The 144,179-nt window shown below is 41.3% G+C and overlaps 2 protein-coding genes and 3 long non-coding RNA genes across 5 annotated transcripts; 3 read left to right on the top strand and 2 right to left on the bottom strand.

Moving 5' to 3' along the window:
• Positions 1–16,669: 16,669 nt before the first annotated feature.
• LOC306706579 lies at positions 16,670–17,144 on the top strand. The gene is made up of 3 exons (XR_013767389.1): positions 16,670–16,746; positions 16,917–16,952; positions 17,029–17,144. It is a non-coding gene; the product is annotated as an uncharacterized lncRNA (long non-coding RNA).
• A 4-nt stretch (positions 17,145–17,148) lies between these two features.
• Positions 17,149–17,846, top strand: LOC306706578. The gene is made up of 4 exons (XR_013767388.1): positions 17,149–17,201; positions 17,322–17,386; positions 17,541–17,641; positions 17,751–17,846. It is a non-coding gene; the product is annotated as an uncharacterized lncRNA (long non-coding RNA).
• A 1,813-nt stretch (positions 17,847–19,659) lies between these two features.
• On the bottom strand, positions 19,660–20,824 carry LOC306706015 (uncharacterized protein; the record flags this gene model as incomplete). The annotated part of the gene is made up of 6 exons (XM_079172927.1): positions 20,811–20,824; positions 20,605–20,640; positions 20,356–20,528; positions 20,170–20,234; positions 19,915–20,015; positions 19,660–19,805 (listed from the first exon to the last, which is right to left on the bottom strand). The coding sequence occupies exons 2-6, from the start codon at positions 20,615–20,617 to the stop codon at positions 19,660–19,662; spliced, it is 498 nt and encodes a 165-aa protein (XP_079029053.1). The 5' UTR covers positions 20,618–20,640; positions 20,811–20,824.
• A 256-nt stretch (positions 20,825–21,080) lies between these two features.
• Positions 21,081–22,373, bottom strand: LOC306706580. Its single transcript, XR_013767390.1, has 3 exons — positions 22,275–22,373; positions 21,288–21,329; positions 21,081–21,204 (listed from the first exon to the last, which is right to left on the bottom strand). It is a non-coding gene; the product is annotated as an uncharacterized lncRNA (long non-coding RNA).
• A 23,234-nt stretch (positions 22,374–45,607) lies between these two features.
• LOC306706582 (contactin-associated protein-like 4) lies at positions 45,608–126,990 on the top strand (the record flags this gene model as incomplete). Its single annotated transcript, XM_079173713.1, has 24 exons — positions 45,608–45,692; positions 69,151–69,261; positions 78,974–79,167; positions 83,052–83,199; positions 83,767–83,973; positions 89,096–89,268; positions 89,430–89,576; positions 90,935–91,208; positions 92,429–92,578; positions 92,878–93,049; positions 99,428–99,534; positions 101,266–101,385; positions 101,992–102,192; positions 103,012–103,189; positions 104,429–104,556; positions 105,182–105,352; positions 108,328–108,546; positions 113,418–113,657; positions 116,354–116,578; positions 118,180–118,313; positions 120,375–120,462; positions 123,061–123,279; positions 124,956–125,027; positions 126,202–126,990. The coding sequence occupies 24 exons, from the start codon at positions 45,608–45,610 to the stop codon at positions 126,396–126,398; spliced, it is 3,960 nt and encodes a 1,319-aa protein (XP_079029839.1). The 3' UTR covers positions 126,399–126,990.
• Between the last annotated feature and the right edge of the window lie 17,189 nt (positions 126,991–144,179).

The following is a 144,179-nucleotide window of genomic DNA, read 5'->3' as shown; positions in this document are numbered from 1 at the left end:
ACACAGAGATGTCTGAGCTGGCAGCTAGCAGCTAACGGTGTTAACAGCGCGAACAGCGCTTACAATGGCAACAGTGCTGACAGAGCAAAAAGTGTCGATGTGGGGAGGAACTGTAGCTTCTGCGACAACGCAGTCCCACCATCGTGGGTTGGGGCGTTATCATAGTGAACGTCTGTACGAGCTGTGTGCGGTGCGGCATCGGTTAGCTAGTCATTGGGACACACACACACACACAGCTTCCATTCACATGAAGGGTATCAAATGAAGTGCACTATTGAGTACTTTTCTAGCAGAAAATCTGTTGTATTGATCGCCAGGCAGTGTAAAAAAAACCACTGCAGTCAGTCAGGGCCATTGGTGTGTTCTTATACAACTCCACATTACTGTTGTGCATATAGAAAACTGCATTAGAAACTAGTTTAATTACCTCATCAGTTATTGGTGATTTTAAATTAAAGAAGAGAAATTACATCTGAAAAACCCTTGAGCACACTTGATTAGATTTTCATATTTGTGTGAAATGACCGATGGTGCTAAAGACGCTGATTCTTTCAGATATTCTCCTCATGTCATTACTCCTCGTGCCTCCAACCATGAAGGTTCGTTCTCAAGCTTCACCGAGTCACACAAAGTCATTATTACACATCATTTCTTCATGGAAGCTAATAGTTTCTGTTTTCATTGAAGTTGATCTCAACACTTAATAAAGCTGGCTGAGTGTAAAAAGTTCTCAGAGTGACGAGAACGTCTTATAACAACACATATAATCATAATGGTGGACAGTAAACACACACACACACACACACACACACACACACACACACACTTTCCCTCTGCACACTTTCCCTCTGACTCTTTCTCCTAGTTCTGCATGGTAATCATACTCTCTTTAATCACTACAACACACTCACACACACTTACAGGCCGACGGGCTCCTCTGCTGACTGCTGCCACAGAACCTGCATGATGATTTCTCTCCCCACAGTGAGCTGCATGTCAACACTCTGCATGTCCACACGCAGCCCACTCAGCCAGAAGCCTCATCAAATGACAAAGGGAGAATCTGACACCTTGATCTGCCTGCACGAAGCACAGTGTGGCCACGACGGCTCCGTGCTGCTGGGACAAAGCGCTGAGCCACACTGCTGCGTCTGTGTGGAGCTCTTATGTGGCGTTCACAGCATTATGAATTCACATGTTCAGACCACCCGACAACTCAAGATTGCTGTTTTACTGATAACGACACCGAATGAGCAGTTTACACAAGTGTAAAATGGCGTGCATTTACAGAATTTGCATTAAATTAGTTGTAGTTATCGATGGACTACAGACAAAATAAGGCATCTGTGTTTATTTGATTTTCAAACTCTTCAGTATTATGTAGCGACAATAATGGCCCTTCAAGTCTAGTTTGTTTCATGTTGTGCATCTAACAGTTGAGAAGCAGGTCAACTTTACAACGACATTTCAATGTTACAGGCTATTTATGGAATTACAAGTTTTTTCATTTTGAGAATTGGATTGAAAATATTTTGTTATTCTGCTGCTCTAAAGTTAAATAATCTTCCTTCCAGGTTTCTCCGTAACTTGTAGCCTGATTTGTATTATGAAGAGAGCTTGGTACAATAGGCTGTGCCACTCCGTCCGTCTGATTACCCGCAACATCAGACGAAATGATTTTAGATCCGCAGGTTCACCAGAAACTCCATTTCAGACTCCAGCGCGGTACTGCTGCTGTGAAATCAGAGGTTTTCTAAACGGAATCTGGTGCAAGGAAACACTTCTGCTATCGTCCACAGGGAACGCCAAAAGCAACACAAAGTGAAAGTTCCTAGTAGTAGCTTGATATTTCAACCATTGATGTGTGATGATAATAATATCTATAAAATCTAATACTTTGATTGTACGACATGAAAGAATAGCACAACACCGCTGCAGTAAAGCCAGGCTGGTTTGACTCTTTACTGCTTCAGATTACTTTCCGAGAGTACTTGGATATTACAGACATTCAACAATCCAATTTTCCCATTTGAATATTTATTTTGTGAATGGATTAATAAAGACTAAATTGACCCTGACTAAACTGGGAGTTTTGAAACCGGAGTCTTTTAAATTCATGGTTTCAATTCACTGCTTAATAAATGGTAATTTAATGCTCAGCATAGCTCCACTTTCCCGCCTTTGCTAAGTGAACCTATTTCACCGTGAAATCCACTGACCTCTGATTCATAGTCTGAATCTCCGTGTGTGTGTGTGTGTGTGTGTGTGTGTGTGTGTGTGTGTGTGTGTGTGTGTGTGTGTGTGTGTGTGTGTGTGTGTGTGTGCGTGTGTGCGTGTCACAGAGCCACACAGTCTTAAATGTCCTTGGTAGCTCTGCCTCCAGGAAAGCAGTTCAAAGTAAGAGGAAAATCTCCATTAACCTCTTCACCTTCAGTGTTCTCAATGTTTCTCTCTAATTTCTTTTAAATTGAGATAAAAAGAAAATCCACTGTGTTATTTATTCCTCTTTATCTACTTTCCCCAGGTTCTTCTTCAGCAATACCATGCCGATACTGAGACGCTCGTTCTTTCCTCAGTGAAACTTGAGGTTGAGTGCGATGCTGCAGGGCACTTGAGAAGGAGGAGAAGGAGGTGAGAGGAGGTGAGAGGAGGTTGTCATTAGACTAATTGAATTGACAATTTACCGAAAACGAACCTGTCCAACCCTGCCTCCTACGGAATTACATCTCAGTTACGTTTTGAGGGAAATGTTGTTTCTCCTGGATAATGGTTGCAGTTTTGAACTATTTGAAACACTGTATTACATGCTGTAAATTGACACAAAACAAAACAAAACTCTACTAAAGTTCTTAGTGAGGTTTAGTTAAAATGACAGAAATTGAAGAAAAATAAAAGCACAACAAAAGTACATTTTAAACTTAGGTCCAAATCAAATGTAATCCACGACAAAATATGTTTCCCCCAAAACATAATTCACAATGCAGGTTCGTTAAATGGGAACGTCATTTTTAGAGGACGGGGTCGACCTGTTGGAGGGCGGACGCCAGAGAGAAAGAGAGGAGGAGGAGGAGGAGGAGGAGGAAGAAGATACAAACGCATTCATGTTTACATGTTATCGGAAGCTTTTTTGCTGACATTGTGATGGTCAATGAATGACATCACACCCTTTCTATTTTGGTTCAGCTGAAAGCACCGATGGCGACGTGGGAACAGGACCGGAGCTGATGGCTGTGAGTCGACGCTGCAGGTAAAGCAACTTCAGAAGGAGTGTTGAGCTCACTGGGGTTCAGGTACATGTACATACTTTCTTTTTGTTGGCATTCGAGGCATGAAGTGCATGTTGTGGTCTATCATAACCAGGTCTCTCTAGAGAAGGAGACCCCATGTCTCAATAAGACTTCCTGTTCTAAATGAAGTACGTTTAAGTCAAAATGTGCCAGTAGTGGTGAAATGAAATCCACTAGACGTAAGAACTAAAAACTACGACGTGTGCTGTGACGTTCTGCAGACTGAAATCTTACACAAACATATCTCTGATTGACAAACTAATTGAAGCTGTAGATGTCATGTCCTCTTTTAATCTCAGAAAGGTGTCTTGAAAAACACCGGTACTACAGATCTTTATTATATTTTATTATTTTTCATGTATTTCTTGTGTTGGTTGTTTTTGTTTTTCCTGGGCTTCTTTCTGTTCAGTTAGAGACTCAATGTCAGATTGAATTGATGCTTTTTAACCCTCTGCCTTAATCCAGCATCACACCGTCTGTCCTTCCCTCTCCTGACGCACACAGATACTCAGACACTAGAACCTGTAGCCTGAGGAGCGGCCTCTCATTACGTGTTGCCACATTCTCTCTCTTCACAAGAATACAGACTTAAAAATAGGACATGACACAACTGCATAAATCAGATAAAATTACACTTTCATTGCAAACATATTCAGTGTTGAATGAGTGTTGTATACCTCACAAAGGGATCCAGCTTGTTTGTTTTGGATTGCTTGTTTCTCTGCAGAGGTTCGGTGACACAGAGTCAAGTGAAAACAATAATTTAAAGGGAAAATATAATGTCTGAATGTGATGAGATATCCAGATTAGCTTGTTAGTCGTGCACAAAGAAAAATAAGATGTGCTCCGTGATGATGAAGCTTTTGTAAGCTTCAATCCGAATGTTCCTACTGGATCAAACAGCGTGTCAACCTTAAGTTGAAGGGTAAAACACTATTTGGGAGTCACTTACTGGCATTACGAGCTTTTCAGAGTCAACGACCAGCTGCATTCTGCGTCTCCACACCCTGCAGCTGTGCACGTAGCAGGGATGAATATCTTTTGGTTAAAAAGGAAAAAACATCGGAGACATCCAGTTCCATTTTAAAGTCACGGCAGATGCTCTTATCCACCGAAACTATCAATGAGAGAACCTGCAGCCCTTTGTTATGCTGAGCTCATGACTGTGACACAGGTCGCTGCTAGGAGGCACAATATCAGATCAATGCCAACATTTCTCCTCCATGCCTGAGGGTGCAGCTGTCTCTATCAAGGGCAAATAATGCAGCAGATTAGCACAGCAAGTGCATAAGCAAGTGTGAAGAAACAGCTCAGGGATTTGTTGCCACCCTTCTGCTAAACACTGTCTCCAGTAAATGTATTCAGTGCAGAAGATGACACGAGGAGAAAGCTTTGAGGTTTGTAAGGCTGAACAGTTGTTTTGTTTTTCCTCTGCGTTTTGTTTTTTCCAAAGACACTGGAAGCAGCTCAAGCTCCGTCTGAAGTCATTAAATGAATCCTGCCGATGGTCGCAGCATCTGCTATCACAGCATGCTTGGTTAGATCTGTGAGCTTCCTGCTCCGCGGGGAGACCGTCGAACAAAAGCAGGAGGAACGACGCGTTTGTGATTTCACACGCTCGGTTAGGTTTGACCACCGTGTCGGCTTCGGGCTCCGCTTGTCTCGCCTGATTACTCCCAACAAGTTCCACCTCTCCAGTCATTTGCTGTCAACACGTGTCCAGTAGAAAGCATCTCACACTTTGATGTCTGAAGTCATTTGCATAATAGCTGCCCTCTCTGGCACCATGAGCCTCTTGAGGAAAATGCTCCTCCATCCAGGATCTCAGAGGATCCGCTGTGGGAAAGAAATTGTAATTTTTCTCTCCACATAATTTCCTCTATAATATCTAAAAAAACCACCGGTACCTGTGGAGGCGTGTTGGCAGGAAGTGGAGATGTTTGTGTGTTTTCTCCACGTTTCCATCACTAATCGCTGTTTTGCTGAAACCTGCCAGAGCAACACAACAGTCCAGGGAATCACAGCAGCGTGAATTAAAGTGGGGGAATCCTTTTGCTCTGTGTAATGCAAGCTAACAGGTTTAACTGTGGAGCTGAGAATAACGCCGGGACGCTGCAGGATTGAAGAGAGAAGAATGAAAAGAGAAGCAGAGATGCTGAGAGACAGAGACGGGCAGTCGCTCTGAGTTATGTAAATTTCCAGAAGCTGTTTCCAGTCATCGTCTCTGTTGTAGATTGTGGTGTAATTGTGCTGCTGTTTGCTGCTGATAAAGCTTTGGAAGAGTCCGGTCTCCACTGGATTCTATCAGGAGGCCGTCAGACACAAAGTTTTGGCTCAACCAGGCGGCCGGGAGGTTTCTCTTCTTCTTTGTCTTTCTGCACCAACAAGATGACGCAGCATGTGAAGAGAAGACAGAAGCAGCAGACGGAGACAGATATCAACACCTCAGTGTCATGTGTACATGCAGCTCTTATCTGCAGCAGCTCACAGTGCTGAGAGTGCACGGACTCTGAGTTCAGACGGTCCCAGTGGAAATAGAAGCAGTGACTGTGGAGGAGACGCTCCACTCGTTGCGCTTCACAGGACTTCTGTGTCTGTCTCTCCGCTGTCAAACACTTTGCTGACAGTTTGCTCTCCACTATCTTAAAAAGGTTTAACTCTGAAGGTCTTGATGGAGGCAAAGATTGAAATAGTTCAGAAGTCCTTCTAAAGTCAGATTTAAGTTGTGTATCTATCTGAGTTGCTGATTCCTTCCTGTCTTGGTGGAAGTGGAAGGAACGAGTCCTCAGACTTTTCCGTCAGGAGTTGGTGGAAATATTGGCCTTAAGTTGACCTTGTGGACACAAACACAACTACGAATGCTAATGAGTTGGCTGCATGTGTAAAATGGCTGTTTACTTACATTTTTGCACGATCAACTTTAGAAGGTGATTGTATGAATGTGTTTTAATGCAGGTTTGAGTAAGAAAGTCCTTCTCTACTTTGAATAATGTAATCTCTGTCTTGGCCAATCAAGAACCAGCATGACTCTGCGTCTTGACATGAAGTGCTCCCAGGGCGAACAAGTCCTTAAAAACACTTCAATCAGGTGGTTATGCATCATTTCCTCAAGCGTCCTCAGCAGTCTTGAATGTGGGAGGAGAAATACAAAATAAAAAAAGAATTCCCAATTCGTTAATTTGATGTGAACATGATGAACATGATCATCGTTGTTAATCCGTCAAATAACTCCGCATCAAACATGCAGAAACACGTCACTCGTCAAAAATAGGGGAAAATGATTTGAAACAAATAAAGAATGAAGCTGTTAAGCATCGTATAGTTCAAGTGCCTTTCAGTAATGTCTGTAAGAATATAAGAAATCAGCATGATCAAAGTTTTGATTTGAAATATCCCATTTAATGAGCGTCTGCGATAGTCGGGAGCAGGTTTGAGGATCTCTTCCTCTGACAAACAATTCATCCAAAGGATTTTTTATCTATCTGCTTTAAGCTTAATAAACTTAGTTCACACATTGCAAACAAATTGCAAACTTTAATAATTAAAATGTTAATGAAGCAGTGACAATAATAATTCACGACACTAAACCGAAACATCGGCGCAACCGCCTCTTCAGCTCTTCATGCGTTCACTCATTAAATCCAACCTGCGTTAATCATCTGCTTTAATGGTGTTAAAGGGAAATCCTCCTCACCAAATATGTTCACTTCTCTCAGGATTAGTTCAGAGGACAGAGCTGTTTGATGACTGAAAGTCTCAGTGACCTGAGGTAGAGGAAGAGGAAGAAGGATGAAAGCTGAATACTCACACTAAGAAATCACGTTTTCAGGAATATATCATCTAAGTGGATTTCTCCCACTGTGTTTAAGGATGTTAAGGCGATGCAGTTCAGTGAAATAAACTATAAAAAGAAAAATAATTCAAACATGAAAGTAAAAGCAAGAATCACACAGCTTATGAATAGATAATTCATCAGTGAAAAAGTTGTTTCACATTTAGAAATGGAAAACAATTAAATTCGAACATTTTTGAACATGTAGCAAATGATAAATGAGGCGCACATTTCATACCCAAAGGCGGTTTAATGTTCTCTACATAATGCATAAAAAGTCATTAGAAATGCGGCGTAACCCATTTAAAAGAAATGATAACGGTAGAAATAAAATTAAAAAGATAAGAGCTCAACAACCAAACAGTTGCCTCGGGCACTAAAGCAGCATCACGTTCACCATGAGAGAGACGTTTATATTCTCTGTTCATCTGTTTCTAACTGTTTCTTTTATTGTTGTTGTTCTTAGGCATCAGCAGAGAGGGTCATACAGTGTGAATTTGGTGTTCCCTCAATAACTCTTATGCTAATTTATATTCGTACGCTAACGAAGACAGACTGTGTCCTGCAGCTATAAATCATATTCAAAACACTTGAAAGCTGAAGCTGAGCCATTTAATGGACCTGTGACCCGACGCAGTAGCGACCTTTAGCCACCGACCTCGTCCAGGCTGAGTGACAGCTGGGTGAAAGCTGCCACTCCTGTAGTGCAGAGGCTACATTAATAGGAGCCCGTTAACAATGTAATTGGGGGTAATTAAAGGCAACTCAGAAACCCTTTCATTTCATCAAAGTAAATCCCTTTTACTGTCGGTATGTCGCTCTGCAGCCACCGAGATGTTGTGCGCTGTTCAGAAGAAACAACTTGTCGTCATGTTATCGAGTTTTGTAAAGCACTTTTCATCGGACGTCTTTAGGTCACTACACATTCCATTCCCTGGTTGTGATTCCTGAACATTTGTTGCACTTGGTACAAATATTTTAGATTTTCAGACATTGTGTTCAAAGTTTTAGAACAGACATCTGACAGCTGTGAATTTCTCAAGGAGGAAATCGTGTAACAGGAGCTGTTGGGGAGAAATACTCCTTGAAAGCACCAACAAATATGCAAAGCGTTCACTCTCAGGGTCACACTATTGTCCTGCAAATATCGACTCTGCTTTCCAGACATTTCCAATGAAGCTTGCACAATGGACGACGTAAAGTGTGCGTTTCCTGGTTCGATGCCCTCCCCAGCCTGCTGTGCCACATTCACAGGTCAGAGTTCACCTTGTTTCAACTGACGTGGTGGATGTGCTCAGTCGGCCAATAGAAATTGGCGCTCTGGGCAAGATTTTTTTGGCACGTGCCCATTGCATGGCAGCCAATTCCACCACCAATCATTGTGTTCATACACTCAACCGGAAACTGCACAGCTTTGTGACTTCTAGCAATGCAGATCACACCTAAAAGAAAAACTGTGTGTTTCTAGAGGATTTTGTGGTTATTTAATGTCAGTAACTGATGATCACTCTTGTAGGCAATGTTGTCGGCTTCTTTTGTCATATTTCAGAATAACACTATGAAATTAGTAAAAGATAAGAATAGTTATGCATGTGGACTTTTTTTCTTCTTCTCTCATTTGAGGCATCAAGCACGCAACTATACCGCCTACAGGGCCATAGCTATGTGACTGTATACCTTAAAAGATAAACTCTGCGTTAACGAAGGTCCTTTCAAGTTGATTGCCAATCAGCAGCATTTGTCAACTATTAAAGAGAGGTGGAAATCAACTCTTTGATAGAACTAACCAAGCTCCAAAGAGGCCACATCATCTCTGCCCATGTCTGCTTTAGCATCAGCCAAAAAGCGGCAAATCCTACACAGTATGTGTGAGGGTCAGGAGGAACAAGTTACAAAATCACGACGTGTGTCAAACAAATAAGACTTAAATTAGATTAAATTGCTTTCACAGGTTTAAATATGATAATGAAATGAAATGAACTTGTTAACACTGTTAATTAAGTGTTCATCACTAACTATCACTCCTGGTCTATTATCAAAAAGGTGGAAAGCAATAAGTAGACATCACACCACTTCATCAGACTTCAGCACCACGGACAGCGACAGAGCTTTACGACAACGACTGTTAGATGCCGCAGACACACCTGCCTCTAATGACTTGTTAACCAGATAATAAAGTCATTAGGGAGACGGCTAATGAAGCCACTGTGTTAGTCAGATACTAAACAATACACCTGCAGCTTTACTCTTTAAGAGAAAAGCGGCAAACCAACCCGTCACAAGGCTCTCTGAGGACTCTTGATCTGCTGCAGCTGAATGCTGATTAAAAGAAAAATCCTCACAAGCGACAGACGGCTTTGTTTCAAACTCTCCCAAACACAACAAGTCCAAGGTCATTTCACCGCTGCAACAACAACAACAACAGGAGGTGTTTCTGTCCGATGGGAATCGGATTTATTCGGACTTGACTGGAACTTGTCGGAGTTGAAGGACGTTCTTCAGCTCAACAGACTGAACAGACGAGATGAGCAGCGAGCTCTGATAACAGAGAAGCTGTTAAAACTCATTTTATAACCTCCAGAGAGAAACTTCGCTGTCATATCGGCTCTGTGTCACTGTAACTCTGGATAATAAGAACAAAATCCTGAACAAAAGATCACCAATCAATATTCAATGCATTTTGGGAACTTGTGTTGTAGTCCAACGCTGTTAATCCTTTTATGAGCTGCGATAAAGGAAACAGAGTCTGCAGCTCTGGGGAACAGAAGGAGGACGGTAACATATCCCAGACCGGCTGTCTGCCTAAAGGCAGCCAGAGGCATGTTGCTGTTCACCGCGGGGCAAAGTCATTAACTCATAATTAGTTCATGCGTAAAACTCTGTCTACTGTTTTCTCAAAAAAACACTTACAAAAAGAGCTCACCATGTGAGATTAAGAACACAAAGTGCTGCAGTTTCAAAAGCTGAACAAAGCAGCACATTCAGTCAGGGACTTTTCCTCTATTCCAGGCAAAGTTTGGTAAAAAAAAATGTCTCTCGTAGAATTATACTCTCCCTTCAACAAATACATCAACACATCTAAAAGCTTCCACATATCAGGAGGAGGTTGGGCTGTTCGAGGGAGCTTCAGCAGCGGACAAGTTTGTCAGGAAGGTACCGGCAGAGCAAAAGTGGAACCAGCGCCACCATGAGGTTAAAATAAGCGGTTTATGAGTGAGAACTCTCAACGACTTGGATGGATTGCTACAGACATCCATGTCCCTCTCAGGAAGAGTTCTAATAACGTTGGTGATCCCCTGACTTTTCATCTAACGCCCTCATCTGGTCCAATTCTCAATTTGTCCAACACTTTGGGTTATGACCAAATGCTGAACTTCCCATCATCCTCAACTTTTCTTTGTATTTAGTGCGAATTAGCAAATGTTAGCATGGTAACATGCTGAAGTAAGATGGTGAACATCAGCATGTTGACGTGTGTCTCCTGTAATAGTCCGTATTTAAACCTATAACGGTCCCAGCTGAGCCTGCATGCTGTGCGGATTACTGGCTGGTTTTACAGCCACATTTTAATGAAGAACCATCTGCAGGTGGAGAGTCAACTGTGTTTCAAAAAGAGAAGCTGAGAACTCTGCCAAAACTTCAGAGACAGAATAATGCAGACAAAAGTGATCGCAGCTATTAGCTGCTGATGGACAGTCGAGCGTGTGTGTGGATTCATTGTCCATTCATCTCTAAGTAAGTGATGTTTTGTATCCCTCACACATCATTAGATATGATTAAAATATTTGAACTCCCACTGAAAGTTTATTTCTGACATTTCAGGCCCAGCTGGCTTTATTCTCACAGTATCTTCTTTTTTTTATGAGGAGAGGATTTACGCGTGACACTAAAAGTGCATCTGCCATATTAAAATAAAAAAGGTATAAAATGGTTGTGAATGGAGAGTTTTGTTCTGATAATTTCACTCATTTATGTGGGTCAAAATGACTCAAACTGCACAGGAATTTGACTTTGGTGATTCCCAGACTCTTTGCACCAGCATAAGGTTGATCATTTTAGAATTGGGATGAATTTTAGAAGGCTTGTCGTTTGATGTTTGTTGAGACGATCAGATGGATTTCTAGGTCAAGGATCAGGTACGAAATTCTGGTCTTGCACTTCAGTTTCCCTCTGGTTGCTGTCTGAAGATCTGTTATAAACTATAGAAAGCTTATTTTAATATTATTGGAGAAGCATATTGCATGTAGCTAATATAGAATTGTTGAAACTGCTTTGATATAGAACTGAACATAAACTGAAGGCCCAAGAACAGACACCATATCGTCCTCATCCTTCATCTATCTGAGGCTCCATTTCTATTTTCTATCCTCTTGATTTCTGCTCAAAGTAGAACTGCACTGAGTCATGTCGCCTTTCTCTCTCTTTTTTTTGTCAACATTGCTGAAGTCATCTTTGTTTGAAACACTGACTTGCATCCACATTGTGGCCGGTAAGTTCTTACGAACAGTGTGGGCACATAGGTTGTGGCTTCCGGCCAATGCAGAAAGCGTGTTTAAAGCGCTTACTGTGAGTTTACACGATCAAACCCGGGCGGTCAGTGTCCGCTCGTTACATGTGGACAGCGTCTTTTCAAAATAATGTTCCTCGTTGACTTAGTTTTAAGGTTTACTTGGTTAGCTTTTCACCAAAACTACTCGGCTTTGGAAAGATTGTGGTTTGGGCTAGAATACTTATGTTAGTTAGGTAACCAAAAGTACTGTAAACGTGGATTTGTCAGTGTAGAAATGCTGAAACTGAAAACTGAGACTTGAATCTGATTTGAATAGCGCTGTCCTGTCTGATGTGTGTCTGGTCTCTGTGACAGCGGTCTCATTTCTGTTCTCAGACTGCCGGCTGGATGTTTGCTGATACTAACACGACACCTGACAGACAGACTCCATCACGTCCCGCGGCCATTTCAATCTAGGGAACACCTCAGAGCTAATTTCAAATTTCCTTCCAAGTGAAAGTTTCATCTTTCCTGTTCAGAGACTTTGTGTGGATCCACTCTGATCCGTTTCATCGTCATTCAGTGGTGGACCTCAGTGATTGGCCGGGTCGGTTTCCATAGCAACCATGTGGTGACAGGAGCATGGCCAGAGGAGAAACTCTTCTTCTTCTTCTTCTTCTTCTTCTTCTTCTTCTTCTTCTTCTTCTTCTTCTTCTTCTTCTTCTTCTTCTTCTTCTTCTTCTGTGTTTTCATTGTTTCATGGTGGCAGATTACTGTGTTACTCTGGAAGCCAACAGAGAACAATATAGATCAAAATCGTTTGTTTAATCGATATCTGAACTCTGACTCTAAAACAAAATACATATATATACTAAAATACTTCTGTGTGTTTGTATTTCTGTGTCTTAGACGAGCCTCTATTTAAATCTTTAGCCTCCAGGCTTCAGTGGTTTAACGCCCACATTTCGTTAACCGTGTTGTTCCACGGAGGCTACGAGTGTCTTTCATCCGGCATACGAGCAGAGAGGTGGCAGATAAACAGCACACAGCAATCTGCCGAAGGCAACGGACAATCCTGATTACTGAACATGAAATGCCAAATTCATTTTCAGTACTCATGAGTTGAGTTATCAAAAAACAAGCATGCATCTTTATTTGATGCTGGGTTTGATCTTTTGCCTGAAGTTAGTTTTATTAGCCATTTTGTGAAAACAGGGTTTTCCTTGCAGCAGTTGAAGTTTTTTTGTTCTAGTTATCAAAGTAATAGTTGCATTATGATGGATCATTGTGAAGTACATCTGGTTATTCTCTCTCTCTCTCTATCTGACTTTTTCAACAAAGTGCTGTGAGGAACAGCACATGTTCACTATAAGCATTATAGTGAAAAGAAGTGCTGACTGACAGGGTTTAGCTCCTAAATGCAGAGACACTTGTTGCTGCCTCAAGGCTAATTAAATCAGGAACATAGTAATAAAATGTCACCACTCAAACAAAGTCACAGTGTCTCATCATCAAGTTGGATGTCCTTCTGTCCCAGAACACGCTGGTTGCAAAGTCTGCGTCAAATAATGTCCACGACACATGCACACACATACACAAACGTCTGAGTGTGGATGATTTGAGCAAAGCACTTCTAAGAAACGTATTATTGGACTATTCTTTTGTCACTTAGAATACCTACAAAGAAACACATTAAAGCAGCCAAAGTAGGATAAGGCGAGAAGCGTCTTTGCTCAGGTCAAAAGGATGACTTACAGCTGACTTGAGGCAACACAGTTGCTGATATTTTTGCTGTGTATCTTAATGAGGGAAAGAGGAACAGGTGTGCAGGTGGTAGCTGTGAGTGACAGTTCACAGGGTATTGCATACCTTTCAAACATGCACAAATGTGTTCTGCACGTGAGATGCAGAAGGCAGCAGTATTGGCACGAAGGTGTCAACAGAATGAAATGATCAGCTGCACCTGAAGGTTTAAACTATGCTGCCTCTCAGCCATATTCTAAAATAAACTGGGAGAGGGGAGCTAGTGAGAGAAAAGAAGGGAAAATGGTCAGAGAGGACGGGAGGAGAAGAGACTAGAAAGGACAAAAGATCAACGGCTGAGGAGGAGGAGTGCACTGCAGGAGGTGAGCGGAGAAGAGGAGGCATGTTGACTCCGGCCCTCTCATTATAAAGGTCGTTAGTGGTTCCTCTCCTCTGGCGGCTGATTAATTACATCATTTAGATCAAAAGGCCGCTTAGCTGGAGAACTCTGAATTATACTTTAGACAAAATAAGGTCATCAGAGAGAGCTGGAGCTATAAGCCAGCTCTCTCTCTCTGCAGCGAACACGAGCTTCTAAATAAAAATACTTTTACCTTCAAACAGCAGCGACATGAATTTAAAACGTGGGAAGTGTTTAATCAACCGAAGCTTTTGTTATACCTAAAACTCTAAAGCTTCAAAACGGAACAAAGTTTGATTAGAAAGCATCGGACTGCTCCAAACTGCACTCAATATGGAGAGAAATAACAAGTGTTTTCCTTTTAATCTCTTGTCCATCTGATCTGGAACCAGCCACTGATGAAGAAACATCTAAAACTCAATGTTTACGAAGGATAAGAATCATTTGTGTATCGGCCCAATGATTCGGATCCGCTCCTACACGTAATGGGTAGTTTCATGATAATCAGGCCGGTAGTTTTTCCGTAATCCTGCTGATAAACAAGCAGACAGACAAACAAAACATGCTTTTGTTTCGTCAGTCCCACCTTTTCCTCTCGTACTTCTGCTTTAATTTCATAAACCTGGAGGCACATTTGACTCTCTCTCATTCAGCAGTACACCTGGCTCAGTTGAAGTTTGAACCCCTCCTCTCGGCAGTGTTCGTTATGTGTGTAATTGTCCTGCTTCTTTAGCGGCTGACTTTGCCTGCAGCTCAGGGAGCAGAACAGAGCTGCAGCCGGGTTGTTAATGACAGCGGAGAAAAGCCAGAGAGTCAGACGGAAGGTTCAGGAGACTCACCGACAAACTGCTGTTACCTGCTTCACTGATTTAATCAACCATAATGACCGTGGTGGGAACAGATGTTTAAGTACGCTTCCTTTTTTTCATGTTGCCCTCCCGGATGCATGAGCACCCCCAGTGAGCACTAACCCGGATTTCAACGTTGATATTTGGTTTAAATCGCGGTGAAATCGGGTCTGAACGTCTTAGACCTATTTTCACCCTCATTTCAACCGGCTAAATTACGGTTACAATATCAACGTGTCACAAAACACCAATTTCTTTTAAAATATTGATGGTGTGTTCAGTTGTAGGTTGAAAGAGACGCGATTTTGGTTACTTTAAACTTATTTCTCCAAAATGATATTATGCTGGCCGTTGATATGTGGTCTATACGAAGACGCGATTTCAACGCATTTAATGTTTCATATAAAACGTCATAAATATGGAACTATAGACTCTGTGCTGTCAACAAGAAGCTCCCAGGACATCATCATCTGGTCCGTTAAATACATTACTTTTAAATCAGACAGTTTGCTTACAGCTGTAACGCGCATGCGCAAGTCCTCTACGCCACAGTCTGGAGCTTCGACTGCACCGCCAGAGACGAACAGCAGCAGACACGTTGCGGCTCCAGAGCATCGAGAAACGGGCTACTAAACCCAAGGCTTAACGCTCCACATACTTTGTAAGTACATTGACTATTTTAAACCTTAAATTATAACCATTTCTTTCACTTTATGCTGCCCACACGATACTGGATGGGCTGCTCGTTCTGGCATGCTAGCTTGTGCTAGCTTGTAACGTTAGCATGCCAACTTAGCACGTGCTGCTGCGACGATACAAATTAAACGTAAAAAGTAAACTTAAATAGTCTCCCAGACTTTAATGTACAGTATGTGTATGTTTGGTGTTACTAATGCATTTGGCTTCGTGGACTGTCGTTACCTATAAAGTACTTTTAAAGCCCATTTCGCATCGGAAATACACTGCAGAACGCGAGAGGGGCTAATTACAGATTGGATGGGGGAGGAAGTAAACAAGGCCTGTTTTGCAACCAATATGGCCAAAACATTGTATGTTGCTGCATGCTAAACAGCAAAAAATGTACAGTATAATACAGTGTAATGCACAATGTTGAGAATGTTACTCTATAAATGTAATAGCTAGTAATATTTATCTTGTTAATAGTGTAATAAGTAAGCTGTATTTACTTTATTAATGACACGTTACTTATTACATGTGAGTACATTTTCATTATTTTTTGTACAACTTTTTTTAACTGGACAATAATGCTGAAAAGTTTTATTCACCATAAATAGGCAGTGTAAACCTCACAACACTGATCAACATTTAATACTATCCAACTTGTATTAAAGTTCTTCAATATAACTTGATTTAAAATTATAAAGGGCTACTATAATGATTGATCTTTTCTACATATATTCTAGCCTAAGCCTTTTAGCAAAAGTCAATTTGGGTGTAACCCCTTTGTAATCACCAACATTTTGATAAGAAACTGTTAGTTAATTGCATGTATTTTTCTCGGTAACTGTAACTGATTCCAATTATATTTATTTGGTAATATAATAATGTAATTCTACCTAACAATGTACTAATTGTAACAATATTTTTATTTACAGGCATCTTCCCTGTCAAACACCCACATGGACAACGTAAGTTGTCTACATGAAATGTACTTGAATTTGTCAATTCTCCGCACAAGCTGAATCTAACACAACTACATTTTACATTACAGTAATTAAACGTCTGCTCAAACAATAATGGATTACAATTGATTGAAAGAATGGAGGGTACGAAAAGCCAAAATTGATGCTTTAGCTACTTCCAACACAACTGATGGTGGACAGGAGGGATCTTTTGCACACGTGGAATCCGACACATCTGTTAATGAGGGTTCCAACACGTCTCTACGAGAGGACTTGTCCATGTCTGCACTCGAGGGGTGTTCTACACACTCTGTCTTTTTCTGAAGTTAATAACATTTTTCATTGACATTCCACACTGTTCATGCTAATGTATCATGATTTTACTCTTGTTAGGTTCTCTACGCACTCACCTAGAGGCCAGCACCATCAGCCCAGAACTGTCAGACCATGGGCACAGAAGTCCGCAGACACAAACACAAAGAGGTGAGGCTTAACCACTAACAAAGTACTACATTCTGCCCTGTAATAAAGACCTGAAAGTATCTCCTAATTTCTTTGACTTTCAACTTCGTATGACTCAACAAAATACTTGACTGACATGTTCAACACAGTACCATAACATTCCTTTTCCATCTGTCCATCAATTTCGCCAGGCAACAAGAAAAGTCTGTTTCCGATGTCCACAGCAAGTAAGTAATAGCTTTTAGACTGAGGGATTTGTCTATAATACCTACATCAATGACCATTTAATGTGTTTTTTTAAAGAATTCCAGAGGGTGGTGCTGGGAAAATTGGTGGACCTCATTGAGGAAGTGAAAAGAATTGGGAGAGGGGTAGAGAACGAAGGACTTGAGAGACAGGTGCCAACATTAAGAAACAACGAGGAGCTGGATGAGCTGGAGGGCAAGCTGCAAAATGCTGAGCAGCGGGCATTGTTGGTAAAAAAAGAAAAGATTTTTAAAGATAATTTCTTTTTAAGCTTTAAACATTTATGAAAAAACTGAAGTCGGTCTCTAAGAGCACAGAGCAATAGATTGTGCGCCTTTATTTTTAAACAGGTTCATCTGCTGGCCAAAGTGGGGGGGAAGAATATCAAAGATGCCACAAATAAAATCATGGACAGGTATGAACGTCATACCAACACGGTAATATCTGACAACTAAAGAAGTGGAAATAAAATGTATATGGCATGGACATTATGGAGCCATTCTAAACAGGTGAGCATTACTGAACAGTTGAAACAGCTTAAGTGACACTATGCGTTTTCTTATTCACAGACTCTTCACAAACAGATTAATGGCCACTTTCAATATGAAAGGAGGTGGTCATAAGAAAAAGAGGGCCTTCAGGGAAACTGAAGTCTACGCCGTTGTTAAAGGTAATATATGTTCTAATATGCAAAATACATTTAATGAATGGTTGTACAGTCAAAGTCTCTCATTTCATGATCTACTATATTCAATAATGCTATTCTCCTAATTTTATAGAGGCTGTCATACGGTCCGACCAAAGTGCCACAGAGTCAGCAGTTGACAGAGCCATGGCAGACCATCTGAAACAGGCTCCTGGGAGGTCCGGTGGGGGTGGCTTTTGAAGCGGAAAAAAACGTTATGTTTACCCCACACTAGTTTTATTTCCATAGTTGTTCAGCTTTAATATGTTATTGTGCTTTTCTTGTTATTTTTATATGGTTCATTAATAGATCCAAATGTTAATATATTATGATTATTTAGCTTTATTTTTGTTATATTATTGTTCCATTTTATTGTGCTTTTATTTAATAAATGTAATTCATGTTATTTTTATATTGTTCCATTTCATTTTGCTTAAAAATACTTCGTGTTATATTGTTCATGCATTGTTTGTTAATAAATCTAAATGCATCAAAAGCATTGTGTTGTCCTTTTAAGTGAAAAATGTTAATGTATTATGAATAAGTATGTAACTTTTAATGTGCTGTGGGTTGTCTAGTTGTCATCCTATACCCAGAAGTAGCCTACTGTATGCATTTTGGCATTTAAAACACGGTTAAAAGTGAACGTTTTTTAGACGACTATATATAGTCGTTGTTTAAACGTTTAGGTTTAGACCAGATTTCAACGGGATTTGCGATACTGGCTTTCAACTGATAAATGTGGATGTGGTTTCTTAGTAAGCATCTAAAATGAGGATATACTATTATTAGCACAATGTAGAGGACGAAAAATTGTAGTATTGCAAATCCCGTTGAAATCTGGTCTACGCGTGAACGTTCAATCACCGTCTATGAATAGTCGGCGAAAAAACTTTCACTTTTGAACCAATTCTGAACGTCTTTTCAACGGTGGGCGTAGACGTCTTTTGAACGTCTTTTCAACGGAAAAATGCTCACTGGGCCCCTGCCTGAAACTTATATTCCCCGTTAAATAAATCCACTCTGCTCCAGCTAATGCTGTGCACATTACGCTTAGACAGAAACAAAGAGATGAGCCAACGATTCCCTCTCTCTTTACGTCTATTTCTAGTTTCCTTCATTCCATTTTAGTTCAGTATCAGCTGGATTTGTTTTCCTCGCCGTCTCAAATGTCGAGGATAAAAGCCCTGCAATCCTGCAACGGTGTTTAACGGCTCCCAGTGAGCATTTTTCCGTTGAAAAGACGTTCAAAAGACGTCTACGCCCACCGTTGAAAAGACGTTCAGAATTGGTTCAAAAGTGAAAGTTTTTTCGCCGACTATTCATAGACGGTGATTGAACGTTCACGCGTAGACCAGATTTCAACGGGATTTGCAATACTACAATTTTTCGTCCTCTACATTGTGCTAATAATAGTATATCCTCATTTTAGATGCTCACTAAGAAACCACATCCACATTTATCAGTTGAAAGCCAGTATCGCAAATCCCGTTGAAATCTGGTCTAAACCTAAACGTTTAAACAACGACTATATATAGTCGTCTAAAAAACGTTCACTTTTAACCGTGTTTTAAATGCCAAAATGCATACAGTAGGCTACTTCTGGGTATAGGATGACAACTAGACAACCCACAGCACATTAAAAGTTACATACTTCGTCATAATACATTAACATTTTTCACTTAAAAGGACAACACAATGCTTTTGATGCATTTAGATTTATTAACAAACAATGCATGAACAATATAACACGAAGTATTTTTATTAAGCAAAATGAAATGGAACAATATAACAATAACATGAATTACATTTATTAAATAAAAGCACAATAAAATGGAACAAAAATATAACAAAAATAAAGCTAAATAATCATAATATATTAACATTTGGATCTATTAATGAACAATATAAAAATAACAAGAATTATATTTATTAAATAAAAGCACAATAACATATTAAAGCTGAACAACTATGGAAATAAAACTATTTTCTGCTGAAATCAGCTAGCTCCCAGTGTGGGGTAAACATAACGTTTTTTTTTCTTCAAAACCACCCCCACCGGACCTCCCAGGAGCCTGTTTGAGATGGTCTGCCATGGCTCTGTCAACTGCTGACTCTGTGGCACTTTGGTCGGACCGTATGACAGCCTCTATAAAATTAGGAGAATAGCATTATTGAATATAGTAGATCATGAAATGAGAGACTTTGACTGTACAACCATTCATTAAATGTATTTTGCATATTAGAACATATATTACCTTTAACAACGGCGTAGACTTCAGTTTCCCTGAAGGCCCTCTTTTTCTTATGACCACCTCCTTTCATATTGAAAGTGGCCATTAATCTGTTTGTGAAGAGTCTGTGAATAAGAAAACGCATCGTGTCACTTAAGCTGTTTCAACTGTTCAGTAATGCTCACCTGTTTAGAATGGCTCCATGATGTCCATGCCATATACATTTTATTTCCACTTCTTTAGTTGTCAGATATTACCGTGTTGGTATGACGTTCATACCTGTCCATGATTTTATTTGTGGCATCTTTGATATTCTTCCCCCCCACTTTGGCCAGCAGATGAACCTGTTTAAAAATAAAGGCGTACAATCTATTGCTCTGTGCTCTTAGAAACCGACTTCAGTTTTTTCATAAATGTTTAAAGCTTAAAAAGAAATTATCTTTAAAAATCTTTTCTTTTTTTTACCAACAATGCCCGCTGCTCAGCATTTTGCAGCTTGCCCTCCAGCTCATCCAGCTCCTTGTTGTTTCTTAATGTTGGCACCTGTCTCTCAAGTCCTTCGTTCTCTACCCCTCTCCCAATTCTTTTCACTTCCTCAATGAGGTCCACCAATTTTCCCAGCACCACCCTCTGGAATTCTTTAAAAAAAAACATTAAATGGTCATTGATGTAGGTATTATAGACAAATCCCTCAGTCTAAAAGCTATTACTTACTTGCTGTGGACATCGGAAACAGACTTTTCTTGTTGCCTGGCGAAATTGATGGACAGATGGAAAAGGAATGTTATGATACTGTGTTGAACATGTCAGTCAAGTATTTTGTTGAGTCATACGAAGTTGAAAGTCAAAGAAATTAGGAGATACTTTCAGGTCTTTATTACAGGGCAGAATGTAGTACTTTGTTAGTGGTTAAGCCTCACCTCTTTGTGTTTGTGTCTGCGGAATTCTGTGCCCATGGTCTGACAGTTCTGGGCTGATGGTGCTGGCCTCTAGGTGAGTGCGTACAGAACCTAACAAGAGTAAAATCATGATACATTAGCATGAACAGTGTGGAATGTCAATGAAAAATGTTATTAACTTCAGAAAAAGACAGTGTGTGTAGAACACCCCCCGAGTGCAGACATGGACAAGTCCTCTCGTAGAGACGTGTTGGAACCCTCATTAACAGATGTGTTGGATTCCACATGTGCAAAAGATCCCTCCTGTCCACCATCAGTTGTGTTGGAAGTAGCTAAAGCATCAATTTTGGCTTTTCGTACCCTCCATTCTTTCAAATAATTGTAATCCATTATTGTTTGAGCAGACGTTTAATTACTGTAATGTAAAATGTAGTTGTGTTAGATTCAGCTTGTGCGGAGAATTGACAAATTCAAGTACATTTCATGTAGACAACTTACGTTGTCCATGTTGTCCATGTGGGTGTTTGACAGGGAAGATGCCTGTAAATAAAAATATTGTTACAATTAGTACATTGTTAGGTAGAATTACATTATTATATTACCAAATAAATATAATTGGAATCAGTTACAGTTACCGAGAAAAATACATGCAATTAACTAACAGTTTCTTATCAAAATGTTGGTGATTACAAAGGGGTTACACCCAAATTGACTTTTGCTAAAAGGCTTAGGCTAGAATATATGTAGAAAAGATCAATCATTATAGTAGCCCTTTATAATTTTAAATCAAGTTATATTGAAGAACTTTAATACAAGTTGGATAGTATTAAATGTTGATCAGTGTTGTGAGGTTTACACTGCCTATTTATGGTGAATAAAACTTTTCAGCATTATTGTCCAGTTAAAAAAAGTTGTACAAAAAATAATGAAAATGTACTCACATGTAATAAGTAACGTGTCATTAATAAAGTAAATACAGCTTACTTATTACACTATTAACAAGATAAATATTACTAGCTATTACATTTATAGAGTAACATTCTCAACATTGTGCATTACACTGTATTATACTGTACATTTTTTGCTGTTTAGCATGCAGCAACATACAATGTTTTGGCCATATTGGTTGCAAAACAGGCCTTGTTTACTTCCTCCCCCATCCAATCTGTAATTAGCCCCTCTCGCGTTCTGCAGTGTATTTCCGATGCGAAATGGGCTTTAAAAGTACTTTATAGGTAACGACAGTCCACGAAGCCAAATGCATTAGTAACACCAAACATACACATACTGTACATTAAAGTCTGGGAGACTATTTAAGTTTACTTTTTACGTTTAATTTGTATCGTCGCAGCAGCACGTGCTAAGTTGGCATGCTAACGTTACAAGCTAGCATGCCAGAACGAGCAGCCCATCCAGTATCGTGTGGGCAGCATAAAGTGAAAGAAATGGTTATAATTTAAGGTTTAAAATAGTCAATGTACTTACAAAGTATGTGGAGCGTTAAGCCTTGGGTTTAGTAGCCCGTTTCTCGATGCTCTGGAGCCGCAACGTGTCTGCTGCTGTTCGTCTCTGGCGGTGCAGTCGAAGCTCCAGACTGTGGCGTAGAGGACTTGCGCATGCGCGTTACAGCTGTAAGCAAACTGTCTGATTTAAAAGTAATGTATTTAACGGACCAGATGATGATGTCCTGGGAGCTTCTTGTTGACAGCACAGAGTCTATAGTTCCATATTTATGACGTTTTATATGAAACATTAAATGCGTTGAAATCGCGTCTTCGTATAGACCACATATCAACGGCCAGCATAATATCATTTTGGAGAAATAAGTTTAAAGTAACCAAAATCGCGTCTCTTTCAACCTACAACTGAACACACCATCAATATTTTAAAAGAAATTGGTGTTTTGTGACACGTTGATATTGTAACCGTAATTTAGCCGGTTGAAATGAGGGTGAAAATAGGTCTAAGACGTTCAGACCCGATTTCACCGCGATTTAAACCAAATATCAACGTTGAAATCCGGGTTAGTGCTCACTGGGCTGTACAAATGAACCCAAGTTGATCTCTAAGAGGGAGAGTAACAGTATGTGTTGCAGCGGGTGGAGAGAAACCCTTTAAGTCCTATTAGCAGCTAGTTCAGCTCTGCTTTTGCTGCTCATCGGGGATTCTCACGTTTCCCTGCGCTCCGTTTATCGCATCAAGAGTCATCAAATATGAAGCCTGCATCAAATGTTCTCCCACGGAGCCCGTTGGGTGTGTGTGTGTGTGTGTGTGTGTGTGTGTGTGTGTGTGTCTACTCTGCAGCTCCGAACATACAAAAAAGCTCTCCTTGTTGATCTCTGGTGTTCAGAGCTCAAATACTTCTCCGTGGATAAATGTTGTTAAATTACTTCACGCTGAATCAAACATAACAAGGTTCCCATTTCCAAAACACAACAACTTCTCTGTACTGACAGGCGGCTGCAGACAAAGTCGGGATTCATGACGCTCTGGTGCTGAACTGTGATGCTGATTCACGGCCCACGTCTTCAAAGGGGATTTTTGTTTTGTTTCACCATTCCTTCTGGAGTCTTTCTTCTTCTTCTTCTTCTTATGTCTTCACGCTGAGTTTACAGGATCTGAACTTGAGTGGCGTTCCATTGTAATTTTTCTATAGTAGGAGGTCAACATTTTTTTATTTTAGAGTTTTAATTATAAACTGTTGAGTATATTTATAAGTCTAAGGAGTTGACAGAATGAACTGCACTTCACGGTTTAAGTGCAGTTAATTGTTAACTTTGCCAACTTTTGTTTCCTCTTTAATGATACATTGACACTAAGTCCACATTTCCAAATACCACAAACAGTCACCGGTCTGCATGATAATTAACTGAAGCAGAAAAGGCAGGACAAGCCATGTATGAATGTGAACCTTTGACACCCTTACAGCTGGCTACCAGAGCTGTGATGTGGAGCTGTGGGTGTTTGTGTCGACTGGTGTTTCAACAGACCACACAGACATTCTGCCAACATGACAGTGTTCCAGCTGGAAACATCTGTCAGCACAGCAACAAACAAACTCCCTCTCAGTCATCTCGGACTGGTTAATGAGCCGAGGAAGAGACTGAAATGGAAGATAATTATAAGCTTTGGTGTAATAACTGATACATACAAATCTCCAGCTGCAGACACAACCCAGTGCTCAGACTTTATTTTTAAATTTTTTCTGCAATTTTTACATTTCTGAACCAAAGACATGTTTCATTACTACGTTTTGTATCACGCTTACAGAAAACGCACAATGCCGCGTGGTAAATGTTGTGAAATAAGTGTTTAGGTTCAGGCAACAAAACTACTTGGTTAAGGTTAAAAAAAAGACCCCGTTTGTGTTCAAATAATAACGTGACAACATAACAACCGCAACCATCCTCAGCGGACGAGCGTTGACTTGTGGTTTCACACGGGACACAAACAGCGGTCTCCTGGGTGAAAGTCCCGTGTTTGTTTGTCCCATCGACCACCATCCTCAGTGAACTTTCTCTCTTCTTGTATCACGTAACTTTCAATCACGGTCGCTCGGTATACTGCGTCACCTTAACGTGTCCGTGGTTTTCAGAAACGTACAATGCCAACATTGTTTCCTGGTGACGAGGCTTGCTGCCATCTCCCTGCTAACTATCATGGCTGGTTAAGTGGAAGATATACTGTATGATTTTCACCGGGGGAAAAGGACTCGCTGTAATAAAACTGCAATGTGACTCTTCCGTTCAGCTCAGCTTGTTTCAATCTGCAGAGTTCACAGAAAACAACCACAGTGCCCCTTTGATCTACCGGGAGGAGATGAAGATGTTCAAAACTTTTCCTAATCAGAGATTTAAGAAGTTTGAATCTAAATTAATTAAATATACAACTAAATCTGAAGCGGTTACTCAGAACACTAGTAGTATGAGTACCTCTCAGCCTGAGATTTCTGTTTCTAAAATGTAATCAAAGTTCTGTGTGAAGCCTCCTCTATCTCTAAGGACAGACGCTGAATGTTAAACTGCCTCCATGAAACACACCAGCAACAACTCAACGAGGAGGACGGAGGACGTAATCTCAATAACAACCAGGAACAGATTCAAGTGTCCCTTCTTTACTTTCCGTGTGAGTGACCATCTGATATGCAACAAGATGAAAATCTGAAAAGAAAGAATGCATTAAACAGGCAGTTAGCAGTGTGGCTGTGAGGAAAAGCTTGTCTTTAATCTGTTAGGGCTTTGTCACCGCATCCTCTTAGTGAGGGAATGAACATAAATGCTCCAATTAGAGTGCTTTATGTGGTCTTTAACTCTTTAATGTCTGTGTTGGGTGGAGAACAAAATGTCTGAGTGAATCTGCAGCGTTTAAAGTAGTAGTCGTTAAAATTAAAGTCAATTATCTGACGAACATTATCAGAAGAAAGGGGCAACAATGTAAAACAAAACATCTTTGTTTTTAATGTATATGGCAATAATTGGAATTATTATATTAATATTATCTAATATCATGCATAAGTGTCATTCAAATACTAACGCTGCTCCCTCTTTGACAGGAAGGAGAACGTGAGGAACTCCTTCATCATTCAGCAGGACGAGGTTATGCTACAAAAGAACAGACTTTTAGTATTTGGAATTATTATATTAATATTATCTAATATCATGCATAAGTGTCATTCAAATACTAACGCTGCTCTGCCTCTTTGACAGGAAGGGGAACATGAGGAACTCCTGCTTTTGCAGATCTTGTAGCACACCCAGCCGTCCGAGGAGAGGGGATCTCTCTCTGAATTGCCTTTCCCGAGGTTTCTTCTCATTTTCCTGCGATCAGGATTTGGGGGAGTTTTTCCTCGTTTTCTTAGAGAGCTCGGGCTCGGTCTATAATGTGATATTTAACACTGAACAATAAAAATAAATTTGAGTTTTAAATTAACTTTCAATCTCTTTCCTCCATTATAGTGAAAGACATATGCATATTTATTCATTCATTCAAAGATTACACTTTTTATTTTTTAATCTAGACAGCAGAGGCAAGTTATTTATGTTATTTAATAGTTATATTTTATGCATTAATAAATATGATTATTAAGAGTGTTACTTACTCAGTTATACTTTTATGTATACAACACATAATTCTTAAGGTGTAGATGGCTATAAGAGACAAAAGTAAGTTCATAATTAATATATAAGTGCATCAATGAAAACATTGTATGTCCAAAATGATCCATCTCATGTTTCTCTATTCCATTGGGCAGGTTTTGTGCTGTGTCTTTGGCATTTTGGGGGCATCTGCGAGTGCAAATCAATCCCAGGAAGCTCCAGCATCACAGCAGACCACTGAACCACCGTCCCGTGCGTCCATGAATCTCAAACTAAAGATCTGATTGGTTGAATCAACAATATCGTCCCCATTCAATTTAAACTGCACATGGAAGCACTGGGTGAGTCTGCAGGCCTGGGGCCTCTCTTCTTAGACTCAGATTAGACTCAGATTACACAGAGGTGAAATCTGATTGGATAAAAGCTCTACTTAAAACAAGCTGCACTGGAAGCAGAGCAACTGAGGAGCACAGTAGCTGTGCAATGAGAAAATAAGATAATGGGAAAAATATTTTTATAAATTATAATACATGTAAGAAAAAATTAAATGTATTTAAAACAGCTAAAAAAATGAAATTCTTTTTACATGATCCATCTTGTTTTATTGCAATTACTGTGACTTGCTTGACATGAGGAACTTATGATGTTCAATCTCTGGAGAAGAAGTTTATGAGCGACAATTAGCCAGCAGGGCCATTAGCCTGCCAGTCAGGCCTTGACAAGGAAAATCAGCGAGGGCCTTCGGCTGGTTTCTCACTGAGGGGCGTAATGAGGCTTGTCAGAGCCAAGGGCAGCTCAGCTGATATGGGAAACCATAAGATTTATTTCTTTAAACTTAACGGTCAGAGCTGACAAATCATCTCTGCTGATGATGATATGTCAGGACGAATTTATATTTATCTTTTCAATCTCCATCAAAAAGTAAAAAAACCAGACCCTGCCTTCTCAATCTAGAGTGGGAATGAATCAATCCCTCTCTAAAAATACCAGGGGTACAAGCTATCGTTTGAAAACAAGTCTTTCAACCTTCGGTGCCAAAACAGCCGAAGCAATTAACACGCTTTCCTTCAGTTACCTCAAAAGCGATTCAGTGTCTTTTGTCACATTCCAGCCTTTAAAGGGAGCTGAAAAGAAAGGATTGGATTTAGTTCACAAGGATGTCTTTGTGTGTTTTGGATAAGCATATTTTAGGAAGGTCAAGGCTAAAGAGGATGTTTGAAAGGGTTTATTTCTACTTTGTTTTATCAAAGGTCAGTAAACAGGATGTGATGACAAACTACGTGGACCTGACCTCGTATATCAGGGAACAGGATTCCCATGAGATTAAGCATTAGAAACACACACACGAAAATCATTGAGCTCCTATTAGCTCCATCGCTAGAAGCTGTACACATCAATAGCAGGTCTGGGCTGTGTGCCATACAGCCTCTGTAAACCTGCAACACACTGGCTGATATTTAGGATTTACAGCAGGAATTCACCACTGAAAGGAAGCAAATTACCAGCCTGAAGATGTGAGGAGGCAAAGCGGCCACGAATGAGATAATTGTTGTGTGTTAGCGAGGCTCAGAGAGGACATTGATGGGAGTCGAGGCGTTGATAATTCTTTCAGGTACGAGGCTTTGGTTCGCCGTCATCTTCGTATTTTTTAATCTTCCTCATTCTTATTCTAGACGAGACGCTCAGACTGTGTCAAATGGGTGATGATTACACAGAGCTGAGAGAGTCTGTGATGTGACTGGTCCCAGTCCAGCTCTGCTGATGGGAAGAATGGTTGGACCCCAACGACCCACAATCCTCTGCTCTGTGTCACTACAGGCGGCCACTAGCTGGTTTCAGATAAAGCGGTGAGCTAATCGTCTCTGTAATCCAAGTCTTCTTTCTTTCCCTGTTATTATTCTCTGAAGCTTCTCAACATTTTGGGAAATTTGCTTGTTGACGATCAATATTTGTTTGGTTAACTTGGCCTTAAGGCTGGAAACAGCTAGCCTGGCTTTGTCCAAGGGTTAAAACAAATTCAAGCTACCAGTGATTCTCCCCAGACTCCAGTAAGCACCCTGCCTTTATCCACAGTGGAGTCTGCTTTTGTCCTTTTGTCCCTGCAGGGTAGATTACCTGATGCAGAGCACCTGGTGCTGGAACTGCGAGGGCATAAAAGCCCTGCTCCAGTGCTGCTCAGGGCCTTTCTCCTGCATACGAGGAGTGATCCCTGCCCGCGGCGGCCCGATTACGCTTTGGTTTTCATCTTCTTGTGTTTCCTTGGTTTAGTTAAAATAGCTTGTTTTGCCATCATCCCTCGTGTCTGTTCTATGTTTGTCATAGCCTAAGAGCCGGGTTGTGACACCATCAAAATGTATAACTTACTGTTGGGTGGACATCGTTACCTTCTGAGTGATCTTTTCCCTAAATGGGGAAACCAGCACTATTTTATTTTAACCTGCTGGTGCAGTTTTACAGCTGGACATTTTCAACAAATTTAAATGTAATCCTGATACATGATGGGAAAATCATAGGAATTCAGACTGAAGACATAATTCATTCATGCATTCATTGACTCTCTATTCTGAAGGATTATTTCTGTGGTAGAAAGTATTTCCAGTCAAAACTGTTGACCGTGTGCTCTGTGAATTATCCAGAGTAACGAGTAGAGAAAATGATCTGGATGGCTGGATATTTGGTGATATTTGGGTGAACTAATCCTTTATAGCTTATTAATGCTTGTTCCCAGGGTTTGCAAGAGGGCATAGTTTATTCATCTGGTCCTGAACTGCTGCATGTCAACACAACCGTCACGGTTCACAAAAAAAAGCACAACAGAATACAAATGCACAACTCAGGAGGCAAAGTCTCTGCTTAAAAACACAAGGATACAACATTCAGGCAAACACAGAGGTACTGAAATGGGCTAGACAAAGGCTAAAGACAAATTAAACAGGCTGGGTCAACAAAACAGGATCAGGAAAGAAAACCCCAGAAAGCTGAGGCACAAATACAATCTGGCATCAAAGGAAGTGAACCGGTATTTATGCACGAATGAGCTAATGAGGGAATGAGAACCAGGTGAGTGGAGCAGAGTAGGCGAGGTGAAGCCTGGAGGGAGTGGCTCGCTCTGAAACAACAGCAGAGTTATAGAACAAGAATGAAGTAATACGGAAAGACAGAATGAATAAATACCCAAATCATGGCTGTCAGATTTGTTTTCAATATTTATTCATCACATAAAGAAACTCATGAAGCAGTGTGAGATTAATTTTTTCTTCTCTGTTGTCGGGTCGCAGCATTAATTAATGAATTCTACATGTGACAAAAAGGCAATATCGAGCGTGTAATTAGTCTTGGCAGAACATAAATGAGTGTAACTATGAATAAATGACCTGCTGCATCACGGCTGCTGTTTAACACCTTTGAGGAGAATTAAAATGAGTTTGCAGATTGCAACTTCAGAGACAAGGGGAAGATTTAAAAGAAGTCTCCTCTCCTCTCCTCTCCTCTCCTCTCCTCTCCTCTCCTCTCCTCAGATCACCATGTTACCACATTCTTTGCCTTCCTGGCCCTAAAGGAGAAATAACCCATTAACCCTTTGAACCTGCAGCCACTGAAGCACAAGCGGCTCCACTCTGATTCAGTAGAGTCATTAGCGTCTCCATTAATTCTCCACACTCAGCAGGTCGGCTCCGAGACAACAATCCAAACAGCCCGTGGACTAAACAAGCATGTCTTCAGTCACTGAGAAGAAGCTCATTACAGCAGAGCGAATCGGTTCAAAGTCACAATTCAAATAAAGCTGTGCAGGTCAAACATTACGAGACTGAACCAACAGAAGATTGGTGACATTTTGGACAGTCGTGAGCTCAGAGAAATGTTTCAGCTCACACATGAAAACGCTGAATTGTCGGATGATTGCTTGACCTTTCGTAGCAAAGTGCTGATGGGAAATGAGCTGCTTAACTTACTCTGTGTCGGTCTGAGCATTAGTGTCAGTGTAGATCGCGGCTGACCTTTGACGGGACTGAGCAGGAATCCCACGCTCAGGTATGGAGATTTCATCATGTTCCTCCTTTAAGGAAACTGCCACACACGGTTTCATCATCCTTCATTACATCTTGTTCAGTTTAATGTTACATCCATAATGATGGATGATATGTAGGATGTAAAACGTGACAGGAAATAGCTGAACCTTTTATTGTGAGGGCAGGCTTTTTATCTGCTGCTACACAAAACGTTGATCTCCAAGATTATGTTACGTGGAGTCATGTTTGTGGTAACTGTGGTTAAATATGTCCAACTCTGATTGTTTATGTTGTTACAGAGGATTAATTAATAATGAATCCAATCACTATTTATGATGTGAAAGGGGTTGCTTGCATAGCAGTGATGATCCCAAAGAGATTTATCACACAACTCTGCAGCTCTCGGGAACATTTTAGGCTCAGAGTTGTAGTTTTATGCCACATTTATTGCATTGATTGGTCTCACCGCGATCATCAAAGCCATTTCCAGCACGAGCTCTGGAGAGTTGGTGGACACTAAACCAGAGCTAAAAAGAGACTGAAGACTGGACTTCGAGTAATCAGGTGCACACAAACACAGCTCTAAAAGAATGCTAAAGTTGCTCCATGTCTGCTCGATTCAAAATAACAATAATAAATTCAAAAAATGCCAAAAGTCAATTAACGTTCGATGTAATCTTGAATGCTTCTGTGAGCAAGAGGATTCTATCATTCAGCTATATCTGACGGAGCTACATGCAAATTCACAATGAGTTGTGTCTGTTTCTTTTTTGTATTCCAGGAATAAAATTAGTTCAACTGTGATTTCCACTGATCACATCAGCCTTTTCTCGTCGGCTCACTTGCTGCCACCACATGGGTTGCAGCAGCAGATGTCTTGGCCTGTAGCGAGCTGTTGTTGGAAGCCCATGGGAGGAGTTTGCCTTCCGGGCTTTTTCGACAGAAATCTCCGAACAAACGTACTTAGTTAGGTTTAGGAAAAGATCGTGTTTTGTGTTCAAATAAACCCTTTCCGGCAGACAGCCCTGTAGGCACACTTCTCCTGTGTGCCTGTTGGAAACATCTGATGCTCAGAGTTTTTGTAATAGAAGCTGACTGCTGCACGAAATTGTCCTCACCTGTTGTGGAATTGAGGTCAAAGATTTGTTGGTGAATGCAAAGACTCCCAGTAGCATCTTACCTCTCTCTACTTCTGTCTGTCTCCGTCTCTCTCGTGGTTGGAAATAGATGTTTACATGAGAGAAATAGTTTGCTCAGGTCGGCCCCGCTGCTGTCAGCAGGAGATTGGTGGAGGGGTAACAAGTGTCGACTGTGACAGGAAGGAGACTTGCAGAGAGAAATGGCCGACGCTGACAGGAAGAAAGACAGAGGAGGAGTGAGAGAGAGAAGAGAGAGAACGTGTTGATGAGAGACAGACAGGAAAAGGATAGCAGAGAGACACACTGAGAGGAAAAGAAGCAGAGGAGGAAATGACATAAATGAAGGAGAAACTTAATCTAAATGGAGAATGTAGCTTGAGGCAGCGCTAAATGCATTACGAGGCAGTGAAGAGCAGGAAATTATGATATTACCAAGAAGTGTGAAGCAGGTTATTAGAAATGAATAATTGTCCAAATGTATATGTGGGCGATTTCCATTTTTATAGGGTTGGCGATTGAAACCAGAACAGCATTGCTGCAGTATTTTATAAAATGACTCCAGCAAACCAGTGATACAAAACCCCCTCAGACCTCATTAATCCCACATTTTACCCTCAAGACGTGCTTCACAATGTAGAAGAAGGGAGTAAGCGAGATTCGGGTTACCATTAGAATTCTGCAATTTGAAAATACATCCTCTAGTACCACTTTATAGTTTATGACGGGTAGCTCTTTAGTCCATCAGTAGAATCCTTCCAATGACCAGTTAAACCACTTCTGCAAATGTGCATCTTGACCAAAATCTTTGTTGTCATTACCAGACCTAAAGCATCCCTACTCTATACCACTGCTAGTCTTTCAATACGCAGATATACAAACTGAAACTGCAAAAGGTCGTACCTGGAACTGCCTAAACTTTCCTTTAAATGACGAGGAAGTGAATACATTTCAACCCTTTCTTCCTTTAAATGAACAAGGCGCCTAACTTTAATTCCACTGCTGATTGATGCACAGTGTAGCTTCTGTGTCTCAGGCTTGTTGGACCAAGCAGCAACCTCTGGTGCTGAGAAATCAAGTCAACGATGATGAGGCGGGCTCCAAAAGCGAGTCAATCCTCATAGACCTCCATGTTAAAATGCCCACCTTTACAGCAGAAATATACTTTTCTATAACCTGGTACAAAAAACAGTTTTGATTATATTATAGATTATATTAAGGCTTAAAGTTAGGTTAATTGAGGGCATGGATGCCGCCTCAGATCACTAGCCGCCAGCTGTCTAATACTTGCAACTTTGCTACGTGTGAATTTGCACCGTTGACCAATCATTGAACACCTTGGCGGTGTTAATCTTTAAGTGAAGAGAGTTGAAGATGGAGGAAGCTATAGTATAGCCTATAACCACACACCTGGTTTTTATATACACCTGCTCTGTTGAGCAACACCAACTGAGCTTTCCTCTTCATATCGATTTTACCATGAACCAACCTAGTCAGAACTAATGGTAGCCTTTGTCGCTACGCTACAGTGTCCAGTTCCACCTATTTTGTTTGGGCAATGCTGGTGAATTTCTCACTTTCTTGCCACTCTCTGGCGTGACTGGGCAGTCAACCTAAACTTTTAATTGTGTCATCATGTTGTCCACTGATCTGTGGTCAGTTCTGCCTCCTATTAACAGGTTCACTTCTCGGTCTCGTCCAAATCCATCAGTGTTCTCAGAGCGTCCACTAATCTGCAGACAGTCATTCTGTGCTAATAGCAGGTTGAGTCCGCCGACCCTCTCCTCATCATTTCACACTATTGAGGCGGTTTCTCTCTTTTGGCAGCGTTTTGTTCCAGATGAGAGCAGCTGTCAGTCACAGCTGACGGGTCGGAGATGCTCAGAGGTTGTTAGGACTCTGAAGCCTCCCGTTGTGGAGCTCAGGGTCTAATATCACGCTTCACAACACGCCTCAGGGATCCCAGCTGGATACAAAGACCGAAAATCAGTCAGTCAAACAGGAACTCAACCGCTCAGTCGTTCATTCAGTCCTGCGGCGAACCTCTGGGCTAATGTCATGCCCCACAACACTCTCATGGAAATGGTGAGTTAGTTCATCAGTCAGTAAAACAGTGATGCAGTAAGGCCAACAATAACACAGACTTATAACAAAAGTCAAGACAATGTGCTCTGTTTTAACACATGAACACAGTGCTTTAAAGCTAAGCGACTAAAACACACTCCCTCACATAATGTTGTTTAACTTTGTGATTTTAAAATGTGTGCATGAGCACAGAGAATCATAAACATCACATTTCTGTCATTAGTGACAATTCTGGCCCTAATATTGCTCCATAGTATCTCTTTTCTGCAGGGATGACGTCATTCAACATATCCTCCACAGCAAACCGAGCACTCTCACTTTTGCAACATTAATCTATCTTAAGTACATCAAACAGTTAATTAACCACTGAGTGCAACCGCCACTCAGTTGGTCCAGAGTGTTGAAGTTGTTCCAAACTTCAATTTCACTGCAGAGCAAACACACACAAAGACAAGTGCAAATACTTCACATGTAACCGCCCATCCCCTTCTAACAGACAATCAGGCATCAGGTTATTTAATACACATTAATTAGATTTTCCAGCAACATGTAATCTTTGTAATTCCCAACCCTTTACGCTTGGCATAAATCTGCATGTAACAGCACCCATTCCTTCAATTATCACAAACAAACCAAAAGGTGAACGTAGATGTTCTGCAACCACAGCAGCATATTTCTGTTTATCATTTCTTGCTTCTGATCAAACCTCTCTCCTCTGCTGCATTAGCCAGTACTCATAGATGAAACAGTCAGTAAACACTTCTCTGTTGACTCTCTCAGTGTCCACATGAAAAACTTTATTGGATTTTTCCAACATGTTTTCTCTGTGAAGTGGCTCGCTGACTCGATTTCTGTCAATTTATGGGTGTTTGATCCAGTTATCACTTTAAAAGAGAGCTTATCAACAAAAACAACACGGTTGATTTATAGAGTTTTCCCTGGTCCAGAAAATTAAAAACGTTGTTTAACTAAATAGTGTCAGTGACAGGGTGAGGGTGAGGATGAGGGCGATGGCGCCGTGGGACTTCCTGTTTCGTTTGCAGTCACTCATTTTCCATTTGTCTCAGTTAAAACTCAATTCAGGATACGATTTCCTTTCACACCAGGAGAAATGAAAGGAATAATACAGAGATAAGCTTTAAGATCAACATGACATTTCAATGAAAAGGTATTTACCAGACACTGTCACCAGCTCTCTCTGCCTGATCTGAGATAAACAGTAATTGTTTATCCTTTATATATTTGAGAAAGCTCAAGGAGCTCAGATGTCTCTTATCTTAAAAGAGACGTTTCTGAGCCCGTTCCTTGTGTCAGGTGCGATAAACAAAACACAGCTTCACGGGTTTAAATAATTCACACTATTTTCATGTGTATTTCTGCTCCTGTCTGACATTGTGTGAATAAATCTCATCTGAGTAAAGATCTGAAGCACAACTTTGTACAAAGAAAGAAAGAACGTTTCCATTTCGGAGGCTGTTCAATTTAAATCAGATAAAAAGCTGCAGACATTTCATGCTTTATTCAGACCTTTTTCCTGCAAAGACTTACTGCAGAAATTCAATAGATAGGCCTATAAATAGTCTCCAGAAAGTAAAAGAGTTTCATTTTATCTCAAAGTACCCGTCTGCTGAGTGTCTACCTTCCTCTGTGCACCTCTTCAGCTCCGTAACTGCTGAACCGACAGAGATCAGAAAATCAGAAATCACATCAAGTCAGAGGCCGAGAGCCTTCTTTTAATTTCTGACCACCATGTTGCCACTGTCATTGCAGGCAGGGGTGTCGCGTTACACAGTTATTGACAAACACTGTGATGATAAAAAATGTAATATTGATATCATGTACATTTGCAGGAGAAAAATACAAGGAACAGTGCAATGAGCATAATTAAGCTAAAATCATTTTACATATGAACTTTTGGTTACAGACTCTCTCTCCACCTCCCTAAACTAGTATTTTGAGTGTAAATAATTTGCCATAAAGAGACAAAACAGATCATAAACGGTAAAAGTATCATTTTCAAATGTGTTATGGATCGTCACAATAATATTGTTATCGTGTATTTTGGCAATGACAATCGTGTGCAGTGAAAAGCAGATATGGTGACGGCCCTAAAAGCGCGACTATTAAAAAAATCTCTTGATCTCACAAATGCTGCCGTTATAGATGTTGGTCTGAGCGAGCCCAGGTACACAAACTAGACTGTGCATCAATCAGCAGCCGTCAAAACAAGAAACACACATTTGTTCTGCTTCTTCAGTGTACTGAAAGTTAAGAAAGAGCAGACGTGGTTTAACAGAAGAGTGGAACGGCGGGCGTTGACGGGGCCAACTCTGACACACAACGGTGCCTTTTTATGTCTAATGAATCTACAATAAAACTAAATTAATCAAATTAATTTAGTTTTATTAATTAATTTAGGCCTATGATTGCATACATGAAGAGTAAATCAGCCACTACTGCACGAGTCTGACTCTAGTGTGTGTGTGTGTGTGTGTGTGTATGTGTGTGTGTGTGTGTGTGTGTGTGAGACTGCCTCTCTCTGTCTGCCATGCAGTCTATCTGAACACTTTTATTTGCAATACTCCACTGCATGTGTCAACTAACGTTAAGATCTTGTCAGGAAGTAAAACTGTGTTGAAATGAATTCCTCCAGAGTAATTCCCCCATGACTCCGCTGCACCACGTTCGCCTGCCAATGTCCTGGGTAATGGATGTATTTTGGATAAAGCCTCTTCTTCTTCTTCTCTGAGCTACAGCATAGTTGTACTGATAGTGAGGAAGAACCGCACATTGGCAGCAGTAGCGGGAACGAGCAAATCAATCTACACAGCCAATAACATCACACCACAACAAAAGTGTGGTGAATCATTGTAAATAACCGCTCTCTGCTTCCTCTCTGTGTGCTGGAGGTTGGAGACGTGGAGACAGATGCAGTCGTCTCAGTGGTAATTATGATCTGCATGATTAATCTCCCCACCGGTTGAGCTGCTGGATGATTTGGGCTCTGATGAATTTCCTCTCAACAACATTTTTAATGAAAGCGGTGAATTGAAATGCTATTTTCAGGTTTGATGAAAGCCTATTTCCTTCTTTTCCCCAAATGAAATGAGGTCATTAATGGTTAAAAATAGAAAGGCTCAGGTGGAATCAATGTACAAGTAGAGATAACTGGTACTGATCAATGATTTGATTGAGTTGCACAGGATGTTTTTTAAATATGTACCTATAAAACTACAATCAAATGATTTACTGTTGAAATGACTGTTGCCTATTTAACTCTTTTCACCGAACAGCAAATGCGCTTTAAAGGACATTCTGACCTGTTTACTATTAGCCGACCATTTGTTTTCTATAAACAGGAATGAGGAAATCTTGTTCACGTATTTGGCAGCTCACACAAATGTTGATTCAGATTATTTCCGTTAAACAACTTTTGACAATGTATCTTTCATTTGTTTCACAACACAATGTTCAATCGTGCAATTCAATATCTGCTGGTGGTGACTACAGCATTATTAAACTTTATATGTTTCGGCATCAGTTTGCAAACTCGTTAACTTAACCAAAGTGCATTTGTTACTTCACCCCAGACGGGACTCTGGATGTACAGTCCTGTATTTATATTTGTCTACAGGGCAGATCAGGGCAAGACGATTGGACATAGTTTGAGTCAAAGCTTTTGCATTTTTTATGTCATTACAGCCAGTGTCATTGCTATACAACTCCTGTTTTGTCTTGATATCTCACTCCACTAAATGCTTGGATTACATCATACTTGTGTAAATTGTACACTCCACTTAAAAAACTTGAAACGTTCATGTTGTTAGTGAGACAATGAAACAGTTAAGACATTTGGCCAATGTTAAATGAAAAGGGAATTGGGAAGGGATAAATAAAGCAGTAGAACAGTACTTTCTTCAGCTAATTATTGCATTCAGATGGATTAGCAATATCATCCCTTTGTTATGTGGACGAGAACGTTGCCAAGTTATACGGTTAAATGTCATGATCAAAGAGAACAAAGAGAAGTTATATTCTGATGTTTGATTGTCATAGGATTGCGAAGAATGTGAGGATTACACTGGTAAAGCTTTCTTTAATGAGATTGTGGCGAAACGTCTTTTCTCTATGATGTGGAGGTGAGCTGTTGGTGTGTGAGTGTGGTAATTCCTGGCAGAGAGGAGCTGCGGTGAAGCGACCAACAGCTCGACTCTCTGAAGCTTCCAGGAGGCTGCAGCCGGTCTGATCAGCTTTGTTCCAAAAAAACAACAACAAAAACCTGAGTTGCCCTGAAAGAGAAACCAACAGGATTAGTGAAGCTGCTGTCTGTAGTTTTCTAGCATCCGTGTTTCAAGGATAAAACAGAGGAAAAGTTATACTGAGCTCACTTTTAATGCTGTTTGGATCTCCTTGTCTGGCCTGGTTTCATGAACCCAGGATTATACAACACCTTCAGGCTGTTTTTAACCGTTATTGAAGCAGACGTGTTAAAAAAAACACTATTTATAGCTTCAGACAGGAGGAGCTGCTACAAGGATAGAGAAGGTCAGATACTGTAATCTTCATTGTTTTGTGCTAACAGGATATGAAACACTTAAAAGAGATTTAATTTTGATTTTTGATGAAAACAAAAGTTACTCATTAATTAGCTCTAATGTATTCACCAGTACAACGCCAAATGTATGAATATTGTGATGTTTAGGTATCATGTTCACCATCTTAGCTTAGTGTGTTAGCGTGCACATCTTTGCTAAGTAGCGTTGTCAAAAGTGTTCAGTTGATCTTAAATCAAAGAATAAATAAAAAATATGACCTGATAACGTTGCAAAATTAAAAGTTCAAGGAATATTAAAGTAAATATGATTTCCTCTGAGAGAGAGATGTAGCTCAGCGGGGAGACATTTGACTCAAACCACCATGTGAACCTCATGGTGGCGCGAGAGGAAAACTCAGAGGATCGCCAAAGCCAGAATGAATCGACTTGATCCCAACTCGTCTCATACCGTGCCCCTCGGCGTCCGGATGCGGCGCACCAGAGGCTTCACTAACTCCAATGTAAACCTACCCGTGTCATTACACATACGGTCAGAGTATTGTGGTATAAAGTGTGGGATTTTTGTGCATACTTGCAAGACTGTTACTGTTAGGTGCCCCGACAGCCTCAATCGCCTTCTGAAGCAGAGTCTCTGCTGCAGTCTGTTGCACAGGCTATCAGGTTATTATGTAGCAAGTAAGTTGACACGCCGTCGCTGCCACATCCAAAACCTGGAGCGTCATATAGTTTGAGGCTCAGGGCCACTGACCAAGCCTCGGTACTTGATGAGCTGGGACTGAGAATGTGTTGCAATGTCTGTTGAAAATATGATGGAAATCTGACAAAAGAGTTGTCGAGATGTTTCAGTCTGAGCCAAAGTGGTGGACTGACGGACCATCACATTGCGAGCATGGCTGGAAATTGTGACTACAATGGGGCATACAAGGCATAGACTGACATCTGTGGAGCCAATACATTAATAGGCCGCTCTGAACCACATAGCTTTGAATGATGGGCGGCTCTCGGGTTTCAAAAGGTGAGTTCGTTATTTCCCGAGGACGCAGCTAATAAAACCGCTTCAGCTTCTGATGAGCGTGGAAAGTGACAGCTGCCATTTAGTCTGAACGCAGTGAACGTAGACCTGCACTGAGTAAACATATGTGAGTAATAGGATGTGTCAGCACTGATGCCATCATCGCTCTGCTATTTACTCTGCAAAGTACGTATATACTCGATTTCAAGGCTCGACAGGCATCTGACATTTAAAGGCAAAGTCTGGAGCGGGAAGGCTTCGCTCTTTTCCATCAGCAGTGAGTCGGAGAGAGAGGAGCCGCTTCGCATCGTGTTTTGTCAAGAGTCCCTCTTTGTAGTGAGGTAGAAAAATCTTGTCGGGATAAAGAAGAAATAAGATGAACGTTGTTGGGACTGTGAGGAAATATCGGTGCTCTAACAGAAAACCGTGTATCTGCACACACCAATAGATTGGATAGAAAAAGAACTTTAAGATCAATAAATATCAGTTGAGTAAACATATGTCTCTGATAGGATCATTAGAGAGAGACTTATCATAAAGAAATGAGCTATAAACATTGAAGTTTTCTTATTTCTGTGCAATATACAGAACCACATGTGGTCATTAGATATTGTTTTGTACGTGTTCCTTGTAATAAAACATAAGAAAAAGCACCATTGGAGTCTATGGGAGACAGTGTTGGATCCCTAAACATTCATCACACCATATATATGATATATATATATAATTTATCCAAATTTCTCTTAAATTTGAGATCTTGTTGTCTTTCCTCTTGCTGCTCTTATCGGTGTCCTTTATGTGTTTCCTGTTGATTTGACATTAAGAAGCAGTGTTCGGTCCCGTGCAGCAGGGTTTAAAGCACATGAACTATTCTGATTCCTTGGTGTTAATTGCTAATTTAATTTCCTTATAAAACTTTAAAACGATGCAGCAGATTGTGAGCTGTATTCAGAGTGTTAATCAGCATATGTTGCCAACCTGCTTCATTAAATCATGGCGGCATCTCGATCGTCGCAGAAATAACAAGTTCAAGGTTTGAAACTGTGAAAATTTGATCGAGTTCTGGAGCGTCGTGTTAATCCATCTGAACCCGAACCTCCTCCCACAAACAGAAGGGAGGTGTGACAGTTGAGGAGAATACCGTCTTTGATGAGAACAAAATCACTCTGTTTTGCCAGAAATATTGTTCACAAATGTTCTCATAATTTGAAACAGATTGTGAATTTATCAAAGCGCGTCGGCCGCCAACGTAACTGTAATGTGTCACATTAACAAATCAATGAACAAAACTGAAACAAGAGAGTCTGAACATTCAGAAACACAAATGTTTGATGCATTAAGGGAATCTGAAATTGCATTCAATGAAACATGAATATTTATTTGATGAAGAAGCAGGCAAATGCCCTCATCCTCCCTTACCTAACATGCAGAACTACATGAAGGATTCACGTGAAGATACTGAACCTGTTAGTGCTTGTTTATCTCAGCTAATGCAGGTGCAGTGCTCTCTGACACTCGTGTCACTCCACCGTCACGGCTGAAATAACATTTCTGGCAGACTCCACTTGCGTTGCCTTAAATACAGTTAGATGTGCACCATTATCCGGCCCTCTCCGGGCTGTCTGTCAGCCACTTACTGTTCATTATCTTCCTGGGAGTTTCGACATGTCGCTGCTTGTGTGTTTGGCAGCCGGTTAGTATCACTTTGCTCCTGCTGCACTTAAAGAGTTGTTAAATACACTCGGGCAAGCCAATGTACGTTTACGACTGTTAATATTTCAGCAACTACATAAAAGCCTGTGTGTCTTCATCGCTACCGTGTGATACAACAGATGGAAACGTGCAAAGTAATCAAGTTGATAGCTTAATTTACACCCAGCAAAGAAACAGGGCCCACTTCCACTGAAGCATGATCACCACTGACTTTCACTAATAAAGGTTTTAAAAAAAAAAGATGTAACATGGTGTTGTAATGGCTCGCACCGTCGCCTGCTAAGAGTTAGATTGCTGTCGGGACGGCCCTTCTGTGTGGAATCCCACATGTTCTCCCTGTGTCAGCGTGGGTTCCTCCCACAGTCCCCAAAGACACGCAGCTTAGGTTAATTGATGACTCCAAATTGGCCGTAGGTGTGAATGTGAGCGTCATGGTTGTGTGTAGATATGCACTGTGGTGGTCTGGTGACCTGTCCAGGGTGCACCTGCATGAGACGCACAATGTGAACCCATCCGCGTCGGTATTAGATGCTCAGAGAAAATGCTCCGGGAGTGAGTGTTGTTGAGTTATTTTGAAGTTAGTTTGTGAAGTTATATTGGCAGCCTGGTTGGAGGTCGGTGTCGGCCTGCTGGACTGAGAGATCCCCCTCAGCATAAAAAACACTCTCTCTTCAACCCCTCGTCATCTACACCTACATCACCTCATCCCATTACTAAGATGCAATGCATCAGTGTAGAGTCCACAGCAGAGTTGACTTCTCTTTGAAACTCTGTGATTTCTCTGCCTCTCTTCTGGCCTCCAGCAGCTTGATCTCTGCTCCGCTCTCAAAGAAACTCCTGAGTGTCTTTTTCTGTTCCGGCCAACTGGCCGGCCGGTCGGGCAGCAGGCCTCCAGCAGCCTGCAGCTGCTGCTGTGAATGCAAAGCAGAGTCAGAGAGCATCGATCTCCAGCCCAGCTCCATCTGGTATTCAACATAAATATACCAGAGTGGACAAGAAAAGAGACACTTTGAGCCTTTAATGTTTCAGTTTACTCCATTATCTCCCAATAACCGTACGCAGACAGCTCACTGTGGCTTTGAATTTGAATTTGAATATATCCTGTTAGCACAATTGAAAAAAATATGGAACTGTATGCAGAATAGAATAATGGTTTGCTGTAAACATAAAGCACATTTCCTCCTCTATGCTGTGTAATCGTTTGAAAGCTCCTGTCTTCATTATTATACACAGACATAACTCAGATCAGAGAGCACACCATAGTAAACTGCTTCAAATGAAAAGCTTCTGTTTCTTATTACAAGTTATCCACTGAATCAAACAGAATTGCCAACAAATCCCGAGTCAATGTGTTCTCAAACATTCACACTGTTTGAACACGAACGTTCGGCTCCTTCTCGTTATAGAATGTTCCCATATCCGCTGTTACAGACTGCAGCAACGAATGTGTGCGAAAATGGATTGAGCAGACTTAAAGCAGACGCTGTGACTACAGATGTAAGATGAACCAGGATGAAATCTTAATTATGCGTGGTCCAGGTGACTCTCATCATATCATTTGTATTCACACAAAAACCTGCCTCTCCAGCCTGCTCCCTACTGTCCCTTCTTCTATAAAACAAGTCCATTCAGGATGTTTATTTAGCTGTGAGGAGTCAACTGCTGAATAAGTGCTGAGTCATTAACTTATTTAGCGCGGTTCATTTGACGAGTGAAGTCACTTAGACTTCACAGGAGGTACAGCTGAAGATGGTGAGTTTATTTTATCCAACAATTAAAGTGTTAACAAAAGCCACACAACAAAAAGTCCCTCCACCGAAGCGTGAAAAGGTGGAAGCTTTGAACTTTAACACAATGAAGCTGACAGAAAAATCTTCATTGAGATCTCAGAATTCTCCGTTCTGTATCTCAGGTTTGCATAGTTTTAAAGTCTGTCACCCGTCTGATTTGAACGTTAAACAGCCAACTGGTTTCTCTGTGTGCAGTGTGTCTGCAGGCCACCGAGGTGTGTGAAGCTCATGTTGAGTGTGTGTGTGTGTGTGTGTGTGTGTGTGTGTGTGTGTGTGTGTATGTGTGTGTGTGTGTGTGTGTGTGTGTGTGTGTATGTGTGTGTGTGTGTGTGTGTGTGTGTTAGTGCACGGTGTGGTCCCTTGTTTCTCACAGACCTTGGCTTCAGTGTTATCTGATTCCCCCGCTGTGTTTGCTCTCAACAGGTTTTTTTTTATCATCCGGTTCCCCTGCTGTCTATCCTCAGTAGGTTTTCATTATCAGGTTCCCCTGCTGCCTCTCTCTGCACGTCTTCCCCTCTCCTGTCTGTTTTTCAGGGCTGTTTTTCTTTTAACGAACAAACCCTGCTGAATGATACCAAGAGCTCCTCCCCCATGTGGATTTACTGTTACCCAACCTTGTCGACGGGCAGGTGTGTGCATCTGAGCGAAGACGTTTTATTCAGGTTTTAATGGCCAGCTGCATGAGCTGCATGAAAAATAGGTAGTGCATTGCATGCTATTTTTTTTGTTCTGACTACCACTGATATTCCTTTTAAAGTCCAGGTAAAGCAAAGATGAAAATGTGATCTAAGATCACTCCAGAAAAAAAAGTGTTTCTAATGATAAAAAAAAAATCATATGTAAAATTAGTTTTTGAAATAGTGGAAAAAAGAAAAAGAAGCAGTATTCTCTGCTCTGAAACTTCTAAAAGCAATTCTCATGTCAAAGAAACCACTGAGAGCGAGCCTTGTGTTTGGGATTTTATTATCATACTGTCTGCTGTTGCTGTTGATGTCGAGTTTTTGTTCAGGTGTTCTGCAAAAATCTAATACCTGCACAGCAGCATGCTCTCATCCCCGGCTCTCTGGAGCTCTGTGGGCTGCGTTGCATGGCAAATGCGCGGGTGTCAGCTATTCGGAGGTCCTCTGGGGTCACCGGTAGACGATAACACAAGATTTTTAGGCTCTTACAATTTACCCAAATCACAAATATGTAGGATATTACCACAGACATTCTTGTAATACGTTGTTATGATAAGATCTGTTTTTGTGTGATATGTGATCCAAGGAAAGAATATTTGGTCAGACGTCTTTATCGCCCATGAAGCCCTGAATTAACTCGTCTCTGTAGTCGGTGAACTCACCCTTCATGAAGATGAGAGTCAATCAAAGAGAGGCAGACGAAGAGAACACAATGTTGTTAAAGGTTACTTGAAGCCTCCTCCCCGCTGCTTCGTCTGAAATCACTTGGTGCTTGAATTCCCACAATCCTCTGCAAAAATTGGTTTCCAGCCAAAATTCTCTCTTACCCGTCTGGTCTATTTCATTCTGATTCCCTGACATTTTATTTACCATCGTATATAAGACAGCCCGGCTCTCTCAACGACCTGGATAGGAATCAGGTACGTACGTCTTCTCATATCTATTCTGGGTTCTCGTTATCTGCCTCTTCCGTATTTCTATTCTGGTTTGTCGTCGTTCACTCTACTGTACGTGCTGTTACAGTCAGACAGTTATTTCTGTTAACAGCTAACAGCCCCTGGGTACTCGCTCTGCTATCTGCTGTCTGAAACATAACTAGCACTGCTTCATAACGATGTTGCTGTCACTCATTTCGGCCCCTATATCTCCTGTTCCTTAGAGGAGACTTGGCCGGACTCTTTCACCCTCTGTCCATCAAAATTGCAGCATAACTCTTCACTTATACCCCAATTGTTGCAGGCTTTTTGCTTTCGGTATATTATTTTTGATGGACTTGTATACTCATAGTAGTCGGTAACTCTGCTGTTTGTTCTCAAAATTAGAAAACTTTTTTAGTAATAAATCAGCCTTCTTTGCTGTAGCCTTGTATTCAGTATGACTCATAGCTCTTCTCTTTCACCTTCATTAAAGCATTAAAGACTAGAAGCCACCATCTGCAGCAAGATGTTACCGAAATCAAAGCTTTCTTACGTCTATTTCAGGGACAGGTTTTGGACCCAATCATTTTTAATGTATTGATTTTTAGCCACACTGGTGGGTCTATAAGGATGGCAATGCCGGCCAGTCGGTGCACGACTTTGGTCCAGACAGAAATACCTCGACAGATATTGGATGGATTGCCGTGAAATTTTGTGCCGACGTTAGTGATCCACTGAGGATAACTCTCATTGACTTTGGTGATCCCCTGACTTTTCATAGCTCCAGCCGGTCAGTTCAATTATCTAGTGAAATCTCAACATCACTCTTAGAAATAAGGGTTCGTAAAAGGATTCTTCCCGAGGGGCTGATTTTCTTCCCAGAACTTATACTTCTGAAGCACCTTTTTAAAAGACAGAGTTCTTCAACGATTGTTAAAAGCTAAATCCCCAAAAACTGTGATTGTGCGCCATCATTGTTGTGGATGACGCTGCACCACATCAGCCTTTAAGAGCCTCACAAGGCCCAAGGCTGCTGGACGTGGTTCCCATGGCCCAGGGCTAACAATGTAAAAGGGAAAAGGGTTCTCTGTAAAACGCTGTTGGTGAGTTCTAGATGAAACCCTTGGACTATAAAAAAAATAAAGGTTTTCTCTGTAGAATGGGTTCTTGTTAGCATCCTTAGAAGGTGGAAAGTTTCCAGATATAAATAATGAACTTTACACAGATGGATCTAGGTACAACCCATTATGTTGGGTTCTGGGTAGAACCCTAAGCAAGTGTTTTTGTTTGTGCTCTAGAAAGTGACACAAAGTGTCAGTATGCGGTGGTAGGGTAGTAGGGCAGTAAGGGTTGGGGAATGACAAGGGGTTGGCTTATTTATGTGCTGTTGTTGTATCTGTCCCCATGTAATTGTTTTATTTTTACTTCGCATCATTTGTCAAAACTAAAGAAAATATACACTTTTTGGGTTAAAGGACTACTGCACATGATACTTTGTGTGTGTGTGTGTGTGTGTGTGTCTGTGTGTGTCTGTGTGTGAGAGAGATAGAAAGACAACCATAGCGCATTTCAGTTTTGCTCTAACCGCAAAGCTCCAGAATAGCTGAGAAAACAACAGAGATACTACTCAGCCGAGTTTGCTGACCTCCCTTTCTCTCTCCCCCCCCCCCCCCCCCCCCCTCTCTCTCCCCCTCATCTCTTCCTCCTGTCGGGTTTGAGGAGATCTCTCTTGGAGCTGGAGAGGAGAGGTTGGCCGTCTCTCTCTCTCTGTCTCTCCCCCAGCAGCCTCCGGGCTTCTCCGCAGCCTCTCGCCGCTTCATCATCATGGATTTTAGGAGTAAAAGAGCCGCTGGGATAATCGCTCAAGTCGCCCTGCTTCTCTGCAGCTCGTACGGGACAACCGGAGAAGGTGAGCAGGCTATGCGCCTTTTTTTTAAACTTTTCCCCGGAGGAGACGGGGCGAGTATACGGGCAGCACGGACCCGGGGGGTCCTGGTGCTTCATCCTTCTATCATGTAAAGCTTCTGCTTTCTGGATGCAGTGCTGTTCAGCTGTTGGTCTCGTGTACTTGTTGTGTTAATTTGGATGAAGTACGGGGATTTGTTTCTTAAGGCTGTGGGATTTTGCACAATTCGTTTACGCATCAGCGCTTAGTTGTAAAGAAGAGATACAGAGAGATTAAGTGGTATAATTTAAATGCTGATTATTGGATTGTATGTTAATACGAGAACTGACTCAGTGTTAACAGTGGACGGCTCCTCACAGGAGTTTGGTATCCAAATCCATCAAGCTGTTTTGTCGCATTTTAATTAGTTATGTATTGACTTCCAGGGTTAAATGATCATATTCCCTAATGGGGAGCTTTGTCTGATAAAATGATGTCGTTGCTCTGGACAAAAATGCTCGAAGACGCTTTCTATCTCAGAGCCAAAAACATTTAATTGTCGCCCAAACCTGTCAGAAGACAGTTTATCCACCGTGTGCGTAAAACAACACCTTTGTTTTCCGGTTAATTTGGTGCTCAGCGCAGCATCATGGGAATCCTGGGACTGAGCCACGTTTGTGCACACACACTAGAGCAGCCAGAGTGTGAAGGAGCGTGTGAGAGGGAAAAAAGAGGTTGTAGTATTTGCTGGTTGGAGACGTTAGCATGGGACTGAGAGGTTGCTGGTTTGATTATCTCACCTCTGTGATGGAGAAATGAAGGTGAAGCTGTCTTGTCTCCGGCCTGTGTTCAGTTATTACAGCTTGTAAATAGGCAGTTCATCTCCTCTGTGAGTGTGCAGGTATATCTGATCCCCTGCATGAAGAGGAGAGGAGGTAAAGAAAAGAAATCCAAGAAATGAGATGGAGAGAATTTGGATGAAGCAGATGGTTGTAAAAGTTCTGCATCCTTCCACACTTATATTCTCCTCTTTCACAACTTATTGTCACCTGGTCTTCTTTTCTGTATTTTATTGAGTCTCTGTTGCGCTTCCCTTGCTTTCTTAGACCAAGACCCTCCACACGTCAACCTATCCTTTCTGGCTTCCTTTTTAGTTTTAATCTGCTTCGTCACTTATAAATCATGATAAAAATATCGAAAATGAAACATGTGCAGTGATCATTGAGGTCTGCTGCAGTGCAATGCACAGGCAGTCAGCTGTAAGACATCAAATCGCAGCTTCCGCATGTTGGACATCTGACAAAAGAAGTGATGTAAGGAGGAATATGCTGTCAGAGCAGATCTGTGGTTTTTCATTGTTCCTTCCCGAAAGAAACATCTACGACTTTACCAAAATATCAGTTTTTCTCTGTCTCTCTTCCTCCTGTTGTGTCCCTCCTTCGGTTACGTCCCTGACGTCTGTGTCTGACTCAGATCTGCTGCCAAACTCTCCATCCTCTCCTCCCCGACACATCTTTCTGCTCGCTGCTCTCTTCTTCTTCTTCGGTCCCTGCTGCTTTCTGTCAGCTTCTCTCATCCTCCTTTCTTCTGTCAACAGACCCCCCTCCCCCTTATCCCCTCCTGTCTTTTCCCTCTTCTCTTTCTGTCTCTCTCTCTATGCTTGCTGTCTCTTTCTGTCTCACCTCAACCTGGATCTCCCCTCTCCTGTTGAATCAGAGAGCTGCTGCTGCTGCTGCTGTGTTGCTGGCTCCTTCCTTTCCCATCTCTTCCTCTTCACCTTCCCCCCTCCTGCTTGTGTTCTTCCTGCTTCTTGGCCACATCTCCTCGTTTCTATCTCCTTCTGCTCTTTTGTTTCCCTCCTCTTCTTCAGCTGATTTGATGTGTCCGTCATCCCCTCCTTCTGTGCAGCAGTTACAAGTTGTACTTCATGAATAACTTGAGATTTCAAGACCTAAAGCAATGCTTTAGTTAGTGTTCTCCCTCAGTTTTATTCCTGTCAGGGTGTAAAAAGCCTCTAAAACAGCATTTAGACCTCAATGGGACACTAAAATGCTCCACTAAGGGCTCAGATTGATGGCATTGTTTCAGGGTTTGCAGCTCTTTAAAGCAGGTTTACCAACCACACCTATTCAGAGACTCATCTGCATGTTTTACAGTTTGTTCTCCACTACTGTGGTCACAGAGAAACTTGTTCTAATCTAAATAGAGGCTAATTATTATTTCTTTGTTGCGATCAGTGGCTCTTTCTCTCATTTTTTCCTCTTTGGTTTTGGTTTCTCTTTACCCGCCTTGTCCATTTTCTTGCTCTCTCTGTTTCTCCCTCACCTCTGTGCATCTCTCTTGTTTATCTCGCCCGGCCTGACTCAGCCACACACACCACTCATCATGCACGGACCATAAACCACAGCAGCATATTAAGTTAGGACTGCAGAGGTGGAGGGATCCCAGCCGCGGGTTTCAGACTGAGCCTCACTTCTCGTTCCACTCGTGCAGACAGCTCACTGTTCATTACGGAGGTGGTACTAAATGATAACACAACAGAAATACATATTTAAACAGCCACAGATGGCGCTCTGTTGACTTGTTAGCCGGAGGAGTGAAGCGCTGGGGTTTATGTAATGAGATTCAAGGAAGTCAGCGTGTGAAACAGATGCCTGCAGGACGTTAAAGTCACTGTGCGGTTAATCGCCTTCTGATTTTAACAGCGTGATAGAGTCCCATTGTGTTTGAAATTGCTTCTTGCATGAAGGTACTACTGTGGGATGATGGCAGGTCGGCCCAGTGTGGGCAGAGACCATCATGAAACTGAAAGGTTTTATCTTATCCAGAAAAAACAGAGTTCAGGTGAAGATAAGTGATTTTTCTGGTCACTGCAGCAGAACAACCTGTTAACAGTTAACAGAAACATATTATTTTTTTAGAAAGACAGTTGCTGTTAGACATCCAGTATGGAGCAACATTAGAATGAGTTACGGACCGTAAAACCAAATCAATGAGGGGAAAGACCCGCAGGCTGCATCCACACTGGATACGTTTTTGTTTTAAAACGTATAACTTTTGCTACGTCTATGCCCATAGCGGTTTCGTTGTAGTCTGGTTGGGCAGAAACGGTAGAGCTTTGAAAACGATTGACCCAGTCGCCCACGTTTGCTTCTGTATTGGGTCTCATAAGTCATGTCGTTCCCCCGTGTACGCAGGCGGGTAAGCTATTAATTTGAGTGATTTGCGACAATTCCCGTGTCCAGCGGCGATATCAGCTCTGGTCATCTGAAATGCTTGTCCAGGCGTGATATTATGGACGGGGGTTATAGCTGAAACGGAGCCAAAACGCTTGTCTGGACAGAGATTAAGTTTGTGTTGAAACGCTGTTTTAAAACAAATTAGTAGTAGCAGTGTGGATGTAGCCTTGAAAACACTGAGCTGAGGGCGTGTGTCACCATGAGTCACACACATGGTTCTTTCATCTATTTTCCATAAAGAAGCATTAATTAATGCAGCTTTAAAGCAAAAATGAAAGGAACTTTGCAGTTTTAGTGTTTTCTGTTGTTGTTGTTGCTGTTCTTTACAAATAAGTTGACAGCTCACAAAGAACAAGTCCAGAACCTTGAATGAGACCAAAAAAAACAACTCATTTTCAGAGTTGTGTGTCAGAGGAGCAATGGCTTCTCTTTCATTTTTGCACTCATGTGCAATTTACAGGGAGCCTTCCATTGTAAAGAGCAAGAGAGATACATTTCTCCATTCAAAGCGGCAGAAAACAGTTCAAAATCCAATGCAGCCTCGGGCCATGTTGTGCGCTGAATAAAGCATCGTAGTTACGGTCCACAAACAAGACAGTCAGCCGAAACTTGTTTGTGCGCTCATACACTCAGGCTGTCATTGAAGACAACCAATTATCACTCCCAGCATGACTGACTATGCTAAGATGTTTCTAGATGTTACGTCTCCTGAATGTGTGACACATTTCATGGAATTCCATCAAAAGGTTGTGAAGGCGTTTCACCAAACGTCAACCTTATGGTGGCGCTGAAGAAAAAGTCAGGGGATCATCAAAGTCAGCTCCCTCTTGGAATACATCATGTCACGGTCAATCAAAGTGGTGGACCTGCAGACACAACGATCAATAGAGACAACATGGCTCAAAGTGTGAATGTGTGCCACTGATTTAAAATGTAAACCTTTTCCTTGCTAACCTTCTCTGAATAACATTGATATCTATAACAATAAAGCCGGCTCCAATATTCTTACAGAGCAGAGAGACTGTAGTCTTTATTGGTATCCTGCTGCGTCTCTAATTGTGCCCTCAGAAAGTTTCAATCTCTTGTGAGTTATTTTGTTCTGCTTTATTTTGCTGGATCTCGAGGCATTATTTAAGTACAACACTGCCTCGAATGCATCCCTACGTTAATTAGTGGAGCATTTAATTAGCTGCGCTGTACCGTCTCTGCTGCCTGCAGAAATCCTCCCGGTTCTTGCGTTGGTTCTGCTTCTGGAAAATGTTTCTCAAAGCAGAAATGAAGCGCATCAAAACATGTCAAGCTTGGTTATGTAATTCCACCCGCTTGTTGTTATTTGTTAACTGTACCGTGACACTATACATTAAGGCTCATTATGCAACATTAGCATCAGCTTGGAGACAAACAGATCAACAAATACTAAACGTATTGATCGACAGGGCTTGATTGGCTTGTTGTGCACTTAATTAAAGAAGCTTTCAGAAGTGGATTTGAGTGCAAGCTAACTGTAATTAAAGAATGTGTAACCCATTACTGCAGTTATTATGTGAAGCATCATAATTAACTTGTGTGTTATCTTTTACTGTGTCTACTTACTTATTACATTTCTAGGATGTTTCTTGTAAATCCCCAGAGAAGAATCTGAACTTGTTCCACATATTTATGCTTTTTAGCTTCAAATGCTATATGTTTTTGTTTGGTTTATTTATTTTGCCTGGTTATTGAGCAACTATGCGGTCAAGTCAATGTTTATATAAACCAAAAAATATCCCATAATCATGATGAAAGCATGCCTTTGGCAAACAGGGATGTGGACACATTAGGCTCACGGGAAAAAAAACATCCTCTTCATTCATTGCAGTTATGTTAGAGAAAAAAAAAGCATATTGCATTTTTAAAAGGATAGTCCTACAATTCAGTATTGTGCTTCCATGAAGCTGAGTGAGTCTTGAGAGACGGGCTTAAAAAAAGAATAAAAAAATGAAACCAGCACGAGACCAATATATCTGAACTTATGTGTCAAACTCTGGATCCTACATTTCCCATAATGCAACTCAAACTGTTTAGTTAGACCTTTCCTTCCTGTTAGACGTCAACAACTTTTAACCTCCACACCTGACGCTTGTAACACAGGACGTCTGTTCAACAGCCAGAACTGTAACTGTAGAAGGCTGCCATTGCCTCTGTATTGAACATGCCCCAAACCAAACTGGTCCTTGGGTGTGTGTGTGTGTGTGTGTGTGTGTGTGTGTGTGTGTGTGTGTGTGTGTGTGTGTGTGTGTGTGTGTGTGTGTGTAACTACTCCCACTGCAGGTATAAATTAATTGGATTGGCCCCTGGTGTTTCAAGCAAACATGAGGGTAAAGTTTATGTAAGCACATTAATATGAAGATGTAAGTGCCTGGAGAGAAATAGACACATCTGACCTTCTGTTAAACAGTAACGTTGCTCTGTGGAGGAGAGGGCGCTCCCTCCCTCCACAGTACTACTTCCTCAGGCTGAGGCTGTAAATTAGAAAGTATTCCCACTCTAAAATGCTCGCTTAAGTGCAGTAGAGTGGACAGGAAGCAGCGGCGGTAATGTACATGAAAGCTCCTCAGTGTGTATTTACAGGGACATTAAAACAGCAGAGATGACGAGCCTGACCGTAAAACAAACGAACACATGGGATGAGATGAGACTTTACTGATGGCAAATTCAGTCAAATCAGGGATGAAAGTTATGGATAAAAACATATGGATTACAGAAATAAAAGTGTAACGAAGTAGAAGTATAATAAAAGACAATGAATGCAAAGTATGTGCCATTTAAAACTAAATATTGGTGTAAATATTGTTGACAGCCTACACAGATATATGTATATTATAACTTGAGGACACATTATTCAAGCTCATTTTCCAACATGCTTAAAGGTTAAATAAGGGTAAGATCACATGGTACACTGGCACAAAAAAAAAAAAGCAAAGAAAGCAAATTACCACCGAGGGATCGGACAAAAAAAGCTGAATATTTATTTTGGCTATTACAGCTGACAGCACTACACATGTTTATTTTTCCTCCCTTTTTTCATTTATTTGGAAAAGTGGTTCCAGGAAATTGTTTAACATTCAGAAGTGGGCCCTCGGTTACAAAGGTTGAGAGCCCTTGGGGGGGGGACCCCGAATATACGACTGTTCGATCCGAAAGATCTATTTAAAACCACAAAAAGCAAGCAGAACTGTGTCTCTCTGTCTAACAAGCTCTGCTCTTTATATTATTATAATACATATATATATATATATATATATTATATTAATAAAGCGATTTCATGAGGTCCATATTTACAAGCCCAAAAAGAAAGATCCTTTGAAGGCACAAAATCCCCCCCAAAGGATTCAGTTGGTGCTTCAAAATGCTCCTCATCTTCACTTCTTCTGAGCAAAACAGGATCGATACACGGAGACGCTTTGATGACACGAATGACCGATCACTTCTTCATTTAATACTATCTTCTCTAGCAGGCAAATCAAATGTTTTTTGTCTGCTAAGTCATCAATCACGTTACTCATCATCCACACATGAGTGATAGATGGTTGCGCTCACTTTTCCCCGTTGTCATCTTCAGGTCCGCGCTCTGTCTTTCCTTCTCTTTCTCTCGCTGCCTCATCAGTCTTCCTTGAAGCCTTTATCTCCCCTCTGAGCAGAGCCACTGGAGTGTGTGCTATAATCATAGCCTAATGGTAGATAATATCAATAACACTTAATTACTTTTAATCCTAGCTTAATGACAGATAATAGCACTTGTACTGTGTGTGTGTGTGTGTGTGTGTGTGTGTGTGTGTGTGTGTGTGTGTGTGTGTGTGTGTGTGTGTGTGTGTGTGTGTGTGTGTGTGTGTGCTGATTTGCATTTGCACCCTCATTCGTGGGTGTTGAGACGATGGCGGCTCACTGGTTCTCTGGATTCCCCGGCGTCCTCAAGGAGAGAACTTTGAAAGTATAGTTTAGCAGTCAGCTTATTTTCTGCCTGCAGAGAGGAAGAAAGGCGTCCTGTCCTGCCTCAAAATCAGTTGTTGACTTTGAAACGCTTTTTGGTGAAAGTCGAGGTGAAATTCATTCACATTCAGGTTGTTTCTACATATTTCTGCTACCTGTCCTCCATTCGTCCTGTGATCACGCCACAAAGAGACATGAAACGCAGGTGATTGTGATATTTTAGCCTTTATCTGGCATCAAATTAAAGACAGCATGGTTTGGTTATTAACATGTTTGAAAATGAAGCTGGTTATTGAGATGCAGGAGGCTGAATGGCAAATTCAAGGGTGGTGTTATTACTCACCCAATGAAGGCTGTTTGAGTTGGATATTTAAAATGTACATGGGGGAATATTAGGGGTACTTAAATCGCATCATGAATCATAAATTATAGATCTTTGAGTTCATGAATTACCCCTCATCTGTTCCAGGATTAATCTGGTGAAGAAAATACAGAAGAGGGTGCAAATTCAGCAGCCTATTTCATGTGCTGCACTGCCCTGCGTCATATGAATTTATTGTGTTCCAGTAAGCTGATTGTTTGCACCGAGAAGAACATAAACCTGTGAATATAAACTGTTGAAATTCCCAGCAAACCTCCCGGTCCTTTATGATTCATGAGAGAGCAGCGTCAGTGAGAGCCAGGATGAGTAGCCGAGGATAAATCCCCTTCATATTTCTTCTTTAGTGTCATTTATAGAAATGTGTGCCGGCAAAATGGAGCCATGACTGGGACCTGATGAAGTCAAGGTTTCGGGATGTGGAGCCACCAGTCATGAATCTGGATTTATTAACCCAGGAACAGGTAGTTAAGTGAGGAGCTGACGGGGGACTGCGGTCCATCTGTTTGATCTTGGGACCTGCTGGACTGTATTTGTTCAAGGCCGCCCCCAGAAGGAGCCTGTCTCCCCAAAAAGAAGAAGCCGTTCATCATGTGAGATTGTCATCAAACTCAGATGACTTGTTGTCGCTTGGGATTCTGGATCTGTTTCTATGGGTGGAGGTCACGACACTCCGTCACTCAGATGTTCAGGGACACAACTTTCTCTGTGATTGTTTTTCTAGTTTCAGTTGTGAGCAGCTGTGTAACAGGAAAAGAGTGGATTCAACTCAGCTGAGACTTTGCGTAACCATTCTCACATGAAAAGCTACGAGGACTCTGTGGGTCGGGGCGGTGTTATAAGCGTTAACCGCCGTATGAGTGCAGAGTGGCGGCTATTAGCCAGTTCAGTAGAGACTCCCAGCTCATCGTATAGCGACGCTTGGTCAGTGTCCCTCCGCTTCAAACTGTGACGCTCTAGGTTCCCCTCTAGCGAGCGCCGGCTTTGGACATGACAGACGTGTCAGTTTCCACTGGTTACATGCAAAGTGTCTTTTTCAAAATAAATAACCGTCTTCACAGAAAGTTAGGTCTATGCAACAAACCCACTAAGTTAGGTTGAGGAAAAAACAACAGCAAACCAAGAAGTTGGAGGGACCTCTGCTCTTTCTATCTCATCCCACATCATACGACAGAAGTTTGCTGATATGCTGCGGTGCTCAGTTATGTTAAGCTTCCATAACTGGCAAGCTACTGCTACAATTTTGGCACTTTGGCCCTTACTCTCACTTTAACCTATACTAAAAATGAGCTCTGGAGACTCAAACTGCTATGGGAATTTTAATGTCACATTTTGATATGTGCTCCACGCATTAGAATAATACGGTTCACCTTGAAAAGTGAGTTAATATAAGTTACTGAGGGACTCTACCGAACTTGGGCAAGCCTAATTGGCAAATATCTGTCTTCAGCATCAGTGCATCTACATAACCTCATACCTTTCCAGACCCGGTTCTAATGTGTCCTCGTTTCAGACTAAAATAGATGCTGATCGCAGCTTGATGCTGTCACTGCTGTGTATTTCTCATGAAGTCAGTACTGCGTGACCACAGCTCTGCAGACTGCTGATGAGACGAAGCAGGGCCGGTCAGTTTGTATTAAAGAGGAGGACAGCGCTGAGTCAGTGGCCATTAAAGACGGACGGAGAAGGCTGAATTTCAACAGAACGAGACAGAGCTAAATCAAAGCTAAGCACATGGAGGCGAAACAGAGGAGGAGGGAGGAGGGAGGAGGGTGGGATGCAGGAGAAGGGGAGAAATGAAGATGAGGGGAAGTGAAGGTGGATAAGGGGAGGAAAGAAGTGGAGGAAGAGCAATATGAAGTATGAGAGGAGACAGTTTAGGAGTCAAGCTCTGCAGGCTGTCTGGTAGCAGTACTCCCGCTGTGTTTCTCACAACTGCAGTGACATCTTCTGCTGCCTTTCCCATTTTATCCCTCAATGATTTTGCTGTGTACGTGTGTGTGTGTGTGTGTGTGTGTGTGTGTGTGTGTGTGTGTGTGTGTGTGTGTGTGTGTGTGTGTGTGTGTGTATACGGGCCACCATCTGCTTTCTGGAAGCACCGGCTCACATCTTTGAGATGATTTGACTTCAGGAGACGGCTCAGGAGGAGGAGAAAGATACGGGTATAGTGAGGAAAGGGAGAGGAGGAAAGAGGAATTAGGACATTAAAAGGAGACGCGTTTGGGGAAAAGGATCAAAGTGAAGTTAGTAAGGAAGGTAGAAGGTTCAATAGAAGTGAAGGGAGTAAGAAAGAGTGACAGTGAAGATACTGAAGGGATGTAGAGATAGTTTTGCTCAGATAATTCAGCAGCTTCCTGCTGTGACATTCTCAACTGCCTCTACAATTTCACCACCCGCTGGCTTTTGAGTGTGTGTGTGTGTGTGTCTGTGTGAGTTTTCAGCCCTCGGTTTTGAAGAGCACTGCAAGTTGTGGTTTTTTTTACAAGATCGCAGCAGTATTAATATTAATGCCTGGCCCATAAAAGAGTGATTCTACTGATATGTGAAATTTTGAAGAAACAGCCCTTTTCAAACTAGGATTACATTATTCACATTATGTCATTAATGCATGAATTGTAAAGGAAACATCCCTGTAGAGTAATGACAGCCTTGTAAGGACTTTTATTGATGACAGAACTGTTTGGGTTTGCAAAATTACATTGTCTTCATTAGTTATTTCCATCATTGCTCAAACCACCTTCAACCTGAACAGATCTATTCCACGATGGAAAACTCCTGTGTGGGTGTGCAGGGCCTTAACCTGCAAACTCAACCAAAGTCCAAAAGAGTATTTGTGGTGTGGAGTGGAGGTTTTTAGGTCTCGACCTGACGTATCATTATAACAGAGTGATGAATTTCATCCCTCCCAGCATACCAAGCAGCAAAAAAATAAAAAATGAATACATTTGTGCTTTATCAACATAGAGATGAAACGCTTGAAACTCTTGGAAAATATTAAATTGAAAGCAGGCAGAAAACAAACTGCTGAATCTTACTGAGCATGTTTTTGTAATTAATAGTCAAAGTATTTTATATCTTGAATATCTTGTTAAGTGAAAAAACCCACTTTTGAGCAGGCTTATTATGACACACATCCTAATAGTGATATCGAGCTCAAGATTAGTTTCCCCAACTTATTACAAGATCTATTTTTGTCTTGAAAGACCTAAATATCACATCTTATATCCAGAAATCTTACAGAGTGATTTTTCTACTTATTCCGAGCAAAAACACCCTGCATACCAGTGAATGTGTGTAATGCTGGTCTGGAGCAATGCCAACTATAATCTTCTGCTCCCAAACCACCAGCAGCATCTTTCTGGCAGGAAGCAAGAGAGCCTCTTTGGTGTGAAGAACACGATGTGTCGGTTTGATGTGTTATCTGCTGTGAAAGGCCTGCTACGTCTTCAATCTGGTTGATTCATGATTTTTCAAATTGCAAAAGTTTGACTATTCATGCACCAATCTCTTTGTGCTGAAGTTTCTATTCGATCAGACATTTTCACAAACAATCTGCTCAGAGAAGGATGTGACCAACAAGCGATGACAGGAGATATTCTCCACCACATCCTATATTTCTGACCGGTGCCCTGGAGTCTGAGGAGTCTGTCATGACTTTTCCCCCAAGATATCCCCAATTACACTGTCCCTGTGACGGTTTAGTAGTTCAATGTGAAAGTGCTGCTTCATAGCTCGTCTCCACAACTTCTGGAAAGAACAAAAACTCTTGGCTTAGTTAAAGAAGTCTCGGGAGAAGCCGAGCTCCGAGTGTTTGACGGGCAGGAGAAGACGGAGGACATCAAATTATCTGCAGAGAAGTTTTTTAAAGAGCACTTATCTGCTAATGTCCCCCGCGGGAAGACGTCTGTAAAGTAAAACTGTAGGTGCTGTGACTGCGGCTGTTGTTGTGGTTTAGTGAAAGTGTAAAGAGGCTCTACACACACACACACACACACACACACACACACACTCGCAGGAAAAGACAGAGACAGACTGAGCTCCACTCTAGCTTTTATAAAACTCAATGTTACTGCAGCACCAGTAGTGAAGGTATCGTATGCATGTATGCATGTTTTTTGTCTCTTCAGCAGTGCTGCAAATTGATGAGATTTTTTTTCTTCCCAGTAACAAATGGTGTAGGATGTTGCAATTTCACAAATCTCAGTCACGCTCAGTCACTTTGTCTCTCTGCGTTCAGTGGACAGACTGCTGACCCCGGCCTTTCGTTGGCAATCGCCATAGTGTGACTGACTCGCACGCCAATCATCTTGTTGCGCTATAGCCTCAGCAAAGGTGGCTACCGGCGTACGGCTCACAGTCCCTAGGCAGAAGTCACGCTTGTGGACGTTGTTTCCGCATTACGTGCATCGATCAGCATACCGTTACAGCCCTATAAAGTAGTGTAATTATTTTTTTAACAGAAAGTTTGTTTAAGTTGGCATGTCCAAACTCACTGTGCAGTTTGTAGAATATGTATCACGTGACCTCGGGGCTTGAGGCAAACATTTCGGGGAGCTCAAAATGTTGCTCCTAAGCGCCACTACTGTCATGTGTATTCTAGGTCTTCCTCCCTGCACTGACGCTTGAGAAAGCTGTCTGTTTCTCTTTTTATTATGAGAATGAGAAATAACACACCATTGTTTTACCACCGCAAAACATCTGGGAGGTCGAGGTGGAAATTGATGGCTGTACACACTGACTCAGGCAGCAGGGTTTGATCCAGTCTACCGACAGCTACACTGGCTTCTTCTAACCAGGAGCACGATCCTTGCAAAAACTCAGCGCAGAGGAGACAACGAGTCTTCATTAGTTGCACTTTTGACTGCCCTTCTATCTCACTTAAGAAAACATTACCCTTAGATCAGTGAAGTGACAAGAAAAGAGGCTTTTAATTCGCTATTCTAGCATCAGTATTTTCTACATAACTCCTTAAACTGAAGCAGTGCTGAGTCCCCCCCCCCAGTGTCCCATTTGATTTAATGTCTCACTTGTGAAATAAATTAATATTGCTAAGCTGCCTGGATGATGTGAATATTTGCCCGAATGAATGAAAATTAGCTTTTTTTCTACGTAAATATGTTGATGTTTTCAATTAAGAGGCAAATATATTCAAAACACTTACTAAGTGCAGCTGGTAGATTAGTAGGTATTTTATGATATCTCCCTCTGGAGCTATTAGTACAAGTGATGTAGCCTGCAGCCCTCCCTCTAAATCTGCATAATTGTGTTGTTATGATTGACAGTGTATATTTGGGGCTTCAGCAGTGTTTGTACTGCACTCTGGTAGAAAAAGAAAAAAAAAGGATCTTGTTTCACAACAGCTTCTTTCAACTCTCTCTTCTGCCTTTATGCGACTTAAATCTGGCAGTTTAAAGATGAAGAGATTTTTTTAAATGCTGCTCGTTGCTGTTTTTGATCACTTCATTTGGTTGATGTCTGTCTCCCCACACAGCCGCCCACATCGCTGCGCAGTGTGACGAGCCTCAGTGAGGAGGAGGATTGTTCTCCCCTTTCAAAGGCAGCAGATGATTAGTGTCGTACGCATTAAGCTGCTTTTTGTGTGCGCTGCTCCCCGTACATATGCATTATTGTACTATTCATGAACTATCTGACAGATCTTTTGACACCAAGCAGAAAAGCTTTTATTCTACCGTGTTTGTGCAGAATGACCTTATTGGACTGCTTAAAAAGGTGGGGACACACATTAATTACAGTAGCTCAGCATAACTTCAGCAGACGGGTTGTCTGGTGGTGCTCCAAGCTCCCAAACTCAAATGTCATAGATTCATTTCTCTATTTCCTCTGAAAAAAGGAAAACAACCACTGCTGCATAGGTTTTAAAGGAATAGTTTCACAGTTTGGGAAATATGAAATAGTTTTAACAAAATCCATTCTCACTGCTTAACTTGTTCATTTAAACCATGAAAATAAAAATCCTAAGTATGGAACCACAACCACAACTTAAGCATTGCTTTTTTTGTCTAAGCTAAGTTTAAGCTAAGCAAACCTGCTTCCAAATGTAGCTTTACATTCAGGCCTCCCGTACAGACGTGAAGGTGGTATAGATCTTTTCATGAATCTATATTGTATATTCTGTACGTTTTGATATTTTCAAATTTTGTCAAATTGAAAATGGAAAATAAATGATGATGTTAATGGAACACATGACACCAGGATGGCCGAGAGGTTAAGGCGTTGGACTTAAGATCCAATGGGCATAAGCCCTCGTGGGTTCGAACCCCACTCCTGGTAATATGTGATATTGATTGCTTGATATACATGACACATCCATGTATATCTGAATGCCATTGTCCAAGAAGCCTTTGCTTTGCAAAAAACATTTGGAAAAACCAGTCCTATTAGAAAACACGTTAAGATCAAAGACATCTCTTTTGTCTCTGTAAAGAAAAAATTGTTTCTTCGCTCTTTTAGTATGGTGTCTTCCCATTGTTGTTTTTATATATTTATGTGAACGATTATAATAATTATAATGTTGACGATGATGATGATGATGATGATGATGAAGATGATGATGATGATGATGATGTAAATGCTGTAAATATCACCAGGATGGCCGAGAGGTTAAGGCGTTGGACTTAAGATCCAATGGGCATTAGCCCTCGTGGGTTCGACCCCCACTCCTGGTACAATGGATTTCTGATACAAAAGTATTATTGAAGCAAAAAATAACCAAGAGCTGAAAATATGGTGGAGAAATATCTACTTCAGAAAATGGAGCCACCTTTCCTTTTTATGCGTCGATATCAGTGCTCCGCCTTGCTTTGTTGACAAAGCCGTGCCAGCAGCAGGTGCTTTTAGTGCACATAAACGTGCCCCGCTGTCGTACGGTGGTTACAGCTGTTAATGGCATCATCTTGAATGCACCTTTCCTCCGGTTGCCCCTCAGGTTTACTTGTCAGCACTTTCGCCGTAGTTTGCACTTTTTGCATCGTTAGCTACGAGCTGCCGGCTCGCCGTTGACATGTTGAGAGCCGTTGAGACACAAAGTCGGATGTGGCAGCTCTAACATTGTAAATTAAAAGAAAACCGCAACAAAGGAGCTCAGTTCACACAGGACACTAACAACAGTCCCCTGTGTTTTTCAACCGATCCACCCCCCAGACGTTCTCCCTATGCGGACCACTGCAGACTTAATACAAACATATTTGTGATACAACAAAAGCAAATGTATTCCAAATATGAAAAAAGTTTCCCTCAAAACTTAATTAGAAAGTGTTGTTGTAAGGGAATGTAATCTTCAAGAGACAGGGCTGAATCGTGCTACCCATTGCACTTGTGTTATTTCTCTATTTCATTTCTTTGACTTTCCAGCGGAAATGCAAATTAGTTCAGCAAGTCCAGCAAGGGTTTCACAGATCTCTAAATACTAAAAGGTGTATTTCAAGTGGGGATAGCAACTTCAAAATGTATGTGTGGGGAGACTCGTGTTTGTCGGTTTAGTCTTAAAATATATTTCCAGATACATGCTATGTGTCACCGTTCTAGTCATATCCTCTTTCAGCGATCTCTCGCTTCACAGGGTGAATTCATTAGCATAGACTCCCTTTCTTACTATTTTTCCTCAATAGAGATTTTATTAATATGTAAATGTTCGTAGCCTATTCAGAAGCTTCTTTGTGCAGTAATCTGCCACGTTTTGTTGAGCATTCAATTTGAAATATTACCTTTTCGCTTGTTTTCTGACTATCAGGAGAAGCTGTTTTCTGTTTTCTATAAATTGCCATTTCTACTGATTAGATTGGACTGATGATGACTTCTGGCTAACGCGTTAGTTTTGTGCACATAATAAATAAGACCTTTAAATGTGATTGCCGTGCCGTTTTGTTTCTATTAATGTCTGTTTCAAGCATAAGCGTAAACAATCCACAGATAGGTTGACATAATTTGTGTTTATGGCATCTAAAATATGTAAAATTATTCCCCCAGTGTCAGTTTGTATACGTAGAATGAACTGCATTAAATGGCTGGGCGAGGTCTTTGCAGTTGCATCTACAGCGTGGCTGTAGATGGAAGGTGCCATATGCTGGTGTGAAGCCTGATCGGATTCTCTCATTCTGTGCTATTAATTATGTGTCAAAGCAATGCTAATTAAACTAGGAGAGGAGAGCTCCTGCCATGTCCTTACCTTCGGGGTATTAGTTAGCACAGTACGCTGCTCTGCATTTCAATTAATCAATTAAGTCGGGCCACAGGCAGCTTGAGAACAGATACGGGCTCCTGTTGAATAATTCAGCAGTTTTAATCAGCTTGTTCTATCTATCGCGGCCAGAATATAAATCCAGCACGGTGTGTGTATTAAATTAATAAAGAAAAGAAACAAAAAACATTTACCTGATATTTTTGATATCTTTACAGCTGATGTATTTTGTCACAGATCTTTGAATGAGGTCATTATTTTGGTTTTTCTCATTATTTGTTAGTAACCACCTCATTCAGTTACTGTAGGTGGAGCCGCTGTGTGGCAATCATTGTGTTTGATCAACATTTGAGTAAAGTATATTCATTTTATCCTGTTTATTCATTTTACCACTACTGCACGCTATTCCACCGCAGTATTCTATTTTATATATATTTTATTCCTATTTTTGATGATTTTGGCAGAAGTTAAGATCACGAGTGACTGCTCCGCTGTAACTGTTGAACTTGTTGACACCGTGCTGCATCAACAGGGGTCGCCATCAAGAAGTTGTGTCTAAATATTTAGTGAAACCGCCAATGGTCGAGCCTACAACATCATTACGATATCAACATTGAAGTATTTGGTAACATTTTTTGTGATATTTTACTTTCTCTAACTGTGATTAGTGTTCCAGCTCACCCAGGCTTAGCTGACCCGATGTCATTCATCGCCGTGGGAACATGCTCATACAAACTGAGGAGGCTCCGTTCTTTAACGTGTTCATTTAAAGCATTAAAACCTAAAGTATGGAAACAACCACAACAGATCGGTTTTACACAAATGAGACATAACGTATTCATTATTAAACTCAAGTATTGCTTATTGGCGGGTTTTGTTTTGCTGTGTTTTGTAGCGAAGCTAACATGCTTTAAACGTAGGCCTCCCGCACAGACGTGAAAGTGCTATATTGTTTATTCTGTGAATAATTGTTAACAGTGAAAGTTACGAAAATTACGTTCCCATACAACTAATTATTTGATTGAAATATTCACTTGCAGTTTCAAGTGAATATTTGCTTGATGATGATAATGATGATGTAGATGCTGTTTATGTCATCAGGATGGCCGAGTGGTTAAGGCGTTGGACTTAAGATCCAATGGGCATCAGCCCTCGTGGGTTCAAACCCCACTCCTGGTAAAGGTTCATTGTGATATATTAGTGTTGTTCTAGCAGCAAAGAGTGAAGTTATTTCTACTTTAGCAGAGAATGAAGCCGGCAAGTTGGCAACAAAACTACTTACAACCGTTAATAATTCATTCAGTGCCGCGGTAACACGTACAAACTCAGCTGCCTGTTGTCACCAAGACATCAGATTATCTTTGTACCACAAAAACTGTGTTAACTGTGTCCAAAAATGGCCTTTCTCTCTCTGCAAAGTCCCAAGTAGATTTTCAGTTTCATTGCGTCCCTGTCAAAACTTACACAGCTCTTATTTTCTTTATATATTTCTTTATTACATCCTGGATCCTGCATAATCTCTACTGGAGGTAGAAGTTGAGGAGATTAGTAAAATGAACATTGATGTTTTCTGCTTGAGGATGATTGTTCCCATAATGCAATTATTATTGTTTAAACCTCAGCTGTGTTTTTATAAATTGCCATTTCCACTGATTAGATTGGACTGATGATGACTTCTGGCTGAAACGCGTTAGTTTTGTGCACATAATAAATAAGACCTTTAAATGTGATTGCCGTTGTTTTGTTTCTATTAATGTCTGTTTGAAGCATAAGCGTAAACAATCTACGGATAGGTTGACATAATTTGTGTTTATGGCATCTAAAATATGTAAAATTATTCCCCCAGTGTCAGTTTGTATACGTAGAATGAACTGCATTAAATGGCTGGGCGAGGTCTTTGCAGTTGCAGCGTGGCTGTAGATGGAAGGTGCCATATGCTGGTGTGAAGCCTGATCGGATTCTCTCATTCTGTGCTATTAATTATGTGTCAAAGCAATGCTAATTAAACTAGGAGAGGAGAGCTCCTGCCATGTCCTTACCTGAGAATGAAGCCACATGTTGGCAACAAAACTACTTACAACCGTGAATAATTAATTCAGTGCCGTGGTAACGCGAACAAACTGAGCTGGCTGTTGTCACCAAGACATCCTCAACTCTTCAGCATCATCAGATTATCTTTGTACCACAAAAACTGTGTTAATGATGAATATTACTGTCCAAGGCCTCTCCCTCTGCAAAGTCCCAAGTAGATTTTCAGTGCGTCCCTGTCACACAGTTCTTATCTTCTTTATATATTTCTTTATTACATCCTGGCATAATCTCTACGAGTCTTAACTGGAGGTAGAAGTTGAGCGGATTAGTAAAATGAACATTGACGTTTTCAGCTTGAGGATGATTGTTCGTGCTCTGCAGCAAAAACAAGCCTCATTATCCTGCTGACTGCTACCTGCTCTGAATGGCTGAACGAGTCGGCTCGGCTCACACTGAGCAGCACTGAACTCTGGGTCTGTGGGGCTTACAGAGCTCTGAAGTGCAGGACCTTCGGTTCACTGCTGTTTGTGGAGGTGATGGATGGAGCTCATCGGTATTCAGGGTCTCCGGCTCCGTCGTGGACTCTGTGGCACTTTGTTATTCAGCGAAACAGTAAAGAAGTGGACAATGCAGGTGAATGAGCTGTGGCCTCCCTCTCTGTCTCTCCTGTGCCAGGTACAAGTCTACCTATCACGTCAGTCGTGATTAATCGTGCTTGACAGCGCCAAGGCCCCGGGACTCCAAAGATTCTTTTACTGACTTTTTACTGCCGTCAGATTCTCAGTTTATTCCCCCCGAATGATAGAAGTGACACTTGTGGATGAATAGATGGACTGCAGGAGAGGTGTGTCGCTTTCTCTCCCTTTAAATCCTCCTCAGGTACAAGAAACTATTACAAATGAATTTAATGGGAGGATATTTTATTGAGATTAAAAACCTGCTCTTCTCAGTGAAGTTCTGCATTACACTTCTTTTCTTTTTTTCACCTGAGGAAGTAATGGGGTCTCATTTTGGCCCAGTTATTTTCTACCACAGTAGATTTAAGACAGCTTCATCCCTTCCTATGTTCTGTTACAGGCTGAGACGTCTACTTATCAATCACCTCTTCAACTATATTTTCTCCGGCATCTGAAGTGGTCTCATCATGAAGCATTATTTGTCATAATAACTTTTCTAGAGTCAAAGAAATGGCTTTTTCTGCTGAAATAGCTCTGACATCTTGAACCCCTTACTGTTGGTTTCAAACAATGCTACTTAGTCAGAAATGTCAACTTCTTTCTTCTGTTCATCTGGACGCCTCAAAGGTAAATGCCAGGGGAACCTCTTTAAGTTCACCCTTGTTTAGACGTTGAGTCTGACAGAAACAGAAAGGAGGAGCGTTTTGTTTTCCAGTTTGTGCCGAGGGTGAAGCTGCAGTGGTTTAATATTCATGGAGATCTCTGTCTCACACAGCCGGGGTCGGTGTCGAGGTTCAGTGGCTGCAGAGTCCAGCAGGTATTCAACATTTAGCTCCATTTCCCTCTGAGTCGTCCGTGTTTGTGCTTCACTGGTCACAATGTCAGGACGGCTCTTAAATGCCAAAGCTCAGCTGAGAGAAACCGGCCCGGTGTTTTCAAAGTGCTCCTCTCTCTCTCTGTCTCTCTCTCTGTCTCTCTCTCTCTCTCTCTGTCTCTCTCTCTGTCTCTCTCTCTGTCTCTCTGTCTCTCTCTCTGTCTCTCTGTCTCTCTCTCTGTCTCTCTCTCTCTCTCTCTCTCTCTCTCTCTCTCTCTCTCTCTCTCTCTCTCTCTCTGTCTCTCTCTCTCTCTCTCTCTCGTGTTACCTCAGCGAGGCTGTGCTCTCCACACACAGGATCTCCTCAGAGATTACAGCACTCTGCGTTGGAGAGCCGTCTCTCTCATTTCACCTCTTCAGACGACTGTAATTCACCTGCTTTTCACGCTGAGGGCTCTCCCACCACCCACAGCAGCAAGTGTGAAAGCCTGCAGGGATAAAGACTATCAGCAGGAGCCTCAGAGGACCAAAGAGCTGGAGGCCTTCTGACGACTGTTGAGTAGCTGGACCGCCTCTAAAGCAGTGGAATTAAATATGTATGAAGCTCAAAACCACTCTATTACTAATGATAGAAATCCTAAAGACCGACTATAAAGAGCCACTGTGAGGCTCAGTCTGTGTAATGTGACTGTACATCAGGACTCTTTATGATCACTGCTGTAACAAACTCTCCTAAATGGACTTCAGACTCAATACCAGATCATTTCATCATCAAAGAGAAACTTCTCAGAGCCACAGTGTCACCGAGGCAAAGCTGGAGGCTTTCTGGTGTTTTTTAATCAGCTGGACTGAATATTCATAGAATTAAACCTCTCCGTGTGCATATATAAACCTCTAAAGGCTCTAAGTGTAGCGTTTTAACACAAAGCATTAACAACTACACTGGCCCGCTCTCACCAAATGGCTTATGAATGTTGCGTGCAATAAGAACGCCTTTCTTGTACTGACTGCAGCCACTATGATACATAGCGATGTTTAGCACGTTTATGTGCACTAAAAGCACCTGCTGCTGGCACGGCTTTGTCAACAAAGCAAGGCGGAGCACTGATATCGACGCATAAAAAGGAAAGGTGGCTCCATTTTCTGAAGTAGATTTTTCTCCACCATATTTTCAGCTCTTGGTTATTTTTTGCTTCAATAATACTTTTGTATCAGAAATCCATTGTACCAGGAGTGGGGGTCGAACCCACGAGGGCTAATGCCCATTGGATCTTAAGTCCAACGCCTTAACCTCTCGGCCATCCTGGTGTCATGCAATAAAATATTATTACTATAAAAAAAAAAAACAATGAACAAGTGAAACACAGGCGTTACAATTTGATCTTAACGTGTTGTCTAATAGGACTAGTTTGCAAAGTTGCTATAGTAAAGTAATGCTATATTATAATGCATATAAAGTAATGCTATATTATCCTCCCAAGAAAAATGACGACATCAGTCATGTGCCCCAAAAAGATGTGTTTATCAATAACCCGATATCGGCCTTTTAACTAAATATGAACTCGAGATAAATAATGCAGCATTGTTGTGAAATCTGTGTCTCTTTAAATGGAGCGTTATTGCTGTTTTCAAAAGTGAAATCATCAGGCTGTGGTGGATATCGAGAGGCAGATGAAGACCTTGTGCTGAAGTGCCGTACACTAATGCTGACAGAGTAATCGAAGCTAAAAGCCTCGTTGTCAGAGTTGTGGGCTCGGATCGGACCACAGCATGAATCATAATAATTGTCTCTTATCTCAGCGTTGGAGAACAACATCCATTAACAGAGAGGCTTTAGATGGAGGCAGCGTTCGTTTGGCTTTAGCTCAGAGTTCGGAGCTCGAGGGGGAGAAGATGTGAATATTTATTGAGCCGACGTTCATGAATCTGTGTGAATGTACGTGTGGCACACAATCACACCACAGCCTGCGTTTGCTGTGTGTTAATTTATTGTTGACTCCACTGTTTCTCCAAACGATGAATGAAATCGTTATTGCTGCAGTGCCTCATTAGAAGATACATTCTTGACTAGATTTATTCAAATGTATTTTAATCTAAAAATAATTAAGAGACTATGTGAACATTATGGGATAGGTAGGAGGTCTTAATATCATTCATTATTTTAATAGGACCCTCGACCAAGTTAAAATTGCAACACTCTCAAGATAGCTGTATTGAATTGGGATAATTTAGCATTTTCAGATGTTTGCAAATCTACACACCTGTACATCTATCATGTACACTGTACATGATAGATGTACAGTGTACATGATAGATGTACACTGTACGACGACGAATAACTGATGGATAATTGAGAATTATACATTTTGGCGGAGCGCTTCTATTTTAACCTGCACAGCTTTTCCAGCCTTTACGGCACTCGTTCAGCAGTCCAGGAAATACACCGACCAATCACATACGTTGTAAATCATCTCACGTGACGCTACTCAGCCAATCGAATATCTGCAATCTGAAACGCATCGTTCGTGAGCCGAGTGAGATTTGTACACAGTCACGGGAGACGGAGAGAAGGCGAGAAGTAAGTCGGATAATTTTACATGACGTGCTCTAAAAAGATACGTGGACCACGAAAACAGAGCTTTTAACAAAGAATGGACGAACTCTTATTTGTTCATTCTTCCTGCTGGCGCTACTAAACGACTCGTATGTTCAGATACCGCGGCCATTATTAAATGCGCCGATGTGAAACGCCACCACGAGACCAAACACACATCTTTAGACCAAACACTCCAGTCTGAACTGAGGGCAAGATGTTGAAATGTGTAGAGATTGTTTATTATAAAGTTCACTGAGACAGTTATGATGTGAAATGGATTTAACAAAAGAGAAGAAAGTTCACTCCAGCCACACTTTCCTTTTTTCCTTTTCATACATTTTTCTAAAATCAAGCAATTTCTGATGCAAGCTTTTCAAAGATTCATTTTTGTGTATTTTATTTTTAGATGGATCCCTTATTTTACTTGAAATGAGAGAACAACATTTATTTATGTATTTCTATGTATTATTTATAATCCATCCAGTTAAATTTGAAAACGTAATTATATATTAGATTTTAAAATGTAATTGATGTGTACTTTCTTTATTTGATTTGACCGTTGTTGACTACACAGAGACTTTGTTACTACTACTAGGCTTCTTGAATATATATATGACACTAAATAGCGCAAGTTAGATATTATTGTAATGTTCCGGGATTTTTGCACGAGGAGATTTTCTCAATCTGGACCTTTCGGAATTTTAATCGAATACCCCTGATGTACAGTGTGTTCATTGGATTTATTGGATGCAAAGAAAAGCCAATTAAAAGGATAATTATTGCGATGCATATAATAAATGATGTATTTACTGCAGCCAGTTATCCAGAAAGAATTAAAGTGTGAAACGTTGAAGGTTTCTTCTGACAACACTGATTCGTCTCCATCAGGATCCAGCCAGTCAGGACGCCATTCATCTCCACTACACGACACGATTACTACATTCATTCATCCACATTATTACACTGTTCATTCATCTAATATGGCGCCATTACAGCGTAAAGACCTGTTTCCACCTGGGGACCATTAAAAACCTGCTTCTCAATGATTAGACTCCACTCTGCCACTCACGTGCTCATATTCACAGACTCAACAGGAACAAAGACGACGCTGGGAAAACCTTTTGTTTTGGATATGAAGGCATTTGAAGGCATTTGCATGATGTTAATTTAGTAAATTATGATCCATTTAGATAAGATTAAGATTAAAGTTCTGGTGGAAAAAAAAAAAAGATGGCGATGACCAAAATGCTTAACTCGAGGCTTCAAAACAGCAGTCCACAAACCAAAGGGTGATGCCCGAGGATTTCGTCCACTTCTTATTTACAGAACATGGTTACAGTGCCATGTGACTATAGCATATATTATCACATATATTATTGATTATCATGAACAGCCAATTAAGGTTTTCTTCATTTCCATCTTGTTTCCTCGAGTGAAAACACAAAACATCCTGTTTGGGCTTTCCCTGTCAGTTCACTTGAACTTTGAGAAGCAGAGTTTAGAAAACATTGGATTTTCAAATAGATAAGTGTGAAGCTCTGACCATGTGTGCTTCTTTTGTCTTTGTGATTGGTTGACAGAGGTGTGTGACAGCACGTTGGTGTCCAATCTGCCGCCGTCGTCCTTCAGAAGTTCCTCACAGCTGTCCAGCAGTCACGCGCCGGGCTTCGCCAAACTCAACAGGAGAGACGGTAAGGAAGACAGATTGGATTATAGACTGGAGAATGTGTCATGAGTGGACACTAAACACTGGATTTTACAGGATGTTTTGGCTGAATATTAGACTGCAACGTTGACCTTGCGTGACAAGACTGTATTCTGTTGCAACTATGGTTGAAGTGCAGTTGATTTATAGGTTCAAACAGTTAATAATATTGGCTCGTGTCATTTGCAATAATAAGATCTTTCTTGGATCAGAATAATTTCTAAAAGACAAGACAAAATAAAAGCAGGAACAAGAAATAGCTGCATTGCCCCGACTTTATTCTCTGTAGATGCTGTTTGTATGGAATTGATATGCTAGAAGGATAAGTGTGAATGTTTGTCCGCCCAACATAAACCCCAGCAGGGAGTCCTGTGCTGGATGCCGTTGTGAGGCTCTGACAAAGTGAAGATCATGGTTTGTTGTGGAGCGTTCTGCAGGGAAGGGGCTCGACTGCTTTATCCCGACATCAAAGCCCAGAATCAGCTGGGAGGGTGAGGTGGGTTTAATCTGGATCTGAATGATTTTCACCACCTGCGAAACTAAAAGGAAGCAGAGCCTGCAGAGCACGGCTCAGTCCTCAGTTCACTCGATGGTTGAGACTTTAAGTGAACATTGTTTTTGCAGCTGAATGTGCTTGTATGCTCACTTTCTTTGCTGATGTGTACATGCAACAACCAGGCTCTGGAAAGCTTTTAAATAGTATCATCAGCTGATCTGAGAGGGCGCACAGGCTCATAAGGCTCTGAAATAGGGGCCTGGTTATTTAAAGCTTTGAAGGTCCACAATAACATTTTAAAATCAATGCACAACTGGGAGCAAATGTAGAGCGGGCAGAATCAGAGTTATATGATCCTGTTTTCTTGAACCAGTACTAGTAGCTGCTGCATTTTGGAAGGTGGTGAAGGGAAGTCTGGGTAACACGTGTTCACAGGTTATCACAGTAATCAAGACGAGAAGAAAATAAAGACATGGACACCCCTGTGTAAATCTTTAAAAGATAAAAAGCATCATATTTTTTAAATGAACTTGATTTGAAAGAAGCGTGACTGAACAACCGTCTTTACTTTAGCATCAACACAGAGGCCAGAGTCCAATAAACACAAACTTCTTGCAGATGACTTAATATAAAGTGATTGGATGACAGACTATCTGACTGACAGAGGTGCGTGTTGCAAACAAAGTCATATTATGATGCTTAAAGCTGCACGAATGAGCAAATTGTATTTTGTTGTCGTTTGCATGTTATCTAAAAACAGTAATAACCAAACCACAGGGAGTAACCAGCCAACTGTGTAGTTGAAGTGGAACATTTTAGCATCTTTCAGATCATTGATTTGGTTTTACAACCGTCAGATGATGTGTTGATTCCCTTTTACTGCTCTCAGCCTTATTTACAACTGGATGCTACCTGCCCAGATCCAACCAGCAGACTGTTAGCAGCTGGTGAACACATTAATAACAATCATCACGTCAACATGAGACAATGCAGGGAGCTGCTGCTGAGGGCATCATAACACAGGTTCACTCATTACTTTACCGCTGCCGTTTTTTAAAACTCGTTGGTAGATGAGGAGAGCTGTTTGAGTCACATATCCTCCCCAGCTGCATTAACGGTGCAAAGCTCGAACGGTTCCAGCTGTTTGCTGAGGAAATCGGTGAATAAATGAACGTCCCCGTCTCATCTTTATTTCCCGCCGCTGACGCTAATTCTCTGCCTCCTCCGGTCGCTCTCTCCGAGGAGCAGCTTTGCTTTTTAGTTCATTTACTCACTAAATGAACAGGTTATCAGAGCCCTGCTATGCCACCTACAAGATAAATGCAGGTATTTTGTCCATGGGCTTTATAATCCTAGATAACAATGGAATGTATTTAAAATGTAATAATTCACTTTAGCGGTTTGTAGAACCAGGAAATGTATCTCATGGTGACTGATGTTGTTTACGCTTTCTGTTTTCTCCTTCGGTGCGTTCAAAACGTGGCAAAACACTCTCGATTAGGACTAAAGGCCTTTACATACCGGTGGGAATTTTCTTTTTTATGTGTGTGATCACTATGTTTTTTCAAACTGTTTTTGTCAGGAACACTTTCACACAAGACGCAAAAAGAGCGACACGATTTTTTTATGGAGCGAGGTCTATTTTCGGAGCTTTCGCACAGCAAATAAAGACATCAACTCATCACGTTGTGCAGAATGGGCTGAATTGTGCCTATATATATTCTTATCAACTTATTATTACTCCAACCTTGATGAAGGCAGCACAGACCAGATCCACTCCTTCCATTTTCATCTTTTACAATAAAAGCCTGAGGCAAAAATATGATTGCAGTTGGGTATTTTTCATTTTTGTGTCCATTATCTGTGCAGCTGGTGATAACAGACTAAAACGGCATCACTGATTAAAACAAATTATGGTATTGTGTTTTTTTATTGTTTAGTAGAATAACATATTTTGTGTTGAAGGCTATTGCGGCCACTGGCAGTGATGCATCAGTCACATTGTTGGTGTAATATTCGTGACACCATACCGGTAGGAGGACAGGAACCCTGTCACTATAACATATTCTCAACTCCAACTACGGGACGACGTATCAATATGCGCTCATTCCATGTATAGTGTCTTTTTAAAATAAATGTCCGTCTTCACAGGAAATAAGGTTTAGGAAAAGAGCTTGGTTGGCTTTAAATTTTTAGCCACTAACGTCACTTCCGAGTGACTCACGACTCTCGTGTGAATATGACTCTACTTCTCACTTAATTTATTCCCTCAGTAAACGTTGTAAGCATGAGTTTATGGTCTCAATCTCTAGTCTTCTTCAATAAAGCGTCATGTTCATTTCCTAAACTATGGTCACATTTAGAGTACAATTGACAATAAAGCAGAGTATGCTTTAGGGCGGGGCTCCTTGGTGATTGACAGGTAGCTGCCATGAGCCATATTCGCAGTTCAAATAATGTCACTTATTCAAGATGGCGGTGGCCAAAATGCCAAACTCAAGGCTTCAAAACCGCAGTCCACAAACCAATGGGTGACGTCCCGATGAGTCCATCACCTCGATCTCGACATTCATGCACGGCATGAGCCCAATCCCCACTCTATTCTTTTAAAAGATGTTAACTCGCTCAATCTTTCTCAACGTGAATCAGAGATGTTGTTTTCTTCATCTGGCGCCGGTGATCCATAGCCAGTTGATACAGTCTTTGTTGAGGCCTACAGTGTGGCATGGTTTAACGGATTATGGCGTGCTTTAACAGGCAAAGGCTTCAGCTCAGAAAGTCCACAAATACCCTCTGTGAGGTTCTTTATTGCCACACACACACACAAAAAAACGATGCTTATCACACAAAGCTCAGCGGTGATAAATGTGTCTGTCGCTCTAAAGCATGCATGGAGATTATCTTTTATACGGAGCAGTTTCTTTTGAAAGGTGGCACACTCAATATTTTGCTCATGCACATCACTGTTACATCTGGTGCCGGGATTGAAGATCTCTGGAAGGTGGCTGATTGGAGATAAATGTCTCTTTCACCAAGAAGCTGCTGGATGATTGACTCACTATGTCGGGCTTCCCACCGCTCTGTTTCGATCCTCAGTGCGTCTTATTCTTCATTTTCATTTCCCATTTACACCTTTTATCTTTGATTTCTCGCCCATCCGACTGTCTTCCTTGCTTTAAATTACAATCTTTTAAATGCTCTTCTGCATTGACTTTGTTCTGTTGTAATAATTACTTTCACTTCCTCCGCTGACTAATTTAGCCAGCTCCGTCTTACTGTTTTATTGTTTTGTCGGGCAACAGTGACAGTCAGTGATGCTGTTGCAATTGTGTTGGAATCAAATTTAAAAGCAATTATTGTGCCACAGTAATCATTTTGCATCTAACTAGATTGACCCACTAGGTTGTGTGAATGGATTGCCAACTAATTGATTTCCATGTGCATGTTCAGTTTGTATTTAATTGTAAAGTTCCAGTGTTACACTTGAGACTCCAATCGAAATATGTTTGCCTGAAGGAGACATCCGATGCTTTCCAGCCCCCCATTAGGCTGTCTGTCCGTCTGACATGTTATCAGGTTGCTGAAATTACCATCCAGGCTTGGTATTCTCATGCAAATTACGAGCTCTCACTCCAAGTATATAACAGTCTGCCTGTTACATGTCTCCCTTCTGTTCACTACCCGCCTCTCATGGTGACGGCTCGCCTCTTCCTCTGCCTGTCCGGCCTTTTCCATTGCGCTTGACTCTTAATTTCGCTCACGTCTTTTTCTCTTTGCATGTTCCCGTCTGTCCTCCGTACCCATCAGGTGGAATATCGGTGCATTATTGATGATTCAGCAGTCCTTTCTTTACTCTATCCATCCATCTTGTCCTTATAGTGAAGCTGGTGTCCGGAGCGGACTCGCGTCAAGCTTGGTTTCCCTTCAACGGTAGAGCAGAATGAGCGCTGTGCAGCCTGACCGGCTCTTATCCTCACCTGTGACATACACTACCTGTACTGCTCCAATAACAAGAGGAAGACAAATTGAGTTGGTTTCGGGTGTCAGAGCCCTTACCGGTGAAGTGGATTACTGAAGTATCAGACGAGAAGGGAGCAGTCAACCCACCTCAAGTTACGTTGTAGTTTTTGTTTTGTGAAACAGAATTGGCCCTTCATCTTTCAAGATAAATTGAAAGTATAGCGTTATATCAGACTGTATATCACTGTTTTCAACATCTTCCCATTTAAGGCCCACTTTTGATTGTAAATTAGGGTAAAACAACATAACATGGCAAAAAAGAAGACAAAAATAACGGCTCAATTCACATCAGCTGTAATGACTAAAATAAATATACTGCTTACCCTCACCCATCACTGCCTGCCACTACAAATCAAAATTGTTTATATTCATATTTCCTCATCACACACGCTGGAGCTTTCTACTGTTCTAGGGTTGCCTCCCACATCCCCTTTTCAATCCATGTAATGTCACTGCATCCGTGGGAACGCGCCTCTACCTGATGATGCAACGTGATTGACGTGGATATTCAAAACGTAACTGAGCATTGAAATGGTGCTTTGTTCGAATCACTGTTTTATACTTGTGAAGATAGTATAAAAAGGCAACAAATTCTGACAGGATAGACGTTGGAGGGCTGATCACAGACAGGCAGAGGAACGTACAGCGATGCTGACAGAGGGGTGAAAGTGAAAGCTCCTGGTATATTTACACCGGGACTTAATGAGGGAAGTAAACACGTGTGTGTTTCAATGAGGAAATGCTGAGAACAGCTGTGCAGGTGTGCTGGTGACAGGCTCCGACAAGATCTAGAAAGATCCATAATGGATGCTGGAGCTGGAGGCAAGAGAGGAGACAGAATAGGACAGAGAGGCAGGTGTCATCATGACAACCGCATCGCCATGGTGGCTCCCCGTGAAGGCTATGATGCTCTGACACACAATTATACACCATGTCAGGCTTAGGTATCCAAGTGGTTAAAAGTGCTTTCCTTCCATAGCTCTAAAAGTACAAATAATAACATTATTTTGTTTGTATTTGTCTGTGTGGTTAAGTCAAATGTACAGATATGCACAACAGGCTCACAGACACAGTCTCGACATTCAAATAAAAACAATTTCATCCCGGATACAGCACGGCTCTCAAACCGTTTTGCGGTCAGAAAGATTTTCTTATTATGATTTGACAGTTTCCATTTGCTAGTCGAGCAAAGCTTCTCAACATCCATCGCACAGATTGCCCCACCATTGGGGCAGTTGGGATTGGTTCAGCCCATGACATTGGGGTTTGTAGTTCTCGTTGGCTGGCAGAGCCGTGATGTCACACTTCTGACCGTCATTAACACATTTCTCAGCGGCTGGTTGAAGTGGGTTCCTTGACGGACACAAGGGACAGAAGGAAAACAGGGAGATCTATTTGATTTATAGTGACAGCCGTGTCGGAAAGTGTTCAGACCGCCAGCCATCACTTCCCTTCTGGTTCAATTATATCTGTCAGGGTGGACACAGTAAATCTGTGTAACGCCGCTCTGTCTCCGAGCTGTTTCCTTCCGATTCCCTCTTTTTCTCTCCCAGTCTAATCTTCATGAGTAAAGGTCAGAGTGTCTGCTCTTTTCTGTTCTCCTCTTACTGGACACGTCCGTTAGTCAACTGCTTATTAGCTTTGGCCTTTAGCTCTTTAAAGATCAGGTTCCATCAACCGCTAGAGCGATTTTTATTTTTCACTGCTGAGCTTTTCTCCTCTGCCTGCCACCACACATTGCTCAGAGACAAAGTGAGGGAATACGGAGACTGATTTATTTTGCAGTCCCACTTTCCACACTCAACTTTGGTAGCAATTAGTATTACTTCAACACATAAATAAAAGGCAAAGATTTAAGATGAAAATACCGAAGGAAATATCAATCTCAACAGCATTTACTACAGGTGCCTTTGCAACAAAACTGACATTTTGCCATGACTGGATTCCTGTACTTGAGATTTAGTGGACCAAATATTTTACCCTGAAACCTCCTGCAAACCTATCCTCCTTGAATTTTAAGTATTTTATTTGCATCTTTGGCATTTTGTCTTTATTGGACATGTTACAGAAGAGAGCCTCAGGAAACAACGCAAACGTTGTGGATTTAAACCAGCGGTGTTGCAGTTTCATGGGTTTTGTTTTGTGGACATCTCTGAAAGCTGAAAGTCTGTGAAGGTCCATTTGTTGGAATGAATAAAATATCATTATTTGCCCAAGTCCTCGAAGGTTTGCACGGACCCCTGTGTACCCCCTTAGAATGTGTGACCGTGTTCCCTGGACGCACTAAAGGCGTGTCGACTGCAAGCTTGACACACCTCAGTGTCCTGGGAAATCTGAGCAGTGCCAGGGTGCTGGAAAGGAGCCTCTTGTGGATTGACAATGTCAGATTCAGGAGGACGAATGCAAATTCTGTCCTGGTCGCGCTACGATTGAACAACTCTTCACACTGCAGGGTCATGGATGTTTGCCCAGTTTGTCTAAAACCTTGGAGGAGGTTTGTGACAGTTACTGTGAGGATCCGGGGTGCCAGGGCCGTTACATAAGAGCCATCCTGCTTGTATCAAGAGGGGTAAGGGGTGTATTCTTTACTCTCAACTTGCAGCAATATGTAATTTTGTTGGCTTCCATCGGGTTGTTTACTGCCAAACTCTGAGTTCAGTGCATACAGTACTCCTAAAAGTTTCAACATCTCCTCTTGGTCCCTGCTTTTTTTTTGCCCGTTTGACTTTTAGCTATTTAGCCGAATGCTGAACCACACAAGTAACACAAAGAATGACTAACTTTGTGTGGCAGAAAGACTCTTTAGGCTCTCGGGCATCACGTTGCCTTCAGCTCCTCTTCCAAAAATGAACAGCTCAGTACTGTCCCCTGGAGGCTGAGGATACATTCTGTTGGTTGCTTTGTTTCAAAATGTTAGTTTCCTGCTGCTGCAACAACAAGCAGACAACAGCATGGTAACATGAGGACAAGTGACATTTACATTGTTTGTTTGTCTGTTTTAATGCTTTCCAAGAGCTCATTGACTCCCAATGTTGGTGTGTGTGTGTTGTGTCTTGCTCTTCCTCTGTATTAATACTTCATGATAGTGCTGTGCTCTGTTTATTTGAGTGTGTGTGTGTGTGTGCTTCGTGGGATGCTGGTCAGCAGCCTCCTTCAGAATCGTCCATCTGGCGTTGGAGCTCTGAAGCATCGCTTTGACCTGACAAAGCACTTTCCAACACGCACACACACACACCCTTGTACTTACATCTTTGTGAGGACACTCAATGACATAATGAAGTCCCTAGCCCTTACCCAAACCCTACACTAAAACTAATTCTAACCTGAACCTTAAAACCAAGTCTCAACCCTCACACCGGCCTTTGAAGGTCTGGCCCAAAGTAGGGACCGGTCAAAACGTCCTCACTTTCCAAATATGTCCTCACATTGAAGGTTTAAATTGGTCCACACAAAGAGATGAGTTCACAAACTGACTCTGAAAACACAAGACACACATTTCATGAGCTTGGATGAGGCGAATCAATAACACCACCGCCTTTATTGAAAAGTGTTTACGGATAAGACATATTGCGTAATAAGCAATAGGCAATACACAGGAAATGCCGCAAGCCTATTGAAAAAAATACCTAAACATTTTAAATACTCATCAGTCTTTCTTTCATCAATCCCTCTTTTCAGTTCTTTCAACCTATTCATCTGAAATACAACTGATCAATATGTTACAACACCGATCTTTATTGGTGATATTTAACACGGGACAGGATGCAGACCTGCAGGGGTACTGTACAACTAATCAATGCTTGGCACCACAACCTCCTATTGTTAATATTCTATAGAGCAAAGGATGCAGAACTGCAAACAAACTATACAACTAATCAATAGATAACGCCACAGCCTCTTAGCAATGCTATATGTGATGTAAGGACGCTAATGGTCCTGCATTCTGTGCAACGGATCAATGCATGGCAGCTCAACCGCATATTGATGATGTTTTGTTTCGGAAATGCAATACTCAACAATGTGCAGTAAACTTGTTTGTCATGAACTAATTCCAGTAAAATATCTCAGCAACGAGGTCAACGGAGATACCAGCAAATGGATCTTATGCCATGACATTGAGAGGAGCACATGTGGCTCTATGGATGGCTCCGACACTTTGGTCCAGACTAATAAATCTCACCAACTACTGCACGGATTGCCATGAAATATCCCCCGGGATGAATTGCAGTGGCTTTGTGGATTCTGTGACTTCCTATAGTGCCACTATGAGGCATTTTATTTTGTCCTGTACTTTAGTTTTGGACCAATAACCTGTGTAGTAGCTGAACAATTAAAAAACAACAACATCTAATTGTAATTTGACTTATATTGCAATTGAAATATGATTTGCAATATTAGAGGGAATTGTAATCATTATTATATTATTATGAAACACAGTGATTATGGTGTGATGTTTGTGGGGATCTGTTGCAAACAGAGATGTTTTCTTGAGTCTGTAGAATATGATTTGGAGGCCATGACCTCTGCAGCATGGCAATATTTAGTTTAAAATGGTATTTTGACACACATTTTGCCTTGATAACATATTGTGCCTTCTGTGATGTGAAAATTGCAGCAGGCCGTTTTGCGATAACAAAAACATTTGATTTGATGCATAATGGTGCATTTGTGTGCTGAGCAAGTGAGTGGAAAAGAAGTAAGAAAGTGCGTCGACCAGAAAGCCTGCTAAACAACATTGCATTGTGTCATTAGAACAAAGAAGTCTCATTCTTAAGACAAATGTCAAACCAGCATGAAAAGCTGTGGAGGCGGCAGGTTTGTAAATTGGAAAATTGAACACAATTTGCAGAGGCTTTCATTCTGATGAATGTCTTCTTTTGATGTCTGAAGACAAATTGACTCATAAAAGGATAAAAGGAAATGTTCCGTCTACTACAGAATAATTCTGAGTGCAATCAATTATTTTATATTCAATTTTCTACATTAAAGAAATCTTGCAGGGTCTTAGAATGAAACCAATAATCTGTTCCAACACAACAAGCTAAAAATATTGTGTTCAATTATGGCACAGAAATGTGCTATTATTCAGGCTGTGTAACAAAATGTCAGACTTAAAGGTCAACGCACATATACTTACGCCTCGTAGAATGAAATATAATGTATTAAATCTCTCTCCCTGCAGGAGCTGGAGGTTGGTCTCCTCTCACCTCAGACAGGTATCAGTGGCTGGAGGTCGATCTCGGCGAGCGGACCAAGATCACCGCTGTCGCGACTCAGGGCCGCTACGGCAGCTCCGATTGGCTGACGTCGTACCTGCTGATGTTCAGCGACACGGGACACAACTGGAAGCAGTACAGACAGGAGGACAGTATAGGGGTGAGTCCGTAGGTGGTGTTTCTTCACTGAGATGTTTTTCTAAAATTTATTTAACAAGTATAAGTAATTTCAAATAAACATATACAGGAAGCACGACTTTACAAATACCCTGTTCAAGTGTTAGTGTAGTCACAGTATTTCCCGGAGAAACAATTCTCATTCTCAACTCCGCGTCCGGCAAACAGAAGGTAGCTAAGGCTTCGTTAAATTTATCTCAAAATTAACATAGAACATGTGTCAAAAGAATACAGTATCTGTGAAGAGATGTGTAAATGAATTCACAGTGACCACGAAATGTGTGTTGCACACTCTTCACTCTTGCTTCCTAGCCCTCTAATCTAATTAATTGTATCGTGTTGTAACTAGTCACACTGGCAGGAAGACATGATTGGTATCTTTGGTGAACGTGTCTTTTAAAACAATACTCGTGTGTTCGGAGCGAGTTTTCTGAAATGTTATGTTTAAAAATGCAAAAGAAATATTCTAATGCTAACTTTTTGTGAATTTAGGAGAAATCTGCAGATTCAAGTAAACATCTGACATCTATAGTAAAATAAACACCTAATTGTGTATTTTGGACATTTTATTTACACTAAGATGACAAAAAGCTTTAATAAAAAAACGAAGCAAAATAGCCCAAAATCTCAAAATGATGAGTATGGTGAACAGTAGCACCTTAAGTACTGTTACACAAACACTTCTGTGAGTGTCAGGTAATAGTTCATTACAATTCATTTGCCTGCACTTCCACAGTCATATTTACAGAGGATATGGTGTTTAGCAGTGCCGGTCTGCAGGGATCAGTCCATCCTGAGGAGATAATCACAGTCATCAGGAGCCTTTGACTCCTCATTAATAATGGATGAACCAATGAAAGAGCTCTGCTGACTCTGCAGACCTGTTGCCAAAACACTTAAGCTGCCGTTGATGGACACAGAGCGAGACAGGGAGGCAGCCGAGCGTCTCTTTCCTGGCTGAGACGATGCGTTGCAGCCTGGAGCTCCGCCAGACACTGAAATCAATGAGGACAAATCCCACTGTGTCAAAGCTCTGGTGCTTTTACACACATGTTCAATCTCTCTCTTTCTATTTTTATTTATTTTTTCTTCCAAGAATGACAATAAAGTCATGAGAACAGATGAAAACTTGAAGTGATGTTATCAGCTGTGTTTTCATTTATATATATTTCTATGTGCACTTTAAAGTCGCTGTATTGAAGCGGCAGAAATTGATAAAACTACTTAAATTGCGACAAAAACGTTTTTAGGCTCTTCTGAGGTAGTTTAGATGGATTATGGAAACGCTTTTTGCCGAATACATCTTGACGTAGCGAACATTTAACTCACATGATCGATCATTTGTTTCCTCTATTGGCGTCTTTTCTGATATTCCCGTTACGTGTGAAAGCTTTTCTTCGTCTCTGGACAACGTAAAACATGGCCAATGCTAGCTGACATGAAAGAACAATTAAAACTTGTCCAATCGAAAATAAAAAAATCCTGAAGTTCTCTCATAGATGGGTTAGATGCATGGATGTATAAAAGGTTAGATGGCAAAGCCGACTGGTTTTGTTTGTGGTTCGCATCCTCTTCTTCTTCCGCTCCATTTACCGGCGGATTGCAGCCATATGTAGCATATTGCGCTAACTTCTGTATATACTATGCTGCAGCCGAGTTTGTGTGCTCCAAACCAGTTGATGGAAACAACATTTAAAAAGTTTGCTTGAAATTCACTTGAGAATTGAACATAAACATAATGGTGATAGGAGGAACAACAATACTAGGAAGATTTGCCCGAAATGTCACATTTGTTGTTTGAGTCATGCATGCACTGCTCATCGCTTCGGCTAGCGACCTGGTAACTTCCTGGTAGCAAATTCCTATAAGGTCTATTCAAAACAGAAAAGTGATGGAAGTGGAAGTTAATTTAATTTGTAATTTTGTGCCAATTTAGTGTCAAAGTTAAGTCAAAGAAATTGTCAGAAATTGTTCGGCTGCAGCTATGTGGTAAACAACAATGTGACCTGCTGCAGTCTTTAGGTTGACTAAACATCTACTATAGCAATGTTTAAATGATATAGATCACAAATGGAATATCGTTCATAGCTGCAGCAAAACAGCATGTAAGAAGAAGGTACTGCAACTTTAAACTGTAACGTCAGAAAGCTCAGCTGGTCTCTGTGAAGCTGATTAATGAAGAAATCCGTCAGATGGACAGCGGAGGCAGCGAGGCATCACCTCCCACCTCCTGGTACACACACAACTCTTCTTCTGTGTTTTTCCGTGTTGGCCTTGTATTTGTCCCGCTGTGGGGATGGTGCACGGTTCAGTACGCAGCCACAGGAATACCAAGTCCTTGTATTTGTGGAAAAGGGAAAAACAGTGTTGCATCCTGTCAGCACAGAGAGCTTGTTGACCTGCATGGTCCCCGTGAGCCGCATAATACAAACATGGAAACATGGTATATTAACACACTGTGAGAATGGACCTTTATTCCGGGTAAACCCACGTTTGTTACAGCGGTGCAGAGAGGAGCGTTTGATTAGAAGTAGAGCCGAGGCAATTTCCCCCACATGGAAGGAATCCAGCTAATCTCAGCGCTGAGGATGGTCTCTGAGAGAGCAGAGGACAACTCCTCACGGCTTAAAGACACGTTGATCTGACACTCTGCATAAACTGAGCACAATCCCAGTCGCATTTCAAAGTGTTTCCCAACTTCTGCGCATTAGTCAGTCGAGCTTACAGAGTCAGTCAGAGGAGAGAGTTGATCTGCTTTTAGAAACTGAAGACCAGCGGAGGGGAAGTTCTCTTTTTATTACTTTGAGGGTTATTCTGTGTAAAAAAAAAGAAAGTGTGTGAGTGAAGGATGACACTCTCATTATTAACAGGAGAAAAACAAGAACTGCTATTGTCAACACGTTTTCCATTCCATTGAGTAACTCATAAGCAACATCCAAACCCACCTGTTGTGTAGATTCATTATAATGCTGGTAATTAACAGTGTGAACACGGGAACCAGCACTGTACGCCTCCTTAACATTCTGTGTGAATAGACTTCCTTCCCATGAGTCTAATCGACGACATACACAGAAGTATAATCACACACCAAACTAATATGTGCTTGTGCATCCAGCAGTGAATTTAATTGGCTCCTTTTAGCTGAAAGAACAACAAACATTTTTGATACTGGGCATCAAAAGATACATTATAAGACTATTAAAAGTTACAAAACATCTCTCTTCATCATATGAATACTTCCCTCTCATGATTTCAGAGGAATTAATAAGTTAATTATTATTATATTAGCTTTTATTCAGCAGTGGGGGAGCCAGTCAGCCTGCATGTCAACTTCAACAGAGGAATGTAATTCGGATGTATCGCCAGCTGAGAGCGATAGAAAGCATTCAGCTGATCAGTTCACGCTTTATATTCCAGACTTTGAAGAAAACGTTCGTTGGGAATCCAGAAGAATATCATATGATAATAAAGTACTTTACTTAAAAATGCTGGCAAGACAAAGTATTTCCACACTGTAAGTGCTTTAACAACGTATCCTCATGGTTCACATGATGGTGTTTTCCTACGAATGTCCAGCAACATGAGCGATCAGTGCCTTCTGATCACATCAACCCTTTGTGCAGTCATTTCTGCATCGACTGGAGAATTAGTGTCACCAACAGTTAATGTTGATGAACCCAGCTCCTAATCGTCCCTTTAATTTAACGGATGCTTCTGCTCGGTTTACATTTGTATTATATTTGGATAAAAACCTGACTTCTGCGCTAAATGTAATTCTACAAAGTAACAAACAAATAAAGAGATAAATAAATAAAATTATTTTTGTGTGTTTTTTACTTTTGGTAGTTATAATGTTTGTAATTTCAGTCTTTTCCAGGTAACAGTAATGCAGACAGCGTGGTTCAGTACAAACTGCAGCAGCCGGCCATCGCTCGCTTCCTCCGCCTCATTCCTCTGGACTGGAACCCCAGCGGGAGGATCGGACTCCGGCTGGAGACCTACGGATGTCCTTACAGTGAGTCCTTTCTTTTTCAGCGGCCTGACTGGACTCTCACTCTTAATTTTGTCAAGAATAAAAGCCGTTTTTCATCAGTGGAATGCAAAAATGCGATGTGGGAATCCGGGAAACAGCTAACATTAGCTGTTGTGGCTATAGACGCGTTACGCCACGTGCAAGTGCATATCAGCTAACTTACCATTTTCATCGTGGGTGTTCCCATATATTTTCCTTTATTTGCCCATTTCTCCGAAGGCACATTATTCAGAAACACAGAAAACGTCCATTGTTACAAAGGCCCATTAATCCTAAAAGCAGCAGATAGAAGCACATGGCTAATTATTATGCATAATTACGGTTAGTCAAATATTTTTTGCCGCCGCACAAATGTTCCTCAGGGGTGTGTAAGCATTCACAAGAACCCTTTAACACAAAAAATCAATTTCATTTAAGGGCGACAAATCCAAAGAACCTTATGATGTTGAAGCTTTGAGGCAGCCCTATGGTGGGACTTTCATTTACAGTACAAAGTTACAGACTGAGAATGACCATTTCCTGAACGCTGAATCTCTTTTTGTCTTCCAGCCTCTGATGTTGTGAGTTTGGACGGCGGCAGCAGCAGTCTGGTGTACAGGTTGAGTCCCGGGCCACGAGGGACGTCCAGAGACGTCGTCTCCCTTAAGTTTAAAACCCTGAGGAATTCTGGGACGCTGCTGCACGCAGAGGGAGAGGAAGGACTCGGCCTCAGTCTGGAGTTAGAGAGAGGAAAGCTACTGCTGCTGCTCAGACAAGGTACAGCACAATATACTGTATTTACTGACATTCATACTGAGATCTGATACATTGGAGTACTGAAAAAGTTGTATAAATACTAGCTGTATCTGCAGAAGGATAGCATGACCCAATCTACCTTCACTAGAAGAAATGGTAAGCTTAAAACGCTTATATTGTTGACATATCCACTCAATGGATATGTCAATAAAAATTAACGATTTTTTGATTTGATGGGCAAGAAAACATTTTTTGCTTTTGCTTGACATTTAATTTGTGAGTCACTTTGTGGATGAATTGGTGGAGAATATCTCTATAAGGTTGTTGACATTATAAAGGCCTCTGAGATAACTTTAGATTGGTTGTGGTTAGTCGAGGTGGGCGACACGCACGCTGCCGCCTGATTGGTTTAAATCTTGGCCCACGCTCCGCTGCTGCATCTCAGTCTAGTTGCAGACATGATGGATGGTACCCGCTCACTGTAGCGTGTCTTAGGGCCGGACTCTGCAAGACGTGATGCATGGCTTACAGTCTGTACATAGGGAGGTGTGTGTGTGTGTGTGTGTGTGTGTGTAGGTGTGTGTGTGTGTGTGTGTGTGTGTGTGTGTGTGTGTGTGTGTGTAGGTGTGTGTGTGTGTGTGTAGGTGTGTGTGTGTGTGTGTGTGTTTTTAAATGGGGTTAAACCAGAGGTTGTCAGGCTGCCATGCTGAATCATCACCATATGGCTCACCTCTCATCAGGAACCCCATCTGATTGCTTAAATACTTTCTCCATCCATCCAGCCAGCCATCCCCCACTTCATCTCTCTCTCTCTCTCTCTCTCTCTCTCTCTCTCTCTCTCTCTCTCTCTCTCTCTCTCTACCTCCCTCCATTCTTTCCTTCTCTTTGCCTCCTTCACCTTGCACCATTTCCTCATCTTTCTCTTTGGCAGTCTGTTCTTTCCACACGCTATCCCTACATCCTTACATCTTCTCTTTCCTCCATCCATCCTTTTCTCTATTTTTCTCCAAGTTCTCTTGAACTCTATGACTTAATTATTAGGCCACAGGGCTACTAAGGATGTCTCCTTTGTCACATTAATGACACAGGGAAACAGACAAATACGCGTTCTATGTCAGGTGCTTAGTTGTCTCTGGTCACTCGTCTTGTACTTGAGGGTGTGTATACACAGAAACTTATGCCAGCAGGTGTGATTAGAACTCACAGACAGACGGGTTGAGATAAAGGTTCGCTTCACTGAATCAGAGAACAGGCAAAGGTCAAACCCAGGTAGACAGCCAGAACATGGTGATTAGGAAATGATACACCGGTGGACACAGGTGGGCCATTGTCAGGTGATGGAAAAGGGTTTACTGCAGGGCAGGAGGGAGTGGACAGGATGGCTTGTAAGGTTGCAGGGAAAACAGAGAGAAACAGAGAACAAAAAGCATGAATAGGAGGTGTGTATTTAGATGTTAGTTGGCCAAAATGTTGATTACATTTTAGATTGTGGTTGAGATCTACATTATTCATTTCTCTCTCATCCTCCACCTCCTAATTACTGTTGTTTGTCTCTACAGAGCACCCAATCCTTTGTTTTTAGCATCACAATAAGAGATGTTTTCAGCTCTTCATGCTTCATATAGCTCACCATCCTTTCTGTTTTTACTATTGCAGCTCTCAACCCTTTTTATTCTTAGTTGGATGCACTTCTTCATTCTGTCTCTCATTATTTCTGTCTCAGCCTTTCTGCCTCTCTCTTTCTCTCTGCAAAGGCTTTTGGGTTACACATTGCGTAATTCAGGTCATCTGCTGTGTGCACGGTGTGCTCTGCTCGTAACACCAACACCTCCAGGTCTGAACCGCCCGGAGCAGATGTATTAGTTGGCTTTTATGAGGCAACACTGAGTAATAGCCCTTCACAGAAACAGCAGCTTTGTCCTGGTTAACATGAGGATACAAAACATGAATAGATACAAGCTTGATGGTAGACTGACTAGTTTTACATTCAAGTTGAATTTGGAGTTCAGCCTCCAAGGCACAGCACTCCAACACAAGCCAACAGGTGCCAACAGAAACATATTAAACTTAACAAGTATTAGTTTCATCTTCTTTTAAATTACAATTAGATTATATTTAATTAAGGTGCAAACAAAACAGGGATTTGTGAGTCGTCATGTGATTCGCTACCGTGCTTTTTTCATGCAGGGATCTTTATATTTATTGCTTATGTCTTTGGTTTTGACATGTTTGAAAACGTGAAATAAGACACAGTTAATGTAAATGTCACTTTGCTAGTTGTTGTACAGCTTGAATAAACATGGTTTAATGAGATTCATATCTTCTACGCTCAACCATTTCCTTCTGCTTTACCTTCATCAACATGCCCGTGTGGTATATTGTGTCTTTGTTGGCTCATAACTGTGACTGAAGTCATTTTAGGAAAACAAACATGCAGAGGGTTGCTCCAATGCATGATGTTAACTCTAAGGCCTTGTTTGAACCAAGCGCTTATAAAAAGTCAGCAAGCCATCTCACCCCACCTTCTTTATGAGATAAAAACCTTTGGAAGACAAGATCCAACGACGTCCTAATGACCTATCCGTGTTTCCCAAAGTGTTTACAGTCTGGAAATGATGTTTGGAGTTGATTCCACTGACAGCAGCTCCTGATAAGGGCCATGTTATCTTCCTGCAAAATCCCATCTAGAGTCAATGTGAACAGCTGTAATGAAATTGCAGACAGGATACTTTGGTGGGAGAAAACAAAGCGTTCAGCAGAGGCTGCAGAGAATAAGGCAAACACATCCACCCAGTCCCTCCTCGATTATAATAAAACAATATGCAGTCATTTGCAGTTGTTTAAACCGTTATATGCGTACTCGCTCTTCTTCAGCTGCAGCGTTACAACCATGACTTTATGTCAAGGTGAACAAGTAACATAACACGTTTGTCCAACCTTTGCAAAAGTGGGACCAAAACCACAAGAAAAGGCTGAAGCACTTTAAGACTTTAAGTGGAGCCTAACAATGAATGGCATTTATGAAAATAAAGAGAAAGGGAAGCAAAATCGGCAAACGGGCGTCCAAGGCCAAAATAAAAAATATCCACACTAACTGAAAAACAGAAGCTAATTCAGGGCATTTTTTCTCTGATGCAGGGCCTTAGGGGGAGAAAAGAAAGTGCTCCCGCTGTGCATGGGTTATCGCTCCTCTAACCATCGTATGACAGACTGTTTTCTTTCTTTTTATTGTATTATATTTGGGCTACTACCCATTTGTTTGACATTGCTTTTTAACATGAGCACCATGTTTGTATGAATTACCCGAAAAGGAGCACTGACTCAACACAGCGCCTCAGTGAAAAGTTTAGAGATTTTCATTTAAAATTGCTTGGAGCATACACGCGCTCTCTCTCCTAAACTCAGGTAGGGGCTGATTTCACCTTGGTGTCATTTTTTAGTTTGAGTCGGTCGACTTCGGCTACTAACAATAAAAAAAAGGAGAAGCGAAATAAATAGCAGAGGTCCCCGGCTGCAGGGCTTCCTCAAAGTCATCAAGACAAAGATAAATGATGGGTTAACAAACTACAACAGCAGCACCAGCCCAACAAACAGCTCAGTGGCATAGAAGAACAGCCCTGGTTCCGGGGGCGTTGGTATACACCGACGGTGTTCAGGTGTGAGTAATGAGTCGCTCAGAGAGGGGCGGAGCAGACCTGCATACTGCTGCTGCCCTTAAAAATTACATACTTTGACCCTCTTGTTCATATATCCGGATGGAGAACATTCTGTTATTTTTGGCATACTGCATTTGACATACTAAATATGTTACTGGCATTCTAAATAGTATGGTATTAATTACCTCACCAAGGACTTAATGTGACTAACATGAGCTCTATTTACAGTGCACATTCATGCAACAAAGATACTTGTATTTATTTATCTATTTTTATTTTTGAGAGCCCGATTATCTCTCTGGCACGCTGACCCGCTGCTCGTTAATATTTCCAGTGCACGTTCATGCTCCCATCAGGAAGTCACCTATTGATTTCTGGCGACCCGCATCACGATTCATATCATAATCTTGCTCAAGGACTCACTGACGGTACACAGAGGACAGCACTGGTTTTCCCCGTTGGTCCAAAAAAAAAATAACTCTCCTGACTGCCCTGTCAAGAAACATACATATGCAATTATTGCTGTCACTTATTTGTTCTCCCTTATGACCTCGATACCGCAGTAAACGGATTAAACAACGGAGGAAAATAAAGACGTAAGAAAGGGAAAGAGGGGGCTCTGTATATAAATATCAATTCATTTTGTATTTGTTTGACCTCTCATATTGATTCCTGCTTTCTCTTTCCAGTCATTCAGCCAGTAATCAAATCATCCATTCAATGAAGCCCTCGATCATAAAGTCCTCTCCCTCTCTTCTGTACCGCCAAAGAAATCTGGTTTCTTCCCATCCTTCCTCTCATATTGATCTCACTGTCTGTCTCTCTCCACTCGTCCAAACTGTAACTCATCTCAATAAATATGTTGACAGGACAGACGTGTCACGAGGTCTGCATCCGAAACGTTCTCTCTCTGAATTAAGTTGTTTTTTTCTCCTCCGAGCTGCAGACAAATAAAGCCTCTCACATAATGGGCTGCATTATCAGAAATACGTTCGCCCATCATCTTCAAACTGTCTCTCCTTCTCTCTTTGAAGTCGGAGTCGTCTCTCCCTAAAGAATATCTAATACATTTTTAATGACTGACTGTGTTCGCCTCTTTCTACAGTTCCGTCTCTCAGCAGAAAGCCAACGTTTCTCTCCCAGTGCTTTAAGGGGTGCAGAGATGGATCCACTAACACGGACCTGCTCATCTATCATTAATGATGTCTCACCATGTTTGCGCTGCAGTTTTTCCTATTTGGCATTATCACACATTTGGCTTTGGCTCTCAAATATGCTGATATCTTGAAGTCCCTATAGTGAGATGAGACAGGCTGACCTCGATGTGCTCCTCTCTGTGGGATACTGAGATAAAATATTCATCACAATAAAGAAGATTTTATTGGCCTGATGTTCACTTCTCTTTGCACCAGGTCAGATAATAGAAAAATAATCTTCATATACTCACTCTTGTCCCCTCACTACTCTCTCCACCTCATCTCTTCCAGGTACTTCCTCCTCTGAACCCCGGCGTCTCGCTTCCCTCGGCAGCCTGTTGGATGATCAGCATTGGCACCATTTAGCAGTGGAGCGGCGCAGCGCTCAGCTCAACCTCACCGTGGACAAACACACGGAGAGGATTCAAATCCCCGCAGAGTTCAGCGGCTGGAACATCGAGCAGGTGGGATAAAAAAAACAGGATATCATTACACACAATGTACGTCTTTTAGACATCATTATAATCCCAATACACCCGCACTGTACAACCACTGATTGTTCAAAATGACCTCGGAGCCAGAGGAAGAGTATGTTGTATTTATATTATTTAATGTCCCCTCACAGCTGAGTGTAGGGACAGTCCAGAGCCGCGGATCTCAGAAACCAGTCGTCTCCAAGAGGAACTTTCATGGCTGCCTGGAAAACCTTCAGTACAACGGCCTCAACCTGATAGTATTCGCCAAAAACAAAGACCACCAAGTCACTACAATGGTAAGTTTATCAAGCTAAACATAACCACCTGCAACTAGTTCAGTCTGGGACGGTACATTATCAATCACTGGACAACAGCCTCTGAAACAAAAAGAAATATAACATTCTACTTGGTGTTTTTTTGTGACTACTAACTAAATATTCAACACATTGCATACATAATCAAAGACCAGCATGTTCATCTTCAGTGTTGTGGGTCATGTTTTATTTTGTGTGAAGTAATAGGGTTGTTTGTTTGAGGTGTCTTTTATCGGTCTCTCTTGTGTTAGATTCCCTTTGTCCCGCCTTAGTGGTGAAATATGGGCTTTTCCACGTTTTTCTGGATGCTGCCGCTGCTGAACGAGCTGCTGAACTGGTTAATGAAGCCAGGACAAAGGACTGTAGACAGTGGTTAGACTCCCACTAATATCTCCTCATCTTGGCCATTAGGACCTTCAGATGTCTCTACATTCTCGATGAGTGGAGCAAGCTCCTCAGAGAGAGGCTGTGAAGCGTTTCTACAGGAAGTAATACATGTTCTCCCATTAACAGCAAAGGCCCCGGCAGCAGAAAAACAAAAAAACATGAATTCTTGGTAAAGAGGTTCAGAGATTTCTCATGCATGGCTAAAGATCTAATAGAGGCAATTTAATGTTGGCTCAGTGGCTCTTAAGGTACTAGCCACAAAGTTATGATCCAATTTAAAACAGAGACTAAATGGTGCTTCATACGGCTCTGTGAGGAGGCATTAACACAAAGAGCATCCGAGTGTTACAGGGGAAGGATTGGTGCGTCAGTGCTGAAGGCCTGCTGTAGGCTTTTGGAGATTTTTAAGTTAACTTCACACACTTGTGTCGTGCAGCAGCACAGCCCACTCCCAACATGAGTTATTGTACATCACTTTAACTGCACCACAAAGGGCTTTTAGATGTCATCTGTGTTTCCGGAGCATTATAAAGATAGCAGGCTGATATTCCCTGCAGAGGGCTGGAGCTGTAATATATAACTGCTGCAGCCTTTGCAATGGACCCGGTGTCATTACCACTACTCAAAACAATGGGCTATAACAGAGATGTCAAGATATTGTGGTCCTGGGCTTACTGTATGCTCTCCTTCTTTTATTTGTATTCTTTATCTCTTTTACCTCCACGCTAGGTGACTTTGGTATGCTCAGTTCGCTTTCCTAATCTTATCCTAAGCCTTGCTGTTATCATTATGGTAATACCGGTGTCCTCTTAAGGAGACTTGCTGATGAGATCAACTGACATGAGGTCACGTCGGCACGCCCTCTGCATCTGATTAATATTCATGTTTAATGTTGTTTAATCTCTCTTGTAATCATTTTCTCTCTCTCTCAACGCTGCATGTTTCTCTCTCAGGGCAATGTGACCTTTTCTTGTGCTGAGTCGCTTTCCGTCGCCGTGACGTTCCCGGGCCCCCAGAGCTTCCTCCAATTGCCGGCGGCAGCGGCGGCGGCGTCCTCGTCGGGGGGCGTGTCCATTGGGTTCCAGTTCAGGACCTGGAACAAAGCGGGGCTTCTGCTCACCTTTGACCTGCCTCAGGAAGGGGGCGTGGTCTGGCTGTACTTGAGCGAGGCCCGACTCCGGCTGCAGATCCATAAAGCCGGCAGGGCGCTGCTGGAGCTCAGTGCAGGTACACCTACACCTTCAGATCCACGTTAGTGGTTCGTCCTACATGGATATCTAGACATTGCTGTGTCAACCCGTATGCGAGTGAAACAAGTTGGCCCCGGTACGTCCATGACAGCCTAATCCTACATTTAAAAAAAAACATAAATCAAGAGAATAACATTTTTGAAATGGTCATCAGATTCTTCCAGATAGTAACCTGGATGTGCTGCTTGTGAACAGCAGAAACTACAGACAAGGAGATTTGTCATGTTGAGAGCGCTGCTTAAATCACTTGGTGACTTCTTTGAATACATCAGAACAATGATTCACACTGATTGTTTTCTCTGAAATACTTTTGCTAAACTGTCAATGCATCTATCCAATAATATACTCCTATCATACCAGGAGTGGGGTTCGAACCCACGAGGACATGCGTCCATTGGATCTTAAGTCCAACGCCTTAACCACTCGGCCATCCTGGTGGCAATAAAATGATTTTCTAACAGGAACCAAACCCATGAAAGGTCATAATCCGACTCTAAAGCTAACCGTATTTCTAATACATAAGATTTGAACCAACAAGCACATCTCTCTGTAATAAAGTCTCACAATTGCCTTTGGTTCAGGAGTCCAGTTTACTTTATAATCTTCTGTGTCGTCCTTATTACCAAAGTAAGTGTTGTGAAGCCGAAGCCACTGTAAGATGACTGCGGTGTGCTCTTTAGCAAAGTATTGTCAGTAAGAAAAATAGAGGAGATAATAAGGTATTGATTCATTCCCTTAACTCCTAACAAGATACGGATTCACAAGGCAGACACAGCGTTGCTGGTACTTGCTGCAGATCAATCGCAAAGGGAACGCAGGAAGCAAGTCGATGCCTACGTGGTCTGCACTCATCTGCCCCTCATGGGTTTTGCTAATCTATTTGTACCAAGACCACCACCTATCTTTTCCAAATGATTTTTGGTCTCGACTGATGATCTTGTTGAAAATACTGTTTCAGGGTGAGAAAGACATCATTTTCAAGCTGTGGCAGGTCACGGTGTGATAGGAATGTCAAATGTGGTCATTACTACATGAGTGCCCGTGATTGGCTTCAGCCTTGAAATATATTTTTCGGGGTGCCAACATCTGCTGCAGGTCTTAACAGCTTGGTGTGCAGCCATGAACACTTGGGGGGGGGGGGGCGAAACAAAATCTATTTTTCAGCAACGCTTGTGTTAATGGGTATTTGGCTCCCAGGTTCTGCTCTGAATGACGGCCAGTGGCATTCGGTTGAGCTGAACTCCAGACGAGGTCGTCTGAGCATCGGTGTGGATGAAGAGGAAGGAGGCGGCGCCCAAGCCAGTCACTCGTTTCCTGTCGCCGTAGAAAGTCACCTCTTTTTTGGTGGTAAGAGTGGAGCAGGTCAACCGTCTCTTTTCTGTGCACTTAAACCCCGTCTAGCACCGCATATTTATGTATATTTTGACTGATGATGAAGATCTAAAAAAAAGGTGAATGAAATTCATGATCCATTTACATCTATGTTTGTCTTTCAGAATTAAGAACTGCATTGCTCGTGTCAATAACCATGATATTTGTTAGACAAGAGTAATAATATGTCTGAAACAATTTGATCTGATCTGATAGTTGATGGGTTTTTCATGTGGACACTTCTGGTACTGATGTTCCCTCGGTCTTCTTTTCAGGTTGCCCTGCTGGAGACGAGAGGCTGACGTGCAGAAACCCCTTTAATGTCTTCCAGGGCTGCATGCGTCTCTTAACTCTGGACGACCAAGTCGTGGACCTGATAATAGTGCAGCAAAAGCAGCTCGGAATCTTCAGCAACCTGCAGATCGACATGTGTGGAATAATCGACAGGTCGGTATCCCAAAAATAGTAGTAATAGTAATAATAGATAGAGCTGTATCACAACAATGACATCTTGGAATGAATTCAGTTGAGGAGAAGTAAATCTGCACAGAGCACAAATTGCGACACTAACTTATTGCAAACCTTCTCGACAGTGCTGACCTTTAAAGAAAGCTATCATATTAGCAGTGTTTCACCATCCAGTTTAATGGAACTCCACTCTGCCAAAGCATACTAACAAGTTATTCTAACGCCACAAAGCTTCCAGTATGATGTAGTTGGTGAGGACGCATGAATGGATGTTGCTGAGCCACTTCCCCATTTGTTTTTTAAGTTGTTGCATTATTTCAACTCCCTGTAATGAAAATCCACTGACCAGGAGCGGGATTTGAACAAAGTGACTACTACCACTAATTTAAACGTCTCATCTAAAGTCTATAATTAAGTCCATGACTCTATCCAGTATTAATTAATGCTTATTAGGAGTGGGGTTCGAACCCACGAGGGCTTCAGCCCATTGGTACTTAAGACCAACGCCTTAACCACTCGGCCATCCTAGTAATGACTGTGGAGTTACGGCCCAAAAAGTTGCACAAATCCTGTTCTTAAGCAATAAATATTTAAATATTTCCAGGAGTACGAGGAGTTGTATTCAAAAAGTCAATATATCCCCAGAATGGAGGCTCTTATAACCCCACACATCACTCTGCAGGACCTTTGAGGATGCATGAATTCATTTAGTTGTGCCACTTCCTGCTCAGACTTCTCAAGTCGTTGCATTATATCCCGACCTGTTGTCAAAATGTGCCGATCATGTGTGGGATTTGAACCCATGAGGACTTGCATCTTGAGTCCAGCGCCTTAAACACTCGGGTATCTCGGTGAGACGAGCACATATCTGAACAGGTGAAAAAAGCCATCTTGTGAAGATAACGAGGTGTTGAGAAAACAAGTCAATATTTCATTGGATTTTTGGATCCTATAAACACCACTGAGTTTGTGTGATTAATTAACTCGTAATTACTAAGAGTGGGGTTTCAATCCATCACAGCTTTTGCCTTTAAGATATTCAGCACGTCTCGACCACTGATCAGTTACTCCTTACTGAACAGGAAAAAAACAATGTGTGGACAAAAGGCCTGCTGTTATCTGCCCAATGCAGTCACCAAAAGCACTGAAACATCTGTTATAAGAGGAGTCCTAACTTTTCACAATGTATGTAAGAAAGATCTCCAGCTGTTGAAAATGAAACCCAAAATGTGATTTGACAGAGAAACCGCTGCGTCGTTCCGTCAAACAGTCGTGTGTTTTGTCGGTTCTTGAGCAGAAACGTTTCTTCTCTCCTCGATTGTTTTGTCTTACAACATTTTTTGAGAAGCAACTTTTTGTTCGTCTTTGTTTCTTTTCTCTTTGCTGACAGAGTAATGTGTGTGTGAGAGGAAGCGCGGCAGCATGTTAGAGAGAGACTGCACCATCCAGTACACACACACAAGCATGAGCCCACACACACACACACACACACACACACACACACACACATGTGCAGTATCTCCATGGTGAAATTCACAATTATTGTTCAGTCGAGGTCAGTGGTGTGACAATTATCTGGCTGTTCTGCTTTGACTTTACTTTTACATTTTTAGCTCTTTTGTGTTTTTGATTGACATGTAGATTAGTACATCAGTAATAGAGGCAATTATAGCAATTAGTTGAAAAGAATATGTCAAGTTACAATACATAAAAGCCACATAGAGAGATTAAGCGTTTGCTTGACTTTATCAAGTTTAGCCAATGAGGCTTACTGCTACTTCATCATCATGGTCATTGCTGTGCGCAGGTTTTGGTTGCTCAGTGACAGCAGAATCGGACTGATATGTCCCCTTTAATTGACTCTTAAAGTTAGTTGAGTGAGCTTATTGTCTGGCATTGGGGACAGAATAAGTCATGCACTTCTTCTCAAATTGTAAAAATGATTTAGACATTGATGTATTAATGACACTTTAAAGAAAGAAAAAAAAACATCTTCAATGTTTGGAGCACTAAAATGTTCTCATGGTTGACGATCTAAAAGCTTCAAATGGAAAAAACGGATTACTTCAGATCTGTTGATTAAAAAGAATTGATTCGTCACTTGTTTTTTTGATGCATTCTAATGCAACTGATGATGGCGCTTATGTTTGTACATAAACCATAAGTAAAGCATACATTTAATGACTTGGAAATAATACAGGAATAACATTAGATTCAAGTCATTGATTGTAAGATGACAAATGAAAGTATAAACATGTCTGACATCTCTAACAATGCAGGGACTGAGGGACAAGTGGGAGGGAGAGCAGAACAGATCAACAAACAGCTTTCCTGTTTTGGTGTCGCGCAAAATAGCAGCACAATTAATGAGACAATTACAACAATTATAAACCCTCCCCTAGGGCATAGCACACACACACACACACACACACACACACACACACACACAGTAAACTCGATGTAAACACCAACACACACACAAGTATTGAACTAACCACATATCCTTGCTGGAATAGGAGAATCTGCTTGAGTGATTTTAATTAACTGCCTCCCTGTTCCTGCATTAATTAGATTATTCAGCGGTATACGGCTCCGACTTTTCACTGAAAATAAATCCTGTTTTTTCAGTAAAGAGAGAAAAATAAATCTACCTCCATGCTGTTTCACTGTAATCCTGCTGATTGCATTTTGGGCCCGTGGGATATATTGTACTGTAAAGTCAGGTGGAAAACAGACTCACCGGCATGGCTTCAGTGTGGTGGTCATACTTCAAAACAGGTTATTACATCTGCAGCGGGGTGGATGTGAGTTTTATTATTGTTGCCAGAAGCAAAGATTTGGCCGAAGCAAAGACTCCGTTAACAGCACAAGTGGAGCTGAAACCCACAACATCAGCTCAACACCTTTCGTCACCAGACCTTCGTTAAGATGCATATCAGGGTGCGTGTGCTTAGCTTAGTATTTCATTGTTATTACAATCATCTTGTTTTTATATTTTCACATTAATCATTTTCTTTTTTTTTTAACTGATTGTTATAACAGCCTTCTGATTCCAACTCTTAACGGTTCTCACAAACGTTTTTTTTTGTGCATTTGTAGAGGGTGTTCAGGGTTAACATGTTGTTGATTTTTGGTCCAAACTGGATCCGAATGTGGGGAAGGGCTGAGTGTTTTCACCTGAATCTGTGCAGCAGGTTTGTATGTAGCATGCTGATGAAGATGGGAACGGGGTTCTGTTTGGTTTGATGAATCCAGATTGGCCACATGGCTCACAGAGCGCTGCGGGACAGAGAGCTGCTGGACCCAGAGTTAGTGTTTTAAAGGGTTGTTCTTTGGGCTGAGTGTGCATACTGTGTTTCTGTGAATGACATTTCAATGGATGTGTGGTTTTAAATGAGGCTGTTTGCCGTCTGAAAGAGACTCAACTGGTTATCCATCTGTGACACCGCATTGTTTTGTCTCTGCAGGAGAAACTTCACGGTTGTCAGAAGATATCAGTGTTATGTTATCGTGATATACGTGTGGGGTGGAAGTGTGTGTATGTGCCCGGAGTGTGTGTGCATTGGGGTGGTATCTGTGTTATACATTGTGACTGGTGCTTGATGTCTTATTAAAGGAGGGTAGGAGTCTAATTCAAATAAGTTCTATTGGCATCAATGTTCAAGCTACATTATTGCCAAAACTAGTGCACATACTCTTGAATATTTTACACTAGAAAAATACTCAAATCTTCCACTTCTTCTCCTTTTCCTCTTTCTTCTTTATCTTAACGATGCACCTTCATCTCTGTCATCATCTTCATCATCATGGCTGAACAAACAAATGAACGCCACCCCACCAAGAATCATAACTGTTGCCCATTAAACCTCAACACAAAAGACAGCAGAAGGCGGCGGTAGTTTAGGTTGAGATGTATTGTGAATGCTAAATAGCTCACTTTAGATCACGACGGTGTGGAGATGAATGGAGGTACAATCACTCTCTAGCAGGCTGACAGGCTGCTAAGTCAGCGCGTTTACCTAATTAAAAGGGGAGGATGCAGATTCCGTACAGTCATCCGTTTTCTCTTCAACATTCCCCTCTGGGTTTTGGGCAAAACACACACACTCAAACTCTGTCACATACACTTTACATTCAAAACAAGCATTTCTCATTATTACGCTGTAAAGAGAGCAACATGTTTACATGTTTCCTCAGACAGAGCAACACTTAGGAAGTGAGGTACTGTCTTTAAAAACAAACAGATAGTTAGCATCCTTTTTTCCATCCTCTGTTTCTTGTTTTCCTTCTCAGTTCAGCGGAATGAGGTCACTGGATGTCGTTATTTATCTTCTCAACATGCTTTTTCCACACACTGTGCAGCTGTGACTATAGTAGCACGCTTGCAAAAAGAAGTCTGGCTGTATAGAAGTCTATGAGAAAATGACTCTACTTCTCTCTTGATTTATTACCTCAGTAAACATTGTAAACATGAGTTTATGGTCTCAATCTCTAGTTTCAAGTCTTCTTCAATACAGCATGATGTTCATTTAGTAAATGATGGTCCATTTAGAGTCAAACAGACCATAAAGCAGAGTATGCTTTAGGGCGGGGCTACATTGTGATTGACAGGTCATGTTTACGTCTTAAAACTTGAACCTTTGTCTTCAATTTATGAAAGTTAATTGTAACATCTTGGTCCCACAAAATTTCAGCTTCTGGTTGTACTTAGCTCCACCCTCTCGTGTCACTACTGTAAACCAAACTATTACTTGTTTCGAGGCAGCCCTGATAAGAGCTAGTCGAATCCTCTAAATGCTAAGGAAAGGTGCTTAAATGCTTCCTTTCTTATCTCCTTTAGCATAGGGTTCACTGGACCCTATCCTTTACCGAAGGATATGCCGACCCCACGATTCCCTGTGGCAGAAATATGTTAAGCGATGCACCATTTGGCCGATAGATGCATTGAACACATCAGGAGGTGTGATTCTATTTTGGGCAGGAAACCTCCATTCAATGGTACAGCATCGAGTTCGTCACTGTGCTCATTTTCTGTGTCATAAACGCATAAAGTTTCTTATTAAAAAACACAAAAACATCTGCCATTGTGTCTGTGCAAGTGCAGTCGGATTCTTTAAGCACTGCAGGTTTGTTTGTTTCCTTGACCTCATGTCGTTTCTCAAAGAGGTCAAGGGAAAGTGGCTCAGGAGGTCTCCAGGGTGAAAGTCCTGTGTTTGTTGACAGACACGTCTTCAGTGTACTTTCTCAATGTCTCACTACGTCAGTTGCTCTGACATCTTATAATGACGCTGAGTTTACATCAGAGTCAGTTTAACGCGTGGAGTGTCTCATGCAGATGCTAAATGTCTTTGGTGTTTAATTTTTAGACTTCTGTGTTGTTGCTTCTGTTTTAAAAAAGGGCAGTTTAACAGTGGACCTTCTGATGTTCTCTGTCAGAAAGGAATAGTATCTTTGAATGACAATGACTGAAAGACAGCCGCGAGGAAGTGTAATTATGTGTCTTACTCAGGACGAATAGCACAGTAGAATTGTCTTTACTGTCAACATTAGAAACAAAGTGTTTCAGAGAGATTTTTTCTTTCAAAACGTACCACAACATGTTGCCGAAATGGAAAACATGACCTCCTCCAAATATTAAAGATGAAATATTTCCCCCTAGTTACATTAACCCTGACCCTCCTACACACAGTTGGCCATTAAAAGAAAACGCTTGCGTAAACATAATTTAAATGAAAAAAGCTTTGTGTAACAGCGTGAAATTTATTTCAAGGACACGTTTTTGTGAGGATATTGAGAGTTTGAAAGCATGTTTTATATCAATCATCACAATTTAGTATTATCTGTAAAGTAGCTCTCAAAAGGTCAAAGACTTGATCCACAAACACACTCACCCTGCTCGCTCATTGTAATATGAGTGACTCAGCAGAAACAAGATGCTTCAGCTGCTTTTGCAAACAAACAAACAAACAAAAGTTTTCCTCTCTTGACAATAATGGATGAAAGGTGTTTTTTTTGGCATAGACTGCTTTTGTCCTCTGAAAGGTTTTTGTCAGTAAACTCTGCAGAATTGTTTCCAAATGTTCGAGCTGCCAAAACAAGCAAATGGATTTTTCAAATCTGCTGTCTTGATATATATAAATGTCATAATAGTATGTTTTTTTTTCTTCTTTTCTCTTTCTAGTTTTGACAAGAAAAATAAATCCTTCAAGTTCCTCCCACACACACACGTCTTTTAAGATATTGGATGTTAACTTTGTGATAAACCTCTCTCTCTCTCTCTCTCTCTCTCTCTCTCTCTCTCTCTCTCTCTCTCTCTCTCTCTCTCTCTCTCTCTCTCTCTCTCTCTCTCTCTCTCAGGTGTTCTCCCAGTCGTTGTGAGCACGGCGGCCGCTGCAGTCAGTCCTGGACCGTCTTCCACTGTAACTGCTCTGAGAGCGGCTACAACGGAGCGACCTGCCACAGCTGTAAGTCAAGCATCAGCGCATACAGTAACTACAGTAACTGCCACCAACAACCCACCAGTTCCTCCCACTCTCTTTGCATTGCGACCAGTTGCCTTCGAGTACCCATCACAGAGCACTCAGCAGATGGAACATGGCAGATCCATTATATTTTTCCGACGGCCACAGAAACCAACCAGCACTCCTCTGCTGAGCTATTTCCCCCCCATGTTTGACACGTGAAATGTTTTTCACATACAATGCATTACTCTACAAAGATACAAAAAGTGAACGCGTTCTGTCTTGTGCTTTAACCAGGTGCAGTCAAATCTTTCTTGATGATCTTGATATAAAATATATAACGCAGGCAGCATTATGTGGCCTTCGAAATATATTTGCTGTTGCAGATTTGTGGTATTTACTGTAAATCTAATTTCTAGGAGACATGATTGATAGAATTAGTTAGGAGAAGAGAAGGAGATTGGTAAAATATGGAGAAACGGTGCAAGAAAGACAAATAATGAATTTCCTTTTACGTCCAGTTCCTTTTACATCCATACAAATTTCAGCAACAAGAGGCAACATTGAAAAGAAAACCAACAAATGTGAAAAATAACAGCAACACACTGAAGAAATGAAAACTGAATGACATAGTAGTTGTCTTTGTTGCTGCTTTCATGAACATGTCAGTTCATTCATGTCAAGGGTATTTAATAAGAGACTGTTCAAGTGGCAAAGAGGCTCAATTTATAGTTTTAACTCCAATCTGTCAATCCCAGATGCACTTACGCTACTTTCAGTAATTACAGAAACATTTTTCTTCTTTAGCGTAGGTGCTGCAAACTGTGAGTTATGACGGAACAAAAGATAGACTGCTCTTAGTTTTTGTCTGAGGACATTTTTCACATAGAAATAAGCCCTTTGCGAGCTGCAGAATCTTTGTTTGCATGTGAGAGATATGACGAAGGGTAATGTAATTGTTACTTTTTCAAATACTGAATGATTACATTAAACTGCAGCAGTGAGGTGAGCTTTGGTTAGATCTATAGCTTCTATAGATTCCCTCGAGTCAAATCCTTGAAACCAAAAGAGGAGAGTTTCCCACACGTCCCTGGTCTCATTTTTATTGCTGGTGTTTTCTGTGGAAACCTTCTTCTAACCACACTGAGGGAATGTGATGAATAAAAGGCCTTTGGCTCTGGAGCAGAAGAGAGAGAAACAGGTGAGCAGAGTGTGGGAACCTTGAGATATGGATTTGACTGGAAGGCCTTGATTCTTTGATTACAGAGGATGAACTGGTGTGTGTGTGTGTGTGTGTGTGTGTGTGTGTGTGTGTGTGTGTGTGTGTGTGTGTGTGTGTGTGTGTGTGTGTGTGTGTGTGTGTGTGTGTGTGTGTGTGTGTGTGTGTGTGTGTGTGTGTGAGGCAGAGAGAGGAGGGAGGAAGACTCATGGACACAGAGAGGAAGAGGCAGGGCTGATGAAGGTCTAAAGTTTTATTTATTGAGTCTCTGTACTCCCATCAGTCATTACTGTCCTCTCCAGTTGGATTAATCTTTACTTTACGGGACGCCAGCTGCAGAAATAAAACTGAAGATGATTGTCTTCACTCTGGTTATGAGACAGTGATTCAATGGCGGCAGTCCGCATAATCCTCCACAGTGTGTAGTCCTCCTCCCCTCACAGCTCCTGTGTGCGTCTGCCAGCCGACGTGTTGATGTGATTCATGTTGAGCTGATCTCATTATTTTCCTCCCAGCTGTGCACGAACAGTCCTGCGAGGCGTACAAACACAACGGCAACACGTCGGGACATTTTCATATCGACGTGGACGGCAGCGGACCAATCAGACCGCAGCTGGTCTACTGCAACATGACAGGTGACACACTCACACACACACACACACACACACACACACACACACACACACACACACTTTCTCGCCCCCTCTTCCTCGTATCATCACTCAACGTTTTTATGATTAAAATTTACATAATTGTAAATGATGTTGATCCTTTCATCAGACCCCTTTTTTAACAAGGCTCTTTCTGTGTCCTTCTCCTCTTTAATCTCTCTCTCTCTCTCTCTCTCTCTCTCTCTCTCTCTCTCTCTCTCTGTATGTCTTGGGGCTTTATATAGTTTTCATCATAAAGAAAAAAAACTTCACAGTGCAACATAGCTGACTCCGTATGAAGGTCTCATTCTGAGCTAATGAAACCCTCATTCTTAGTGAGGTGATTATACACTAATGACAACATAGTCCCCCTAAATGGTACGAACTGGACCTTTAAGACAACGAAAGTGAAACAGAGAGAGGACAGAGAAGTTACCTGTCGAAGGTAAAAACAGAGTTGTGAAGAATACCTTCCCATCCTGATCTTCAGCCCTCTAAGTTGCAAGAATGAGCAGAATACTTTCGACCATAAAGTGTAGTTTGCATCATAGTAATGCTTGTGACTCTGTCTGTTTGTCTGTCTGTCTAAAGAGGAGAACACGTGGATGGTGATCCAGCACAACAACACAGAGCTGACCAGAGTCCGACCGTCTGCAGGTGTAGACCAGCACTCACCTCACTTTGACTACTCGACTGAAGATGAGCAGCTATTGGCCGCTATCAGCCAATCGGAGCACTGCGAACAGGAGCTGTCCTACCACTGCAGGAAGTCCCGCCTCCTCAACACTCCAGGTAAGCGCCTGTTTTTATTTTTATTTTTTTTCAGTTGGCTCTTTTAACATCCTGGCTCAGACTTTCCTCACAGGGATTCAAACCAGCACAAGTAAGCTGCGTCTTTTCTAACCTGAAGCCTTTTGAAGCTGTTTTTCTTTTCTTGATTTACTCAACCTGTACCCAGCAAACCGCACTGAGACTTGTTGTGCATTTTCTGAGGTCTTTGAATCAAGTTTTATGAGTTATGATGAAGCATTTTGTACAAGAACTAAACCCCTGGAGAAAACTCCCTGCGGCTACTCACATCTTTCTCGCTCCACCAGACAAACTGTTGTGCAGGAGAGAACTTCCAGTAAAACACATGAAAATAAAGCAATATCAAGGGATTTATGGATTGTTTTGGAATGAAGAAATGTATGGACCTTCCCTGACCCTGTTCTCATATTAATGATGCTCACAACAGACTCACAACAACTTGTATGCTGTTTCAGTGTTGGATCATATGATGTCGATATGGTGTGAAGGAAAAAGTGGAAGAATCAAATATTCATATCTTTTTGTTTTATACAGTCAGCACTTAGCTCTTTTCTCCCAGCGCACATTTCTTTGTTTGTTTCCAAAATAAAGGTGCATTTGTGAGTGTAAAAAGAATAATAAGACTATGATTGAACCAAAAGTTTTCTAATTTATGACATGCGTATCAGCTGATGGCTGTGTGTGTGTGTGTGTGTGTGTGTGTGTGTGTGTGTGTGTGTGTGTGTGTGTGTGTGTGTGTGTGTGTGTGTGTGTGTGTGTGTGTGTGTGTGTGTGTGTGTGTGTGTGTGTGTGTGTGTGTGTGTGTGTGTGTTTCAGAGGGCTCTCCGTTCAGCTGGTGGCTCGGTGGTCCCGGTCCCGGTCGTGTCCAGACTTATTGGGGCGGAGCTCAGCCGGGCAGCCAGCAGTGTGTCTGCGGCCTGCAGGGCGACTGCGTGGACCCACAGCACTACTGCAACTGTGACGCCGACCGCATAGAGTGGTACTGAACACATATTTGTTTATTTATCGGCCTTTTTCGGGGTATCTTGCTTGTGTAAATGTACACATTGCAGTTGAAGCATCGACCATCCAAAGGTTGCATATTCGTTTTAAACATGGAAGACAATTTAGTCAGTTATCTGTGAGTGCAGTAAATGCAGAAATTTGCCATTTCATCTGTGGTGGTGTCATTTATTTGACTGCCTTGAAATGCAACACTTTCCAGGCAGTAATGATAATGGAAACTAAAATAAGTTAAAAAACGGATTACTAAACTCTGTTAACATAAGAGATTCATTGTTTCATTTGTTATGTCATTCATAAAACAAACTTGAGGTATAAGAAAAGACAATTTTGGCAATAAGACGTCATTTTGAATATATTTCTTTCATTTGGTGGCAACCCCATGACGCCAGAATAAGATCTTCTTTTACTGAATACAAGAAAATAATCATATGAATTTGATGATCAGAGATCTTCTCCCTAAATTAACTTCTGCTCTTAACTGCTTTTTCTAGAATATTAGGAGAGCTAAAAGCTTTTGTCTTCAAACTGACTGAACTTTGGCAGCGAAGTAAACGACAAATCAACTGGGACAATTTGTTCAGAGACAGTTTTGAAGCTTTCCTCATGTTGTAAGCAATCCCACCTTTGCCTCACTTCCTGCCTCCTTTCGTTTCCCAGTACAAGCTGTTTGTGCAACGCCAACTCTATTTTTACAGGCCGGAGCTGCTGCTCTTCAATATTTCATCACACTCACAAAGTGCTATAAACACTCCTCGCTTCCAGTCCTTCCAGTCCTGGATGTATTTTTATACACAACTTTCCTCCGCAACGGAGCTAAGAGGAGGATTATCTTAAGTGCGTGAAGCTGCGTGTGGGCGTGAATGGACAGTAGGTGTCTTGTTTTGGGAGTAGCTGTTCCAGAAACTGCCGGGGATGGATGTCGACTGCCAAGATTCAGGAATAAATAATCCCTGAAAGATTGCACCTACTCACTGCAATGTTTACATCAGTTACAACATGTAATATAACATTCAAAACAAACACCAATGAAATTAGCATAGTTTAGAGTTTTTAGATTCTCCACATCCACTCTTTTTCTCATTCCACATATTACGATCGTCCCGATCCTCCTCTCCTCCTCTCCTCCTCTCCTCCTCTGCCTTCTCTTCGTCGAGCTTCTCCGTCCTCTTCTGCACAATCGACAAGTTTTGCTCCGTCTTTTCCTTTCCTGCAGGGCTGAAGACTCGGGCCTGCTCACCCACATGGAGAGCCTCCCTGTCAGGTCTCTGGTGCTGGGTGACATCCAGAGGGCGGAGTCAGAGGCCGCCTACAGGGTGGGGCCGCTCCGTTGTTATGGAGACAGTAAGTCCGACTCAGTTCTCCCGCTGCCTAAAGTTACAACATGATGACAGAAACCGTCCTATTATGGAAATAACTGTTTGTTCTGTCAAACTGCATGACTGACGGACAAACTGTTTAAAATATGTGACAGAGTAGCCCTCTAACTCAGTTATTTCAGACCCAGAAATGCTTTTTAAAACAGGAAATACTCTCATTTGTGTTTTTTGAGCATCGACACCACGCTGTCTGCCTGATATGAAGCTACAGTCAACAGCTTAGCATAACATAAAGACGGTAAACAGCTACAGTATCTTGGCTCTATCCAACGGTAAAAGTAAAATCTCACTGACGCATAATATCTTGTTTGTTTAACCCACATGTTGAACTATTCCTGTGTCTGAAAAAATCAAAAGACAAGAGAATATAAAACCCGATAAGTTGTTTTTATTTATTTTATTACAGCTGTCACTGGGCGACAGTAAAACTCTCGTTCCTTTTCAAATGTTTTGTGATTGCAGTTTTTAATTACTCCTTTAAATAGACGCATTTGTCACATTTGTCAAAGCAGAGTCAGAGTTACAGTTTGGCAAATTTAGTTTCTGATCTGATTTAATTCAGAGAACTTTTTTTCATCGTGTTTCTCAAGAGAACTTCTGGAACGCTGCGTTTTTCGACAAGGAGACGTCGTACCTCCACTTCCCCACCTTCCACGGAGAGCTGAGCGCAGACGTCTCCTTCCTGTTTAAAACCACGGCCTCCTCCGGTGTCTTCCTGGAAAACCTGGGCATCAAAGACTTCATCCGGATCGAGCTGAGCTGTGAGTAGGAGCTGGAGGGTGAAGACGTAATCCAAATCATACACTGTTGTAGTTGATGTGTGTGTGTGTGTGTGTGTGTGTGTGTGTGTGTGTGTGTGTGTGTGTGTGTGTGTGTGTGTGTGTGTGTGTGTGTGTGTGTGTGTGTGTGTGTGTGTGTGTGTGTGTGTGTGTGTGTGTTTCCAGTTGGTTTGCATGTAGTTTGTGTTTTCTGCTGGTGCCGCTTGTGTTCTTCCAACGTTTTGTTCTGGCTGAATTCTTTGTTGATGTCTGATCCATTTCCTTCCCGCACAGAACACATACGCAGATAAGGTGTGCTGGCCCACATGGGACCACGATGCATTCGCAACAAAACAAATGAAATGTATCCAAGGTGAAATCCATAAAAAGGGAACTCAGATGTGTTGGAGGTCTGGTTCTTTAAGCACCCCTGTTTTTAAATTTGACAGTTGCTTAATGAACTCTTTGGGGCTTTTCAGCCGTGACCCTACATTCATTCCCGTCGATTGATTCTGGTGTAATGCACACATTTATGGGCTCCATAGTGTGTTGTTTAGATTATTACAGTAATAACCAACAGGGTGTTATTTAGTTTGTGTGGTGCCATGGAAATGTGGCAGGCTGTGAGACGTATGTTTATAGCCTGCCATATAGTGTGTCAAAATTTAAAATATAGCTGTATTACCCAACAAGGTGTCCTTGTGTTTATATGGTTACGACAGTGTTGCGGATGGTATGAGGTACACATTTATGGGCAGCAGTGGTGTGTGTCATTCATAATGGTTTGTATAGATGCCTTGAATCAGTTATTAGAGTCATCGTTGCCTTTTAAAGCTCTTTCACCTCACTTTACCCTCCTAGTTTGGTTCAGTTTGCTGTTTCGTGGTTCTTTTTGTGTTGTATTTGGGAGGAAGTTGGGACTTAAAGACACACACACACAGAATCTAATAATACAGGGACACTGCTGGCACCAACAGCCTCTCTCCTCTGGGAAATCATTGTCAGTGTGGTTGTTCCAGCTCTGAATACTGCTGCTCTGTTCCCGGCTGCCTCAGATCTCGTTGTAACACTGAGGCTGAAAACTATTTCTGCAGGAAGTTACTGCAGGGTGCTGGGATAGTGTTTCATCTTGCTCTGTACTCCCATAGTAATACATCCTCACCTTCCAGCAGCACCACATGAAAGACGATGGTTTGCTTTGCCTGCTCTCTCTTGAATCGTTTGCGGTTGGTGGAGAGAACAAAGTTGAGCAGAAAGAAAGACATTCAGCACTGAGGAGCTGTCCGCGGTGCTGAACCTGGGCTGCACCAACAGGGCCGAGGCGCTGGCCGCGACCCTGACTCATGATCCTGTGGCTCAGAGGGAAACGTGCCTATGGGCGGTGGAGAGGAATTATTCAGATCCTTTTACTAGCAGCAATACCACAAAATAAGGTACAAGTAAAATGAGTCCATTATAAGTGACAGTTTCCCAAAATTAGAGGTCTGAAAGGCAATAAAGGCTAAATAAGGTATTTTAAAATCAATGAATTCCTTATTGTGCACAATGTTTCAAAGTTAATTAGAGTATCGTTTCAATGATGTAGTAAAGAACAGTGTGTTGCATTTAGGGGGATCCATTAGCAGGAATGCAATATAATATCATTAAGTATGTTTTCTTTAGTGAAAGAATTACTGTTTTCGTAACCTTGAATGATCCAGGTTTATCTACGTACGGAGCGGGTCCTCTTCACGGAGCCTACGGCAATCTGTCACAATAAATTAGCATATTACATGTTTGGTATGTATTGTTGTTTTGAGTAAAGGTCAAATCTAACCACTGTGTCAGCTTCGAGTCCTGGGTTTCTTATCAATACAACGTGAGCAATAATACACACAGACGTGGTCTGATGAAAACAATGAACCCACAATGGAGAAATGTATTGTTGTACATCAGGACTTTATTACATACATCAACATGGATGATTGCCACTGAGAAGTGTCCAAATCGTCATCCACAACATTACCAGTAAAATTATCTTCAAAATGTACGGTAAATTATTTACCTCTTCACAGTGTTATTATCATCATCATCATGATTATGATGTAATACCGGTTTGCAGCATTTACTGGTGTAGCTGTGAACTTCATTTCAAGCATGTATCGCATTAATTCTTTCTTAAATATAATTATAATATCATAACCAATACATTATATACTGTATCGCTTGTACAAGTGCTTGTACAAGTGCAGTATTGTGAGCTACTTGCTGAGGGCACGAGGCCCAGAAGAGAGTCTGCACCTGCCTCTACCGGGCTCCTTTCACACTGCAGGGTTTAGCAATGTGAAATAAGGAATGGACTGGAAATAAACGCGGCACAGTCTGGTTCTTCCACCTAATCAGTGCATAGCGTCTTACCGGGCTCTCGAGTCTTTTGTTTGTTGTTATCCTGGGAGAGCTGTACCCAGTGCGCCGAGGTAGAAGCTCTGTTGGCCTCTGTGTTTGTTGTTCTGTTGTGAAAGAGTAATTAAAATAAATTCCTGGGAGCTCTACCTTTCCCTGGTGTGCTTGAGTCCAACCTACCTGCTTGTTAAAACTCCTGCTTATATTCCCAATTGTGGCATTGGCAGGTTTTAGACAGACTTTAAGAGCTGTGTGAAAATATGCAACTGTAAAGATTCATGTCGGTCATTTTTTAATGTAAGAAAAATAAACGTACTACTTTTTTTGTGACAGTTTAATTAAATCATTGCATTTTCTGAATCTATAGCTTGATTTGTAAAATATCTTGACACAATAGAACACATCTGCTTCATCAAGCAACCGAGTAACTTTTGTCAAACAGCTTGTGAGATGTGCTGTGAAATTGGTTGAATACCAATTATGACTCACACATTGCATTAATTATGTTTTTCCTGCTTTGATACTTCCCTATATCCCCTTCCTTATCTACATCACTCACCTTCCTTTTGTATTCTCCATCTCTCCCCCTCTATTAGCCTCCACTCAGGTGGTTTTCTCCTTCGACGTCGGTAACGGGCCGCTGGAGGTTCGCGTGGAGTCGAGCGTCGCCCTGAACGACAACCGGTGGCATCGAGTCCGAGCCGAGCGGAACGTCAAGGAGGCGTCGCTTCGTTTGGATGGACTTCCTGTCGCCACGCAGGAGGCTCCTGCTGACGGACACCTCCACCTGCAGCTCAACAGCCAGCTGTTCATCGGTGAGGAGTGTGACCCAGTATTCTCTGTTGTCTGATTGTTTTGTTGCTTCACGCTTCTTTAACGGGCTGTTTAGGAATGTAAAATAGTTTATATAATAGTACAAATGTGTGTGTGTGTGTGTGTGAGTTTTGGCCTCATTAGTCTCAGTGCTGGTGGGTTCAAGGCCCTTTCTCAAGTCTTCTGGATTGACAGTTTCTTACTGTGTCTCCATATTTCTCAGGCTCTAACTTCCACACATACTTGCCTTGTTTCTCCGAGTTTCTCGCTCTCTAGAGAACTGGTAGTTCAGCGCTTTCTGTCTCAGCAGCTGGATCACAGGACTTTTAGTCAAACATCTTTTGAGACTTCTCCCGGCGGAAAAAGAACCTCTGTTTCTCTCCCAAGTTCACAGCAGTACTCCACGAAACAGACACGAATAGTGCTTTGTCTCGATACTCAGGGCTTTCGTAGAGAACAAGTCATTTACATAGGAGGCCGTTGCATTCAGTCATCTTTACCAGGGAGTATACCAAGTTTATTTATATCACAGTGAGTGAAAAGAGATTAAAAAGACATACAACAATTGAATGGTATGTTATGTTCACATTCACTGTTTTACAACAAAACCCACTGTGTCTATCCCAACACACCCTCAGGCCACATGCGGTTGTTCATTTCCTTCTTCCTACAACATTTCTGAGCCAATGTTTTTAGCACTTTATGGGGACTCTTAAAAACATTCCTCGATAGTTCTACTAGTGGACAAAGACTTCACTGGGTTCCTTTAACAAACAAACATACATAAAAGAGACGACCATAGAAAAACCTAAATCATTTGTGTGTGTTTTTAAGTGAGAGTACATGAGTTGGGTTTAGCTGTAGCGCTGATTTCTAGTCATATTTCTGTATAGTTTTAGGACAAAAGACTAATTACAATGATAGTTTCTTAGTCACACATGCTAAATTGACTTATTTCTGTCAAGCTGTGATAAATAAGGAGGACGACAATTAGTATACAGAGGATCCAGTGCTGGAGCCGGTAATACACGAGAGAGCTAAAACATTCTCTCTTTCCACATATGTTAATCTGCTATTGGCTCTTGTTGTCTGCTCAGCAGTATTGGATATGAAGGTGCTGAGTCGGCATGTCTATTCTATAGGGTTTCTCTATGCACAGCCCTACAGTATGCACTCTGGATAGACTGAGAATCAAGCCTCAAGATAGCAGGTCTGACCTCTTCCTATGGAGTCCTACTTACTGTTTTAAAGGAAAAGAAATATTCTGTTTCAAAGTGCTAAACTGCTATCAGCTGAATGCCGTCAGCTGCTCAGCACTATTGGATATGAAAGTGCCGAGTCGATGGTTTCTGACCACGAATAATAATCATGTTTGACGAACAAAGCAGGCATCAGGGAGCTGTAATATATAGTGTTGTGTGTGATGTGATTTCTTGCATTGAGGGTCTTTAAATAATCATCAGTTATTCTGCATGTGACCTCTCACCAGAGCTACAGGGGAAAACTATGAAAATACATTTATTATCAGGTATCTTCATTCTGCATATATTATGTATGTCAGTTCATATCAGTAAACACACACTGTGTGGGGAAAACAAACCAACAAACAGTGATGAGATTGGATGAAGGCAGCGGGGAAATCTAGGTGAATATCAGCCTGAACCCGAATATGTTTACCTCTGAATTATCCATGCAGTACTCATGTTTGTGTGTTTGAATTAAAACATGATGGCCTTATCTCCCAGAGTGGTTTGGTAATGGGTTTTTGGATTATTTGACTTGATGGTCTTGATTTGATGTGCAGGAATGAAGAATTCTCACCTCTCCTAATTTAGTGTCAAAATAGTACAAAGTTACTGTTAAAGTGTCCTTGAGAAAGCTAACTGTATACCCTAAAGGTAAATGTAAAGGACATAATATATGTATATAAATCTATGAGTATTCACATCTGCTCAGGTGTATGCAATCATAAACCATAACACTGCTGCAGAGATTATACACATTTTATTCATGAGCCGTAATCCCGCCTTCAAAAAGAGCATGAGGGAAAATGTGTATCTAATCCTTTTGTGCATTTTAGATGAACTATGAAACCACATGCAGTGCATATATGAGACCTCCAGAGATTTATAAGTCAGCCTACTTAGTGTTGTCTTCCATGAACTCGTAAGCCATAATTCATTAAACAGTGTATTTATGAGCTTTAATTATCCTTTGTGCAGATTTATAAGGCAGTGGATTACATTGTTTCGATTAATAACCCGTGTTATTGCCTTGCATGGATTTATACGCCATAAGATTGGTTTTACGCTTTCTTTATTGCCTGCTATTTGTAGGTGTAAAATATTCACACACACAGCAGTTTCAAGTGAAATATTTCTGCGTTCTTTGCAAGTAGCATTTCACATTACTTGTACTGCCTGGTTTGGATGAATAACCAGTAGTTTAGTGGTGCTGCGTTTGCATCCACGGTGGCTGGCGCGCTGATATATTGTTCTTCTCTGCATGCTGTGAGTGGTGCATAAGGGACAGTTTGTTTTAAAAAGAGGGCCTGCAGTAATTAGAGGTATTTGTTCATTTCAAATTCACTTTGCCCATCTGTTGTTGGTATGTGTTGCCCAGTGCAGCGGTGCAGCGAATCACAAAGAGAGGGCAAGTGAATTTAAATAAGGCAGCACAAAGATAGTTGTTGGTATTTTAGTGGAAGGTGGGTTTTGGGGTTAGAATAGACGTCTAAGCACCACGTCTGCTTCTGTTCCGTCACTCAGCTGCCAGTCTGGCGATTTTATCAACAAGAGCAAAATAATCAGAGTCCCCTCCATTAATTACGATATCCTGCTTTCAGAGGCTGCACTGTTGGGTATGTGATGAAAACATCCCTCTGCTCCAGAGCTCTCCTCTTAAAAACTCTCCAGTTTTGAGTTAATTCTCTCTTTTCACACTTTGCTTTGAAATTCTTTGTATTGTGAGCCGCACGGACTTCACCTTCGACGCTTGCTTTGATCTGCATTCCACTAATTGTTTTTGCATTCACTCTCATGTGGTCTCGTACTTCATGCACAGTGTGCTCTCACAGCATGGTCTCGTGTAGAGAGGCTGCAATCGTCTTGTTAGAGCTGAGGTTCTACGCGAGGTTGAAATTCTCACTGATCGTGAAGGTCTCATTATCTGCATTTGGACTTTTTGATCTTTGCTTTAATCTTCACCCCACAAATCCCTCCTTACCTTCCCAGAAGTTATTCCTCTAATCATGGTCTTCACCTGATTGAAGCCTTATGATCAATGTTTTACTGCTGGATTTGTGGTTGAAACCTTCTCTGGGCAGGCTTAGCTGTACAGTTTGTAAAGTTTATAAAGCTTTTCAAAGTTTCCAGATCCTGAAGGTTTGCTTTCCATGGTTGTTCACAGATGCAGCGTGTCGACGCACTCCTGAAAAGTCAACCCAGAAACCAACATCTACCACAAAATCAGCCACACTTTGTCATCAACGTAGTGTTTTGCTTTGTTAGGCCTCTAAGCCGTGTCTGTCCGTCCGTCCCATTCTCAGAAACACGACATCTCAGCGATATAACTGCACTCTCATTCCTCAAAACAACCATTTCATTTGGAATCAACCAAACCTGTGTGAACATACTGTATCCCAATGTGTCCACCCATCCACCAAACAAAAGTCTACAACATATTTAAGTTTCATATCGGTCTTTTCTCGAAGTGGAGACGTTTCAACACCACACAGCTTTATGCCAAAGCATAAATATATGTATGCATGTAAATAAAAACCTATAAAAACGTTGGCTTATTCACTGAAACCTCCTCTGATCTCCCTGCTATTTATGGAATTCCCAGTTGGGCTGATTCTAGTCAGACTGACTGAAATCATTAGCAGCAAGCACTCAGCATGTTTGTGTATCAACACACAGCTTCTAAAAGGGCAACTTTTGAGCCCACATTGGTATCTTTTGTGAAGCTTTCCTGCTTCAGTGACTTACCGTTTACCGACTGGTGTCAGAGCAGAAAGAAGGGCCGACCGGAGCTCAATGATTTGTTGGTGTAAAAAGCTGCTGCTGTCAGCGTTCAAAGCCGTCAGCTTTGAACGCTGACAGCAAAGTGGCGGCATGTCTGAATTCTGAGAGAAATAACAATTTCAATCCGTGATCTTTGCAGAAATGACAGGCTGTCAGGTTTGAACTCTGATTGCTGCCTTCACATATGAGGACTGTGTGTGTGTGTGTGTGTGTGTGTGTGTGTGTGTGTGTGTGTGTGTGTGTGTGTGTGTGTGTGTGTGTGTGTGTGTGTGTGTGTGTGTGTGTGTGTGTGTGTGTGTGTGTAAAGGTGGACATGTATTTTTGATATATTTTCATGTGCTCAGGTCTGCAGCTATTACGAAAAGAATCTGACAGATTGCAAGTTAGGTGCTGGAGATGGTGAAAGGGTGCAAGGAAAGGTGATCGAAAGGGAAGGAAATTGGCCATTCTTCTCCACACAGACGGACGAAAAGACAGCTGTTGAAACCTACGTCCCCGATTCAGTTTTTCCACCTCGAGCTTGTTGCCTCGTTGCTGTTTCACCATTGTGTCATTTTATGAGAAGACTCATGACAGTTCAGAGCTTTCGGGGGGAGCGGCGGCGACGTGTAGATTGGCTGTTGATAGGAGGGGGAGAATTGGAAAGAAAACGAGAGAGAGAAAATGTACACACACTTGTCAACACAAGGACATAAAAGAAAGACAGGGACAAAGAGGACAGACACTAGAATCTTTGATTCCTTTATGCGTTGACGCTGATGCTCGTGACGTTAGCAACATAGCCGTTTAAAATGAAGTTTAAAATGAAGCATTTAAAAAGAAAAAGTCATGCAATTACATGTTTTCAGGAGGCACAGCGTCCAGGCAGAAGGGCTTTCGGGGATGCATTCGCTCCCTGCAGCTGAACGGCGTCACCCTGGACCTGGAGGAGAGGGCGAAGATCACCCCGGGGGTTCGAGCCGGCTGCCCGGGTCACTGCAGCAGCTACGGCTCGCTCTGCCAGAACCAGGGCCGCTGTGTGGAGGGAGCCAACGGCTTCCACTGTGACTGCAGCCTGTCGGCTTACACTGGAGTCTTCTGCCATACAGGTACATACACACACACACTGTAGGTGTTCAGGCAAGTCAAACCATTAAAAACAATATTATTATTATTACATTGTTGGGCTTTTGTCACAGAGATCCTCTCAGCATCATGTCACACGCATTAAAAGAGAGACGAGCTAAAGCCTGTGGAGTTTTCTTGTAAACAAATTGTAGTGCTCAAGATCTATCTGGTCTCCAGAACACTTTTTGGAAGGTGTTGATCTCGTCTCGTTCTCAGCCAGAGAGGAATCAGGATATTATTCCAAGACCGGTCAAGGCCACCTCTGCGTATACGTCCCTAAATTGCCTATATGGTCTCATTTGTTTGCCAACATCATAACTGTGATCGCTCATAGAAAACAAAAGGAAAATTCCCCTCTGCAATGCCTTTTGGTTACTTCATCAGGACATTTCAAGGCACACTTCTACAGTATGGCAATAAAATAAGTTAGATGGCCTTGATCACAGCACTGCATCGAGGTCTAACAAATGTTTGCTCATAAAACATTTGGAACGCTGTGTTTTAGTCGTTTCTTTCCCTGCTGGATTGCTACTTTTCTTCTCTTCTTTGTTCTGTGCAGACAAAGTTCTCACAGTTTGATAACGCTAAAGCCATTAAAAGGGTTTATTCTATAATGTATTTCTCTTTAGCTCTGTGTGAGACCTGTTCGAGCATTTTCTGCACAGTGTCACATCTCGCCTCCGCCCTCTCGTCCTTGCGTTACATTTACTGCAGTTGACTCATATCTCCACATCCAAGGTCGCGTTTTGATGTATTGTGTTGTGTCAGCTTGAAGTTCCTTTCGGAGGAGAATTAAAGGGTTAAAGCAGGAAAGTGTCTGAGTGGAGTCCTTCACTCTGCAGATCAGCCCTGAACGTCTGTGCCGCCGTGCATATATGGTATATTATCATAATGTTACTGTAAATATATGAATTGTGCTCAGCCAGGGAAAATTGAGTTTATAAACTTAGTTCAGGAACAGGGACCACGCCCCGAACACGGCTCATTTCCTCGGCACAAAGTATTTAAGCACGACGAACCCGTTCACTTCCTCTTTGACTCAGTTTCCACATGACGCGAATTTCCCGAGCAAAAAAAATCAAAAGCTCAACCGCTTACCTTGCAACATGGACCTGGAGCTCACCCTCACTCCTTCCGACAACGACCTGTTCGAAGTACATCAGCTAACTAAGATCCCGACTCCGCCCGACCATCTCCCGTGCCACTCACGCTCAGACAACAGATTCTCGTTGGTAATTACATCAACCTTGCTCAACTAATCCATCCGTCCACATGCAATCCCCATATCCCCTTTCGGCCCATTCGAACTCAAACAGCCACTTCCCACCTGGTCCAAGGAACTTACTACGACCGAATTCGCCTAATCTTTAATAATTTCAACGACTTAGGATGCAACACCTCCAACTGCCGATTCCTCCACACCTGCTCCTTCTGCGGAGGGGCCCACGCAAGACTAACCTGTCCCCATAACCCATAAGTATCTCAATGCACCAATTAACATCCACGCCCTAAAGAACCACCCAGACCGCCAGGTCTCTATCTTCCTCATACAGGGTCTCACGCGCAGCTTCTACCCAGGTTTGCAGGTTAAGCCAGAATCCTCCTTTTACGTGTAAAAACTTGCAATCAGCCATCTACGAGCCCGACACAGCCAACAAGCTCCTGGCTCAGGAAGTTAAAAAGACTCATACATGATCAGCCCACTCATTAGCCAGCCTTTCCCCATATTCAGAATCAGTCCTATCGGCATTGCTACTCGGAAATATTCAGGAAAAAAAGAGACTCATCATCGACCTCTCATCCCCCCCCCACGGCTCTACCGTCCCAAGCATCAACAGCCTAATCCCCAGCACCGGACTACTCCATGCAGTACACCGCAGTCGATCACCCCCACATCTCTACATCCCTCATTACATCATGCCATAAACCTTTTGGAACCCATATCGTTATTAGCGTGGTCCTTGTTAGTGAACAATAATTCTCTTCCGGGTCTTATTGGTCAACTACTGTACTGGAGGAGAAACAAGAGAGATGCTGCAAAGTGAAATAAATGGTGCTCATGCAGGATGAAAAGTCAATGGATTCCACTTTCAAGAAATCTATCAATAAAACTGAAACTATTCCTGAAATCTAGAGTTACAACAGTTACACACAATATCAACACTTATACAACATATGCAGTATGTGAACTGTAATATGTATTACTCACCATTTTATCAACTGCTAAGCGTCTTATCTCGGTATTCCAAAAGGGCCGGTACCTTTTAGATATGGCTCAAATGAAATCTAACAGTCCAGCTGAAGGTCTTGGTCCAGTTCCATTTGGACTCTGAAGGGACACAAAAGGGAGTGAATATAAAAAGTTATTGTGGAAACAACAAAAGAAAAGTACTCAAGACGACCGCCTTGATGAAAAATGAAATGGCCAAACTCTTGATCTGAAAATATCAAAAAGCCTCCATTTAGATTTATGAGGTTTAAATGTGTCTGTTGTACGAGACAGTGGCCAAAAATAAAAAGCTTTATAATGCTGTAGTTTTGGTCACAAAGAGATCTCTGATATTAGTTTTGCCAGTGTGGCAACACTGTTTTCAAAGGAACTCGCTCAATCAGCTTTCATGGTTCCTTTCTTTGCCAAATGAGAGCTTGCCGCTGTAACCTGCGTCTCTTCCTTTAGAGGTCTCGGCCAGCTTCAAACCGGGGACGACCGTCAGCTACACCTTCAAGGAGCCGTACGAGTTGAGCCGGAACAGCAGCGCCCTGCCGTCCTCCATCTACCACGACATGACGCTGAGAGGAGAGAACGTCTCCCTGAGCTTCAGGACCAACCAGAGTCCGGCTCTGCTGCTCCACGTCAGCTCCTACTACAGAGAGTCCCTGGCCCTGCTCGTCAACAAGCACGGTGACGAGGCTTTTATTTTGAAGGAGTTTGGCTGATGCACAAGATTCAAGTAGAGCGTCTCATTTTCTTTTTAGATCATCTTATCTACCTCGACTTCTTTCCTGGTGTATCACTTTTAACAAGTTTCTTAAACACCTCTCTCAGGCCTTTTCCATCTCCTCTTTCCTCCATATCATTCAGACGTGATGTTGAGCGTCCATTATTTATGAAAATCTTCTCAGAAGCTTCTTTCCCTGTTTGCCTCCTTGTCCCTCGCAGTCTTCTTTCCCCCCTCTTTACACCTTTTTCAAATCCTTTCTAGTTTACATCTCTTTTCCTACTGGGTTGCTCTTACTTCTTTTATATTATTCTTGTCGAGACTTTACGCCCATCGTCGTGTTCCTCCCTCAACCTTTTTCAATTACTTTCCTATGTTCGCATCTCCTCCCAGCCTCTCATCTTACCTTTCCTCCCACTCTTCCTCTCACTCATGTCATCCTCTCCCGATAGACCTTCCTCCCTGCCGCCTCCTCCTCCTCATCCTCTGCAGCTTTACCAGATCAGAATCCGTCAGATCTTTCTTCTCCCTGGATTCACCCGTCAGCCTCTACTGCCTTTTAATCTGGCCCAGCCTGGCCGGCTATTATATTTTGTCTCAGGCTGAAGAGAAAGTGTTGACTGGTCTTATCACAGAGACCTGATGAGTGATGCTGAGACAATAATAGTTTGGTGGGCTGGTAATGTTTGGCAGGTCAGTGTGCTGCTGAATATAAAAGGCCGAAAACTTGCTGATGTGTTTTATAAACTTTGACATAATTACGTTGTAGCTTTTAAGAGCAGTAGAAGTAGAATGACATTTTCAGCATCCAGTAGTCCAATAAAATTGGCACTTTGCTGTTAGATTAGCTGTAAATGGGTTTTTTCTGCTGTTAATGACTCAGAGAAAGCTGATGGACAGCAGGGCATTTCATGCTGACCGTGGAGTCGTCAGGTAAATGCACTTAAACTGAAGTGTCCAATTAATTCCCTGAGAGCTTTCTTTTGTTCAGCTCATTTCTTAGATATTTTCCCCCCTCTGCTGCATTTAAACCTCCTCCAGCCCAAAACCTTGTCAATCCCTTAAGGCCCGTTTTCAAAAATACATATTTATTATCAGAAACCGCTAAATGGATGAGCGCATACTCCAAACCAGTATTCCTTCTTGTTAAATGCACCTTTTTATTTAAAAGAACAGTGAGTCTTTATGGGATTAAGTACTATACTTGAAAAAGTATTAAAAAATGTAATTATTAAGGATAACGTGTTATTTCTTATCCTTCTTAATAATCTTAAAAGCACAAAGACATCACACGACTTTCATTAAATCTGCATTTAATCCTCAGAATATTATGAAAATTAATTAGATTTGGAGTTGTATTATTGATAGGGAATTAACTTCTAATCCTCTTAATATCGAAAGCTTTATTGACTCAGATTCTCATCATTCAGATTCATCAGCAGAAGTAAAAAAAAAAAAATACATCCTTAAAATGAGATTCGTAAAAATGATAGAAGCAAACCTGGATGTTTTCACCAAGAGAAAAAGTTTAAAATGGAAAAACTTTGTGTGTTTGTGGGTGAAGATAAGCTGGAGGTGAGATACAAGCTGGACAGCAGCCGAGATGCTGAAGTGTTGAGGAGCAGAGTGAAGAGCCTGGCCGACGGACAACTCCACACCGTCTCCATCAGCAGACGGACACACTCTGTGTCTGTGCAGGTAACAATACGCACACAATCACACAACACCGTGTACGAACAAACACACAATACCATAGTTTGGCAGATTGGCCTGAAATGTATAGAAGCATATCGTTGATTTGAGCTCGATTTGGTCTTAAGGTTAACGTTAAGACTCTTTCGTCTAATTTCAAAGTAAAAGCTGTGACATTTACAGCCACCTGGAGACAATGAGCAACATGGTCAGCGTCATATTAAAAATGAAATATACATGTTCAGTTTCAAACACAGGACTTGCAACCAGGAGACTAGTTTGTGTCCCAAGGTGTTCATAGCTTATTTTGACGCGTTGTCCGTACTTGTGTATTTATTTGTTGCAAGTGTGTTTGTTTGGATTCACAACGTTGATCACGCGTTTACTGCGACTGTAGTGGAGCATCAAAGTTTAACAAGCTGGGCTACCCACTGTGCTAAAAAGTGTTCTTATGGCACACCTTTGCAAAGGCCTTTCTCAAGCTGTGGGTGGAGATACTCAGACGGAGGGTTGTTGAAGATTATGACCGTTGACCAACTTAATTTAGTTACAAAAGCATTTGCAGTCAGCCATGCTAGTATAAAATGTAGGCTGTGTATTCTGCCATAGTTGTGTCATCAGTGCATTCTTATCTCCATGCGGACACTTTAACACATAACAATGACCAGGACCTGATGCTGTAGCCAGTCAAACTTAAATCACAGAGCTCTGCATGGTCTCCATCCCTTCGCGACCTTCTCCTCCTGTGGAAACAAGGACAGTTTACCAATTTGCCACAAAAAAGGGACAATTTTTGAGCATGTGGCATCTTTAAGTATTCGCTTTCCCACATGAGATAATGAGTCGCCTGCTGTTTCTCAAGATACGAAACAGTAAAATGTTAGAATACTGGAACCAACAATCTACCAGAGACACATGGCAGATCACATGTGTGGGTGTTAGTGTTACATTCTAATCAATAGAAAGTCGGGAACAAACAGAGCCCCCTCTCTACAGTCCAGTCTCCTTCAGAGATAATACACCCAGTGATGACAGCACAGCTACGGCAGGGCAGCAGGGACAAACTACACATTAGAAGAGCTTCAGATGAAATATGAAGCGTTTGAATCGTATCTGGATCTACTTAACGTCTTATCTTGTTAACAACAGGCTCGGATGATAAATGAGGTCAACTTCATCCATCCAGCAGCCTGAATGTCTTTATAATTATCAACCCCCTGACATGAAAAACAAGGTGACCTCTCCTTGCATGGGTGCAGCCTCCTGATTCACTGTGCGCCGAGGCTCCAGTGAAAAATGAAGTGCATCTAATTTTTGCCACTTTCCTTCACCTTGAATCATTATATCGTTAGCAACATCCTCCGCGGACATCAGGTGAACCTCAGCAAGAGTTCCAGCGTGGTTTGTCCGGATGGCCAGCAGCCTAAAATCTCCACACTGGTCTCCAAAGTGGACAGCATTACGTCCTCTGCCCCGAGCAGATGTCCCGTTGAAAAATGACTCCCCGAAGCCCAAATCACTTCAGATACATCGTGTCCTCTGTTTTTGTAAATGGTTATCAGAGAGGCCAGTGTCCGCTGTTTTCCTTCAAGGGTTTCCTGTTGATTTCACATCGTGCTCCAGTTAGTCCCGCTCTGTTCTCCAGATGAGAAACGCTCCAGGTGATAATATGTGGAAACTGAAATAAAATAAATCATATCAATTTAAAGCAAACACAACTTTTCATTGAGCTTATCTAGATAAATATCAGCAGAACAGGACTGTAACCACTTTCCATCCACAGTATTGACTTTTTTCTTTTACATAGGAGCACAGTCCTATATTATCCATCAGCAACATGTACGTCGACCAGAACATTTACGTTAAATATTAGTATCTCTTCAAGCATTGCTGTCAAATGGATGAAGCTTATTTGAACTCTGTGGAGCAGCCCTAAAGAATTCATTTCCAAATTCAGATTATTCTTTCACACTAATGGGTCAAAAAGTTACTCTTTTTATTTAATTAGTCTTCTAACTAACACAATTTTTAACAACATTAATAAGAAAAATATGTTGGTTATTTCAGATTGACCAAAATCCCAGAGAAGACTTCAACCTGACATCTGACGGAGAATTCAACGCCGTCAAGTCGCTGGTGTTGGGCAGAGTGCACGGTAAGTGAGGAGGCAGTTGAGACAGAGTCGAGGCTTTTAAGTTAGAAAAACACTGATTTGATTAACAGCGCAGAGATATTTGGCTTTATCTGACATCATGTGCTCTTTCATGAAAATCTGCAGGCATAAATGTAGCCAAAACGTGTTTGTACCAAAGATAACCTGTCGTGAAATGATTTTGTAACTATGCACCATTTCCTCTAAAATAAGACAAATTGTCTCATGAATGTGATGTTAAAGTGAGCTCATAAATGTTGAAGGGCTTTCATTTTGAAATGCTACATCAGAACGTCCTGGTTCTCTATGAGTGACACCTTGAGGTGGTCTGCTATTAAGCTGCCGTGAAATGATTTTGTAACTATGCACCATTTCCTCTAAAATGTAATCTGAAAGTAGACAAATTGTCTCATGAATGAGATGTTGAAGGGCTTTCATTTTTAAATGCTACATCAGAACGTCCTGGTTCTGTCTGACTGACACCTTGAGGTGGTCTGCTATTAACCTGTAGTCAAATGATTTTGTAACTATGCACAATTTCCTCCACAATCTAATCTGAAATTAGACAAATTGTCTCATGAACGGTCGCTGCATCTCTACGTCACTCCTCCGCATTCCAAATATGGTAACTTCCGTACATCGGTTGCAAAAAAGCCAAGATGGCGACGGCCATATTCCAAGATGGCGAAATCGCCGAACTCGAGACTACACTTCAAACAGAGACTTACAAATTGAACATGTGAGCAGGTGTAGAGTTGGTCATGTTTTTAAGTTAATGAGAAGAGATTGGAATGAAGCAGGAAGTAAAAGGTTGCAGAGAACTTGCAAATCTAACTGAAAAGTCAGTAAATCATGTGAAACAAGGAGTTCAGGGCTGAATTATATGAATTAAAACTAAAATTGTCACTAATTTACTCAGATAACCATGAATCCAAAGGACATTATAATTTCTTACTTGCTTTGCCCGAATTAAAAGCAGTATGACCGGTTATTTGTTCTGGACTGAAAGAAGTCGGACGGTTTGGTCAAAGCTCGGTTTGCCGTCACATCCTGCCTCCACCTCACTCCAGTTACAGATCTCAACAGGAGTTCATGTAATGGATGCTTTACTGCAGTGCGTCTCCAACCCGGGCTTTTTTTAAATACCCTGCTTTACCCATTTAGCTGTGTAGTCCTGGACGGGGACCTGTAGCAGAGTCGAGGCGAGACAGTAATTGGCTCCATCAGAGACGGACTGAGATATAAGCTGATAACAACATGAGGGATCGGAGAGGCCGCAGCCACAGCTCTCTGAAGACAGACACAACAGCCGCACTGTCAATTTAAAAAGCAAACACTGGTTATTTAGTTTAGTAAAACGTGTCAGATTCTTCAAATGGCTTTTATCAGCACTTTAAACGAATACCAAGTGAGAAAATGTCTCTGTAAAGTATCTTTTTTTGTGTTTCTTACTCAAGTAGCTCCATCCTAGATTATTGTAACTGAGTGCAGGTGAGGAAAACATTTCATGCAACTAAATGTCATAATTAAACTATTCATGTGAGGCATGCACACCACATTTTTTAAGGAGTAACCATTACATAATCCAAGATCCTTTTTTTTTTTTTGGGATGTGAAGCTCCAGGATGCTGTATCTCAGCTCGGTGTGTTTTAACCCCGTCATGTCAGCATGTGACCGGTGCTCCTCTCTGTCAGATCAGGATCAGAAAAGCAGCAGGAAAGTGGATTTTCTGTCGTTTTTCTGCCAACCCCGTCATCCATCAGCCTAACTAATGGACCCGGAAGGAATACAGAGAGACAGATGGGGGAGGGGGGTGATGGAGTGAAGAGTGTTTCTGCTGAGGGGAGCTTACAGGCGGCAGTAATGTTTCCTGCTGCTCTCATCAACATACAGACGTGTCACCTCTCAGTCATCTGAACAGACACTGACGCAGCCGGTTACGGCGGTAACACCGGCGCTCACAGCTGCTGTGAAGGAGTGGAGGTGAATGATGAAGGGATTTAAGTCCATAAAGTAAACAGATTGGAGGTGAAAGTGCACATCTGTCTGGAGGAGCGATTGATGCAGACTGGTGTAATGGCAACTGTCTGTATGTTTGACATTCTCTGATTGGATGGTGATGCGCATTATGGATCCGGACTTAATCAATTTGTGTGCTGCTGCTGCTGCTGCTGAACTCAGACTAAATAAACAAAAGCATTGTACTCCGTATAATGAATGAATGAGGTGTACAGGTGCTTAATCAGTTCAAGTTAATGTACTGCCCACAATGAGGGTTAACAGGATGATCTGCAGCAGAGTCAATGACCCCGTTCGTGCATGGCCATAAGTATTGAGTTGAGATAAAGCCCATAAGTATTAAACATAGCTGACAAAATCTATGTGAAAATGCCTCTCTCATCTCAGAGTTAAGGGATGTATTTCAAAAGCATGTCAGGACTGTACAGAAGCAGAGTTATTCATCACCGACTTGATTAATGTTTGACGTCAACATAAACTTTATGAAATATGTACAGCACGTTTTGTATTCTGTAATTTGTATCTCTTTTCTCGAGTTTAAAACAAAACATCCAACCGTCTTGTTCCATTCCTTTCGACAGAGTCTGACGATTTGGATCCAGAGCTGTCCCGGTTGGCGTCTCTCGGTTTTACCGGTTGTCTCTCGGTGGTCCACTTTAACTCCATCAGCCCTCTGAAAGCTGCTCTGCTCCACCCGCACACCAGCCCCGTCGTCATCACTGGACCTTTAGTCCAGTCCACCTGCGGCTCCTCGGCTTCGGCCAATCCCTACGCGGCAGAGAACACACACCACCTGTCAGGTAGGAGGGGGAGGAGTCAGGTTTGGTTAATTCAATATTACGTTTTATACAACTATGTGTTCTTTCACATGTCATGGTGCGGATACTAATTGGAGTTTTGGTTTCTACAAATGTAACACAAAAGAATCAAAAGTGAGGTCCAGTATGTGTTTTGACCGTTAATTTGTAGAAACGTCTTATAGCTTTGCTCGTGCAAATAGTAAATCCTTGATGTTACAAAACAAGTTAAATGACAATTAAAAATGATAAAAGGCAAATCACATTTCCTTTTTCATAGAAGACTGAATGTAGAAGCTCGGAGGATAAGCTGTGTATAACATAGTTATAGGATAAGATATTTTATACATTTTCTTATTGTCATGACATTTTATGAAAAGCAAATAAAAAATGAACTCGTAACAAGTATACTATGTTGCCAAAACTGCATATCTGTGAGTGCTCTGAGTATTTTTAACTGTTTGAGTGACATGTTCCTTCATCACGATGAATACACACATACACGCTGTAGTTAAGTCCTGCTGCCAAAATTCCTCCACAGAATATAGTCCCAAGATAAATCCCCGGAGTAGTTGTTTTCTTAAACTACCGTGCTTAACTGTATTTGAAATTAATTATTCATTTTTTTAAATCTGTGAGCCGCTTTTAAAAAGATTTACTTCTTCAGCATGAAGCAATGGGCTTAAGACCAAGTGGCACAAACAGTGGGAGGGAAGTCAGGACAAAGCAGACAACAATATATTTGACTCCTATAATCCTATTCCTTTCTAAGTCCGACAGAAGAAGCCACAGTCCGTGCAGCCGACAGTGACAACAACGGTGCAGTGTTGTCTGTTAGACTGGGAGTCATTAAAGTGGTTAACTTGTCAAGCCTGAAGCTCTTACTATGTAGCATAACAAGCTACACTGCTCAGCTCATTCATACCTGCTTTGGTATTTGCCTCTGCTAACACTTTGTTCATTTGTGCATCCGGCCACGCAATAGGTTTGGAGCTATGCATACAGCTTTTATATGGAACCCACAATAACTAAAATATCAAAAAAGAATGGACATTTCTTAGGACAGATGTTGAAACCCACTGTAGTTAATGTCTCTAGAACTCTTTCCAATGCGACAAGTACAACTTTAATGTCATTGTTTAATTGATTGCATTGGATTTCAGACAACACGTCATATTCCAGCTCTGTTTCTGTGTCTCTGCTTTGAGGTTGCTTGTAGAGTAGCACACGTCTCCGGTTGTCTTTTCATTTCTGCGTGTCGAAATTGCATGAAAATTGCTTTTCCAGTTCGTAAAGAGGCTCATAAATCTCACACAGTATCCTCGTTTTCTGGAGACTAATGACAGTGTGATCAATGCTTTAATTAATTTGGACCACAGATCTTTTGGGATTTCCCCTCCTCCGGGCTCGCTCTCATCCAGTTTGTGATGCTTTATTAGAGTCATTTGGAGAGCTGATGTAGTATTCCCCGTCTACTCTGAATGATGATGTTCTGATCTTGTTTTTCTTCCGTCTCTCTCTTTCTGATCCATTTATCATTTTCTATGATTCCGCCATCTTTTTACTGTAATTCTTGTCTCTTCATTTCTTTCTTACTCTTTGACATCTGCTCCGTTTCTTGGTGCCCTTTGATTTTTCATTTTCTGTCTTTAATATGTTTTTCCTCCTGTCTTCTGTAGACCAGTCTGGTTCAGTGGGTTCAGGTCAGCCTTTAGTCAATGCCATCAGGACCGACTCGGCTCTGATTGGAGGTACTGAACCGTTTCACTGTATTTCACTCTACTGGAACAACGACCAGCTTCATCAGCACAAACTTTGGGTTTTTGTACACTGTTGACAATCATTGTCAAGTCAAACTGACTTTTATCTATCAAATATTATTAGTTAAAAGTTCCTAACAGTAACTTTAAATGTTATGAAACTGTCTCAATGTAATACTGATGCCTCTATATGACCTACATAAGTAAACAAGACCATCAGCGAGAAGATTGGCTATGTCTACATATTTATTGCTAATATCTCTTTGATTCCGCGTAAAATCAAACAACATGCAGGTTCACCAGAAACTCCTTCAGCGCTGCTGTGGGCCCGGGTTGGATCTGGGCCCGCTAGAAGAGAGGGAGAACCAGGACTGTGCAGGGCAGACTCTCAGACCCTGTTGCACTAAAATAAGGTTTTAAGGAGTCTTGTGCTCATAAATACTACCGCCTTTGTCCACAGGGGCAGCAAAATCAACATCAAATGAAAGGTCCTGGTAGTAACTTGAATGCATTTGTTTGAATTTTTTTTCACAAAAGTGACAAAGATCAGGTATAAAAGGTTGCACATCAACTTTGACGGGGTGAACAACAATGTGGACAGATGTTGAGCTCAAAGAACGAGTAAAGTGATGTGCCAGGCAAGATTCCTTTTAAAACTCATTTAAAAACTGTGTTGCTCTGCCAGCACAGATTGATTCAAAAGAGAAGACTGAAAAGGTTCAATCTATAATCGTGTAGATAGAAAAGGTGAGGCCCGGAGGAAAGTCATTTAAAACTGTCCATTAAACTGGCCTGTCTCAGTGCACAAAGGGCAGCTCAGCTAATTAAACCTATGCAGGAATTGCTTGCTGATGGGAAAACTTATTTGCAGTTATCAAAGAAAAAAAAAAGCATAGTTTCTTTATAATGTAATGTAGTATTAAATTGATTTCAGTCGTATTTTAGAATTCCAATTAAATGAAACCTGCTCTCATATTCCCAACAGAGCAGAAGAGCCTGATAGTTTCAAAAGATTTAAAATTGTGTTTAATGTATTTGAAAGTTAGATTCGAAAGATATTCAAAACATTAGTAGGCATGACTTCTGAGTAGTTTTAATCATTTATGTGTATTTAAATTTGACATGATCTCAGCCTCTTCCATCTTGAACGTCCTCTACCTTGCAGGCGTCATAGCAGTGGTGATCTTCGTGATTGTGACCGGCCTGGCGATAACCGCCAGATTCCTCTACCGCAGAAAAGAGACGTACAGGAACCAGGAAGTGAAGGGAGTCAAACAGGAGGACAGCCAAGATTTCCCTTTCAACAACCAGACGGACTCCCAGAACGTCTCCACTGGGAACCCAAAGGAGTATTTCATCTAGCTGGAGGCCTGATGAACGTGTGGCGTCAGACAGTAAAGTCCTGCCACGCCTCAAGACTTCACGCTGCACTCGGAGCCACTCAGACACTTTGCTGGTAGAAGTGGATCAACAGCATGTCGAGGCACAAAAAAACAACCCAGTTTTGTCTTCTGATGCTTTACTGTAAATATACTGATACAAACAACAGTGTTGGACTTATGAGGTGTTGATATTCTTGTTTCAACTTAGTATTCAAAAATGTAAATGTGGAATTAATGTCTTTGTAAAAATCTCTGACGTCACCGTCGTATTGAAATGTTGGAAATAATGCAGGTATCAGTATTTTTATGGTGTATGGGTAAGAAAATGTGTGAGGCTAGGCCCTCTCGTGGTTAGGTTCTCTGTAGAAGGAGAAGGTCTTGTGTGTAGAGACAGGAGAGCCCTTCAAATTGGCAGGATGTTGTTTTATATCACCTGGAAGTTCAGTCTTCATGTCTTTGGTTGTGATCATCTGATTTAGTCTACTTTTTACAAGGTCTGTAAACCCCCGAGGGATGTTTTACGATACCTTCAACCTCCAGCAATTCTTTTTCTTAAAAAACATCCTTCCCACCGATACTTGCAGCTTTTAATCACGTTGAAGGTTAAAGCTCTGTAATCATTTCAGTAAATGTTCAGTGAGGAAAAATGTTCTCACCATATTTCAAAAATGATTCCAAATTTATGAGCTTAGCTATGAAGTTAGAATCCTTACACTGGATATAAATCTGTCTCTTTTATAATAATGTATCAGTTGCAATGAGACAACAGTGTGCAAGTGTATCAAAGGGAGCGACCTCTTTCACATTGTGAGAGAATAATCAACCAAATCTGCAGCTCTACTGCGCTTTACAGTTACTTTCAACTCATTGTTTAGCTGTAAGGGCAGCAATTTTACTTTTTTTTTTTTTGTTTTGGTTCAATCTCATAGCAGCAGGCAGCTGTTTTTAGCAAAACAGTTCTAATAACCCACAGTACACTCCCTGCTCGACACCAAACCTAATTGTTGGCACCTATCCAATGAACATAGTGGAGCATTTAGTGGCTAAAGAGACGGATGTTCCCCTCAGGAGTCGGTGGAGACCAAAAACAGAAGTGAAATAGAATGAATGTTCAGATTAAATTCATCAGATGGACACAAACACAACTCCAAATGAATGATATTGTTGCTCTGCAACTGCTCAATGTGTCAATAAGCAAACTGTTACAACGTTAAAAGGTGATAACATTACATTTACAAGGCGATAGACAAAATCCAATAACCATATTTTTTATCAAATACCTCGATATTAATATCGCAACAGTATTGTATGTTCACCATTGATGCTTTCACGAGATATCTATACAATTAGATGTTTGATAAATCATCAGTAATGTGGGAATTATGGAATAATGTAAACAGACCGCTGGAAAAGTCTAGAAGACGTTCAGAAAAGTAAATCACTTCACTGGAAGGCAGCCTTTAAAACAAACACCAATGCCGTATTACGATACAACATCCAAAATATAAGACAATACTGATATCATTTGATATATATTTTAGCCCTAACGTTTAACATCCTGGATTTGGAAACACTCGGAAAAACAGAGAAAATGTGGCTTCTGTTAACAATGCAGCCAGACAAACTCCTATTGTAGGTAAGCATAGGGAGGTCAGGAAGGCGTTTGCTATAAAACAGACCAGATAATATAAAAAAAAGAAATTTAATTTATTGAAAATCTTACGGAATATAACAAACTGTGAAGATTCACCTTAGAAGCTGTCAAGGAGAGGCCTCTGATGAGAGAACGTCAGAAGAAAGCTTTGAGATCAGTTAACCACAAACCTTTACCCCCCCCCCCCACACCATTAAAGATGTATCTGAACCATATCATTAGGTAATGCAGCGAATACATTTTGTTTAATGAACTCAAGTTTCTCACAGTGACTCCTACCCTTCCCATGGTTCAAACAAAACTTTGTTCTCTTTAAACTAAGCTCCTAGTCTGTTGTGTCCCTCTCTTCTCTGAAAATTGTGGCATTGGCAGGAAACTAAGTCACATCTGTGAACTGTTATCTAGATTTCTATCACATGTGGTTCCCTTTGCCGTTTCTTTCTACCCCCACTTAGTTCTCTCCTCCCTGCTGTAAGCTACCTGCTGGGAGCTTCCTCTCCCAGCGCTCTAAATGTCTGTGAAGAGTAAAGCTTTGAACACCGACAGCAGCGCAGACTCTGCCACGCTGTGGCTGTGCGTCACCTCGTGCACTGCACCGGGAGACAGTTAATGTGCTTTTTGAAATGCTAATCAGCTTCTGTCTGACAGGTGGATTGTGACTCGATGGAAAGCAGAGAGATAATCAGAGTGAGACAGGAAGATAATCTGAGAGACGGTGTCAAGCGGACGTGAATGTAATGAAAATGCCCCCCCCCCCCCCCCCCCATGTGTTAATTCAACTCAAGTGTAAAGAGCGCTGCAGATAGAGGCAGGATGAGGAACAGAGAGCATCGACAGCAGCTGTTTATCAAACTCATTAAGGATTTTAATGACGAAAGTTGTTGAAATTCAAAGCGGGTCTTGAAACTTAAACTGCCTGCATTTTCATTTTCACCCAAAAACAAGTGAACAGCTGATGGCAGGCATTGGGTTTCTGTCACCTGTGTTAACAAGTGCTGTGCATCTGCTGCATCAACTCTGCAGCAGCCGCTCTCTCTTAACTCAATGAGTAGAACTGAAGCAGTAACCCCACACACACACACACACACACACACACACACACACACACACACACACACACACACACACACACACACACACACGGTTACTGCAGCCGGTTCAGATCTTCTGAAAAAGGGTTGCTTGATGCAGAAGTGAAGATTTTTCTCTTCTTTTAAAAAGCATGTAATTTTTGTTTTAAAGTTAAAATCATATTTTACTTTTGACAAAAAAGGGACAGAAAACTTTTTTTAATCTTTAAAGGACAGAGCACAAACATTGACCAGATCTCACCATGCTGTTAAAAAGAATAAGAAAGAAAAACAGTCAGCGAGAAGACCTCTAGTTTTGAACTTTAGTCCAGTGTTCAGTCAAAACAGCTGCACATTTGGACCTGCGTCTGCGTCCCTACAAGTATTTTTGGACATTTAGCAATCACTTTCTGCTGATGGTGGTTCGGTTTCTTTTCTGCCAATGTTAAGTAAAGCTGAATGGTTCTCAGTGTAATTATGATGATTTAAATGGTACCTAGTATTGGTGAATAACAGTGATGTCAGTGAGTTTGAGTGACATGCCATAAGAAAAACAAGGAGGGAAAAAAAACACTATATCCAGAAGATTTTGAACCATAATTCTGGTTGTTTGGTTACAGACAAAATCCTGTTTAAAGAAAATAAATTGTTTTTTTCCAGAGACTGTGATTTTAATTTCTTTCGGTGGATTCTAACCCCAAAGTATACATGGATAAATACATGTTCAAGAGGTGATGCAGCGATGCAATAATGTCCCGTCATCCATAGTAGAGCGTGCAGTTTGCTGCAGAAAGCTGAGCAAGAATTTACACCTCAACTGTGAGTATATTCACCTGTTCTGTCTGTTTAGTGTGGTCACATTCTGCAGACCACAGATGAGGGAAATATGTGAAGCACACAGGAGCAGAGGATATCAAAGGGATTATCTGTGAAGAGACACTTGGACTGTTTAAACACTCAGATGCCTCAGATCAGTGATTCCCGTTTGATTAATTGAAAATCACTTATTATTGGTTGTAATCTTCCATTCTTGGATATCACCGATGCCCCCAAACTTTAAGAGGATCAGTGAATCCACTGGAATGGAATGTGCAGTATACAGTTAATGCATTTGATCGGGGTGATGCATACCACCAGGATCTATCTTGTTCCTCTGCTGTCAGCCAATATTGTTGAGTTGGAAAGCTTGAATATGCCTTTGCCGCTATGGATCCTGATCTCCGCAACTTAAAATTTGTACAGCTGAATCTGAGCAGACGAAACTTGGAGCTGTATCCAATCTAGTGACACGTGTCTACATGTTGTAAATCTGTGTCTTGATATATATCATGCAGGCATTGTAGTTCTTCTACGACAAACATTCTCACAGGAAGAAGTTACATCTCAGAGCCTGAGAGAGAGCCAGAGTATGTCGTCTTTCAACCCTGTGGCCATGAAAGAATGTCACTATAAAAACATAAATTATGTTCAATGACAAAAATGTTTTACGTCTTACGCCATTGTTATAAAAATTCTCCCTGTGACGTGTGGGCATGGAAGCTATAGTGTTAAGGTGAGAGAATGATCGTAGTTACATTTAATAAAGAGGCATGGTTAATTGCAGGTCAGTGACAGAACTTCCATTCTCCTAAATGAAAGCCGTGAAGCTCCAGCAAAGAATTTACTTTAAAATCCTCTGATGGTTTATAAAGCACTCAATGGTTTAGGGCCAAAATACATGTCTGATCTGCTGCTAGCTTATGAACCATCCCGACCCCTTAGGCCGTCTGGGACCGGTCTACTTTCTGGTCCCAGAGTCAGAACTAAACATGGAGAAGCAGCGTTCAGTGTTTCTGCTCCACATATCTGGAACAAAGCTGCAGGTCTGCTGAGACCCTCAGCTCCTTTAGATCAAGATTGAAGACTTGTTTGCTGCTGCCTTTAATTGAACCAGATTCAAGGATATTAATCAATTTTCTGCATTTTATTTCTTACACTGAAACTATTATTGTATTTGTTTTTTAGTGTTTTAATGACCGTTTTGATGCTTTTATGTGAAAGTTTTTTGAGAAATCTCTACTTCAGTAGCACTTTCATACAAACTTTCCAGTTTCATTCATATCTAAAGGTTTTTAGCGAGGCGGTTTTCTCATACATGACTTCTAGCGTGATGGAGTATTTAAAAAAATATCCCAAATTCCCTCAGTAAAAACCTTTGACTCTTATTTGTCAAGTTTCACGGTGGTCTGTCGGTTGAAGTAGCAGCATAAACCTGAACTGATTCACCCATTTATTACTTCTTTAAAAGCAGCTCCGACTTCATTCAGCCAATAATGTAAAACACAGCTGTGCTGATGCTTTGTGGTAATGAGGTAGAGAAAAGAGCTGCACTCATTCCTCGGTCTCTCTATTCATTAGACATGCATTTCTAATCCTGATCTCTTATTCTGCTCTCCAGATGAAGAAGTTGATCCCTTCATCAGCAACTCCTCCCAGAGGAACTCATGAGCCTCCCGCTGGTTGACACCTGGTCACTCATCGCTGTGCATTCACAGGTTTAATTATTAAGGTAAAAAAATAAGGTAATTTAAAGATTAAGATGTTATTTTATTCATTTAGAAGAACTCTGATATGACCAAAGCAGAATAAGTCATTGAACATTTACTGCTGGTGCTGGAATACTTGATGAATATCACACATTTCCCTTTTTTAAAAGTAATTTAAAGATCTGCTTTATTCAATATTTTTGTAGGGAAATTAAAATAAATGATTAATTCCAACACTGGCAGAGCCAGGGCTTTGTTGGAATGTGGCTTATGATCATGCGATACAGGTTTCATGTTCTTTAAATTAAAGTGCTAATAGCACTCTTATTTTACAATCCAGCAACTTCTCTTTACTTTGGACAAACACTTCTTTGTGTAACTCACTATCCTTTTGATTCTTTTCTCAGTGACATTGAAAATGAGTAACTGACAATTTAGCTGAGTATTTAAAGAACCTGGGCCGTATTCCATAAAGCGTCCTATAGTACAAAGAGTTGATCCTAGTGATGAATCACTCTGCAGCATCAATTTTCTGATTTGACCGTTTCACTCTGGTTGTTGATGGAGACACTGGTGGGGTAAATGAGGATCTCGTCTCATTACAGAGCAGTAAATTAACAGAAGAGTTTCTCTCCACTTCGACTTGTAATCCTCCATGTTTTCTCATGGTTGCTCAGCTGGAGAGAAGATATTACTTCTCCAATATCAGGCTGCTAGTAATTATCCAGCCCACCTACCGTTTATAATCTGAGCGACTGTGGAGATGTTTCTCACACTTCAATCACGTGAGCAATTAGAAGGCAGAGTTTCACCGCTAATAATCAGCCCACCTACAGCATGTAGGAGGATGCCAGTTCACCATCACTCCTCTTACCCAACAAATGTTCAGACTTTTAATGTTTAATTATTGTGCCAGCTTGTTAATTCAGAACATGTTCTACATTTTTCTACACCCCCGATCCCTCCTAGGACAGGGCCGTCCTTCAGTCAGAGGTTCGATCCCCGGCTCAGCTATTCGCATGTCGATGTGTCCTTGAGAAAGACACTTAACCCGAAAATTGCTCCCGTAGCTGTGCCCACGGTGTAGAAATGTGACAGAATCTGAATTGTAAGTCGCTTTGGATAAAAGCGTCTGCTAAATGACTAATGTACTATGGGTACAGTGACAAAACAACCTTCATGAGAGACCGTGTTCAAGAAAGTCCAGGTGGTGTACAAGCAGCGCAGAGTGTTGCCTGATTATACTACATGCCCCTATGGATACTATAACTGATCATGGATTTGATGCCAGGCTACAGCATCCTTTTAGTTTGGTGGTGAGTGGACCATCAAACTGTGGAAAGACTTGTCAAGGATATTATTGAAAAAAAAAAAAAAAGCGAAGTTTATTTCACACCGTTTTGATAATGACATTTACTCCTGTTGGCAGCCTCTATATAATCAACTCCTTTGTTAACGGTTTACCCGAGTCTGTGTGACGATGTACTTCTACCCCCGGACAAAAGCAATCTGCTCATCATAGACGATTTGATGAATGATGCCAGTAATAATATAGAAGTTCAAAATATTTTTACCAAATATGATCATAGAAATCTCAGTTGTATTTATTCATTCAAGGTAAGGCAAGTTGAACTATTAGTTTAAACACCAACTATCTCATTTTGTTTAAACATTTTTAGAGGCATTTAATGACGCCACCAGCCCCGCTGAGCGCTCTTCTCCAGAGCGTTGCCACATTCAATGAACGACACCACACGTCCAGGTAGTAAACGGCCTTCTCAAAGCAGTCCAACAGTGCATCTGCATTGTGTTTCAGCTTCTTGATAGTCTATGACTATCTCCTCGTAGATTATAAAGCTACGACTCCCGATTATTTAAAACTCGGAACAGCTTTGCCATCAGCACAACCGGATGTGTATATTCCTAAAAAGCAAAAGGGGCAACAATGTCGTCATGCATGCAGAGGAATTTGACTCTGCTGGAGTTGATATATAAATCTTCGCCTAGCGTGAGGAGGGTCATTGTGAGTAATGCAAACTTTAACGCTCTGTGTGAGATAGCCTGCAACGTGTTTAGAGCCAATAACCATTTGACTGACAAACAGTACAATCTCTTAAAGAAAACCCTCAACCGGACAGGAGGATTTGTATTTCCTCATTAGGAGCTGCTATTCCTTTTATAGTTTATAGAGAGGTAAAAATGGAGCACACACACACAAAAGATGCTTTCGGTCCCCAAACACAAATTGGATTCATTAAAATAGCAGCACGACCAAAACACTGGTTTTATAAGACATCTGGCGCAAAAGAAACGCGATAGAGCCATGATTGATGTATTGGCACTACCGGATACAGACATGTATGAGAAGGTCAAGAAGTGTCCTTCGTCAGACTCCAGATTAAAACAGAATGAAGTAAAACAGCCTGACTGGACATGGCCAGTGATCTCTTTTTTTGGATGGAGACCAGTGGTTTGTATTAGTTGACAATACTCTCCTCTGTACTGCCCTCTCTGAAAATGTGCTTGAAAGGGCTTTGCCTGGTGAGATTGTCCGTTGGCAGATAGACATTTTTGGTCAAAGCTTGCTTTCTGTCCACATTTTAGCAACTTGGGAAAAAATCAAAGTTGCTGTAGAAAAAAAAAAACGACAACATTGTGGCAGGGTGAGGTTAGTTGTTTATTAGGGCTGATGTCATTTAAACACTTAGCTGTCAGAGGAAAATAAGTCTACCACAAATTGACACTTTTAGCACCTGCAAGTCGTCCCAATTTGGTAACCCCTAGAGAAACATTTACTGTGAAAGTAAGGTCAATTTTGGTGCAATTAGTGCTATTCTGGGCATACAGTCTTAGTGGACTCAACAACCTTTGAGAAATATCCGACAATATCTGACATTTGTTTTCATCCAGATTGGAGGCAAGAGAAATGTCTCCAAGTAATGAATTAAACATACCAGCAAGTAAAAATATATTAGTGCTGTTCAGAGAAACATGAATAATGCATTTGAAAATGGATCCATTTAAAAATCGCAATAGGTTTTCTCTGCTGGTTTGTGTGTTCACACAGAGGGCAGCACGACTGAGGGGGAGCTGACAGCTACAGTTTAATTTCCCCTCTGGGCAGATTTGGCCCTGTTGAAATGAGGGTTTAGAAAGCATTACCATCTCTGCAGGATATATATAGCATGCGTAAAGAAAATGTTTGCGAGTAAACGCATTTCCCCCCGGACCAAACCTGGTGACATTAGTCACTTTTAGTTGTTGATTTTTCCAACAAAGAGAACAGCCATGTCAATATTTGCATATGCACAAGGACAAACTACAATCAGCAGCAGCAGGCGAAAGCTGAGGGGGTTGTGAAAGTGATGGATGCAATTTGATTTTAACAGTTAGATTTGGTACTCAACATGAGGTTTTTAGACAGCATTTTCAAACCTGTAGGCTATATATTTAATAGATGTCCCCAACGCCTTGGCTGTGGACGAGTTCTGGGCCTCAGAAGATTAGCTTATAAGTAAACCATGTTTTATCAAAATAAGGTGACAACTATATTGGCTCTTTTGGTGATAATTCCATTGAACCAGGTTGACAAGCACGAGTAAGTGCAAAAAATATATTTATAAGTAAGCTTAATGGAAAAATCAGGCATAAATTCAACCAAAGGTTAAGCAAAAAAAAAAAAAGGGACACAAAACTAATGCAAGCTGCCACCTCCTTCCCTACTCGGGGGCATTTTACCATATCTGCCTCACCCAACTACCTGCCCAGGTAAGCATAGGGTGAGCTACATTAATGTATGATTTGAGTTTCTGCTACATATGTGTACAGATTGTAAAGCCCTGAGGCAAATTGTGATTTTGGGCTATACAAAATAATTTGAATACATCACAATTTATTCATAGGAAAGCATGCACAACAAATGTAATTTCCTGCAAAACCATTTAATCTGCCTTCCGTCCACTTAACTGGGCCCAGCCTCCACCTGCCAAGGGGACATGATTAGGCAAACCTGTTTGCACTATCACTGATTGAGCGGCGGTACCTCAAACACTGCACTTCAGCGGCTCTAGGATAAGAAATGCTGCATTTTCTGTGAGAAACCTGATGCAAAAATTACAAGACATCTGAAGCAGACGCATTCCGATAACGTTAAAGTGGCTAGAGCACTTGCACACAAGCAAGGATCAACCATGCGCAATCTTCTTTTGAGCAAAGTAAGAAACTACCACGAAAAATGTTCAGTCATGTCTTCTTCTTCTTCTTCTTCTTCTTCTGTCTTCTTGGAAAAGACAAATCATACCAAAAAGGCAATCAACCTAATAGCAAGAGACTATCGGCATTGCAAGTTTTACTTTGCCATGTATGTAAAATCAGACCTCTGGAGACAAATGAAAGAGGATGGACCAGTGAAAAGAAAAGTTCAGGCAATTTGTTCCCTGATTTTGCCAATGGGCATTGCAATTTCCAGCAGACATGACACTAACTCAAATGGTGAAATCTGACATGCTGATAGTTCACGGGGAGAGAGGCTGTTCCTCAAAAACGGAGAAGTTGGATGCAATCGGGCAGACATCAGAATAAAGATACGCGAACTGGAAATTTGACAAAGACTGTCTTTTTGAAGGACTTGATCAACCCAGGAAAGTTCAACACAGTACTTTAGGCTTTAATAAAAAGAAAAAGAAACTGCTCCATTCCCTTGTGAAGGTCTCATATTTCGCAAGGAGAAGCTCTGCGTCAAAGGGATGATGCCTTAAAATAGCAGAGCAATTCCTCAAATAACTGGAAAGGACAGCACGCGTCATTCAATGCACTGAAAACCTTGCATCAGAAGAAATGGAACAGTGCCCAAATGTTACCTCTATCGGAAGATTTTAAGCTCCAGGATTTGAAATGCCTTGAAGAGGTTAACCAAAAATCTCTGATTAGCCATCCATCACAAAAAAAAAAGTCATGGAGTGAACTCTGAAAGAGACGATAATTTTCAGCTGTTATTAAAGAGAAGTTTCTAGGATGGAAGTCAAAACATGCCTGCAGAGAAGCACAATATGCAGGAGGAAATTCTGAACAGCTTTTGAGAATAAATGTGAGAATCTCATCAGGGTAGAGATTTGTGTGGAAAAGGGGCCACCAAGTACCAGTTCCGTTCCCAACAAATGTGAGTCTCTGGAACTTCTGATTAAAACCAGAGAAGCAGTTGGGATTTCCCTGAGCAATCCCTACATTTTTACTCGTCTTTATTATGGATCTCAGAAGAAAATTCGTGAACGTGACAGCTTTAAGAGACATGCAGAAAGCTGTGGAGCTAAACACTCAGAAAATATCTCATCCACCAAATTGAGAAGTTTCATAGCTCCTCAACCTGAAAACTCTGGACTAGCTGGCACATGAGATTGAGGTCTATAGGGAGTTCTTTACAAAAGATCACACTCTAAACCTGATTTTGAAGGACATCATATGTATATAGAATGTAGGTTACTCCGTGGCATTGTTGATTAGGTTGCGCTAAAAAGCAAGTCTTTGTCTTCCTTTGATGTTAGTATAGTTTCCATGCATTATTTAAGTCTAATGAATGGGACTCTGATACAGTTCACAGCTCAAGCGTGTTGCAGAGGCAAGAAAACTGGCTTGATGTAGAGTGTGCTTTAATTCTTCAGAGAGTCTCCGAAAAGGTAACGTGCAAGTCTTATTTCATCCAGATAGTTATTCAAAACATGGATGGTAGTCTTCAGGTAGTATTTAAAGACTAGTGCTTTAGTGCATACTGAATTGGCCAGGGGTTTGGCAAGCATTTGAAATTTCTTGTTAACAGCATTGGAGCTGAGATGGGTTGTGTGATCATCCTGGAGCAGTTAAAAAATGTGGTCACAGACCAAAGACCTAGTTATATTAATGAGCTCAGATTCAAGGTAAGGCAGAAGTCTGTATGTAATAACTAACCCAAATGTGTCCACAGTTTTAGGTTGATGTAAATGAGCCATCAATGTGGAAGCCATCATGGTATATAGGGTTAGTGACATTAATTAAGTTTCCTTATTATGGGGAATTTTCAGGAAAAGTTTGCTCTGATAATCAAATGAAGTAGCACCTCCTCCCAAATAGGTTTAGGAGCTCTGCAAAAGGACAACCATTAGATTTGATTGTTTCTATATTGTGATCTTAAAGTTAAAGCACATCAAAAGGACTCAAAGCCCAGCATAGCCGCTGACTCCAACATCAAATATAAGTGAGAGTGCCACAAACAACTTTATATACAGCTTTGCCTGACACATCCGAAGCATCCTATTGGATGTTTGCAGCCTGCAGTAATCAGGCTGTCATCTGTGTCAGCTGCTGCCCCACCTGTCTACACTTTGCAAGTAATCAGTAGCATCTTGTGAAACACCTCATTGTGGCTCTTGTGTTGCATTTTTACACAAAATCCTGATTCTCGGAATACACACTCTAAATCAATCTCATTCATAACAACAGCAAAAATGTACACCATTTTATACCAAAGAAAGAGATGTAAAGTCCATCTGGCAATAATTTCATTTATGTATCCAAAACACTTCCCGTTTAAAAAGCCATGAATAAGGATAAGGATGTTTATTGTCATTGTAAAAACATACAACGAAAATAAGTTGGCAACTCATCAGTCAGTACAGTAGCAACAGGTAAAAAATGTACAACAAGGAGACAACAAGACCAGTGAAAATAAAACGTTCGGATCACTGTCTAGAAACAAGTGTTGCGTGTACCAGCAATGGTATAATATGAGCTGTTGTGAAAAAACACAACAATTGGATCTACATTTGTATTCAGTAAAGGGACTTATGCTTGTGTTCAATACCAAAATCCTCATATTGCAAATTTCCTTCAAAAGTTGGTTTTGTTGTTGTTATCAAAGTTTGGACAGGCTAAGACCACAATGGGAATGAGTTACTATAACCTGGTGTTTTAATCCTGTTTTATTATATGTCAAGACATAATTAGTTTGCTTTACAGTTTATTCTATTTCCTTTCATTTTATTTTATTAATTGTCTTGGCATGTTCTCATCTAATTTTTCTAATAATTTTTTTTATTGTCTAACAATAAAACCAAAGTAACCATTGTACTGCTATTTTTAAGTTTTTTAAGCAACTGAGCAAATTCATTGAGCAATGTTTATATTATATGTAAATGGAGCTTTTAATGACTCAATAATTGTCTTTATTTAGTCAGGTCTATAAAGTGATCTCTTTCAGTTGCGCTCTGTTTGCCCTGAGAGAAGTCAGTAGAGTTGACGGATCGGTCCTTTGACAAACACATTGTTCATGAACTGATGGAAGGAACATCACTGTTTACCCCCACACTGAAGCATAACATTAAAAGATTACCCTCGTGCCCTGAGACATTAGGAGAAACTTTTGTTTGATTAAGATGAAGCTAAAAGTCATCCTACTTGGCAACATTATAGAAGTTCTTTAAGAATAGAATTCACCAGAATGAAATGAGAGATCACTGATGGTCATTTAGAACGCTTAACATATTGAGGAATAACTCAAAATGACTCCCCATATGAAAGGGTTCCATTTTTATTTAACTTTTGTTCTTAACTGTTTCCTGCTCGTAGAAAGATTCATACATGTAGTGTAAGATCTAATTTCATGTTTCGACGCAATTGGTTTACCTTATTCTGGGCACTCAAGCACTGATTCATCTCATCCAGAGTGATTTAACTTTGTTTTATTTTTTACCACCACTTAATTTTAAACCATTATCTAAAACAAATCGATTTTGACTCCGGTTTGTGCTGCTCTGTGCTCACAATCACCTGTTCAGTGTTTTGATTGAAAAGCAGGAAAATAGATCTCAGGGAGAACAACGTGAATTTGTTTCTGGGCTTTTTATGCCGAGTCATGGTCCGGCTGAATAACACCAACACAATAAAATGGCTTGTTACATAAACCGCCATCGCAATGCCTCCTTGTTAAACTACCATGCAGCAGTTTGACTGTTTTCTGCTCCAGCTTTGTGAGCTTTGACAAGAGTTGGCACGGCTAATCGCTCCTCGGGGCTTTCACGGCTCTAAAAACTGTTTGACGGGAACAGAACAATTTCAAAATTCTCTGAAAGGAAAACTCTGTGTAATAGAGAAACTCTGGATACAATTGCTAAATCATCTAGTATAAAAATGTACTTTCTCTCTCACACACTTGGCAGGAAAGTAGCTTTCTTTAGAAATACTTTTTCCCCAGTGTCCAGAGTGTTCAGTCTGTTGCAATAAATCATTTAGTTGCAATAAAATGTGCTAATTTTTTGCTCACGCTGCCTCCCAAGGAGGGTTAATTAAAGCTTAATCATTTTAACTTCTCCAAAAAAAATTGACACACATGCATGCACAGACAAATCTGTAATTTTCAGCTATGGCTTCATATATATATATGCCTCTGATCCATTAAAAAACAGTGAAACCACCAGAGCAGACGACAGAGGTCTAGGTGTACATTATTTCATAATCACATTCAGCAGTAGAAGTCCAGATGAATCGTGTCATGTTTTTAATGATTATAGTCTTTTAAACGTGTTTTTAATGATTATAGTCTTTTAAACGTGTTTTCAACGGAACGATGCTGACCTGGATATTACACATTATATACTTTATATTGTTTGTATATTGCTGTAAGCAAAAAAACAATGTTTTGACCGTCTTCTTATTAGTTAATTACTTTGTTTTACTCACGTCCTCCACATTTAAACTGTGTACAGCCCCACTCGCTGTCTGTCGTGTATTTTACATGTGAAATGTCCTGAAAACTCTTTTATAACGTTGGGCTACAGCGACAGTCCATAAAGAGTCTCCAACATTAACTAATACACGTGTTTATGTTTACTGTTCGTCCACGACGCTGTAGGCACCAGCTAATGCTAACGCTACAAGCTAGCTCGCTAGCTAGCTAGCTCCGACCGCATGGTGAGCATAAAATGATATTAATGGTGGATATTTCGGTTTACAGTATTGGGATAAAGTAGTTTTAAGTACTTACAGAGTATGTCGTTAGCGTGAAGCCTTGTTTATTCCGTCAGCTCGTTCATTTCGCTCCTCCCGTGCCGTGTTTCCAGACACAGTGAAACGAGTGAATGAAGTTGGAGAAGGTCTGAGCCTTTATCCCTGTGCATACGTGTACCCGCTGCTCGTTGAGGACAGTACCTGCAGAACGATTCGTGCTTTCACGTCAGTCTCCAAAACACCAGAAAAAGTTGCTAGATTTGCCGCTAGTAGCTTTTGACAAAAAAAGTCGCCAAGGGGAGTTGGAAAGTCGCCCGATTTAGCGGGAGAGTTGCTAAATTGGCAACACTGTTTCAAAGTAACCAATATAGTCTCCTTCAACCTACAACTGAACAAACCATCAATATTTAAAAACAAATTGGTGTTTTGTGACACGTTGATATTGTAACCGCATTTTAGTCGGTTGAAAAGACGGTGAAAATAGGTCTTTGACCCGTTTTCAACCAGAAATCAACGTTGAAATCCGGGTTAGTGCTCACTGGGTTACAGGCCACTTAAATGCTTCTCACTCAGAAGACTGTTGGTCCACGCTGTTGCCAGCTCATGTTTCCTTCAGATCCAGGCTACTAGATGAAAGGCTATCGCTCTGTGGCCCGGTAGTCTGTGTTTTTATGTGAAAAAGTTTCATTATGTTGATTTCCCAGGAGCCCCACATCACCTCAGTACGGCCCTGTGTTGGGTCTTCTCTGCTCAGATTCTCAGACCTTCTAATTGCATATTGCAGCCCAATACCAAAAGCTCCTTTTATGTTTCTCCTATAATACCTATTTCTGTTGTGACACCTGCTACTTTTATGCTTCTCTTACAATATAATTTACTTTTATATTCCTCACTGCTGTCATTAATCATGAGTCTGAACCCTAAGAGTTTCTGATTCGGCTTGTAGTCTGTCATGGCTGTCTCTTCCCAGAATTCACGTCTCCATCTCCATGTTTTTGTCTCGCCCCCAGAGGGCTCATGGGTATGTCTTTAACTTTCTTAATTGTTACATTAAGACCCATAGAGGGTGTTTTGGCGGCTTTTCATGGTTTCCCTTTGCGTATCTATGTGTAAGCAGGTTTGATTAAGTTATAAGTTCAAGACTAATAACTTGTTTTGACTTTTGATAAGTTTCATGGCTTCATTTAACAAACACTCTGTAATCCACAAGTTGCAAAACACCCCAGACCCATTATTGTACTTTCTGTAGAAATATAACGCATTTAAATGATCAACACATGCGCATCAAAAAGAACTGTTTTGATCAGATTATATATTTTTTGAAAGCAGACCCTAAAAACTCAACTCTTGTCTGGTTCATGTCTTGACTTTTGAAACCCACATTAAATTTCAAGAGAATCTAATCACCACTTTCCAATCTCCTGAGCTTCGTGTTTACGCTGTCTCCAGAAAACAGGAAGATTGTCTCTTTGTACCGCTGTGAGTGCAAATGAATCCGAGCAGCTTGAAGTGATCCTAATCAATTCAGCCGAGCGTTTTCTACAAACACTTTGCCATCAGAGCAGAATGTGGATCAACTAAATCGGATGACATGATAGTGTTGTTGTTTTTTTGTGATGAGAATAAAATATGTGATTCCTGGAGGGAAAGTGCCATGTCAGCACTGATAAGGAGTCAAATGAGTGTCACCTGAATGCCGAAAAAATACCAAAACTAAACTATAAATATGTCGCCACAAATGGTGTAGACATCTTGGGCTGCGGTTGAGATTCAACCAAATACTTAATAAAAAACGGTTTATGTTAGAACATCTGGTGAGCTAATGATCAGACAAACCGCTTCAACAGCAGCTTCTAGAAGACACTCCCATTGAGGAGAACCTAGTCCAAGGACCAGAGTTTAAACCTGTCTCTGCTGTTTTTCACATGGAAAATGTTTCATAGCTCCAGAAACTAAGAATGAGAAAGTTAAAGGGGATGACGGAGAAATTAAAGACATTCTAGGCGTGACAATGGTGAGGAGGAGGAGGGTGGTTTCAGAGGCTCCGTCCTCTCTGACTGAAGGCCTGCTATCAGCCCGCTGCAGCCTGATATGGGCAGAAGAAAAGGGCTGAATAGTGAGAGAGCGATACGGGCATACAAACTGCTTAAAAGTCATTATGCAGATTGCTGTTTTAAAATGGTTGCGTCCAGTTCCCAAACTAAGCATCTCTGGAATATGCACATACATCATTTCATAAAGAAATCTGAAAATGTAGAGAATAATTTTATGCTTGGCTGAGTGCAGTGTGTGCTGATTTAGTGACCCAAAATGTCACAATGCCATATTTTCAGGTTTTCAACGTAGTTTTAGTTTGAGCTTTGACTTGCGCTCTTTTAATAAGTACATCATCTCATTGTGCCCTCTTCTTCTGCAGTGGTTTAATTCCACTCCACTGGAAAATTAGGCTACGAAATACACCGTATTGAGGCGGATCGGTACAACAGACCGGTAGGAGATTTTATTTTGTAAAGTGTCTGTGGAGATGGAGAGAGTTTGTGACGAGGCAATCAAAAGAGACAGTATCAACCCTTCTTATGGGAGCATTAGAGAACTTGTTTTGAATGAACACCAGGCAGCGGCTGAGGTGTTCTGAGATGGTGTTAAAACTATTGCTCTACATTTGCTTAATGTTTTGTACCATTATTGGGAAGAACTACGAGGGTCAGGCTAATCACCCCAGTGATCCCGGAATGGTTCTAGTCTACACTGTGAAATGTTTCCACCTGAAATAGACAATTTCCTTAAGAAAAACTGTTTTGGTGTATCTTATTCTAGATGACCGTTTTGGAATAACTTTGCTACAACCTGTGGTCAGCACAGTTTTTCTATGATATTCACATGTGATAGACGTGTATGGTGATAATCTTGTTTATAATGATAAACAACCTGATGTATGCTGTGGGGACAATGTTTTTATGTGTACAATGTGTAATCTAATGATACATTTTGATGTAACAATGACCAAAAAAATAGAGAATACCATTTTAACAACAATGACCATTATTACATTTTTTAATCAAGGATTACAAATAACAAACAATATAATGCAAAAGGGAAAAAAAATACAATCTTTACTCCATCTGCAACATTTGTCAGCTTTCGAATCTGAATAGTACAGTGAACAAAAGTTTGAGCAAAGTCTGAGAGAAAAGTGAGTGGACGGTACAATTAGAGATGAAGGGAAGAGAACTTAAATGAGAAGCACTCAAGTTGAAATAATTGTAAATCACTTTGTCCTCATGCTTTTTATCCATCTCTCCATCACTCTCCCCATTTTTGATATTTCTCCAATTTGTGCAACTTTGCTCTTAAGTTTTCACCTGCAGCTATTTTTTTGTGCTCCATTACATTTTGCCTTTCATCTTTTTCTTCTGGCATCTTCTATTTTATTTATTTCTCCATCATTTCACTCAGCATTGTATGATGTAATCTGAGTGCCCACTCTGCAGACGTCTAACGCATCGCCTTCAGACATACAACACTCTCTGAATGGAAAG

This window comes from Pholis gunnellus (genome assembly GCF_910591455.1).
Source record: "Pholis gunnellus genome assembly, chromosome: 14".
Lineage (NCBI taxonomy): Eukaryota > Metazoa > Chordata > Actinopteri > Perciformes > Pholidae > Pholis > Pholis gunnellus.
Note: the sequence above shows the minus strand (reverse complement) of the source record. Positions and strands in the feature narration are given on the sequence as shown.